Source organism: Meriones unguiculatus, chromosome 5 (genome assembly GCF_030254825.1).
Source record: "Meriones unguiculatus strain TT.TT164.6M chromosome 5, Bangor_MerUng_6.1, whole genome shotgun sequence".
NCBI lineage: Eukaryota > Metazoa > Chordata > Mammalia > Rodentia > Muridae > Meriones > Meriones unguiculatus.
The window spans coordinates 131,027,757-131,149,652 of NC_083353.1; the positions used below are offsets into that span (position 1 = coordinate 131,027,757).

General features: G+C 49.5%; 1 protein-coding gene and 1 long non-coding RNA gene across 5 annotated transcripts; one reads left to right on the forward strand and one right to left on the reverse strand.

The window, feature by feature from the left end:
- Positions 1-58,992: 58,992 nt before the first annotated feature.
- On the reverse strand, positions 58,993-62,491 carry LOC132654328 (uncharacterized). 2 transcript variants are annotated; one of them, XR_009592017.1, is made up of 3 exons: positions 61,659-62,491; positions 60,238-60,435; positions 58,993-59,789 (listed from the first exon to the last, which is right to left on the reverse strand). It is a non-coding gene; the product is annotated as an uncharacterized LOC132654328 (long non-coding RNA). The 2 variants fall into 2 exon arrangements; XR_009592016.1 differs by having other exon boundaries at positions 58,993-59,896.
- A 320-nt stretch (positions 62,492-62,811) lies between these two features.
- Rassf8 (Ras association domain family member 8) lies at positions 62,812-121,480 on the forward strand. 3 transcript variants are annotated; one of them, XM_060384481.1, is made up of 5 exons: positions 62,812-62,986; positions 111,544-111,725; positions 115,557-116,446; positions 117,115-117,259; positions 117,657-121,480. In XM_060384481.1, the coding sequence occupies exons 2-5, from the start codon at positions 111,623-111,625 to the stop codon at positions 117,776-117,778; spliced, it is 1,260 nt and encodes a 419-aa protein (XP_060240464.1). In that variant the 5' UTR covers positions 62,812-62,986; positions 111,544-111,622; the 3' UTR covers positions 117,779-121,480. The 3 variants fall into 3 exon arrangements, with proteins under 3 accessions (XP_060240464.1, XP_021509078.1, XP_060240465.1); XM_021653403.2 differs by lacking the exon at positions 62,812-62,986 and adding an exon at positions 93,918-94,143; XM_060384482.1 differs by lacking the exon at positions 62,812-62,986 and adding an exon at positions 101,028-101,167.
- Positions 121,481-121,896: the final 416 nt, after the last annotated feature.

Below are 121,896 nucleotides of genomic sequence, written 5' to 3' on the forward strand. Positions count from 1 at the left end.
GAGGCAGAGACAGAGAATCTCTAACAGGATGCCTAGCTAGACAATGGGAAGTGGTGAGCTGCGGGGTCATCGAGAGACTCTGCCTCAGGAAACAAAGTGGAGAGGAAGAGCCACCGAGAAACCTGCCATTGACTGCAGGCTTTCACACACACGTGTACCTGCATGCATGCAAACACGTGTGCACACATGCACACACATGAACACAGAGGGACAAAACACCAGGCTGTACAGTGGCTGTCCCTAAGGCCGGCTGGCTTTCTGCCTCTCCAGCCAGGTTCTTTCTGAAGCAATTATTTCCTAAAGAAAAAGAAAATACCAGATCAGCAAATTAAATTCTTGATGTGGAACTATCCGAGGTCATGAAAAGTTAGGGTTCCATTTTAAACATCTCATCTATGCTGTTCAGACTGGAGACAGAAGAGTCAAATTTGACTCCCTCCCCCCTCCCCCCCCCCCCGCCTCCAACTCTGGTGACAAAGGCAGCCTGCTGTCCCCTCTCCCCACAGTCACGTGGTTCCCTTGTGCTCAGCTGACTGTCCTCTGCGGTCACCTTGGGATCAGTTAAAATAGTCTGCATCTTGCTTGCGTCTGGCTCTCGTGGGCAGATAGTAAGTCAACTGGCAGCAGCACGCTGTCCCAGATGCCAGGCCAGTGCTCTTCCCAAGTCCAGCCACAAATCCTGTCAATTAGAAAGCATGTCGGTAAGCTTACAAAAGTAGCAAGTCTGGGCTGTTAATTTTTCAGCAATTTAAAAAGATCGAGAACAGAGCTGGAGAGACAGATCCGAAGCTGAGCTCACTTGAACCTTCCCTCAGTTCCCAGCAACTGTAACTCCAGCCTTAGGCCATTCAGCGCCCTCTTCTGGCCTCCTCAGGTACCTGCACATTGGTACTGCGCACACAGAAAGACACACACTCATCCCCATAAATAAAACTATTTTTAACCTGCATGACTAAATGAAAATGGCAGCCACAGCTGATATGACCAGGTTTGAATGCAGTCATGGCCAGCTCTTGGTGAGCACAGCCTGAAGACAGAAGGGAGGGAGAAGTCAAGGGAGGACGTCCTAGGAGGAACATCCAGTGAGCCCTGGGTGTCCACTGACGTGGCGTGGACAGTGCTGGACATTCTGGTTGCCCTGGCAGGTGTCAGCAGAGCCATTCAGGTTGATTTGGGGCAATGTAAGGGGTTTAATGGGTTTAATCGAGGCTGTGCTCAGTGTCATAGCTTCAGGGCCCTTATCTGTCACCTCTCCTGAACGTTGCTCTAGAATTCTTCACTTTCCTGTTTGCCTTTGGCTGTCTTTAAGTCAGTATCACTGCATAGTGCACTGTTCCTTTTGCTTGGTTTCTTTAACTTTTCACTTTATTTACTTATTTATTTTTTATGTGGCTGGGGGAGGAGGACATGCCTGTTGTGGCATGTAAGTGGAGATCTCAAGATTAGAACCCAGGTCGTCAAGCTTGCGAGCAAACGCCCTGGCCCGCCAGCCACCTCACCAGGCCTGTGTTTGGTTCTGCTTCACTCTGCTTGTTTCTGAGGTCGGGCTCTTACTGTGTAACTCTGCTGGCCTCGAGCTCATCAAGCTCCCAGCCCTCTGCCTCGGCCTCCCCAGCGCTGCTGGCCCTCTCACTTTTACATCATCTTCTTTCATCTGGTCGGGAGGTCAAGCCGGGTCAGCTGGCAGCTCCAGCAGGTGGCCAGTGGGAGCCTGCTCCTACAGCAGCTGGATCTGGTGGCTCCTGTTCCCATAGAGCACCTCCTGCTCCGCGCACCTTCAGCGCCATGTCTGTCCCCATCCTCTTGTAAGCTGGCTGGGGTACGCTTGCGGCTTCCCTTTGAGGTGTCCACCCATCGTGTAGACTATTAGAGCCCCCCTCTGCTCAGTTTGCGATTGTTATTTATTAGTTTGGTTCACAGCTTGGGGGCAAGCAGCTTTCTCCCCTCAGGCATCTCACTGCTCCCCGGAGATGGTTAAATAACAATGCAGCTGTTCAGGTAAAAGTCTAGGATGGGATGGAGCCCAATGGTCTCACCTTCACCTGCTGTTAGCAAGCTTTGCTGTCTAGGGGGAGATGTGCCCTTTCTCCTACAGTTCCACCAACATACCAATGTGCAATTCCACCGACATCCACTCCGGGAAACAATGGCTTATCAAGTGTACTTACAGAGAGCGGGTGAGGGGGTGGCAGGCGGGGTGACTTCAAGGCAGACACGCTGAAATGCTGGCACGCCACACATGCTGACTCCAGGGCTGTGGAGATGGAATCTGCTCTCCCAATCCTACCCACCCTGTGTCCTCCCCCCTTCCAGGGATCCGGAGGCCACATGCAATCAGGACAGAATTCACTCTGCTGCTGGGGGGGGCGCTGGCTAGGCGGGTGAACGTCCCACGATTCCCCCAGCACACTCCTTCCACGGGAGGATTCCACGGTCTCCAGCCAGCGGTGGTGGTTCATGGCCAGCATGCCCCGCCGCACCAGAGGATGGTGGCAGCGCACTCCTGCTGCCTCGACCCGGCCTAACAGCTCTGCTGCTGGGTCGGTGGAAAGTCTTCCCACCCTGACGGTCCAGCGTCCACGTGGAAAGGAACAGGGACGTTGCTTCTTCTTCAGATCTGTGAAGTCTGTGGCAAACAGATGAGCAGAGATGCCTGAACAGCTGCAATGAGCCAGGGCTGACCTTGGTGTGACACAATTCTATTTTCCATTTTATCACCAGCACCACCACCACCATCATCACCACAATCACCATCACCACCATCACCACAATCACCACCATTGCCATCACCACCATTACCACCATCACCACAATCACCACCATTGCCATCACCACCACCGCCATCACCACCACCACCATCACCACCACCACCACCATCACTACCATCACCATCACCACCACCACCATCACCACCACCACCATCACCATCACCACTATCACCACCACCACCATCACCATTACCACCACCATCACCACCTCCACCACCACAATCACCACCACCATCACCACCATCATCACCACCATCACCATCACCACCACCACAATCACCACCACCATTACCACCACCATCACCACCACCATCACCACCACCACCACCACCACCACCACCACCATCACCACCACCACCACCACCACCACCACCACCATCACTACCATCACCATCACCAGCACCACCATCACCATCACCACTATCACCACCACCACCATCACCATTACCATCACCATCACCACCATTACCACCACCATCACCACCTCCACCACCACAATCACCACCACCATCACCACCATCATCACCACCATCACCATCACCACCACCACAATCACCACCACCATTACCACCACCATCACCACCACCATCACCACCACCACCACCATCACCACCACCACCACCACCACCATCATTACTATCACCGCCACCATGACCTTCACCACCACCACCATCATCCCAGCAGCCATCAATCATCATCACCACTTTAGACTAGGTCCTCTGTATACACAGCCCAGGCTGGCCTCAAGCCCATCAAAACCTGCTGGCCTCAGCCACCTGCAGGCCGGGGTTCCGAGTGTGTGGCACCTTGCCTGATTTATTGTTTCTAATTCAGCAAACACACAGCCCTCAGGTAGCTTGTGGTGGGGCGCCTTCACTCTCTACTCTGTGAAAGAGCAGAGGGGTAGGAACGTCACAGCCAAATTTCTTAGCAGGTGTGCCAGCCGCGAGCCTGGCAGAGAAGGGGAGTCAGCCAAATGGCCCCTCACCCTGGCGATGTGCCAGAGGGCCCGAAGCAGACGCCGGAAGATGGTTCTTTGCAGCTCTTCCCTCCTCAGCCTCCAGCCTGCTCCCTTCCGGCTCAGCGCTCTGCGGGCCGCGTCCCTGGATTTGGCACCAGCAGGTAGTTTGGGTGTCAGGAAACTCCCAGACGTGTTGGGCTTTGAGTGTGTGTGTGTCTCTGTCTGTGCCTGTGTTTGTGTGAATATGGACTGAGTATCCGTGTATATGTGCATGAAGGCGTGTGTATGTGTAAGAGTGAGTGCAGGTATGTGTGAGGATTTGCGTGTTTGTGTGTGAATGTGAGTGTGGGTGTACGTGTATGGATGTGTGTGTGTACATGAGTGTGAGTGTGGGGGGAGAGGTGCGTGTGCTGTGCCTGTGTGTGCATGCACACATGTATCCCCAGGCTTCCTCCTGGCTTGTCCCTGGCCTCCCGCGGTCCTTCCGCTTGTTTTAAGATTAAACTGCTCCTTCGCGCCGCATCCCCTCCCAGTTCGTGCTTTTCCACAGCACTCGGCAAACCCTGTTCAAACCCTGTTCCTTGCCTGTCCTCTGCAGCTGGAAAGCGCCTCGCCAGGGCAGAGAGGTCGGTGTCACTCTGTGTGTGCCTAGAACAGTGTTACACACGGGGACAGCCCAGAGCGGCTGTTTGCAGAAGGAGAAGGGGCCGGCGCTGCTGTCTCCAGTGAGCACAGCACTCGGAGGCTGCCCGAGCGGCCAGCAGGACCAGCACGGACAGAACGCCGCGGCTCCTTCCTGTTCTTTCCACCCGGAAGCCGCTGGCAAAGTCAGATACGGTCGAACCGTTTCCATCGACACGGGAGTCTGCGCACGCTGCTGTAACTGGGTTCGGCACAGAGCGGTGACGGGGACGATAGCCAGTGTGCCCAGACTTGTGACCCTCGGGCCGTGTTTAATTCTGCAGCGTGATGTGGAATCCGTGCTGGCTGGGGCCTGTCACCTCCATCCGGCAGCAGCAACCACGTCTGTGCCTTCCTGGTAAGAAGACCGTTCTGACAGCCATTCCCCCACCTTGGCCTTGCACCAAATGTCCAGCTCTGCCCTCAAGGTGGCCGTGGCAACCACAGCAGCCACCACACTGAAAAAGACCAAATTACTCTCTAATTGTCTTCACTGGGGGAAGATTTTTATGGCTAGTTCATTCTGTAATGTAAGTGATGTTTTTCTTTATTTTACAAAAATGCAGGCACACAGTTAAAAGATTGTGCCCTCATCCAGGCCACGACCCCACTCTCCAGGAGTGGCAAACGTTACCATAGTTCAGCACATGACTTCTGCAGGAAGACTTTTCTATTACACGTAATGTCTGAGTGGTAGATATTTCCTGCTTTCCGTTCATTTGCCCAGCAGCACAGAAAGCAAGCGTCGCTCCGTAATGACACAAGTTCAATAATCTCAATAAAATTCACGTAACTCAAAGCACAGTGTCAAACTTTGTCTTTCAAGATTCTCTCTGCCTTGATATTCCGATTGTGTAGAGGTGCTGTGAGCATGAACGGGAATAACTGCCCTGAGGGTGCTCTTCTTCCGGCTGAGCGTTTTAGTTGTCACGGGGAGCGCAGGCTTCACTGTGACACTTCACACACACGGCATGCGTCTACTCTGATTCCTCACCAAAGCCTTCTCTTGTCTCCACTCCCACTGGTGCCCTTCCTCCCTTCCAATAGTCCGCCTTCTGCTTTTATGTCAGATAGACAGGTGATAGACAGATGATAGACATAGAGAGAGATAAATGATAGGTAGGTAGATAGATGATAGACAGACGACAGATAGATAAATGACAGATAGATGATAGATAGAAGATAGATAGATAGATAGATAGATAGATAGATAGACAGGCAGATAGATAGATGATAGATAGATGGTAGGTAGATACAGACAGATGACAGACTGATGATAAATAGATTATATATGTAGATGCATGTAGACATGTATGTTTGGTGGACATGTGGAGAACCTGGAAGTTGGGAGTCCTAAATGAATCCGCTTACGCTGGGGCAGCGTTTCCCTCCTCACACTCCCGCTGGAGCGTTTAGTCGTGACGGTGTTTCTGGGAAGGCTGGAGAGGCGGCAGCGGGTGAACGCATGCTCTGCCAAGCCCGGAGCCCGAGCTCAGTCCTTGGGAGAAAGCTGATTCCCACAGCTGTCCTCCGCTCTCCACACAGGTATGTGTGGCATGCACACATCCACACCGGCAAGTAGAGAAACAAACATGATTTTAAAAAATTAAATATGTTGAATGAAGACTCACATATGCTGTTGCCAAACCCCGTGGTCAGCTTACACACTTAACACCGTTCAGAAGCGGCCCAAAAGAGGTCCAGTGAGAACGCTCAGGATAGCTCCTAAAACAAGATCAAGACAAATTTGAAAGAAAGGGCAGTCAAGGAAGACAGGGCCCAAGAAAAGACTCAACAGCAAGTGTCTCCAGGTTTCTTTTATCAGAGAAGCAGCAATTTGTACATGCCAGTGAGCACACTCATGTGCATACGTGCACTCGTGCATACAGAGACACATATACACATGCATGCTCACACACATGCTTATACACATGTGTACACTTACACACACACACACACACACACACACGAACCAGTTCTTCCTAACAAAGGATCACTGAACATAGCTTAGCAAGGCAGAAATCTTCAGGTGTTAACCACTAACCTGGCTCAACAAACAACCCAGCTACCGTCCACCACTGCACATTTCTGTGTCCTTTGTACCCACGTTCACAAGCTGATGGGGAGTTTTGGGGATCCAGAACACGATCCCCTACCCCAGAGTTAGCAGAGATCCAAGACTGGTCTAGACTGTCACTCCACCCAAAATCACTGAGAGCGCCCTGTACCCCCACAGTGGCTCGTGTTAGGAGCAGTGATGCCAGAAGGAAACACAAGCCTCTTGTGGTAGGATGGAGCACGGTGGCCAGAGAGGAGCACAGCACTGGCTCCTTCTCAGCCGTGACAGTGTCATTCCCACCTGGTCCCCAAGGAAGCAGCCCAGCCACCATTCTGCTGAACAGCATGAGGTAAAGTCTCTGAACCCAAAAGATATCCAGCATCCTGGCTTCTTAGTCTCAGAGGCTAAAACAGGGCCCACAGCTTGAGGATTGAGGAACAGCTCGAGTGAGAGAGAAGACATCGAGACTCCAAAACGAGGACACCACAAACGCTGGGGCTGCCTGGGAAAGACTTTACAGCAGCCACCACAAGAATGTTCCCACAGCTTCAGGAGCAGGTGGCATTTGGCAAAATGATGGGGATTATAAGGTCTTGGTGGGGATGTTTGAAATGGCAGACACGATAAACAAACAAACAAAAAAATGGATAGTCTTGCTCAGAATAAGAAAGAATAGCATGCTTCCAAGGTGAAATGGAGACACTGTGTTCTAAATGAAAGAAGGAAAAACAGGCTGCTGTAGATAATGACAGGCAGGCAGGCAGACAGACAGACAGGCAGGCAGGCAAACAGACAGACAGACTGGCAAACAGGCAGGCGGGCAGGCAGGCAGGCAGAGTCTTCAGGTGCCTGGGGGAGAGAATATGACAGAGCCTCTAAATTCGTGTCATTAGAATCCCAGGATTCTGTTTCAAAGTACCTGAGGGTAAAAACATGCTCTCACGGGGCAGATGGTGCCCACTGCAGTGACACTCACAACAGCCCCAGAAGCCTGTGGTGAACCTGAGCTAGACCTGTGGTGAGTCTGAGCTAGCCTAAGCTACCTCACGAGTGCCAGGCCAGCCAGAGCACAAACCCAGTGAAGACACCAACAGTGAGGGTGTGTGGACGAGTAGCCAGCGCCCGCTGCAGCGGTGACAGCAACTCGCACACCAGCGCGGCTGTCTGCTCCAGGACTGTCAGTCAAGGCACTGTCCCTCAGGCACCAGTCCTGCCTGCTCCAGGACTGTCAGTCAAGGCACTGTCACTCAGGCACCAGTCCTGTCTGCTCCAGGACTGTCAGTCAAGGCACTGTCCCTCAGGCACCAGTCCTGCCTGCTCCAGGACTGTCAGTCAAGGGAGTTTGCTTTGATGGACACAGGTAGGCAGTTTTGCCGACCACCGTTATTTACATATGCAAATGTGGAGTGAAACACAGGGCCTAGGGCAGCTGCGGTTTCACACTGCCTGTTTCCACAACGAGTGTCCAAAGGGCTGAGGCTGCCAGCCTCCCAGCGGAGCACGTAGCACCCTGTCATAACAGAGGGCTCCTTCAATCATTCCAGACGCTTCCCTCACGGGCCAACAGTGAAACCCTGAAGAGTGTGCTTGGCTTTCGCTAGTTTGTAAAACAAGGCGTCAGCGCTGACCCGAAGGCAGGGACGTCAGAAGGAAATATATGGGCTTGTTTTTCCCTGCAAACATAGATCTAGGCGTGTAGCACAGAGAAACCATCCTGCCCCACGCTAACAGAATCGCAAGCTCCAGGCAGTGAAGCTCATCCTGCCCCATAAATCCCACGCCTTCCGCTCTGAAACTACAGCAAGAAAGAATAATGTTTGGGTTTCTCTTTGGTTTGTTTGTTTTGGTTCTGCTTTTTTGGCTTTTTGTTTTTCTCTTTGCTTTTTGGTTTATGCTAAGAATCAGTTCAAAATACATTATATTTTTAAAGCTTTTTAAAGTTTTAAATAATTGTCATTCTAGGGACTTCAAAGTAGCCGTTTGAACAGAAATCAAACCCAGCAGCTCTCGTCTTCACCGCTGGTTTGCATGATTTTGATGTGTCTTTTTATAAAGCAGATGCCTCTACTCTTGCCAAATGAGGATTGTTCTAAATATTTGTTTTTATTTTCAAGTGTGTGAGTGTGTGAGTGTGTGCGCTTGTATGCATGTGCGTATAGGCTTACATTTTTCACCAAACCTACTTTATTTAGGGCTTTTTTTTCTTTTTTCTTTTTTCATTTATATTTTTATTAATTACAGTTTATTCACTTTGTTTCCTACCTGTAGCTTCCTCCCTCCTCCCTTCCCAGTCCCACCCTCCCTCCCTCTTCTCCACCCATGCCTCTCCCCCAGTCCACTGATAGGGGAGGTCCTTCCATCTGATCCTAGTCTATTAGGGCTCATCAGGACTGGCTGCTTTGTCTTCCTCTGTGGCCTGGTAAGGCTGCTCCCCCTCAGGGGAAGGTGATCAAAGAGCAGGCCAATCAGTTAATGTCAGAGATAGCCCCTGATCCCATTACTATGGAACCCACTTGGATACTGAGCTGCCATGAGCTACTTCTGCGCAGGAGTTCTAGGTTATCTCCATGAACGGTCCTTGTTTGGAGTATTAGTCTCAGAAAAGACCTTGCTCCCAGATTTTTTGGTTCTGTTGCTCTCTTTGTGAAGCTTCTGTCCACTCCAGATATTTCTATCTCCCCCTTCTTTCATAAGATTCCCTGTACTCTGCCCCAAGTTTGGCTGTGAGTCTCAGCATCTGCTTTGATACCCTGCAGGGTAGAGTCTTTCAGAGGCCCTCTGTGGTAGGCTCCTGTCTTGTTCCTTATTTTCACCTTCTGATGTCTGTCCCGTTTGCCTTTCTGAATGAAGATTGAAAATCTTAACCAGGGTTCTCCTTCTTGCTTAGCCTCTTTAGGTGTATAGATTTTAGCATGTTTATCCTATATTATATGTCTAATATCCACTCATGAGTGAGTATATACCCTGTGTGTCTTTCTGATTCTGGGATATCTCACTCAGGATGATCTTTTCCAGGTGAGTAGTTAGGGCTCTTAAGCACCTTTACCTCCCTTCCAAGCCCCATCCTTAGAGAGATTAGTAGGGAAAGGGGCTGTAGACCTCTTTTATCAACTTCCTGCTGTTTAGTCTTTAGGGGATTACCAGACTCAGAGTCATCAAGATACCAGCAGTCCAGTCCAAAGGCCAACACCAACCAGCAACATGAACCAGTAACAAGTCAGTGAAAACCACCAGACTCAGATGGATTTCCTGGAGAAGGTCTCTGGAATGTTTCTCTCTGAGAAGTCAAGTGTTGAAGCAGCGATGGCAATCCAAAAAGCAATGTCTCATTGTGCGTGGACCTCTATATATCTCCTCTCCTCAGAGTCTACCCACGGATGCTCTCAGCTGACCAAAATCATACCCCTCATAGGAGAGAGCTCACAGCAAAATATCACATGACAAAACTGAGTCTTCAGAGAAACCAGGAATGTGCACTGCACATGCACACGCATGCACATGAGAGTATATGTTCTCTATGTGCCTGTAGAGACCAGAAGAAGGCCTCAGATCAGTTGTGCACCTCCTGACATGGGTGCTGGGAACCCGACTTGAGTCCTCTGCAAGGAAAGCATGTGCCTTCAACCAGCAAACCGTCTCTCAGACCACAAGATGAACATTTGAACCATTGGCCATGGAGATGCGTTACCACCTCAGACTGACAGCTCAGTGTCACCGACTGCTAACTTTACTCCAGTGTCTCCTCACAGAGATATGCAAGGATGCTGTGTCTTCACCATCCTCGAAAGCTTTCTCTAGAGGCCTCTAATCACAACACATTGCCACAGCAGCAGGACACCAACTTTGTGTCTAGTAGAGCATCTTTTCTGGTTGTCTGGTCATAGTTTGGGGGATGATTTCATCAGACTCTTCATGTTTGGTCATGTTTGAAAAGAACACAGAGCCCCATCCCTGGACACCTGTTATATCCCCAAATCCACTGTTAGAACTAAGCTAAGAAAAGGCCAGGTGTGGTATCACATGCCTGTAATCCTAGCACTTGGGAAGCTGAGGCAGGAGGATTACTGTGAGTTCGAGCCATCATGGGTGACAGAATGAGACCCTATATTAAAAACCAAAAAAAGGAAGGAAGAAGAGTGGGAAGGAAGGAAGAAAAGAGAAGGAAGGAGGGAAGAAAGAGAAGGAAGGAAGGAAGGAAGGAAGGAAGGAAGGAAGGAAGGAAGGAAGGAAGGAAGGAAGGAAGGAAGGAAGGGAGGGAGGGAGGAAGGAAGTTGGGTAGAAAGTTTGTCATCCTAGTTTCTTAAAAGTTCGAGTCCTACCTCACTCATGTAAGGAAACAGCTCAAGGAAAAGCAGCCTCTTCTTCAGAGGAAGCAGCGTTGCTGAGACTGAGCTGTGTCCTGATAAATGCACACAGCAGGTAGGGCTGTGCTTTCCCGACCTAACCCTGACCCTGAGGCTGTGGCATCTCCTACAACTCGGCTGCAGCAACGCCACGCCCAGGGTCCTGTCAGCTGTACCTATGTACGTCCTGGCGAAAAGTCCCATCCTGTAGTTTTCTGTTAATGTCTCCAGCTAGCAATCTCCATAAACTCCAAACAGGAAGTTTAATTTGATGATACAGCTTAATCCTGCAAGTGCTGGTGTCAAAAACATGAATGTTTTTGAACGCGAATGGTTGTGGCGCACCCTCAGCCTTACCTCACAAAGCAATCCTGTCCTACCGTTCACAGACAGCGCTGGGAACCAAACACAAATGTGCTTCAGGGCGACTTCATGGGAACGACTTTATCTTCTTCTTATGTTTTCCTTACTTCCAGGGAGAAGCGTGGCATGGAGTACGGAATCCGACAAAGTGGGAATAAATTAAACACTTTGTATTCTTGTGAGTGAGAATGGTTACAAACTTTGAAATGTCACTGGACAGTGACTGTACACATCTTTAATCCCAGCACTCAGGGGTCAAAGGCAGGTGGATCTCTGTGAGTTTGAGGCCAGCCTCGCCTACAGAGTGAGTTCCAGGACAACAAGAACTACACAGAGAAACCCTGTCTCAAAACACAAAACAAAAACAAACAAACAAAAAAACACCTTCCCCCCAAAAAACCCCTCAAATTTGAAATATCACATACATGATATTTCATATATATCATATATAACTATAAAAACAGAAAGGCTAGACATCCCTAATCCTTTTGTTGTTGTTGTTGTTGCTTTGTTTGTAAAAATATTACTATTAATTGTTTGAGAATTTCATGCAATGTCTTTCGGTCAAAGCCTTACTACACACATGCCCCAACTCTTCTTGGACCTACCCCCATCTTCGTGCCCACCCAACTCTGCGTCTTTTTGTTGTTGTTTTGTTATTCCGATTTGTGTTCCCCAAATATTCTTGGGTATGAGGTGGTTCTCTGGGGGTGACTGCAGTGCCCGGGGTCACATCCCTAAGGCAAAAGTCCTCTCCCAGCCGATTCTCTGAACGGGACTTGGAGCCCTGCCTCCCCTCCAGGCTGGGATTTTTGTCTAAAGTCTGTTTTATTTTGTATTAAAAAAAAATCACATCTAATTTATTTTCTAAGATAGTAGGGGAAACTCTCAAAAAAGAAAAGAAAAAAGAAGAAAGAAAGAAAGAAAAGGAAGCAATCGTGTATTTTAAGCACATGCTTTCTAAGATTAGCACTTCGAGAGAGTTCAAGATCGTAAAAACCAATCGGTACGCCGAGCGTCAGCATCCTAAGCAAGCCCTCCGCGTGGGAATTAGTGCAAGAAGGCTGGAGAGCAGCTTTCCAACAAGGATGTTGCAGGCTTGCGAGCTGTCTGCGAGAGGGACCTGCAACCAGAGGGCTCTTGTATTCCTTTCGCCGGCTCGGATTTCTCCCCAAATACCAGGGGGATTAAATTAATCTGCACGAGATTCAGCTGTTAATCCTGTAACGCTTATGAGCCCCTCTCCAGGACTGTTTTGGAATCTCTTACTTTTTGCTGTCAGCCTCGCGGGTGCCAGAAGTTTCCGCAGAAGACATGTCACGCTCGGGCAGGGGACAGCTGCAGCCTGCTTTGCAGGGCTTGCCCCAGGCGGCCGCCAGCTGTGCTGACGGTGGCCGCGCAGGGTTCCAGGCAGGGTAAGGTCTCCTGGCGTGCTGGTGTGGCCCTGGGCCTGGCCAACTGTCACAGCTCCTGTGTCCCCACAGCCACCGTGTGGACGGCTGGCCAGCCCGGAGCAGGCAAGCTTGTTAAAATAGCAGGAATTAAAATTCAGGTAGCATCCTTTTTCAAAGGCTGTTAGCAACCGACAGTTGTGCAGACTCCTGCGCTCTGGTTTGGGGACCCCACTGCACGGCCTCCACCCCAGCTCACTGGCTCCTACACTCCCGCGCATGAAGGCTGCCCGTGGCCAGGAGTCTTTAACGCCTCAGTTAGGCCGGTCCTGGAGGGTGCTCTTGTGCTGGCTTCCCCTCTGATTCACACCAGCCTTCGCTGTTCAGATCTCCACGTGTCTCCAGCCTCCTCTCCACTCTGTGAAGGCTGGTCCCCTTCAGACAAAAGCTCCGCGCTGAGAGGCTGTCGTCCTGGGACAGGCCGAGTCCAGGCTGTCTGAGGCCCTGCTGCCTCTGTGTCCCTTCCAGTGCTAGTTTTCTGACTTGCAGTTGTGCTTTTCCTCTTGGCAACAGTCCTACCATAGGCCCTACCTCGCGTTCAGGTTGTGACTATTTTTCCAAGTTTTGTCTTACAGATCTGAATTTCACCTTCGCACTCAAGCTGCATGTAGCCATCACTTTTCTCGTTGTTGAGAGAAAGCATTTCACAAAAAAAGCCACGTAAGGAAGGGATGGCGTATTCAGACTCAGGGTGGGAGAACCAGTTCACTGTGCCGGCAAAAGCATGGTGGCAGGCCTGTAGGGCAGATAGACGTTCCCCAGCGGTCAACAGTCCAGAGCAGAGGGGTGGCGACTGGCGCTCCGCCCTCCTGCCCTGGTCCAGACCCGTGAGACGGCGCGCATAGGCTCAGGTCTACCCGCCCAGGTTAGACCTTCTGAAAACTCCCAGGCACACCCCGCTGTGTCCACGCTGAAGATTCACCGTCACCCAACCTGTGCGTCCTGGAGCTGCTTGCCACCACTACAGTGTGTTCTCCGGCACAGACAAAAAACACAATATTCCCTGCGCCCACGCTCGTCCCCGAACTGGATCCTGCTTCTTAGGATTTAAGTCAAACAAGCAGACTTGTAAGAACCTGTTCGTAGTCGATGCTATGGATGTAACTGACTTTTTTTTTTTTTTAATCTGTATTTAGTGACAAGGGAAGCAAGGGTAGCCCTTTCCTTCTTAGAAGAAAATAATTAAAATAAACATGGCTGTTCATATTTAAAGACTACAGGTTTTAAAGTCAATTGAAAATAAGCCTAAACTTCTACTTCTTTTTTCTTGATGTAGGTTTCTCTGCAGTCCTGACTGTCCTGGAACTCACTGTGTAGAGGAGACTGGCCTTGAACTCACAGAGAGTCACCTTCCTCTGTCCTCCAAGTGTTGGGATTAAAGGTGTGCACCACTATACCCAGCCCTAAACCTCTAAATTTTAAATTTCAAAATGACCCGTGCTTCTCATAATCATAGATGCCAGAGACTTGTCCAGTCCGAGGACAGTGAGAGGGGACTCTGTGTGTCTCTGTCACCATCCTCTCTCTGTACTCATGTCCACAGCTTTGTTACACATATACATACCCAGTACAGATCACATGGTTACTCTTCCTGAGCAGAAGCATCTCGGGTAGGAGAAGGGTAAGAGTTCCCCCTCTCAGTTTATAGAACTTTGCATTGCTTCTTTTCATGTTCATTGTTGTATGGGTTTTTAATATTTACTATTGGTTTATCTTCTAGTAAAGCTTGCTGTTAATCTTAAACAGCTGTATAACCAAATCACCACACAGAAACTGGGTTTTTAGTTAACCTAGAACACAATGCTGGGCAATACTTACTCCCTCCTAAACCTCCAAGCCCTCAGTTTCCTAACATTTATATTTCCCACATTATACTTGCCTTTTGTGAAATCTTAGGTCTGGTTCATGCTCCACGACCTTCAAGATCTCTCCTCCAGCTCTGCTCTCCTCTGGCCCCTTCTCCTCCCACGCATCTCCTGCCTTCTGGCTCCTCCCCTCTTTCCTGTCCCCTGGCTCCTCCTTGTTCAACATTGTGTCTAGTTGCTTTATTTTGTCCTGTTTACACAAGAGTTGAGACAGGATGCTTAGAATGAGTATCACAATGCAATATCCAGATTGAAACCAGAGAGTTGGGGTGGGGTGGGGGAGAACTCAGTATTGGAATGAACAAGGGTAAGGTGTATACATTAAAAAACAAAACAAAACAAAACAAAAAAACATTATACCAACAGTTCATGTATTGCACAATGATTTTAAATGTAACTGATCCTTTTGACCTTCATAAACAAAAACTACACTACACCATGTGGCTTGAACAAACAAACAAACAAAACCCAAAACCGCAAACAAATATGAGCTAGCAAGATGGCTCAGTTGCAAAAGACACTCGCTGCCAAACCTGATGACCTGAGTTCAGTTCCTGGGACCCACACAGTGGAAGGAGGGATCAGCTCCCAAAAGCTGTCTTCTGGCATTTACACAGGCACTATGGCATACATACAAACACACAAGAGTAAGTAAGTGTAATTCTTCTAAAACTGTACAAGGCATCTGTGCTGAGAACTAAGTTATGACCTGCTGTATTTTTATTGCAAATGTAATTACCAAGTTTCCTTGTATAACGTCGGGTTACAGAAAGGGTCTTTCTCCAGAACAAACCATCATAAAGTGAAATTCCAGTGTGCTAAAGACATTCATCCACTGACCAGCCCAGCACTGGCTCAGTCGCCCCATGCACAGGACTGCAGGCCCAGTCCAGGGTTTGCTGGACCACAAAGAAGCCAGTGTAGAGACTGAGCGTGTCCATCAGTCTCTGTGTTTGAATATAAAGGACATGAGTGGAATGTATAGGAGTGGGTGGGAACCCTGGAAGGCCCCAGCTGACAATGCTCAAGGTCCAGTTTCAACTGGGTTTTTCAATTGCTGTGAAGGGCTGCTCGTTGGTGCTGGGCATCTCCTAGGAATCTCATCACATTGTTTCAAGACCACCCCCACCAAACTCTCCTCTTGCCAAATGCTGTGGACTGATTTCACAAGGAAAGAGAACCCATTCTAAGATGGCTGCACACATGCTCGCCACAGAGAACAAGTGGGGGCCAGGGTTTGGGGCCCTCTGTGGCGAGGCCCTGGGGCTTGGCTGTGAGTCATCAGGCTGCAGGGGACTTCCTTTTCCACAGAGCCATCTGACTGGCCCTCTTCCTTTTCTGTTGTAGGTAGGTGCTTTTCCTCCTGCTCCCATAGTTCCCTGAAAAGAATAATTCATGAGATTCAGTTATTATTGTACAAATACCTGGGCCATATAGCTAGGCTCTTCTCTAGCTCAAAACTTAAAATAATCCATTATATTAATTTACATTCTGCCATGTGGCTGGTTACCTGAGCTCAGGTACCATGGGCCTGTCCTCTTCACATCTCCCGTACCTGGCTCTATCCCAGAATCCCTTCTGCCTGCTGGGTGCCCCACCTATTTCCTTCCTCACCCAGAGGTCAGAGGCTTTTATTGACGTGTTACATCTATACAGTACACAAAGATTTCCTTTTGCCTTTTTAAAAAAATCTTCCCCTTCCAGAGGCATAGCATGTGATTTCCTTTTAAGCTAGAAAGGTAGCTTCAGCAATGTTGTGACTCTCATCTTTGTGTGTCCTGGCATCTAATGAACATTTTTCTAGCAAGTGCTTGTGGGAGAGTTCCTTCTCTTTTAGAATTGTAATTTCTTTTAAGCTAGATACATCTGCCCTCCTGTGCTCTTTTTTAAAATTATTTTCTATAGCTTTGTGCATCAAATTAAACCCCTCCCTGTATTTTATATATATTCTTGTTACTTTGTTTCTCTTTTCTCCCTCCCTTCCTCACTCTCTCCCTCTTCTTTATCTCTGTTTGTCTGTCTCTCTCTCTTTCCCTCACACACATTTATTGGCCTGTGTTCTTCTATTACTATTATTATTAATATTTGGTTAGTGTACAGAGAGATGACCTTCACAGTGATGGTTTCTTACGCACGCATCATTGTCTTTATTTTCTCCCCACTGCTTTCCCCATCTCCCCTCTTTCCCTTCCTTCCAGAAAAATAGCTCACCCCACCCCCAGTTCTCTAGTTCACAAATTCATTTGACTTGATTCAATCCAACAGCCGCGTTAAGGCTGCAGAGAGTAAGACGTGCTTAGCTCCAATGAGAGGTGAGTGGCTGAATCGCAGAACGGAGAACAGCCCCCATGCTAGAGAATGCTGCGAGGAGAAATGTGCCGTTTGAGTGTGTCTCATTTGATCTAACAGCACCATCAATTAAGCTCTATTTTTATCCTCATTTTGCAGTGGAGAGAACTCAAGCTTGTAGGGACTTATATAAGAAACCAGGGACAGAAGATGGCTCAGGGAAGGGAAGAACTGGCCAGAAAGCCCACTAACCTGAGCTGGGGCCCTGGCCCCCCAGAATCCATAATAGAAAGGCAGAATTGAGTCCTGAAAGTGGTTCTCTGACCACATGCATGCCATGACATGTGTGCACCTGCATCACACATATCACACACATAATAGACAAAATTAAAAATTTTTAAGGAATTCTGGAGGAGCCTTTGGTGAGGTGAGGGGGGCTGGGGCAGGAGACAAAGGGAGACCTGGTGAGCTTGAGTCTTTCACTCGTGTTGAAGGGAGCCTTGGGGCGTGTGAACACATACACACGCCGATAGTAGAACAAGACTGAAGTCTGGAGTTCAGAGCAGGCGAGGGCAGGAGACGGGCAGGAGACAATTGTAAGTGGTGACTGGCACAGCCATGGCCATGAGCCACACTATCTAGCTTGATAAGCAATAGCATTGGGCTCTCAGTGTGGACCAAATGAAGCTTTGTGTCCCTATAGTCCAGCTCCAGGAGGGCAGACGTCAGGGGTCACCATGCGCTAGCCCTGCACAACAAAAAGGGCAGTTTTCAGTGTTGACACTCGGAAGCAAATCAAACCCACACAATTAAGTCCTGAAAAGCGTTTGTGGAGCAGCAAGATGTGAGTCATGGCTGGCCTTGCTCAGCCTCACTGCTTAGCTTGAGAATCTGATGACCCTGAGCTGAAAAGGTCAGTAGTGAGTCCAAGGGAGGAGCTCAGAATTCAGTGGGAAGGTCTGAAGGAAAAGAGCAAAATGTGTGCGGAAGGGAACAGGCATCAACAGTGGGAAGTGCAGGGAACCCGTGTCAACAGTGGGAGATGTGGGGAACCCACGCCAGTAGTGGGAGATGCGGGTTCCACGGCCGGAGGTGCAGGGTCCACAGTGGGAGGTGCGGGGTCCATGGCCGGAGGTGCGGGGTCCACAGCGGGAGGTGTGGGGGACCCACATCACCGTCTTACTGTTGGCCTGTCTTTTCCTAGACAGAGGATACATACCAAACAAAGATGATCCGAGTTCAGCCCTGGCTTCCCAGGCAGCCACAGCCCACTTCAGAGGCAGGAGCAGGGTCACAGTAAATGCTGAGAACAGAAAGAGCAGACCACAGAGGACCATGGGAAGGGAGAGGGCTCCTGAGGAGCTCAGGGGTCAGGGAAGCTGGTGAGCTTGACCGGCAGATAAAGGGAGATGGGACAGCTTCAGACTGCAGGCCGCCCACGAAAGACTCTGAGTGTGTTCCATGAGTCTGAGGGCAGAGACCCGGGCCAACAGTGAAGGCCCTGGAAAGGCAGGGCTGAGTTCAAGACACACAGCAACCCTTGCCACCTGGCAGCATCCGAGCACCCAGGGAAGTTTTCAGTGAGCCATCTGTCAGGAATCATGTCACCAGTGTGGTGTTTGCTTTCGGTGCTAAGATTGAGCCAGGGGCACGCAACTATTCTACCATTCAGCTGCACTCCATGCCCCTATTCAGCGTTTTACTTTGAGAGATAAGGTCTCCCCAAGTTGCCCAGGCTAGCCTTGAACTTGTGCTCCATCTACCTCAGCTTCATGAGTAGCTGAGACTGCAAGGGTGTACCCCAGGGCCCAGCATAACAGTTGTGCCTTCTCAGTTGTTGAGAGAAAGGAAACCAGCTTGAAGTGACCAACTCCAGAGCCAGGGAGACTGGCACCACATGTGACTTACACTAGAGAAAATGGGACTGCCAGAAGATACACAGAGGAGGGGAAATTACAGAGACGCCTAGAGGCAGCGGCGGGCACAGTGAACAGGACCAGAGCAGACTGTCACTGGGCAAGCGACAGGAGGAATCTGGAGGTGTGTATTCTGTTGAGACTGTAGTTCAAAGGAAAGGGGCACAATCTTATACAGGGGCCGTTGGGGTTAACTGAAACGTTGATTCTATAGGAAGAGCTCTGCAACTCTTCCTTTTACAGTTCAGTGTGTGTGTGTGTGTGTGTGTCTGTATGTGCTTCTCTGTGAGTGTGTCTGTGTGTTTCTCTGTGTGTGTCTGTGTGTCTGTGTGCAGCACACTGCATGTGTGGAAGGCAGAAGACAAGTTGCAGGAGTCAGGGTTCTCCTTCTATCATGCCAGTCCTGGGAATTGGACCCAGATTGTCAGGTCTGGTGGCAATCAGCCTTACCTGCTAACTCACTTGTTGCGGATAGAAACATGGTTTGGTTTTGGTCCCAGGTGTGGGATGTGGGACTGATTCAGATGGTCCACAGCAGCAGATGATTTTCCTCGTGCGGGCTCTGAGAGGAGTTCTTTGTAGACAGTTTAATCTGAGGACTCTGGAGAGAGAAGAGCCCAGAGAGTGTTGGGAGCTCCAAGAAAGAACAAGGCTGCTACTGCTTCCTGCTCCTAGTTGCTGCTGTGAGACAAGAAGTTGGAGATCTCCTGAAAGGAGAACTGGGCTGGCTCCAAAGAACCCAATGACCCTACCCAGCAGGAAGCAGCTAAGAGAACTGCGTCCCCTCTCCCACTAACCCTTTCTCTCTCCTACCTGGTGTTGGGGTGTTGGAAGGGATTGGGGTGGAGTAGGGAGAAAAAGATAAATGTAAATACAAGTTCTTTAAAAGTACGCCAACACTCACTTCCCTATTCCCTAAAGTCACTTTTTTAACTGAAAATTTTAGATGGGAGCACATACGTGCCACAGCGTGACTGTGGTCAGAGGACAGCTCAGGACTCAACTCTGTCTGTCCTTCCATGCTGCAGGTTCCAAGAAGCAATCTCAGACCATCCGGCTTGGGAGGAAGAGCCTGCACTGAGCTGTGACATCTTGATCTGGTTAAACTCTCATGAGCTTGTCTCGGGCTGAAAGCCAAGAAGCACAGGTCCAAGTGCCTGGCACATGAAGCATCTGTGGGGCCAGGGGACGAGCAGAGTTTGGTGTGATGGACTCCAGTGAGACTATGGATTCCATTGTGTCAAGATTCCATAGTTCAGGCCGAGTGAATGCAGGGAGACTGCACTCAACACAGCCTTGGTGAATGCACATCGCGAGGGTTATAGAATCAAAGTGTTTGAAATGACTGGCATGGGAGATGACAGGGAGAACAGACCACGGAAGAGTTCAGGATTGTCAGACTGCATGGGGCTGGCCTGGGTGGAAGGTGTTTGGGAAGGATCCTGTCAGTGAGGAACAGCCACATGAAAGTGCCTGGCACCGCTAGGCAGACCGGGTGGGAGTTTATGGCTCACATAACTCCGGAGGAGGCCAGATCAGGAAATTTAGGGGGTGTGAGGGGAGGGGCAGGAGGACGGCTTATCGGGTAAGAGCAATTGGTGTGTGGGACAGACAGCTGAGTTAGGCCCTGGAACCCCCGTGAAAGGAGAGACCCAACTCCCAAAAGTAGTCCTCTGACCTCCCTAAGAGAGCATGTCTGTTCTCCTGCACGTATCACACACACACACACACACACACACACACACACTAACAATAATAATAATAAATTTAAAAATAATTAAGGAAAGAACTTGAGATACTGGTGAAAAAAAGGTTAAATTTAGATTGCATGAAGAGAGGTGTCGACGTGGGAAACGCAGAAATGTTCTAGAAACAGCATGAGAACGTGAAGTGGCAGAACTGAAATGGCTTGAAGTCGAACACTACGTATTAGAGTGAAGGCAGGAAGGGCAAGTGGGAAAGAGAAGCAGCTGCGTGCTCTGAGGACGAAAGGGTGTGAGAGTCCAGAGGCTCAGCTGTCCCAGGCAGGGCAAGGTTGAGCACTTGGCTGTCAGAGTGGAGCAGCATGGAGGCCATGAGAGTGAAGAGATGGCTCAGCTTCCTCAGCCTCGAGCCTTGGCCATCCTACGCGCTCTGTGCAGTGCCAAGTGCAGATGGGCTTTCATTGTGTTGAAAAACAGTGTAGCTGCATTCTGAGAAACAGAGGGAGAGTGACCCAGTCCCCACTCCCACACAGCAGATTCTCAGTCAGTGCTGCTTTCTATGTGATGCACAAAGTTGCAGCCACAGATTGTTTATTTTTTGCATGCGCACATGCGCGCGCGCGCACACACACACACACACACACACACACAGGAGAGAGGGAGGGAGGAAAGGGGAAAGATTGAACTTGTGAGAGGGTCTTTTCATATAACCCTACAATGCAGGAACTCATGGATCTTACCTCAGTTTCCCCCTCAGGCGCTGGGATTCTAGATGGGTATGTAGATGCTACCACATTTACCTTAGAGGGCTTTTTTTTTTAAGTTTATTTTATTTTAAATTGTGTGTGTGTGTGTGTGTGTGTGTGTGTGTGTGTGTGTGTGATGTTGTGGGGATGTGCTGTTAGTACAGATGCCCTTAGAGGCTGAAAGAGGGCATTGGATCATCTGAGCTGGGGTTACAGGTGGCTGTGAGCTGCCACACGTGGGTCCTGAGAACCAAACTCAGGACCACCATATGGGAACAAGGGCTCAAATTGAAGCTGCGTTATGTTTGGTGGCAAGCTGCTAAGTGCTAACCATCTCACCAGCCCAATTTTTTTTTCTCTATGTAGCCCTGGCTACCCTGGAACTCACTCTGTAGACCAGGCTGGCCTCAGACTCAGAGATCTGCCTGCCTCTGCCTCCTGAGTGCTGAAAGCATTCACCAACACCACCTAGCTGATATTTTTAAATGTGCCTTTGGATTTATTCTTTCCAGAAAAACCTGCAAACGTGTGACTATAGTCAAATGAATGATTACTCCAATAAATTAACCTTTTAGTAAACTTAACCATTTCTGACCTAAGGAAAGACCAGCAATGCCTGCCAGAGAAATGGGCACTTCTGTGGTGACGTCTTTCCTTTCTAGCTTGTATGCACAGCAGTGTGGCAGGGTGGACAAAGCAGCTTTCCTATTCTGTGTTCCGACCTTGTGTGTGCAGGCCAGCGCTCCACCAGTCTCCTTGTCCTCACCCTTGGCTGTTAGGAGTGGACTGTGGAGCGTGCCTGCTGCCTGTTTGGGGGCTACGGGGTGTGATCTGTGCTCAGACCAAAGCTGTAACAGCCCCAGCTTCAAGTGTTTGAGGAAAGACCTGAGTGAGGAGCTGGTCATTGTGGGACACAACTGTGATCCCAAAGCAGAGGCAGGAGGCTGAGAGGCTGGGCCCAGCCTGCCTAGGTAGCCTGTCCGAGAGAAAAAAGACAAAGGGAGAGATGGATAGAGAGGAGAGAGGGAGGGAGGGAGGGAGGGAGGGAGGGAGGGAGGGAGGGAGGGAGGGAGGGAGGGAGGGACAGAGGGAGGAAGGGAGGAAAGGAGGAAGGGAGGGAGGGAGGGAAGGAGGGAGGGAAAGAGTTGTATCATCAATCAAAGCTCATGGACTCTAACAGTGAATAACACCATGACACAGCTCTTGTGGACTTAATGGAGTTTCACACTCTCTTCAGTTTCACAAAGCTGAGGAGCTTGATCTCAGTACAAAACTCTTCAAAATTACTATTTGAAACACTTACTAAATGATTGCGCTAGTTACTTATAAAACATGCATTATAACACAAAACGCTTATATTTTACTGTTGAAGGAGGGATAATCCAATAGGGGACCCCACTGCAGCTTCATGCACGGCAGCGAACCCAGAGCAAGCACTGTGTGGGAGTGGGGACTGGGTCACTCTCCCTCTGTTTCTCAGAATGCAGCTACACTGTTTTTCAACACGATGAAAGCCCATCTGCACTTGGCTCTGGTGGGAACTACGCAGAGCGTGTAGGATGGCCGAGGCTCGAGGCTGAGGAAGCTGAGCCATCTCTTCACTCTCATGACCTCCATGCTGCTCCTCTCTGAAAGCCAAGTGCTCAACCTTGCCCTGCCTGGGACAGCTGGGCCTCTGGACTCTCACACCCTTTCGTCCTCAGAGCACGCAGCTGCTTCCTTCCTGCCCTTCCCTGCTCTTACCACTCCTTCGCTGCACATCCAGCCGCTCCAGCTTCATTTTCATTTTAGGGTGCTCTTCTCTTCCTTCCTTGACACCTCCAGATCGCCAGTCTTGTCAACAAAGACTGACCTATCTTTTCATAGTTCCTTCTCTGAAGTCCTAATCATGGTATTTTTGTTTGTTTGTTTCCTCTGAGGGTTCATTACACCAGACTGCAATCTTGATGGTAACTGGAAGGCGGCTTTGGACAGGGCTTACAGCAGAGATTGGCAGTTTCCGCTCTCTTCTCTAGCCTCTTCCTCCGAATGCAACCGTCTCTCAGATCTGAGCACGTCAGTGAAGACTACACTTACCAGATTCCCTTTCAAAAAGAGATCACCAGAGAGATAGGCTAAGTGTGGGGTTTGAATGTGGGCTGTCACCCGCATATGTTAGCACACTTGGACCCCGGCTGGCGGGACAGTTTTCGAAAGCTATGGAAGCTTTAGGAGGGGTAGCCCTACTGGAGAAGGTGGTTGCTGGGGCGGGGCTAGCCTCTGCTACTGGAGGAAGTGGGTCGCCGGGGGCGGGGCTGGCCCCTGCTGTTTACTTCCTGACTGCTGAGGCAACGTGACCAGCAGCCACCAGCTCCTGCTGCCTCCTCTGCTGTGGTGGGCTGTATCCCTTCAAACCATGAGTCCAAGCAAACCCTTCCTCCCGCGGGATACTTCTTGTTAGGTGTTTGGGGACGGCCGTAAGGAACGTAACGCACAGTGGTCAAGGGGGTGGGTTTCCCGGGCTTCGTCCCGGACCTTCCCCGTGTCTTCCCCTCAGCAGTGCAGGTCGGCAGGAACGTGTGCAAAGATCCGTGGGCAGAAACCGAAAGGAGCCCTGGATGCTGACGGCCGGCACGGTCACTACACAGCCGTAGCTTCCTGTGGAAGAGGTCAGTCTCTTTCTCGGACTTACTGTGGTCCAGCCACACGGAGCTTCCTGACCGGCACGTGACTCATCCCCTCAGTGTCAGGTGTTCACTGGCTTCCCTGCCTGAAGCCAACCTTAGGTCAGGAGGTTAACTTTGCAAAGCCAGCTGAGTGCAGGAAAGTTTACACCCAAGTCCCATCTCTAATAAAACTCCACAGGGGCCTGCTGGAAGTCCGTGGGTTTCCTTTCCAGGTGCGCTTACCCTGCAGGCCGTTCTCACGGTGACCGTCAGACAGCGCTGGGGACAGTAAGCCGTGAAGAGAAGACAAGGTTTGGGTAGGACCTGTCAGGAACATTCCCAGCAAGAGCAGGTCGTGGGACTCCTGTTGGGAGGAAAAGCCATACAAACACACACACACAAACATACACACACACAAAAACTGGGTCAAAGAAGAAAATAAGTAACGTGCTGGCTTCATTTGGCTGGAGGACAGTCAGCCCCCAGTGCTAAAGAATGTCCTTTCAAACACAGCACCGTGTTCAGGCCAGGGTTCAAGATCGGTCTCAGACTGACACTCAGTTAACAGGACTGGGTTTTCCGTTTGCTGTGCACTATCTAGCCCTTTTCTGCAAGGATGCCAGGGAGGGAGGGAGGGAGGGAGGGAGGCATGCTCACAGCCCTTTGTCCCCTCTCCTCCCCGGGCTGCAGCGTTACAGCCTGTGAAGTCACTCTTCCTGGGCTTCCCTGGGCCTGGTGGGAAGACAGCCTTGTCTGCCTTGGCTTGGGGACTGCCTGGCCGTGCTTTGTCCTGTTTGGCCGTCAACTTGTCACAAAAGGTTTTATTGTAATGTTTAATTAAACAGCGTCACAAATGGGACACTCTTGTCTTCCCATGGCCCCAGCTCCAAAAGCCACACTGGTTGTCACCCGCAGGCAGGATTGAGTCATCTGTGTACAGCTGACGTAAGGGGAAAAGTGACTGCAATAAAAATGAAGGCGCTCTGCCTTCTCCGTGTCCCCAGCACAGATCCTAACATGCCTCCAAGCCCTCAGTTAACTGACCCTTCTCAAGGCCTCTGTTCCCACGATTCAGTTCCTGTCAGAGTCCTTAATAACATTAGATTGTTTACTCAGGTTTCTTTTGCAGCCACTTAGAATTTCAGCATAAAGCTAATCTTTTGGTAACACGATTCCTTGAGCAAAGGCCTCAGCCTGCACAAACACCCTTAGTGTGTTTTGATTTTGATAGCTTAACCTAGCTTTTCAAAAGCCTTGAGCTGTTTATGAAGGCAAAGGGTGGAATGCTGGACGTGTTCGAATCCAGCCTGATTCGGGCTGTGGAGGCTCTCAGGAGGCAAGGACGGGCAGCCTGAGAATGGAAGCTGCTCTAGGGCCCGGGATGCACACAGCTGGGTGTGTACCCATACACAGGAAGGATTATCGCCCATCGTGCTCCAAAACGAGGACCTGCTACATCCTGCATCTATTTCGTCTTGTCTGAGTCTGGCACCGAGGAGAAAGACTGGGGTCCTTGTCTGCCTTGGAGGCACCTGGAGCCAAGCATTTCAGCTGTGAAGGACTGTGATTAAGCTGTGGAACCCCAACAGAGCAAGAGACAGACTGCCCCGTGAGCCTGAGGCCAGCCTGTCTTAAAGCAAAACAGAAGCAAAAACAACATACTTGCATCAGAAACCAGAGCTCCCGAGCAGCATGGACAGATAGGCTTAGAATGAGAAAACTATCTGTACACTATATACCTGAAAAGAGGCTCCTAGCTGGATCTCCCGACCCCCAACAGCAAACAGAAAACACAATTCAAATGTGGACAACAGCCTTAGGGATTTCTCAAAAGAAGACAAAGAGATGGCCAAAAGGCACATCAGAGAAGATAATGTTTGATATCAACAACTATAGCAGAAATGAAGATCAAAAGCAGGATGAGATATAGCACTGTGATTTAAAGACAAAACAGAACAGCATTATCAGAAAGATTAACAATAACAGGTGCTGGCCAGAATGCAGAGAAAGGAAATCTCTGCACATATCAATGGGAGTGTAAGCTTATACAGCCATCTAGAAACCGTGGAGAGGGTCCTTGACAATTAAAAGACAGAATTACTATATAATCCAGTGTCTCCACACCTGTGTGTGCATCCAAAGGAGATAAAAAACTGTGTTAAAGAAACATCTCCCCTCATACGACCATTTTGACATTCACAGCAGCCAAGAACTGGGTGCAACCGGACTCCATCAGCTGATGAAGAAAATGTGGTGTGTTTTCTGGAATACTGTTCAGACATGCGAGGAATTCGATCCTGCCTTTTGCACAGCACCGGTGGATCTGGAGCGCGTGCTCAATGAGATAGTCCAGGGACAGAGAAAGGAATGATCTCATTTTGTGGAATGAAATCCTAAGAATGCTGGCCTCCAAGAAGGTTGGTCGGCGGGTGTTGCTACACTTGGGAGCACACGTTTCTGGGGTACAGCTGCATGATTCAGTGACTGTGGGGGACAACAGTGGGCCCAGGGGTGTAGCCCAGTTCAGAGCACTTATGGAGCTGCAGGAAGCCGTGGGATTTGATCTCTCGTGTGGAATAAGCCAGGCCTGGCGGTGCACACCTGTGAGCTCAGCATTCAGGAAAGGGGTGCAGGAGTATCAAGTTCAAGGTCATGTCAGCCACCAGGTGAGTCCGAGGCCAGGGCTACAGGAGATCCTATCTTAAAACCAAGGCAAGCACTAATACACCGTATATTCCAAAACGCCAGAAGAAAAAAATTTTACTGTTTTCACTCTAAAAATGATTAATATTTGAAAGACAGATGTTTAACCTCATGAATATATACATGTATCAAAACACTTCAAACTGCCTTCATTACTTTGTACCATTAGGTTTTCAATATCAATATAAAAAAATTGGAAGGGCCTTGAGTCTTTGGCCTTCCATTTCAGGTGGGACTGAAAGGAGCCATGCGGAGGTTTAGCGGCAAGGCCCCTTGAATTTGGATGATGAGGTTTTGTACACAGCTGTATGCTGCATAGTCCAGACCTTACAGCAAATGAGAAGTTACCCATTCCACTGTAATTGAAGTTCCCACCAGCTGTGAAGGGAAAATTAACCACTTTCCACTGCAAAGATTAGAGGGTGCTCCTCGGAAGACAAAACCCAGTCATTAAAGTTTTCGAGTTAAACAAAGACCCCATGTGTTACTGTAGACGTGTAAGCAATCAGTGCCACCACACACCGGGCCCGCAGAAGGACTGCAGGAGGAGTGTGGGCAGGCACCTAAGCAAAGCCCTACTTATCCAGGCCCCACGGCGGTCCACGTGACCCTGGGCAGCTCCCGAGAGCTTTAAGGGAAGCTGTGGTTCGGGATGTGCGTGGCAACCTGGTTCTAGTTCTGCAGCTCGTCCACTGGCTGTCTCAGAGCGTCATGGCTGTGCTCTGAGCAGCAGCCGTCCTATGTGAGTCAGGGAGGGCAGGGCCAACTGCAAGCAAGATGGCCTCCAAGGAGCTGGCAGCCAGGAGGCTGCTGATAGGTCACCAGTCTTGCAATAAGTGTAGCAAGGCACTGTGATTGTACACACACACACACATAGGCATTCATACATGTGCATACACATTTATACACGTGTGTACATACATACACGTGTACACATAAACACACACACATGGCAGGGAGAGGGTTGAGGGAAAGAGTGGGCACAGGAAGGGAGAAGGATGGAGAACTGCATAGTTGGTGTTAGAGGAAGCCCAAAGAACTGTGTTTTCAATATGTCATCGTCTTTTTCTTAGAGGAAATGAGATAGTTCTATAATGCTGAATTCACCCAGTGCAGCTGCCACTCAGAAGGACTCACGACTTTAAATTCTCAGACAATGGGCAAGAAATTTTGGGGGGGATGCATATCAGGCAGGTGCTGCTCCCTGGTTCCTGCCCACACACCATGCTCTCTGACATTAGCAGCTTTTCTGGCCCTTTCTCAAAACAGGCTTTGAAGCTTTCGTGTCACTGTAACTTGGAATCTGCCATGGCTGTATGGCGTGGGCTGGTGGCGCACTGCCTGGATTCCTCCCTCTTTTGCTGAAAGAGCTGTCTGCTCTCACAGCTGGCGCATTCCTCAGACCCTGCCCTCAGTCAAAGGGAGCTGCACTTCCTAGGACATCCCGTCTTCAGTGGCTACTGGAGATGGGGACAAGGGCCCGGTACCCCTCCCTCTATTCAGAAAGAACCATTCTGGCTCTTGATGTCTCCTGGAATCTGCTGGGGCCCCTGCTACAGCCCCCAGCATTTTCCAGGTCCTGGTTCCCTCATGGGCTCCTGAGATATGGCCAAATAGCATCTGCTTGTGGATCTAGCTACAGCAATGACCTTGCACGGTCACAGCCAACTCTGGAGGACCAAGATGCTGAGGAAGCTTGCACAGTACACTAACTGTGCACAAAACCTTGCTCAGAAGAACTTAGCAGGACCCTCGGGGCGGGGGGTGGGGGTGGGAGGGCGGCCTGCTCACAGGAGGTGAGCTGAAAGCCTGAGTCTGTTACAGAATGTCCTGGAGGAGGAGCAAAGCTCCTGGACTCCATCTGATGGCCTCCAAGGAACCTTTCCTCTCAGCCTCTTGACCCAGGGCAAGTCTCTCGATGTCTGTGTGACTTATCTTTCTCCATAAATTGAAGACAATCTATCAGTCACATAAATGTCTTCAGATAATAACCTGACCCAACCCTGATTACTTTTACCTCATAACATACACTTAGGGAATGGTAGCTTGGGTGATCTGGTCTATGTGTTCATACTAGTCAGGTTAGTTTGAAACTATAACAAACTCCCCAAGGGAGACACTTACAATGGAAAAGAGTTTATTTAGCTCACAGTACTGAAGCATTTCAGGTTGCTTGGTCTCTTCATTGGTTTGGCCTATAGGGAGAACAAAGCACGGAGCTGTATCATAGTGGAGAACAGGCAGGAGAATGGTCACCTTTCAAACATGGCCAGCCTGCCATCCCCAGAGACCGCCCCAAAGGCCACAGTGCCTCCTGCTGCCACGTTCCTGGACCAACCCTGTAACACAGGGACCTCAGAGGACACCCTGGTTAGCCCTGAAGTTAACCTGTCAGGGCCTAGAAGCCCTGCTGAGAACGTCTCGATGCATGATTGTCCTCATCAGATTGGCCTGTGGAGGACTGTTTCTACTGAATTGATACAGAGGACACAGCCCACTGTGGGCATTACTATTCCTTAGGCAAGTAGTCCTGGGATGTATAAGAAAGCTGGAAATACATGGCCTGGGAGTGAGTCAGAAAGCAACTTTTTTTCATTTTTTCTTCGTCAAGTTCCTGTTTGGGTTTCTACCCTGACCTCCCTATGACCTCATAAACCTCTCCTACCTTAAGCTGATTTGTATCAGAGTGTTTTAACCCAGCAACAGAATGAAGCTGAAACAGTGAATATAGTGAAACCACAGCCGGACAGCTGCAGAAGAACACAGTATCAAAGTATAAAGTATCGTCACTTATGCATCTTACCTCCAAGTTTGAGGTAGCTCATTCCCTGAACAGAAGATGCTACATTTAATGGTTACATCTGAAAGTATATTTGTGCCAGGACACCTCAGAGAAAGAGTCAGATAGTGACCCTGACAGAGAGCTAGAAGGGAAAAGCTGAGTCCTCATGAGCTCATCAGCGGCCCTCATGACCCTCTGGCCCTTACCCTTCACTTCCACACAGCTTTTTTCTAGAGAAAATGAAAAACACCCTTTTGTATTCATAGGGCAGTGTGTCTGACATGTTCAATTCATGGGAGACTTAAAACATGATAATTCCTGCAGAGTGTAAGAGTGTAGACATTTAATCTTCCTTTAATACTAAATTTGAATAAAGTACTTGAAGTTAACTATTTGACAGATGAACCTGAGATCATAAACATTGTCTACAAAATGTCTATTTTAAAAATCTCTATTATATGTTGCATTTTGAGGTTTTTTTTTTTTTTCACCACCTGGCACCTGCTATAGTGGCACACACATTACCGTAAAGGGCATGCGTTTATATGCTGCTGAAAAGAACAGAAGCCTCGCCCCTGGACAGACAGAGTTCTTGAGTGTTTCATGGAATTCTGATGCTCAGAGCAAACACCAGATAAACAAACACTCAGTGCTTGACTCCTCCTGGGTATCTCGAGCCATGTCCAGGGGGATCTGAGCTCGCATGGCTCTGCAGTCTGCAGGGGGAAACTGCTCGCAGCTCTCGCAACAATGGCTGGACAGGCACCAAGCACTTTGCATTGTGCGTTTCTAGAGGACGTGTGCATGGAAAGCAGAGGAGAGAAAAAGCCAGCCTTTGTCCTCTTCAACCAGTGCTGAATCCCACCCATCCGTAGGGTGGGAGAGCAGAATCTTCCTGAGAATAAAGAAGGATAAGCATTGCCCCCCCCCCAGTCCAGAGACCCCAAGTAGCAAGGACGGCAGGGGGGCAAACCAGGATGAGTTCTTTCCAGCCTCTACCCTTCCCACTTCACGATGGAAACCCTCCAGCTAAGGAGGCTTCCCGCTGCCGCTGCTCCCGTCTCCAGAGCTCTCACTGCCTGAGCCAGGAGATGTGTGTGTGTGTGTGTGTGTGTGTGTGCAGGGATGGAAGCCAGGCTTGACACACAGTCTCCATTTTGTTTTGTTTCTCTTTATTTGTTCTGAGACAGGGTGTGTCCCTGAGCCTGGAGCAAACTGGCTTCCTGTGAGCCCGGGACCAGGCCGTCTCCACCCGACCTCCCCAGCTCTGTGATTTGGATCTCCTGACTTTTGCAGGGTGCTGGGGATCTGAACTCGGGTCCTTGTGCACTTTATGCACTGAGCCATCTCCCCACCGATGAAGTTCTCACTCTAAGCTCTGGGCTGGTTCTCTGCTCAAAACCATTTAGGGCCATGCAGTCTGCTGAGCTACCCCACCTGATCAAGCATGGACAGAAGTGAAGAAGCAGAATCAGAACCGTGAGTTGCCTCTGCCATGCAGATGGATCGCCGCTTTACCCGGAACGAGGCCACTCATCCAGCCTCGGAAGCTTTTACAAGTTTTGTTTACACGTTCGTTTTGTTTATGGTGGGGAAGGGGGCCTGTGTGTGCCACCACATACATGTGGAGGTCAAAAGACAACTGTGGTTCTCTCCTTCCTCTGAGTGGGCTGGGGGAGCTGAGCTCAGATCCCAGGCTTGGGGGCAAGCACCCTTCCTTACCCACCGACTCTCCGGAGACACTGTGGTCTCGAAGCATCTAGTCCTCAGCGCGTCTCCAAGGAGACTAAGCTTGCAGAGTTAACTTGGCTCTTGTTTCCTCTGAGACCAGGAGCACCAGGTTCTCTCCTGGAGAACTGTCCCAAGGCAGGAGGCCCACAGACCTCACGAAGATGAAGAAATCTGTAGCCAGGGCAGTGAAGGGGTCCCCTAGAACCACGTGGACGAAGCGCCTCCCCCAGGACGGCTGACTGTCCCTGCTGATGGTGTAAGGTCCTGTCTGAGCCGGGGGCTGTGGTGCTGTAATCACAGGTTTTCACCATCACACAGGGTACAGACTGCTGAAAACGGAAGCTCAACCTGGAAAGGATCATTGCACCTATTACCTGAGCGCTCGTTTGCACAGAGCCAGAAGCCAGGGCAGATTTGCCTACCTTACTGTATCCCCTGAGGGAAGTGTTCCTTAAAATTCTCCCTCTACCAGAACCTTTGCTTTCTTTTTGCTGTTATTGTTACCTGGGTTTTGCTTTGTTAGTTTTGTTTTATCTGAGTTTTGAGGTAGTGTCTCCCAGTGTAGCCCTGGCTGACTCGGAATTTACTGTGTAGCTAGGACCCTCAAATGAATGGGGATCTTACTGCCTGTCTCCTGACTGCTGGGGCTAGTGGGGTGAGCCACCATCACTGCATTGTTTATTTCTGAGACAGGGTTTCCCTGTGCAGACCAGACCTGGATCTATGTAGCCCGAACTGTGCTGGCCTCACACTCACAGCAGTTCTCCTGCCTCCACTGTCCAGAATGCTGGGATTATAGCCATGCTCACTACCATTTTCACTTTTTATCTCTGTGATGATTAGAACCCACTAGGAAAACCAAAGCTGAGTGTGTAGGGCACTTGCGGAGCTCAGACTTTCCCTTTGTTACTGCTCTGTGGACCTCACATTTGTGCCCTCATGGCTTGGGGGGATGTGTCTGTAAGTGGTTCCGCTCATTAGCTGTTCCAGTCTCTGGGGTGTCCATTCACGGGGTGCCCGTGGTGAATGTAACGTTAGAAGCAATCTTTCATCGCAGAAAGTAGACAGTCTGCATGGGGTTTCTAAGGAGAACTTTGAGTGCAGCACAGTCTAGAACACACAGTTACTCCACGAGGAAGTCAAGAAGTCAGCGCGCGGTTGTCCTTACAGAGGCAAATTACAACCCATGCCTCGTCGCTGCCACCAACCCAAAGACGCCCTCCTCTGGCTTAAAACCATGACTCCTTCCTCGTGTAAGTTAATGGGATTGTGGGTAAAATGTAGCACTGTGTTTTTATCGTGATGACTGGTGACGTCCTGAAACTGTATCATAGGCGCATTTTCAAGGATGTGCGGAGAGCACAACATGCACGAAGTTTGCCTTCTCTCCCTTTTCATTTATTTCATTTCCCTTTTAAAAAGGAGAGTGAGATCATCTACGCTAACTCCTGCATTTTAAACAGCATATTAATTCCATGCGGAAGTTATGCATGTGTGAGATGTATTTTGATCATATTGTCCTTCCACCATGTCCCCTAGCTCCTCCAGGACCCACCCCCAAATAGTTCACCTTCCCTTCAAATAGTTTTTTTATTTTTTAATAACCCACTCCATCCAGTTTGTGCTGCTCTTATTCTCCCATAGGGAGGGGGGCTACACCCTTAAAGAGAACTGAGTGAGCCCGGCCCAGCAGCCACTGTCTGGTGCACTTTAATGTAACACCAATTGTCCCTGTTACATCTGTCCCAGTGACTGGAGGCCCTTCCAAAACTGTGTCAAGAGAACCCCAGCACAGGGCAGTGATTAGAAATATTACTCCCCTCTCTCTCTCATGTACTGCAGTGGTTTGAATGAGGAACGTCTTCATGGGTTCAAGTATGTCACATTCTCTCTCTCTCTCTCTCTCTCTCTCTCTCTCTCTCTCTCTCTGAGAAAGGGTCTTACTATGTAGACCAGGCTGGCCTGCAACTCAGAGATCTGTCACCTCTGCCTCCTGAGTGCTGGGATTAAAGGCGTGTGCCGCCAGCTGGGCCCCTGTTTCTTCCTGAGGGAACATTAGTAGTTTGGCTTCTGTAGGAATTTGTTGGTTTTGTGTACACCATATTACCCTTTAAACCCTGGCACTAATGGAAACCAACATTAAGAACAGACAGACTCGTTGGATGACTAAGAAACAATTTCATTTGTTAAATCTGGAATGATGTTTCCTTTAAGAAATGACTTCCTCCTTTATGTATGTGTGTATCTATGTATGTATGTATCTATGTATGTATGTATGTGTGTGTGCAGGTCATGACACACATGTGGAGGTCAGAGAGTGTCCTTGTGGAACCAGTTCTCCCCTTCCATCTTCACATGGGTTCCAGGGATTGAACTCAGACCATCCGGGCTTCTTGTTTCCTTCCCACCAGGTGTGTCCTATTTCATGGAGACACTAGTCCCCCCCCCAACCAAACTGTATCCATTTTATAGCCTTCCCAAAGGCCCAGCTTCGCTGATTTTTAGCTGCTTTCTTTTTTTCTCTTCTGTTGGTTTGTGGGTGTTCTGTGTCGTTCAGCTCAGTTTATCGACTTCTCATGATGTGTGTGGGTATACATGTTTCTAGCATGTTTTTGTGGGTGCACGTGTATATTATGGCCAGAGATTTGAATCGGGAGTTCTTCTTCAGACCCTGACCACCAGCAGCTCCAGGCTGGCAGCCCAGTGAGCTGCAGACGCTCCGCCCAGTGCCAGGAGCCGTGTGGACTCATCTTTTGGGCAGTGCATTTTTCCTGGTTCTGGGCACCGAACTCAGGTCCTCTTGCTTGCATGCAAGCGCTTCACCAACCAAGCCTTGTCTGAAGCCTCACTGTCTCTCGGGATTTCTTTAAAGATGTGATTTTTATTTGTGGGATGCCTGTGTGCATCTGTGAGTTCAGTCCTGTAATTTCTCTTTCAGGCTGAGCTGACTTTCCCACACAGAGTACTTCCGGGTTTTCCCACACTTGGACACATATGTCGTCCGGATTGGGTTGAATACCATGTGTGCAGGATTTTCCTGCTGTGACTGACTCGCTCAGGCCCTGGTCCCAGGCTGGCTGGAAGCCGTGACTGCTGGCTGTGGTGACAAGTATCTGAGCCCTCTTTCCTCAGCACCCCTCCTCTTGCCTCTCCGAGCTCTTTATAGCCCCACCCGGATGTCCCCCCCACCCCGAGCCGACAGAGGAAGCGCAGACCGTGGGCACCTTGACAGGAAGTCGAGTGGACTTTTGATCTTAAGATTAAAAGACTGCCAACACTCAGGGAGGGATGTAGCGGAGTCCAGTCAAAGCATGCACGGAGCTGGTTTCTGTAACCCAGAAACAGGGCCCTGAAAATACATCACAGGGGTTGAGTCCAACCTGAGAATTAACAGGGCAGGCAGAAACATGGCATGAAGGGCTCCTGGTTGTTTGTCAATCTCTCTTTTCACACAACCCCAAACCACTAAAATTACCCTTCCTGGCCTTTGCATCTGCCTCCCAGGACGGGCAGCAAATGGGCTGCGTGAGTCAATACTCCATCTGACGGCGGAGCCACGGCGCGTTGCGCAGAGGCGTGACCGTCCTCACCAGTGATCGCGGTCAGCCGTCATTGGCGAGCCCCAGAATCCAAACAATACTGTTTAATGCTGAAGACAGCCCAGCCTCTTTTCTGTAGATTCGAAGCTTAAAGACATGCTGTTAGTGACCTGAAATATGAGAGTTAAAAATAAGGTTTTAAGTTTTGTAGACCTGTGCTGAAATACCTGTGGATGAAATGATATTTTTTATAAAAATAAAAATGTAGTTACTTCTTTATTGAAAGTATGCATCCTTGACAGCTTGGCCCTGGAAGTCAGTCTGCGGTGACCTAGTGATGAAGAAATGGCAGACACCATACAGAAAAGCTGGGATCCCGTGGTGCTCCTGAGCGAGGCTCCTCCCACCACCCGAGAACTCAGCTGGTCTGTGGTGAACAGCACAGGAGGGGTTAGCTGTGCTCTGTGGAGGAGTGCCTGGGTGCAGTGAATGGGAGGGGGCAGCCGCAGTTGCTAGCTTTTGCACAAACTGTTCGGTCATTCATGGACACCCACACCATGTCCACTGAGCCCCCCCCACAGAAGGCACTGCCACTCCCGTATGTGAGAGGCACTGGGGTCTCAGAAGGGCCTGCCCCTGTCAACAACACACACTCAGATTTCATCTGTTCCCCACAAGTGTACTGAAAACAAAACAGACAAAACAACAATAACAACAACAAACCCTTTAGATTAATCTCAAATGAGCAGCACATGGTTAATACTGAAGAGCGGAGATACTGAGACATGAGGTCTCAGAGCTGCGTCTCCTTACCCTGTTTGTGGTCTTGTTTGAGAGAGGGCCTCAGCCTCCGAGGGCCTCAGACTTGTTGCATAGGTGATAGTGATTTTGAACTCATGACTTGGGGTTTCGGCTTTTTCCATCCACCCCATTTCTGCAGTGCTGGGGTAGAGTCACGGCTCTGTGCATGCCCGGTGAGCACCAGCCCTAGATGGAGGCTTTAGAGACGTCACTTCCTGATGCACAAACAGATCAGCTCGTAGAATTTCTTCATGTATGATCTCCATGGAAGTCCAATGAAGAATATTCTCTCCATCAATGTCTGGAGCTGGCCACCAGCAGCACACGAGGTTGCTTACATGGCTCGCTGAACAGTCAAGGCGGAGTTGAGTTACTTTGCAGGAAAACACTTGCCTAATGCTCAAGATACTTGATCCCAGCATTCCACTGCCCCCTGCCACCACCTCCTCCTCCACCACCACCATCACCACCTCCACCACCACCACCAACAGCACCGTCACCTCCGCTACCACCATCACCTCCACCACCATCATCACAACCACCACCATCACCACCACCTCCTCCTACACAACCACCATCACCACCACCACCTCCACCGCCACCATCACCGTCACCCAGAGAAGGAAATGCAGCTCAGCAGCTAGGCAAAGCAATGAAGGACTGAATCTGAATGTGCAAACTGAAAGCAAACCTCTAGGTAGGAAGGAGCTGAGCCCTTCCTCATTTGTAAGATTAATGTCAACTTCTCTGAATCCATGACCTTATGACTATGAACAAAGCCTCAACCATGTGCACATGGCTGGCTTGCTGCCTAGTGCAGTTCACGCTGGCACAGTTGGTACAGAGGCACAAGGTGTTTCTGCTGAGGCACTTGTCCTCACAGGCTTTCCAGATCGGTAAAGGAGCTCGTGGTCCCTGAACGTGACTCATCAGCTTTATCTCGGCTTAAATTACTTGTCTTTATTAGAACTTAAAATAACTTCCTTTTTAATAATTAAAGTGCGATTTGCATTTGTGGATTAACGCTGTCATGAATCAAAAGAACATTGATTCATAATGAGTTTATGAGCATTCAGGTTTTGTGTTTTGTTTTTGTGTGTTTTTTTTTTAAATTCTCTTTTCATCACAAGCTATATCATTCTTGAGATAAAAACTGCTGATTCACAATCAGATTAACTTAGAAAAAGATTAAGAGAAAGAAAGAAAGAAAAGGAGAAATGTAGACTTTTATGGGGAATAAAATGTCCTAGAATCAAAACTTGAGGTTGTTTATAAACAAAAAAGCAGCAGGGATGAATGTGGAAAACAAAACAACAAAACAAAAACCAACCCCTTGCCTTGCTGGCATCCACCCTCTGCAGTGTGGTGCTCTGCGAGGGAGAAATCTCTCCCAGGTTTGTCGTGGGAATGTGGTGTTTACAACTAATGAGGCTTCAGGAATGCGCTGTGTGTGGGGATGGACTGGGGCATCCAGGGAGATACCGGGAAAGCATGCTGAGCCTCTGCGTGGCGTCTTGGCTGTGGTAACTGTGTTGCATTCTGTCTCCTGTGACCTAGCAATTACAGTTCCACTTCGCTCATAGCAGGAGCAGGCAGAGACTGAGCTGGTAGCGTCTCAGCCTTGAAACGGAGCCGAGCTGCCCCTCAGGACAGTGGCTGGCCTGCAGAACATGAAGCTGTCTTGCCGGACAGTGCAGCCGCGTGCTCGGATTCCTGTGCAGGTCTGAGGTGCTGCAGGGCATCTGGCAGCCTTTCCCCTTGAGTCTAACCCAGACATGGAACAGATCAACCTGTTTCCATGGAGACTTTACACATGGCCACATGACTAGAATTCATGTCTAAATCATTGCTGTGTCCGACCCAGTACTCTGGCCTTCTCCTTGGGAAGAGACACCCAGGGAAGGGACAGCATCTGCCCCCCTTGTCCCCTTGTCTACTGGTCCACTCTTAACATGTCTGCCTGGGCCCCGAGTTAAGGTTCTGAAGCCATGGATTCCGCTGTCCACACACTCTAGATCCCAGGGTCCCTGCTGACTCCCACTACGAGTCTCAGCCGTAATTCCTCTGACTTCTAAGGCCTTATTAGTTTCTCTCTTTATCCAGACCAAACGTGAAAAATCTCTTTGACTTTGTTCTCAGCTTAAACAAAGTGCTTGCTCCAGAAATCAGTCCAAGACTGAATTTTGATATCAGACTTAATTGGACTCCTTAGTTTATTTTAACTCTGTGGACCTGGCACACATTGTCAACCAAATTTGCTCATGTCTGTCCCCCCTGACAAGCAGGCACGTAAAGGAAAATGAGAAGTGATTTTGGTGCTCTTTGGGGACCAGTGCCCGGGTCACAGTGGAGGGTGGTGTCACAGCAGAAGGAAAGGACCGAGGTGAGCGCAGGGAGGGCCAGGCAGCCAGCACGGCTTCCAGGGAGAATCAAGGCAGAGGCAATGGCTGGTGTCACAGGGCACCAGAGGACGGGGGGGGGGGGGGGGGGGGGAGAGACGAGAGGGAGGAAAGGATGACATGGTTACAGACTTGTAAAGAGGATCTCATCCTTGCAAGGTACGTGGCCCACAGGAAGAACTCTCATAATTGTTGGCCAGGGCCACAGCATTTTGAAGAATTCTCTGCTTTAATTAAATGGTGACAATTTCCCCCAAACCATAGTAATTAGCATTCCAGAAGCTGTGTTTCTCCATTCCTCCCCACTGTGGCTCCCCAGGAAGCTTGTCAATCTTCCGACATTCCCCACACTTCTCACCATTCCTGGTCTCTCTTAGCAATGGTCAGTCTTGGGTCAGAAGAAAGCTCTTGACCCCTATCTCCTGCCCTTCTGTTCTCCCCCAGCCACCCAATCATAGTAACCTGTGGTCTGTCAGCAACACTGAGCACCCAGGCTTTCCGGCCTAGAAACTCTCCTTCACCAGATTTGCTCAGATCAAACCTAGTCTGTGTGTCCTTCCTTCTGCCAACTTTCCGACAATGATATAAATAACATTTAGAGGTTCTGCTGGTTACGCTGCAGGTAAAACATTGCTGCAAATAACATTTAAAGAGCAATAAAGTTTAGTCAACTATAGTAAAATAGTTGCACCCAGCCTATGAAGAAATTGTGTTCCCAGGGATTTCCTCCAGATAAATGCAAATGTGCAGAGACCCACACAGAATCCACAGTGAAGCTGCTCTGTGTCCGCAACTTTTCTTGTCTCTGTGAACACATTCCTGACTAGAAGTGACTCAGGGTTTGTTTTGGGTCACAGTTCGAGCGGAGCTGTTCCACTGTGCGGGGGAAGGTGGGCATGGGCAGCTGTGTGCAGCTGGGAGCCTATGGCAGCTGCCCTCTCACATCCTGGCAGACCGGGAAGTGAAAGGCGCAAGCCAGAAGCAAGCCCGTGCTATTGCCATCAAGGTCCTGTGACCTATTGCTCCCTGGTCTTGATCCTTCCTAAACAACACCCCAGATGGGGACCAATTGTGCAAACCCGTGAGCCAGTGAGAGCATCTCACAACCCAATCATAACTGCTCTGAGGAAGATGGGCACGGTCGTCCAACCATAAAGAACTCCGTGTTATTAACAGGGATGTGTAGAAGCAAACTGTGTGGTTAAACAATGTATTTCCTACTGATGGAAAAGGAATACGTCATCAACACATGCAGTGTGGACAAATCCCACAAACTTCCACTGAGGGAAAGAAGCTAGGGACCGGAGAGGAGCCTTGGTGGCTTAAAGCACTCGCAGCTCCTGCCGAGGCTTTGAGTCTGGTTCCCAGGACCCACCCACATCACGTGGCTTGAACCCCCACCCCGTGACCCCAGCCCCAGAGGAACCACCGCACTCATAAGCACACACATGGATACAAAGTCATCAAAACCGTTTTTAAAAGCAGCTTGATGTGCACACGGGGGCACCTGTGGGCGCTTTCCCGTGAGGCTTGAGGAAAGACCCTGCGCACTGAGGACAAGGAGATGGTGAGCCCATGATTCAGAGGCAGCCCAGACGGGCCAGGAAGGAGGGCAGTGTGGACGCTTAGGGTGGGGAAGTCAGAGAGCTGTGGGCCGTAGGTGTGTCAAAACTCACTCAACTGTGTGCTCGAGGCTTCCGGCACTGGGTGTGTTTCTGATCTAAAGCCGTGACCCTCAATAGTGGACGTTAAACCACTTCAGTTGTAGACCAGGCTGGCCCTGAGCTCACAGAGATCCACCTGCTTCTGACTTCCCAAGTGCTGGGATTACAAGCATGCACCACCATGCCCGGTGGCTTTTCTCTCTTTAAATGTGAAAATAAATCTATATGTGGGGTTCGTATTTATTCATTGGGCAGGCCTAGACTATCGTCTGTCTTTGGTAACGGTCTAGAAGTGGAGACCTCAGATGCCATTGATCTCTCTAGCCATCTGTCATCAGTCTGTCTGTCTATCCAGACACATATCCATCTGTCTGTTGTGAAAGGATCTAGAAAGACTCAGACAAAAGCAACACTAAGCATGCTCACTGGCCCTCGTTGGCAACGTTCTACACTAAAAGGACGTAGGACCCGGGAGCTAGCCCGGTGGCTTAAAGTACTGGCACACAGAGTGAGGAGAGCTCACATACCCAGGACTCCTGTAAATGCCGGGCAGGCATGGCAACCTGGCTGTGATTCCAGCCGAGAGGCAGAGAATCTGCAGAGCAAGGCAGCCACGGCAGACTCTGGGTTTGACAGAGAGACCTTGCCAGTTTAATAAGATGGATGGTGGTCCCTGCGATCAACAAAGGCCTCCGCCTGCCTGGGCACACCAGGGCAAGCCATCCACATGGGTGTGTGCCCACCCATAGGCACACATGCGTCTGCAACACACATACACAAAAACGAGGGGAAAAACCAAAAACAGATAATGACAACAGGAAATGTAGGTGCTCGAGGAAATGGGTTAGGAAACTATAAGGTATGAGGCGTCTTATTGCCAACAAAGAGCTGCCCGAGCAGAAGGGTGAGGATGACCATGGCACAGATGGACCACTTTCAGGGGACTTCCAAGGGGCAGGGCCGGAGAGTCTGAACTTGTATCAACAGACTACAGTCTACCGTGCAATGAAATAGGATCCCCGTGCCTGTAATCATACCAGTGCATACATAGAGCATCCGGCTCAGGGCTTGTAACCACATTTAACCCCGTTTGCAAGGACCCAGTACACTCTGTCTCCACAGATGCCTGTGTGCATCTGGTGCACGTAAATTTTATTCTTATCATTTCTATATGTGAGTTACTTTGCCTACATGTATATCTGTAGACCGCTTGCCTGCCTGATGCCACAGCACCCAGAAGAGGGCATACGTTTCCCTGGAGCTGGAGTTAACAGATGGTTGGGCGCCTCCGTGCAGGTGCTGGAAATTAAACTTAGTCCTCGGCAAGAACAGCAAGTGCTCTTAACCGTGAGACATCTCTCCAGCCCCAGTAAGTTAACATTTTAGAAAATAGGAAAAGAGAAAGTTATGCAGGGATAAAAAACTTACGGGTAAAAGTTCAATGAAAAACAAGAGTATTTACCTAGTCTCAAAACATTTCACCTTATTCTAGTTATAAAAGGAGTTTTTTTTCTTTCTTTCTTTCTTTTTTTTACTTTAGAAATATAATTTTAAAAGTGGGCAGTTAGAATAAAATCAAAATAAACTCAAAACTAGTTATATTATTTTCCTGGCTTTGTGTCTTCAGTCACCAAGAAGATGCTAAGGTTTGGTTTAAAAACAACCATTAGAATCATGTGGATAATTTTTATAGCATCTCTGGAAGATATTTAAGAACCAGAAAATTTCGATACCCCAAGGAAATTGGCAGCAATACTAAAAATACTAGTTCTAAAACTAGCCCCAAGCTTGATCAGGCAGTCAGCCAGAGTGATGCAGGTCATGACCGTCTCATGTTTCAGCCATGCTTGACACGGCTATGTGTGCAAATACCACGTGTGTAAGTAGCATCAGTCTCTTGAAAGCCTTGCATTGACCGTTGTAAAGATAGTCCATGGAATTAAAAAAGAAAAAACAGCCTATAACACGGGGCTAAGAAGGGCTTAGTGCGTAAGATGGCTTATTCTGCAAGCCCCAAGACTTGAGTTCTAATCCTCAGCAGTGCATCGAGAATCTGGGCACAGCTGAGCACGCCTGTAAAGCCAGCCCTGGGAGAGCAGATGGGCAGAGCAGGAGCTCACTGCTCAGCTCCCTCGTGTGACGTGGCGAGCTTCCGGTTCGCTGGTCAGGAAAGGACCTTGTCCCAGGTGATACGGTGGAGAGCACCCTTCCTGCTCTGGGCTTCTCATGCTCACACACAGCTGCACGTGCTCACACACGTATATATTACACACACACACTATTTATTGTTCTCCTACCATAACCCTATATGAAAAAGAAAGACAGACATTACCTGCATTTAAGGCAGAGCAATTAAAATCAAATTACACACAGGCAGAAACTGGATATTTAGCTCACAGCACTGCAAGTCAGTCCTAGACCAAGCGCTCTAGAATTAAAAGCAACAGAGCCAGTTAATGTGTTAATGTATTATTGTTTGTATAATAATAAAACCTCTATTTCAAAGGGTGTGAGTTGCTTAAAACAGGGCACGAAGCCAAGGTTATCAGAATGCAACACACAGACTCCCACTGCATGCATGGCAGGTTGGGATGTGAGGATGAAGCTTTTCTAGAGTTTTAAAATATAATCAGAAAGAACCTGGGGAATGAAGACATGGCTCAGCAGTGAAGAGCACTGGGTCAGCTTCTGGAGAACTCCAAACTGCCACTAACTCCAGTTCCAGGGGATCCGGGGGATCCTGTAACTCCAAACCCAGAGGATCAAATGCCTTCTTCTGGCCTTGAGGGTACATACACACATGTAGCAGACACATGTACATACAGACGCACACACACATACATACATACATACATACATATTACCTATTTTTTTTCAAGTATCCTTGAAGCTAAAAAGATTGCTCAGTGGTTAAGAGTACTTGTTGCTCTTCCAAAGGACATGGGTTCAGTTTCCCGCACCCACTCAGAAACTAACAATTGTGCCTAATTCCAATTTCAGGGATCTGATGACCTCTTGTAACCTCTACATGGAGTGAATTGATACACACAAGCAAAGCGCTCACACACAGAAAGTGAATAGCAGGTTTTTTTAAACACTGTAAGGATGGTAAAGTAACATCTCGCCCTTACAACGTCAAGGGTACATACAGCATGTGGTCCTAATGATGTCTGGCAAACACAGGAACTGTCCGCACAAGTCCCTGTGCGTGAGGTTTGGTCCTCGGTTTTAGGCTATGAGAAAGTCACGGAGCCTTTAAAAGGCAGAGGCTCTGGGGCAGATTTAGGTCGCTGGGAGCATGCTAGACCGATGCTGAGTTTTCGGAGGCAGCAGATGCTTGGTCCTCAAGCTTCCCCGTCCCCACCCCCGCTCCCACCCCACCCTCACCCCGACTCCCACCCCATCCCCACCCCCGTGCAAAAACACAGGAAGCTCCGTCCTCGGCATCTTCCTTGCAGAGGGGCTTGGCTTACTGTCTCTTCGTCTCCTTTGGTCTTGGAAGGATTCTCCAGTTGTGTCCGCACTACTAATAAGCTCAAGTCACTGTACCCTAAGCCCCATTGTCCCTCCAGCCGCAATCAGCCGCAAGCACGTGATTCCATCTCCAGCTGTCTTATGCCTTGTCTGTCTCATAAGCAGCTTACGACTTGGGGACTCTCTTTTGACCTATTGACCTTGGAATGTTACTTAACTACAGACCTCATTTCCACTCCCATCTGCTTCAGCATCTTCAGGTTTCTCTTTTTATCAACACGGTGAAGACCAAAGTGCAGAGGCTGGCTTTCCCATTCTACGCACGGTGAAGACCAAAGTGCAGAGGCTGGCTTTCCCATTCTACGTTTTAATGTAGTGATTCCTCTACTACCACCATCCAGTCCTTTCTTTAATTCCTTCCAGGAAGCTATTGGGCTGGTTAGTTTTAGTTGTTAGGGACTCAGTCTAGGATCATCTGGGAAGAGAATCAGTGAGGGGTTTTCCAAATCAGATTTGCCTGCGGGCCTACCTACAGGAGAGTCTTGAGTACGTCAGTGGAGGTGAGAAGGCTCGGCCTGAAGTGCAGGCAGACTCCCCGGGTCTGGCCCTGGCCGCGCGAAGGAGAACACGAGTGGAGTGCAGGTGTGTGACATTCACTCTCTCTCTGCTCTTGACTGTGGTTGGGGTGTGACCAGCTGTTTCAGGCTCCTGCCACCTTGCCTTCCCCACAGGGACAGACTGTAACCTGTGAGCTAGAATAACCTTCCTCCCCTAAGTGGCTCCTTGCCAGGGCTTCATCAAGGCAACAGGAATGACACCGGGCAGTTGCTGTCTTCTTCCTCCCTCCACCTTTCCCACACTTTCTTACTCACGCTTCCACCTCCAGGAATCACCCCGATCACACTGCAAGGGCTCACGGAACCAATAGCATTGGTGACATCTAGGCAAACGAGAGAAACACAGGAACTCTCGGCCCCCACCCTAGAGCCACTGAGTCAGGACCTCTGAAGGCGGAAGCCAGCAATCTGAGGTCCAAGCCCTCTGGGGCCCTCTGACACACGGTTAGCTTTGATACCTGAAGCCCTGACGCCTGCGGCTCCAGGGCCTGTGTCTGGAAGGATGTTTAGCCTGTTCTGTGCTGACCAAGCCGTCCACGAGGCACACCCTCAGGTGCTTCACGCATCCAGGGCCTGCTGCCTCCCTCTCCACCCAAAAGAGTAACTGCTGGGCCCTCACAGGATCTAAAATGAGATGCCAGGAGTCTCTTTTGTACAGGTTTTTAGCGCTATCTAATTATGATGTGACTTAGTGACTGTTTGGCAACTTTGTAAGTTTGTTTTAATTTAGTTCACCGAGTATTCTTCGTGACAGTCCAGGCGGTCCAGGCACGACACAAGCCACACTGGGTCTGCAAGTCACATTAATAAAATACAGTTTTCACAGCACTTATCTTCTACCAACTTGCAAAGTATCTATTGATTCAATTACCCTAAAATTGTCATCCAATTTGTTTCCCGGTGGGAGAGTAAGTATTCTTGTCATTAAGATCAGGGAATTAGTTACTTTCTGGAATATGTACCTTTTCCTTCCGATTTTTTCCCCAATATCTAAAACAAATATTTAGGGTCAGTAATAGTGAAAGGACTGGGGTGAGAGGCAGGAGGCAAGATGGAATAGAATGTGAAAAAAAATGATTTATTTTTAATCATGAGAAATAAGTCCAATATACAAATATTTGTATTTAATTTATTCAATATATTTTTCTTATCTGTTGCAACTTCAGTAAGTATTATCTATGGCTTAGATATTTTCAATAATTAAGTAGTTCAGGTATTTATTAGTTAATTTCCATTGTTCTCTAAACACTAAAAATTAATTTTCAAATCAGCAAAATGTGTAGACATTCATGATTCAACTATGACGTAATATCCAACAGGTCACTTTTGGGGCGATGTCAGTCTCTACCACTCAGGGTGAGGCACTGCAGAAGGGCAGAACAAGTCACTCACTCAAGTTGTAATAAAAATTGTGTAGTTTTTATGAGTTCGGCGGCGGCGAATTCTCGAGGGAGTGTTTCAGAGCTATTATGCATTCAGCCTGCTTCCCTGAGAGGGGGAGAGAAGGGATCCAGGGAACTAAAGCCAGTGAGATGAGTCATTGTTCAAGCTTCCTTCCAAAGGTTGCTCCATTTCAACTCAGCCCCTCGGGTTCTGCGTGCCAGTCCCTGGCGAAGGCTCTCTTCCGTGATCTGTCCCCAGTGACCACTCTCGGATGTAACTTGTCTGTTCCCTGAGATCTCTCAGTCTGTATCCCCAGCCTCCATGGGACCCACTGTGAAGCCTGGTCCCTTGTTTTATTAATACCCTAAAATGTTACTCTTGATGGTGGGTGATGACAGAGGTCTTGCTTTCTGATTGTATGATGCTTAATTCTGATTGTCGAGTGATTGGGCTAATAAATACCTAGAACAATAGTGAGACATGTATCTGGGATTGCCTAAGAGATTGTTTCCGGAGAGGATTGACTGAAAGGGACAGGATTCTGGACTGAGTTAGAGAAGCAAAGGGGAAACCAGCCAAGCCCACAGGCATCTCTCTGGCCTTCCTGGTCTGTAGAGGGCTAAGGAGCCCTGTCCACCACGGGTCTTTGGCTGCCACATCCTTCCCACCGTAATGGGCTGTGTTCCAGAAAACTGTGAGACAAGTAACCCCTCACCCCCACCCTTAACCCTTTAGTTTCTTCTTTTCCGGTATTTGGTCAGCACAAGAAAACTAATGAAGAGGTGGCATTTGCACTGCTTTCTGACTTTGGAATTTTCTCACAGAAATGACACTCTGGCCTCCATTGAAGCTTTTGCTCATTCCCCAACTCTAACCAAGTCCAGGCTCCAGGAAAAGTTGAAAGCACCTTCTCAAACCCCCCAGGCTTCCTTTAACTTCTCGTGCGTCTTCTGTGATAATTTCAGCTCTTAGTCATCTCAGTTTTCTTTCCCCTCCACAGGTACTGTTTCCCTGTGAAAGGCTGAAAATTCTTCAGAAGCCTTGACTCCAGGGAAGGGGTTCTCTCCCTGTGGGTTGCGACCTCTTTTGAGTCAAACTACCCTTTCACAGGGGTCACCTAAGATGGTCGGGAAACACGAATATTTACATTGTGAATCGTAAGAGTAGCAAAGTTATGAAGGAGCAACAAAAATAATCTTATGGTTGGAGGCAGCACAGATGAGGAACTGCATTAGAGGGTCGCAGCGAGCCGAAGGCTGAGGACCACTCATCTAGACAGTGCAGTGTGCCCGCACAGGCGTTGGTCTTGGGCTCACACTCCTGGCACGTCTCTTCCATGCACACGATGACTGTGCCATGACCGCCCAACCCTTTTCTGTGCCCTCCACCCTCATGCTCTCTGTGTGGTGTTACCCTTTTCTTTCTTCTGCTGCTCCAGGGGGACTGGATTTCTTTTGTAATCTATTTACTCTGCCCCTCCGCGTCCCTGCCCACCCCTGCCGGCCACACTCTCTGCCCCACCTCCTCTTGTGTCCTTTGAAGGTCTTCACTACAAATACCCTGGATACTCTGCTGTGACACAGGAGAGGAAGCAAAGGGGCCAACTGCCTGGGCTCCTCCCCACAGAGGAGGCTTCGCAGCACTTGTCTGTCTACTGTTGTAAGATGTATCTTATTTCCTAAGTGTTCTACCTGCATGTGCGTCTCCCAAATGTCGGTCTCCGAGGAGGGCAGAGACAGCATTAGATCCCCCGGAGCCAGAGTCTCGGAGGGTTCTGAGCCACCGTGTGCGTGCTGGGAACTCAAGCTGGGTCCTCGCAAGAACAGTGCTCTCAACCAGCGAGCATCGCTCTAGCCCCTTTGTTTTAAGACAGGATTTCAACTGACTCAGGTCACCCTTTATCCTTTCGGTATGACTGAGGCTGGCCTTGAACTCCCGATCTTCCTGTTCTTGCTGCCCAGGGGCTGGGGTCATGAGTAAACACCAGCACACGGAACCATGCTTTCAGGCTGGCACTGTTTGGTCAGGGCATTCCGGTGAACAGCAGCGCTCCACTGTCTCCCAGAAACAAACTCAGCAGTCACAGCATACGGGAATCTACCGCTCTTACTCAGTTTACCTAGTCTCTGATGTCCTCCTTTGCTCAGAACTTGTCTTGAGCTGCCTCCTCGCTTGGCTTTTGGGAGACCCACATATCCTCATTGCATCTTCCCTGGCTCCCTAAAGGATCCCCACCCCACCCCGGCTTGTCATAAAGAACCCACCGGAGCTCTCTACCACCTTTCTTGCTTCCTTCCGTGTGCTTGCCCAGGCCCACATGTGAAGTTATTGCTTCTTGTGGGAAGCTGCAAACTCTAAAGTCTAACTGCCTGCTGCACAATTTCTACCATGAGGTGTTCTCGAGAAAGGACTGGCAAATTTTCCCCAGGAAAAACAGTGTTTTAAGGCCTGTGGTTAAGTCACTGTTCCTACTGCGGAGTTCTGTGAACGTGTGAAACAGATGACGCAAGGGGCTTGTCTGCCCCGAGAGACACTGTTGATAAACAGCAGTCACTTCTATTTCATACAGTCATCACGGACAACAAACTAGTATTCTCTGGATTTAAAAGAAATCTTAAAGTATAGAATTTCTTTCTTAGATAAACAAGTCTGTGTGTGTGTGTGTGTGTGTGTGTGTGTGTGTGTGTGTGTGTGTGTGTCAGGCCAGTTTGGCATGTTCTAGAACTTCTGAGGGCTGGTCTTCAAGCTGGTCTTTGTATAGCTGAGGGCCTGGGGGGCAAGAACAGCCATGTTTCCTGAGTCACAGTGTTCCACAAATGCCAGCATGAGGTCGAAACAGGAATCTTTATACATACCATGTCCAGATAATTACCACAATAAACTCGGTACAGGAAGATGGAGCTAAAACAAGCTGTGCAGCAAGGGAGGGGGCTCAGTGGACAGAAGTGCTTGTCACACAAGCACGAGGACCTGAGTTCAAATCCCCAGATCTGATGTAAAACCCAATACTGTAGCTCAGATCCACAATGTCAATGTTCTTATAGCCAGACGGGAAGTGGAGACAGAAGAATGCCTGAGAGCCCTCTCTCTCTCTCTCACACACACACACACACAGACACACACAATATATGTATCATATATGTGATCTATAGACACATATACATATATGATGTCTATCATGTAATTTGTTCATACACAAATAATCTGTATTTATTCATTTTAAGACAAGGGCTTATCGCACATGCCCCACATATGCATATAAAATAAACAAGCACAAAAAATTAAGAGGCAAGATGCGTTGCCATTACAACAGATGAAGAATTAATTTTTATGGACTTGATGCTTATTTTAGCCACACAAATTCTTTTCCTTAGCACTCATTCAGAAGTCAGGGAATCGTTAAGAATGTTCTAGCGTTCACTTGGTTTTTATGAGCTTATTAAAGGCAGGCTCCGCTGTGGCCTTCCTCCCTCTCAGAGCTCAGGGCTGTGAGCGTGGGTTCAGCCCTCATTCATCCAGAGCCTTCGTGCTTAGCCTTTGATCCTGGGCCAGCTTGCTGCTGTGTATTTTAATTCTCATTTGTTATGTTGTTTTGTTCTTGTCTATTTTAATTTTTAAAAACTTCACAGGAAATCATCAATTATGTTATTTTGATGTGTGAAAAAAACAAAGCAAATGAATAATTAGACAAGCAAAATATTCAGCTATTCCTAAGACATACTATTAACGAGGACCAAGTGTGAGTGTAAACAAAGTCACAAATTTACCTTCATTCCAATTTATACTTAATTTTAAAAATGATCCCTGTGAGATTTCTTTTTTAATGTGGAAGTTGAATTTATTTATTCTGTCTCTGTGTGTTCTTATGTTCATGTACATGTGTGTGGGTGTGCCCATCCATGGCATGGGTGTGGGGGTCAGGACAGCTTTGGGGAGCCATTCCTCCCCTTCCGCTGTGGGTTCTGGGTACCAAATGCAGGTGGTCAGGCCTGTGTGTGAAATCCTTTGCCAGCCAAGCAAGCAGTCTTGCTAGTCCTACACTTTAACTTCTTAAACTCAGTGGAATTAACCCTGCTTTCTGTGTCTTTTGTTCTTCCATTAATACGTGACTGGTAATGAGTGTTGTCTCTTGAGGGTGCTTTTTACCCTAAGCAGAATCTGACCCGAGTTAAAGCAGGATTCTTATGGGGTGTTGTAGCTGAGAAATGGGTCTTGAGGTATGTTTGGAGGCCTTTCAGAGACACAGTGAACAGCAGAAGAGGGTGCAAATTCCAACTCTGAAAACTACCCCTGGCCCTGGTAAATATGCTTTCGTGTTGGATACAACCTTAAATTATCCTAAAGTGTTAAAGGAAACTCAGAACCAAAGCAAAGCAGCTGGCTGCATCTAGGGCTCTGTTTTCTTTTTCTTTCTTTTTCGTTTTTTTTTTTGTAAGATCTTTTAAAAACTTGTACTTAGACTGACTTTCATTCATGTGTATCCATATGTATCTGTGGACTAAATGCCGCGTGCGTGCCTGAGCCTGAGGTAGCCAGAGCTGGTGTTAGATCAGCTGCAGCTGAGTTACAGGCAGCTGTGAGCCACTCGACACGGGTGCTAGGGACTGAAGTCAAGTCCTCGGGAGAACAGAATTTCAGTCTCCAGGAATTAGAGGCAGGGGTCTCTCTCTCACTGTCCCCCAGAGAAAATTGAGTTTTAGAAATCAGTCTGGCCATTCTTATTGAGATAAAATAGAGCAGGATAATTCACAAACTAGTTTTATATGAGGAGTGTGCGTTAGGCTAAGGTCCAGTAAGTGCACCCCAAGTGCTAGTGGCTCAAAAACAGAGTCAAAAAAGTATCATAAGATGTCGCCCACACGTGGGCATTAAAACAGCGATGTCATCAGAGTAGAGAGTAAAATGGGTCTCAGCACAGAGAGGGAAAGATAGTGGGCAGGGGCCACGGGATACTGGTTCATCAGTAGAGAAGGAGATAAGTCTCGGGGGTTTTACTGGGTTAGTCGTAATTCATTATGCATGTGGTAACAGCTAGAGTGACGGAATGTATCACCACAAAAAATGGTGCGCGTTCCAGGAACCACATATGCTGCGTGCCATTTTGATCATTGTGCATTGTATACAGGTCGTAAGCTGCCGTCCAGTACTCCGGGAGTGGGGGTAATTATCATGAACTGATTAAAGATAGAACATTTTCTAAACAGTGAAGTTTATTTGTCTCCTTGGTAACAGCCCCAGTCTGTGGCAGCTCCAGTCAGGTGGAGACCCAGGCTGGCAGAGCCTCTGCCTCATGGGAGCTGACTTCTAGGCTGGCTCTCACATCACCGTGAGAGCTGACTGGCACAGAGGAGCTCCTGGCCAGGGCTTTCCTCACACAAAATCAGGCACAAGACCCCCAGGATCCCCAAATCACTCACACTCTAGTGACAAATATCTGGTCACACAACCACTCCAGGCCTCAAGAGAGACTCGGAAGGCCGCTTTCTGTGTTTGCGTGAGAGAGGACCGACAGCACGGAAAGTTGCCGTGCTCGCAGGCTGCTTGGCCATGAGAAACTATCAATAACCAGCCTTGCATGTTGCCAAGTTTCCGGGAAGCTGTGCCAGCGCAGTGAGGTACAAGAAACAAGCTGGTCCATTTCTTTCCGTAATGAAAATATTCAGCAAGGTAGAGCCTGAGGCAGCTTTCTCCAACCTAATGCCACTACATAAAAAAATTTTAGTAACCAAAAGCTCAGAAGACATAGCCAACTTAAAATGAACCATGTTTGAAAAGCTGGGAATTCATTTTCTCCTAGAAAACTGGCTGGGTTCCACAGCTGTTTCAAACAGGCTCGTTTGCCTCATGTTGCTCATCTTCAATGCAAAATAAAAGACAGTGTGTCCGTTAGTGCCCTGAACGGAGAAGCACTTAGCAGGAATCACTTGCACTATATTTTAATAGGTGACAATTAAAGAAGGTACAGAGGACTGTGGGGAGGAAGTGAGCAGTGCAGAGTGAGCTCTCAGAGCGCTTCCGTTCCAAGCCACCAGGTGCGGCTCCCACCTCGCAGGTTTATCACCAGTCAAATGCGGTTGCTTCCTTGTCAAACTGCCTCCTGAATATTCATCCTTGCATCCTGCCGTGGAGCCGGGGGCCTCCACCCCTCACCCAACGAGGTTCTTCACGGCAGGCGCCGATAGCGGTTAGCGCAGACTCACAGCTGGTCCAAGTGCATGGTCCAAGTGCATGCTCTGTCACCCCAGCCCCTCCCACAAGGCTCAGGGAAGGTCGCAGAAGTTCACAGAGTGCAAGAGTCAGAGGTGGGCAAAGACTGTGTGGAAACGAGGAACTTCACTGCCGGCCTCTGCTCCGTGAGTCGAGCGCACGGTCCTTGCGCATGTGGGCCTGTGCCGGCCCCTCACATGGCTGCCGTTCTTCACAATCGTGGTCTCCTGAAACCGTTTCCCATCTGCCAAAGGGACTCATGGCTGTCTGTGGCACCAATCAACACACCACGCTGGCCCCCAGCTTCCCTCAGGCCCTACACCCAAGTGCCCGTTACACGTTGTCCATTTCATTGCTAGCCTGTGCCCCCTCCCCCAGCTCCTCACCCTCCTTATAACCCAGCTGCTCTTGTTATTCTCTCTCTGTCTCTTGTTATCTCATGATCTCCACTACTATCCCCCACGGTGCTCTCTTGCAGACAGCCCTGGCCATGTCTACCTTACTTCTCTTTCTCTCTGCTCTGGACTCTTCTCTTGATATTTTTTCTCTCTTATTAACAATAAAAACCTTTCCCTGATGATGGATCAGCCATGTGGGCAGTTTCTTTTCTGTGCCCCCTTCCACACACATACACCAGCTCTAAGTATATATTCTTTTACATCTTCAGTATGTCTTTTAAAGTTTTTCCTCATCATCTGACACGCTAAGGCAGCCTGGCAGAGGGAGACACAGGCCTTCCCCTTCCCACTATCCTTGTCCAGCATCTGTCCCATCACACAGAACTCTCAGAACAGCGCTGACTCGCCTGAGCTTAGACTCCGCATAAAGTGTGATGAGAACTCACTGCAGAACTGTCTCGGGGGTCTTCCACGTCTCATCAAAATTAATGAAAAAGAAAAACAACCCAAACATGCACACATGGATGAAATGGTCCATTCCAACTGATATAGCATGGATGGGAAGGTGGGGACGGAGGCCGAGGACTGACGGACAACCGCTGTGGCTGTGCCCTTGTGACTTGTCACCAGGGCACGAGTCCACTTTCCCTGGTCCTAAGATGCTTGGTTTCCGGTCTTACCCCAGCCCCCCAAACCAGCACTAAGTAAGGGACAGAGCTCGCTAAAAGCCCAGCTTCCAGCCTGGTCACTGCAGTAGATGGACAGAGGAGAACAGCTAACAAGTGGGTGTCCATCCTCTTGGCCAGCTTGACTGGCTTGGAGCCACCTGGGAGACACACCTCTGTGCTTCTCTGTGAGGTTGTTTCCAGGAGGATTAGCTGAGGATGAAAAGCAACACTGGATGTGTGCTGCGCCCACCCCCAGTCTGCGGGCCACGCCTGAATTAAAGCGGGGAAGTGAGCTGAGTGTGAGCAGGCAGTGTCTCTGCTTCCTGACTCTATTTACTCACACTGGGAGCCAAATTAGACCATCCCTCCCGAAACTGCTTACTGTCAGGTACTTGTTGACAGGAGTGGGAAGTGACTCTTCTGCATTCCTAGAGAGCATACACCATGTGACACAGTTAATCCTTCCACCGCCCTCCGCTCATTTCCATCGTGCTGTTATGTTTGCAGAAGCCGAGGCCCAAACAGATCAGGTTGCTCAAAGTTGGCACCAGGACCATCAGGATAAGCATGCACTTTCCAGCCTGCCATTTTGTCTTCCTCCTTCAAAGACGGACTTCGGGTAGCTGGGAGGGAGGAAGGGATAAAGAGTGACAAACAGCATCCTCAGATGCCACAAGTTTTCATCCTCAGTTATTCTGTCTTCCTGATGTCCATCTTGCTCAGGCTTCGAGAGAGCGCTGAAATATTCATGAGTTTGCTTTTTATTTAGCCAAAACTCTAACTCCAGCACCTCCCCTGCACAGCATCCCCTGGATGCTGGAAAGTATGTTGGAATAAGAGAAAAGAGGATGTCTGTGCCCCACGGGAAATGACAGTCCAGTACCCACAGCCTTCCAAGCTCTTCTGAGCCTGTGTGCCCTCCTCACACACGCTGCAGAACTGCTGAGCTAGCAAGTTAGGGGATCAAATGCAATCTGTTTTCCCTCACATCTAGAGGTTTATGTTTTATTCATCCATATTAATCATACACTATGTCGAAAACACACCCAAAATGCATTCATGAGTCCATGTAATAGAATGCTTATGTGCAAAAAGAAAAAAAAAAAAAACTTTCCTTTTCCCAATTTCAGTGTTCTAGGAATACCTCAGTTAAAACCCTCTGCCTTGGCCAGCACAACCACTAGTCTCCTGGGTTTTCACCTGTGCAGCACCAGGCTTTAGTGTTAACTGCCAATATTCAAGCCTGAAATTTCAGCTCCTGTGCTGTAGTTTATCTCACTTTTTTTAACTTATGAAACTTTCCTGAAAGCTACTTCTTATCCCATTATTTGCATGTGCGTAGTGTGGCCGTTGGCCAGGTCTGATCTCAGTTGCAGAGATTTCCATAGCCTGGTTATTAGCGTTCTCTCGTTACAAAGACAAAGAGGGACACCACCTGTCTTACTCTTTCTTTGATTTCTGACTCTTGCATCCTAATAAATGGTGGGTTTCTTTGAAGCGAGACATCCCCAGAGAATATCAAGTGACAACAATTTTAAAGGCAAAAATGAAAAATATTTTTCTTTGCCTTGAAAAGAAAAGTGTCTCCTTTGCTTGGCTTCCTTCCTGAAATCCTGCTGGGCAGAAGTGACTTGCTTCCATCAGGAGCCAAGCAGTAAGTGGTGTTTCTTCCTTCCTCTACTTCATATGACCTCATGACCTGTAAGTGAGTGTCCCAGTTTTTTAAAAAGATTATTTTCACTCTATGTGTATGAGAATTTGCCTGAATATTCGTGTATGTGCCACATGTGTGCGTCGCCTGAGGTGGTCAAGAAGAGGGTGTCAGTTCCCCTGGAACTGGGGTTACAGGCTGATTTGAGCTGTGTTGCTGGGGACCAAAGCCAGGAGCAACAGGTTCTCTCCACCTCTGAGGCACTTCCCCATCGACACGAGGCTACGATGTCTTAGGCTTTCAACTCTGTTCACTCTTTTTTTTTTTTTTTTTTTTTTCTGTAAAGCTCTAGTGACTGACAGAACCCATGAGATACTGTTGAAAACGGTGCTTGGAGACTAACACAGACTGAGCATCCCCAGCACGAGAATCTCCAGTCCGAGAAGACCCTGGGTCCAGAGCTTCCGAGGTCATGCTCTTGCAGTGATGTTTCTGGTTTTTCAGCTGCACAGACTGTCTCCCGGTTAGCGCTGTGGTGGTCTCCAGGTTCTGTGCAGACGCTGTGTGTGCAGCAGTGAGCTTCGTGTTAACATGTGAAGACAGGTTGGTACGTGGATGCAAACGTTACAGGCTTCTCCAAACCTGAAATGGGAAACACAGGAAACTCATCCACTCTGTCCAGGAAGTAAATGGCAGGAGAGAAGTACAGAACAGAAGCAGAACTGTGCGCGTCATGGCAGGTCTGTCCTAACGCCTGGATTCCCACATACTCTCAGCTGACTCTCTCCCTGTGGTGTGAGACACTCTGGGCAGACACAGCATGCCGTTCTTCTTCCCCCAGAAAGGGAACCCAGGGCGGACCAAAGCAACAACTGCACCCGAGTCCAGCCCGGCGCACCACGACTTTCTCCTGGGGCTGCTTCCAGGCCCAGGGACGGCTCAAAATCAGCGGCATCACTGGAGAGCCTCCGCCCTCACCCACAGGTCACAGCGCTGCTGCCAGGGTGTGCGAGCGTTTGGGAAAATGCCAAGCACAGAGCGTACCAAAACAGAAACCTCAGTCACTTTCTCTGATGAAAACACCCCGTCTTGGGCGCATCCAGATGGGAGGGATGCCTTCCACACTCCACTGCGGCCTGTCTTCCTGTCCGCTGTCTGCGCCCCTGTCGCTCCCTTTATTAAGGGTTTTAAAGTCTGTATCCATGTGTGCGTGCATATGAAATGTGCACTTAAGGTATGTTTGAGAACACGCCCCTGTTGTTCCTCATGACGACACAAGGTGTTACAGTTATTAAAGGGATCAGCTACCTTCCACTTATTAGTAACAGACACACCTGTGGCAATTCTTTAACAATATGGGGGGATGATAACATTACACCCTGACAATCATTCTTGTCTCGATATCCCCCCCCCCCCTCGTGCTGTCCTGGCTTCTTAGGCTTTCCCTCCACGGCCTGGAAACTTGGCTGTGGGTGACAGCTGGGCTTCCGGTGAGAAGGCTCTGGTCAGTGCGGCACTGCTCTAAGGCAGATGGATTTCCTCAGTTGCAACTAATGAAACTGTGATTAAGTACACGAAGGCAAAGCGGAGCACAATTCAGTCTTCCTGCTGTGACTCAGAAGTCACACCAGGGTCATCCTTATGAAACCCAGTTACGGGACTGCGGAGGTGCAGCGAGACAGGAGTGTGGCGCCTGGCCCGGGAGGGTGCTGCAGCGCCCAGATCTGACTGTGTGTGTTTATGAGGGTGCCGCTTCACGAACATCTGCGCCCTCCTCTACTGTCTCCCCACAATGCTGTGATCCTAAAATAGGCTCTTGTAGAATCCCCCATCTTAATCCCAAATACCCAAATCCGTTCTCTAACTCATAATGAAAGAACCAAGACATTTTTGAATTTCCATGGGATTATCTTCTTAACTAACTTCCATCTAAGGAAGGGCCCAAAATTTAAATCTCATTTTTTAATATATTTGAACAGGTTCCTTTTGGTTTAATCTGTTACAGTTTCCATTTGTAGCTTATGTTTCATTTCTTTTTCAATGCTGTACTTTATTGATTGACAAAAATCCTTTGACTATTATTTTCCCATCCTATTATTATTAGTGAGGGATGGTTGTTAATTTAGTAATTAAAAAACAATATTTTAAGGCAGAGTATCAATGTGTAGCCCTGGCTGGCCTAGAACTCACTATGTAGACCAGGCTGGCCTTGAACTCTTAGAGATCTGCCTCCCTCAGCCCTGTGAGTGCCAGGATCGGAAGGCATTTGCCATCATGCCCAGCTCTGAACTTTAATTTTTAAGAACAAACTATTTATCAGTGTTAATGTGCTAGGTACAAGCGCTACTGGAGTTTCTGCACGGAGTTCACGTTAGTCAAGGAGACTACGCTATTCAGAGGGTGCCGCAGCCTGCAGCTCTTGAGGACCGGCAGGAGGGCACAGTTCTCTAACACACGCTGACGAGGCTAGGGGATGCCACTTCCTTTCCTTCTAAGTTACAGCTTCTGTGCAAGTGGACGGCGTGACAGTTCTGAGGAGCGAGGATCTCGAAATGTCTCTATTCACACACTCTGAACAAAATGACTAAATTTGAACTAACAAAATCAACAGAGGAAACACTATTACTCTCTTTTCAAAGTGCTGACCTCCTATGGAGGAAACCCTGGGTTGGAGCCTGAGTGTCGCATAAAGCATGGCATGTGCCAAACGCCTGTATTCCCAGCACCTGGCAGGTAGGGGCTGACGGCTCATCCTTGGCAACGCAGCTGAGGCCACATGAAACCCTGAAGGGGGTTATTAATACTTCTTAAAATCTCAAAGGTTTCCATAATTTCCTATGCTTAATACCAAACTGTCCATCTAAGCCAAAGACGGGACCTTCTTCGGCCGCGCTGGCCCTGCCAGCTTCCCCAGCCTCACCTCAAGCATTCACAGGGCGTCAGACCTAAAGACCCCTCCGCCCCTCAGATGTTCGCTTCTATTCTCTGGGAGGCTCTTTCCACCGTCCCTTCTGCGGGTGGCTTCATCCATCCTTCCTAAACCGTCCATACTGCCTCACCTCCAGCACCATCATAGTCCAATTAGCTGTTGCATCAGTTTGATAGTTTGGCTAATAGTAAGAGACCTGCTACTTCTCTCTCACATAAAAGAAATCCGAAGATAAGTAGTTTGGGGTTCCTCAATTGGCTCTTCTTCTGATCCTTCTGTTGTTTTCTTTAGCAGGACTTTGAGCCTCTATGGTGCCACAAGACTGTTGGATAGCTACAGCTGTCACAGCCATGATTTAGGTGGTAATAAAGCTTGAGGCAGCAGTAGATCACTACCAGCATCAAGGGAGTTGTTTTCCTAGGCAACTTTCATCTATGCACCATAGGCCTAACTAAGAACACATCTCTGTAAAGAAGGGTATAAAAATGAAACATTTCAGCCGAGCACAAAACCAGGTTTCTGCTATAGAGAAAGAAAGTGAAAAGGAGAGAGGGATGGGCAGCCACCATCACCCGCCTCAGTTTTCCTTGAAACATGTATATATTTTAAGATTTTGTTCTTAATTATGTGTATGTATGTGTGGATCTGTGCTCTGGATGCCGTGCCCGTGGAGACCAGGAGACGATAGAAGATCTGATTTGTACTTGCAGTAGTTTGGGAGTCACATGTGTTGGTGCTGGGAACAGAATTTGGGCCCTCTGCAAGAGCAATATACTCTCTTAACTGCTGAGCCTTCTCTTCAACTCACAAACTCTTCTTCTAAAAAGCATGTTTCCTTAGGTAGGCTATGAGTTCATGAAAGCTTGACACTGTATGGTGCTCATTATTTTTAATCCCACTACCACAGTTTATTTAATTATTAACTAAAGGAATGTGTCTCTCACACATAGAAGGAAGAACAAGGAAAGGCACAAACGGAAGAGATAGTACTAGCTACTTGATTTACATCATCATCCTCTCATTTGTTGCTAGCTGAGATCCTAGTCTGAGTCGGGCAGCTGGTGCAGAGGAGGAACACAGCAGGACCCTGGCTTTAGGACACTGGGGCTCTTCAGGCGAACAGTTTCAGGGACATGAATGAACCATCATCTGAGGCTGGAAAGTTGGACATTTGCTATGGGTGAAATACAGAGTGGAGTAAAAGAAGGGAAAAGAAGCAACTCTGTAAGTTACAACCAGTTCCACAACTGATTATTGGCTGCATATAATTTTCATTTCTCGATTGCTCCCCAGGCTTCCTTGCAAAGCAGTTTCCTAGGACCTTGCCCCTAGTGGCTTCTGACACACTGACTACCCCTGTTTCAGGGTATGAGTACACCTGCCAGTTCAGAATGGGCTCACCAGTGTGTCACCTCCCTGAGCGTCTTGGTTAGCTTTGTCAATCTTACATAACCTAGAGTTATCTGGTGTGTGTGTGTGGGGGGGGGGCTAGATTGAGGAATTACCTAGATCAGCTGGGCCTGCACGCATGTCTGTGAGTTAACTGAGATAGGAGGGCCTGGTCCACAGTGGGCAGCACCATTCCCTGGGCAAGGGGTCCTGGGCTGCTTAAGAAAGCCAGCTAAACTTCAGCCTGTCAGTGTGCAAGCACACAATATTCCTCTGCGGTTCCTGCCTTCAAGTTCCTGCTTCAGTTCCTGCCTTGTCTTCCCTCAGTGATTGTCCATGGCCTGGAATTGTAAGTCAAATAAACCTATTTCTCCTCTACGTTTCTTTTGGTCAGAGTATTTTATCCTAGCAACAGAGGAGTTACCAGGACACAAAGCATGGACAAGTGACTTCCCAGAACCCTGCCTTACAGGTTGGTGTCCTCTGGTGGGCTAGTTTGGGAAATGCTGGCTTAGGCACATGCCATGTAGACTTGGCAAAATGACTCTACTGGACATACACAAGAATTGGTGGGGATGTCTAGAGAGATACGTTCTTTCAGAACTATGTATAAGTCTCCCTCTCCAATCTCTAGAAGGAGCCTGGGAACCATACCACGGCTTTAGATCTCTAAGCTTCAGGACTGTAAGATAACACATCAGGTCTGTGACTATTTCCGGTAGCAGCAATAGAAAGCTGTCTACAGTGGTGGAGGCAGGGCTACCATTCTAGGCTACCACCCAGCAACAGCTGGAGGGAGTGGGGGCTTCACTCAGGTGACACCGTAACCTTGACTTTGACACAAGAAAGAACTCCAGGACAAGGTAATAGAAGGCAGAGATGGAGTTTTTATTAAAACACATTGTCACATAGACTTTAGACATGAAAGGGGACAGTGAACAGAGAGCCGTCAGGAAGAGAGTCAGGCACACCTGACAGCGTGGGTGTGGGCGTATGAAGGAGAGCTCTAATCCACCGTCTGTACATTAGGACACAGAGCCCTGTGGGCTCTGAAGTTTTTGTCACCAAAGGCCTGCTGAGGAACTTAAATGAGAGCACAATGTGTTTCCTGAGGTGACCCCAGCAGACTCACACTTAGCCACATGTAAGTGGCTAAGTCCACATGTCAGGGACATAGAAAGTCGAGGTAGCTTACCTTCGCTGTGAACAAAAGTTAGCAGTTTTGCTATGAGAGCCCAGAAAAATCTCCAGGAGAAAAGTGAGGTAGGTCCTGTCCATGATCAAATGGATCCAAGCCTGAAGCCTGATTTACTGGTATTTTAGCATTTTTATTTGTAAGTATTTTTTTCTAAGATACATATGGGCCCCATGTCAGCAACATTCACAGAAAGTACTCTCCGTGCTGCAGTTCTTGATCTCAGCTGTTGAGAGGCCTCACACACTCCAGAGCGCAGGGCTCTTTTGTCACCGTGTAGCATAGCCTTTCCTCCTGCCTCGCTTCAGAATGAGGGCGTGCTTGGTGATGCTTCTCCAGGGCAGCGCCTCTTTTCACGCCGCTCTCCGCAGTGGCTGCTCTTTGGAGTTGCTTCTCTTCTGAAGCCTTCCTCTCAAGTTGTTGTCTACAATCTGATTACGTCACAGAGTGTTCTCAGTCTTGTTGGGTGCTTTTCCAGGAATAGAATCAGAAGCAGGAAGTATGAACGGTTTATCAATCCTACCCAAGACATTTGGCATCATCTCAGGAAAGCCTGACAGGTACACGATCCTGGGGCTAAGAAAGTGTAAAACAATTTGTATTCTACCCGGGAGGAACAAAAAACATGAACTAAATGGGGCCGAGGGAGGGATCTCTCTGTTTATGCAGAACTGGGGAAAGTCCACTGGCTTTGCAGCTGTGGAGGAGGCTGTGCTCCCGGCAGGGATGAGAAGCCTCCCTGGAGGCCTGGGTCTTAGGAAAGGCTTCTACCCATAGTGGACCTGGAGGCCAAGACTGGTAAACGCTTCAAAGGGCACCAACTGACATTGACATTTTCTATTGGCTTTGGCAACCAGGCTGGCGGCTGGTACTGTCCAGTGGAGTGGGTGGTTGACAAGATGTTCGGGTCTGTTTACCTTAAGGCTAGAAGACTCCTTTGAAAAGAGTCCAGCAGGGTTAAGGGAGGACCCCAGTCCCACGGGGTCACTGAAGACCATCCTCCAATGCTGTTTCTGACTACCAGAAGAAAAGCTTCTCAGCAAATTCTTCAGATGCTGCCTTCCTCTGCTTAGGTCTCTCCTTCCTCGGTTCTCCGTGCGTGGCAGAGGGACTAACTGGGGGCCAAAGCCCAAGAGAAAACAAAAGTCTGAGAAAGACAGCCGTCCCTCCAACAGCGAGAAACTGCTGAGGAAGAGCGAGTGCCGGGGCAATAAGCGGACATTTTACAGCTCTGACACGTGCTGCAGCTCAGCCCGGCATGCAGCCCGCCATGCACCCCGCCATGCACCCCGGCATACACCCCGCCATGCACCCCGCCATGCACCCCGCCATGCAGCCCGGCATGCACCCCACCATGCAGCCCGCCATGCACCCCCGCCATGCAGCCCGCCATGCACCCCGCCATGCAGCCCGGCATGCACCCCACCATGCAGCCCGCCATGCACCCCGCCATGCAGCCCGCCATGCACCCCGCCATGCACCCCGGCATGCACCCCGCCATGCAGCCCGCCATGCACCCCGCCATGCACCCCGCCATGCACCCCGCCATGCACCCCGCCATGCAGCCCGCCATGCACCCCGCCATGCACCCCGCCATGCACCCCGGCATGCAGCCCGCCATGCACCCCGCCATGCACCCCGCCATGCACCCCGCCATGCAGCCCGCCATGCACCCCGCCATGCACCCCGGCATGCACCCCGGCATGCACCCCGGCATGCACCCCGGCATGCACCCCGCCATGCAGCCCGGCATGCACCCCGGCATGCAGCCCGCCATGCACCCCGGCATGCAGCCCGCCATGCACCCCGCCATGCACCCCGGCATGCACCCCGGCATGCACCCCGGCATGCACCCCGCCATGCACCCCGGCATGCACCCCGGCATGCACCCCCGGCATGCACCCCCGGCATGCAGCCCCGGCATGCACCCCGGCATGCACCCCGGCATGCACCCCGGCATGCAGCCCGCCATGCACCCCGGCATGCACCCCGCCATGCACCCCAGCATGCACCCCGGCATGCACCCCAGCATGCAGCCCCGCCATGCACCCCGGCATGCACCCCGGCATGCAGCCCTGTCCCTTCTCGAATCAGTAAGTATTGCTGAGCTCTGGCATGTGTGAGCACTGGCCCAGAGACTGAATTCTGTAGACTCCACTCACTGCATGACACACACACACACACACACACACACACACACAAAACAGTGAAAACAACATGAACCTGCATTTTCAGGTCAGTGTTGCGATGGCCTCCGCTGATTAAAGGCTATTTTTAAAGGTGTGTGGGTGCGCTCTTTGAATCCGAGCCCAGTTCTTTCTAAAATTCGGTTACTCACCTCTGATTCATTTGCTGGTTTGTTTTTTTTTTCTTTTCTTTCCTTTTTTTTCTTGTCTGTTACCTCTATCATTGCTTGCTACTAAGGGGGGTTGGGGATGCTGAATCACAGCTACTCAGAGGAAAAGCAATTCAAACTAGTCCTTGGAGAATGCAAGATTTCTTTCTCTTTTTTGACAATCTCATTCTGTAACCTGTATTGTCCTGGAACCAAAGTATGCAGCCCAGGCTGGCCTTGAACTTACGGCAATATATCCGCCCTACTCGCTCCAACGCCTGCCCTACTCTCTCAGCTCTTTAACTTCTAGAATCTGATTCCCTCTTTGCGGTCTGACAATGCCTGTTGCTAAGGGTGGCCACGCAGCCCGACACTCCTTCCAACTTGTGGCAATCCTCCCGCCTCAGCCTTTCCAGTGAGACCTGTGTTACGTCTGATTCCTTCTCTTCATTTTTACTTCTCACTTGCGGCAGTCATAACTGGTTGCCATAGTGGACAGCAAATCACAGTCACTCCAAAGGAAAAGCCGTTCAGAGCAGCCCTGGGAGAAGGCCGGGCCGCTCCTTCTGCCAGCAGAGCAGCGGGGGCAGCTGCAGGGTCTCTAACCGGGCGGACCCGAAGCCAGTGAGCGGCTGGAGGCAAGGAAGATTACAGGCTCGGCCCACCGGCCCCGGCGCCTCCCACAATGCCGCGCAGCTCCGTGTCGCCGCCAGCCACAACCCCAGCTGCTGAGCCGGACAGCACCCTCCCATCCCTCAGTCGGCTCTCACATACGGGGCGGGGCTACTGACCACGGCCCCGCCTTCTCGGCCCTGGGCCCGCCCTCCTCGGCCCTCCGCCCCACCTCCTCGGCCCTCCACCCCGCCCTCCTCGGCCGTCGCCCCGCCCCCTCCGCGCTCCGCCCCGCCCCCTCGGCCCTGTTGCCCGCCCCTTCGGCCTCGGCCCGCCCACAGACCATCCCCGCCCCGCCTCCCCGGCTCGGCCCTCCCCGCCGCCGCGCGGCCTCCGCGGCTCGCGCCCGCGGCTGTCCTTCCGCCCCTCCGCCAGGCTCGGCGCGGCCCTCCTGGTCCCGCCCTCCCTCCGCCCTCCCCCCGGCCTTCCCCCGCCGCGCCGCCGAGCGCCGCCCTCCCCGCCCGGGCCAGGCCGGCGCGCGCCCTCCCCGCGCGTCCCCTCCGCCCGCTCGCCCTCCGCGCGCCGCCCTGCGGCCCGGCCTCCTCAGCCCCGGCCCTGCCGGCCGCTCTCCGCCGCGGGGTCGCCGCCGCCGCTCCGCCGGGGCCGGGCCTCCGCCGCGGGCCGCGCGCAGGGACGGCCAGGACGGGCCGCGACGCGCGGTGAGTACAACTTTCCCGGCCCGCGCCCCCCGCCGCCCCGCTGTCACCCCGCGGCCCGAAAGTTGGCGCTGCGCGGGGGGCCTCCCCCCGGTGTCCTTGGCGGGCCGCCGGAGGCCACCTTCGCGGGGAGGGGATCGCGGCCCGGCCCTCTGCAGAGGGAGGTCGAGGCTCGCCCGGAGCGGCCGGCGGGCTCGCGCGCCCTGGGCACCGCGGCCGCCCTGCCTCCGCGCGCAGCCTCGGGTGGCCGCCCCGGAGCCGAGCCGCCCGCCGGGAGGGGCTCGCAAAGTTGGCGGCGCCCTGCACCCTGGAAACTTGCGCCGGGCTGGGCGTGGGGAGTGCGACTTGGAGGGTCGCGGGCCGGGCGTGCGAGGCCGCTGCGGCCCGGCTCGGCGCCCAGAGCCCCGCCGCGCGCCCGGGGGTGCCGAGCCGCCGCCTCGCCTGCCTCGCACGGCGCCGGCAGCCCTTCGATCGCGGCGCTCCCGAGGGTCGGAGGGGACTGTGCGAGGGTCGGAGGGGACTGTGCGGGCGCTTTCCCAGCTGACTCCAGCTTGTCAGGTCAGCCCTGCCAGCACATCAAAGCCTTAAAAAGAGAAGAAATCCCTCCACCCCGCAGACAGCGGGGACGACGCGTAAGGGACTCTCCGGAGATCGGGGCTCAGATTTTTCATGAGATCTGATTTGTCCCGGGGAAGTATCATGAATATGGAGCGATCTCTTGCTTTCCTGCCTCCTCTTTGGGGGCATGTTTGGCGTGTGTGTGTGTGTGTGTGTGTGTGTGTGTGTGTGTGTTGGGAGAGGGTTTAGGTAGTTTTTTCTTGCTTTTTTAGAAGTCTTTGATCTGTGCTTACCGATGGTTGTGGTGGTCTGTGGAGGCACAGAAAGCCGGCAGCCTTCCTGTTGGTTTTTTAAAACAAATAAACAAACAAACACCCTGTGCTTTGCTTGAGGCAGCCCCGACTGTCAGTCCACTGCAGGCGAGGTAAACAGGGGATCGGGGCTCCGGACAAGTGCTCTGTCAGTTGGGAAGTGGTTTGTGCCTTATCTTTTAGTGGTCCTTGTGATCTTATGTGTTTCCACGGGGAACTTCCTCCCAAACTCAGAATTCCAACTGACCAGTACTCCATGTAAGGCTGGACACGGTTTGATGCTTCTCCTGCTGAAGGATCAGATTCAGCACAGCATAGTTAGCAGTGTGAGTATTTAAATCTCCTCAAAAACCTCTCAGTCTTCCATCCCTCCCTTTAAGAGCCTCAAGATGGTACTTTCCCTATCGACTTGATTGGCCTTTGTAGGTGCTCAAGCCCTGGGGGTACAGTAGAGAGGACACGAGGAAGGCGGGTGTGGGACTGTGCAGATGGGTCAGTGACCGGAGAGAAAAGCAATCACAGAGGTGTCCAAGTCCTTTCAGGGGTCACGGTTCCTGAAGTCTTTTTTTTTTTTTTTCTTTTTTTCTCTCTCTCTTTTTTTCTTTTAGTGCTATTTGGAAATTGCAGGTTTAGAACCCTACGGAGTTGTTGTGTCATTTTCCTTTGCATCTTTGTTTTTACATTTTTTAAGCTTGTGACTTAAAATCGGAATCGCCAGTGCCTTCTGGATCACGTGCCCTGTGTTACTGCTTGACCTGAATGCTGTGTCTCCTGAGAAATGGCTAATTCTACAAGGTTTCTATCTCTTATTGGGTCTTTTGTTGTGTAGAATAACTTGTGAGGAAAACTGTTGTTTGCTGCAGGATACCATTGCACTTTTTGTTGTAGTTAGATTTGGCAAAATGGCTTTGTCAATTTATAAAATGTTGAGGCACCGGGTAATTTGCAAGTGTTCTAAACTTGTCAAAGTTCCTTTCAGGTGGAGGTGGAGTTGGGTTGAGGTGTTCTAGGGAACATTAGAAATTGTAAACTCTAGGATCTGAATTAAGAAGTAATGTCCTGACTACTCACTCTCCTTGGGTGTTACTTTGTTCCAATCCTAAGTAGGTTTCAGAATTCAGAGTGTAGAAGAGGGCCCTGGTGTTCTAGGCTTGGGAGGGAGCGATGCCTTACCGCAGCCCGCTTGTCAGCGCCAGGGAATTAACGTTAAGAACCGAGCCTTGTTCCTGCGGCTCTGTGATCCAGGTTCACTGCCTTTGAAACGGGGCTGCTGCGCTTAACAGGGAAGCTGTGGTGAAGGAGCTCCTCAGAAGCGCCTGGCGCATCTCCGCCATCCACGGTAGCGTCCACCACTCCTCCAGAGCGTGGCCTGTGGCCATCCAGACTTGCGAACGCTTCCTCGCCTGTTCGGACACCCCTGTCGAGGAGTCTTGCTTGCTGTGCTCTGGGCTGTCCATCAGCTGACCACAGAGTCCTGTCGGGTTTTCCTGCAGTATCTTCCAAGCCTGTCGATCTTCAGTCTCTGCCGTGTGCTCATTTGCTTCTAGCCACTCTTGGCTTTCCTGTCTCCTTGGCCCCTTCCTGCTGGTTCTCTTCCCAGCAGCCTGGGGGTATGTGTAAAGATTCCCCAGACTCCCTGAAGCAAGACAGGATCCTCATCAGGCCCTCCACCCTGTTTCTTAGGGTCCCAGTCACCCACACCTCCCAGCGTGCTGGCCGCCACCCAGCAGACTGGCCTCAGGGCTGATGATATCTCTTTGGTAGCACCTCCCTGAGGAACCCCTCACCTTTGCGTGAGAGTGAGCGTCTCTGAGAATGCCACCGTTATCGCGTCTCATAGACCGCCTTACTTTCTCCCACAAGGACAATCATCCTTCTTAATTCCCCACAATTCATAATTGTGCAGCGTTTTGCTGTTTGATCTCCCTCCCTTGAGGGTGTAGTGGCTGTGTTACTCCTCAGTTCCTGGTGCATAGAGGGCTCAGTAAACATCTGTCGGTGCAGCGTCTGCTTTTCACGTGTGTCTGTTTGACACAATCTCACTGCGTAGTCCCGGCTGTCCCGCAGCGCTCTGTGCAGACCAGGCTGGCCTTGAACTCACAGAGACCTGCCTGCCTGGGTGCTGGGATTACAGCTCAGGGACCACCTTCCCCAGCACGTTTATGTCTTTATGGTCCTCGTTTCTGTGATACTTGTGTTTTTTGACAGAAAAGCCAAACCAGCCCTACTGTGTTTCAATTTTGTGAATGATCTGAAACAGCCTTTAACGATCAGGTAAAAACAATACGCTTGCCGTTTTCGGAAAAGACGTAGTAATATATTGAGACGCCTTTTAATTAGTGCTGCCCTCGTGACACTCTGTGTACGCATTCCACTTTTCTGGCCATGGCGTTAAACAACTGCTTTATTAGCACAGGGCTACAGAACAAAGTAAGAATTCTGCTGGGCCTGTTTCACACAGTGTCACGTGGTAGCGCAACTGCTCAGTGCCAGGTGTCTAAGCGGAGTGGGGGAGAGCTGTAGGGAAAGGAGGGCAAGGTCTGAGGATGCCCAGCAGTGTGCCAGCGTGCTCAGGTGCCCGCTACCAGACAGTGGAGAAAGAGAGCAGCGGGAGCCACCTGAGGAGGCCCTTCCTTCCTCACTAAAGCCTTTTTGAGCCAGAGTCACACAGCCTTTGATGGCCAAGGAAGCCTAAAGCGTTGCTGGGCGTTTCTGTCCTAAGGCTGCTCCATGGGAAACCCTGACTGTCCCGTGGCTTCCTGCTGCAGCACTCTTCCTACAGAAGCCTCTGTCTCGTCTCTCTACCTTCTCTTAGGCCAGTGCTTTTCCCCCAGCGCTGCTCCTTGCCCCTTAGAGCAGCGGTGACCAGCTTCCTTCTTGATGGAGGAGTGGAGGACTTTAGAGCTGCTGCCGACTTCGCCGCACACAGCTCTGGGACCGTCTGGGCGCTCTTGGGATGGAGAGCAAGACCAGTTATGATTACAGACACCTTGAGTCCCTGCGGCTTGCCCGGTCCCATGCTGGCTCAGGAGGAAGGAGTGGTTGCCCTGGACCCAGTCATGAAAAGGATGCTTAGGTTCTCATCCCTTCACGTTACTCGGAGAAACTGGCGTCTGTATTCTCCCTTCCTCCCACTGGACACATCTGTGCCTCCTGTGGGGCCCTGTGCGCTGCCTTAGTGCTCAAGACGGACTTACCCGCATGAAAAGCACGTGTTTTTGGAGGGGGTCTGGCAGTGACTTGCTTTGGGCCCGACCTCTGTGCCCCAGGACGTTTGCATCACCGTTATCGTGGCCGTGGGCCCTTGTTGGTTTGGGGTCTCTTGGGTGTACATACCGCCTGGCTACCTAGATGACCTTGAACAACTGCCTGGAGTGTCTTGGCGCAGGTACCACTTATTACGCTTTGTTTCCCAGCCCTAATGTCCGATGGAGGTAGATTTTAGTTGCTTTATACATTCAGGTAGTATCACCAAGCTCAACATAATTAACTTCAGAGCCGCCTAAGTTTTATGCATTGCCGCTCACTTTTACTCAGTAGCTTTAGTTTTTACTCTCTGTTTTGGGAAAAAAATAAAAACAGGTTGTAATAAGAGGGAACTTGTCATCATTTTCTTCCATATGTTACCCGTGTGAATGTATACATTGTCTTCTTGTTAGTTATCATTGGCTTCAGAGTGCTAAATCAAATTTATTCTTAATTAATTTCATTTTTAGAAAAACAGTTAAAATTAAATCATCCTTTCAAATATAAATATATATTCTGAAAAATTATACTCCTTTTATTGGATAGACATTAGTCAGAAAAACAAGAATTTATTTTTATTTTTGTTTGACATAGTAAAATAGATTTATATTATATTCAGCTCTGCAAAAGAAATGGCATTGGGGAATATGTTAGGTTTGGTGCCTAATTCTTAGTTAAAACAGACATTTCTGCAAGACGTTCTATTATCGGATGTATTAGAATCTGTCAGGAAACAAAGGAGCTTATTTGTATTTTAGTTTCCTTATTTTTAAGTGTACAGGAACTTCTGTTACATTTATTTACTTCTTTTAAATCCATTAACACTTTATTTATTCATTTATTTGCTTTGTGTAAATGGGGGGTCTGACATGTGGAGGTCGGAGGACAGCTTGTGGGAGTCCTTTTTCTCCTAATGAGCCCTCGGCATTGAACCCAGGTCCTCAGGCTTGCTGGCAAACACCTGACTCACTGAGCCATCTTGCTAGCCTTATTTTCTTTTTTAAACAAAACTTTACTGGGATGAAATTGTCATAAACTCACCTGCGCGTGTCCCCGGCAGTTTTACACTCTTTGATAGAGGTGTGTGCCTCCACCGCCAGCGTCAGCGGCTTGTCCAGCTTCCTCCCCAGGGTCTCTGTCTCAAAGCAGCCCTTCCCAGCCTCCACCCTTTGCTCCGTCGCTGTGGAAGCTGCCTGTCTAGAGTGTGGGATGGACGGAATCTTAGTGTTCTGCCTCACTCCGAGGGATTGTCGGTTGATTCACTGCTGATGAGTGTAGCTGTGGGGCTGGGGTGTAGCTCAGTTGGTAGAGTGCTTGCCCAGCGCGCACAACCCTGGCTCGGTCTCCAGCACTGTATAAGCTGGAAGATTAGGCATTCAAGGTCATCCTCCATTACTTCCGAGTTCCAGGCCCCCAAACAAACAAACAAACATGCATTCCAGCTGCATACCAACTGTTCAACTGCATGCAATTTGCATATCTGTTCATCTGTTGATAGGCTTCGGTGCCTTTGCTTACATGAGTTTGGTTTTTTAAGAAACTGCCAAAATATTTTCCAAGCAAATTCTACCATTTTACGTTTGTCGTGCATCTGCTCTGCAGTGTTTGGCTGGCCTTGAACTGCCCCCCCCCCAGCTGGGGGAGGGAGGGTTTCGGTAAGCAGGTGCGCACCACTGCTCTACCTTCTTAGCCACGTGTGAGCACACTCACGCCTTTCCTGCTGCGCTCAGTGAGTGTTTGGGTGTTCACTGGTGGTTTTCACTGGTACCTGTCCAGTGTGTGGTGTTGACCATCTCCACATTTATGTTTATTTTATTTTACATCTGTGGGTGTTTTCCTTGCGTGTAAGTGCAGTGCGTGCAGCCTGGTGCTGCCTGAGGTCAGGGGCGGGGGTTGGCCCCCTGAGACTGGAGCTGTGCTTGGTTTTAAGACCCTGTGGGTGCTGGGAACGTCACCAGGTCCCGGTGAGAGTGGGAAGTAATCGTAACTGCTGAGCCGCCTTCCTGCCCTGACCACATTCGTACTAGGTTTACGAATTTAGAGAGGTTTTGTGAACTTGGTAGCTATTCAACAGTCTACGGCCTGCCGTTTCCTCTCTGCACGGGGGCTTTTGAAAAGGGAGAGTTTTACATTTCAGTGAAATCTAACCTATGGATTTTTTCTTTTATTGGTCGTGTTTCTATAATGTATTTACTCAAGACGTCTTTGTTAACCAAAAGTCATAATTGTATTTTTATGTGTTTTCTTCCAAAAGTTTTACAGCACTAGGTTTTTAGATTTAGAACTGTAATCTGTTTGGAGCAGTTTTTATACAGTGTGCATTGTGGGTCTAAGCTCGTTTTCTACATACAGAAATTCAGCTGTTCTAACAGTGTTTAGTAAGGATGTTTCTGGTCTGACAAATCGGTTGTCTGTTAGTGGCTACTCATAGCTGAATGAAGTCAGGTGACTCCAGTTCTTGATAATGTGTTTGGTCTCTTTACTGCGACCCTCCCTCCTCAGAGCTTCCTGTATTTATTTTATTTTTAAATTTTTGTTACATGAGAAGCCCTGTTGTCATGGGAGGCCACAGCAGCTCACACACTTGCTCCTTCTTGTCAGTGGGAGTTGTGCACTGTTTCTTGGTTTTTCTGTCCTAAATCATTGCCTTCATTTGGCTTTTTACTTTCATCTTTCCTTTCTTCTGGTGTAGTTGACTGAGTAATAGCCCAAGCAGGAGCTAGAGAAATTGTCCAGTTGGGCTGGAAGCCCAGGACAGGGCTAGAGAGATGGCTCAGCTTCCAAGGGGCTTTATGGGCTCCCGGAGGACCTGAGTGAGGCCTTTTCTCTGATCCAGCCCTGCCTGCCCATCATGGGCCGCTTTTCAGGCTCAGCCCATCCCGTTCCTGCTTCCACAGCTCTGCCACCTCCCTCCCTATCATCCCGTCTGCCTAATGCACAGCAGAGGAAGGTTCTTCCCCGTCACCCGCTACCCCATTGTCATCTCTCCCCGGCTGTGCTGCTCACCCACTCTGCTTATCTGACTGGCGGTGTCTCCAGGGCTGCTTCAGACTCTGGGGTGGACATCCTCGTCCTCCTCATTGTCCTCCTCCTTCTTTGAGGCGGGCATAGTTACTGTTACCAACGGTAACACACATGTACATGCAGATGTGTACCATAGAGAGGACAGTCCCATGTGACTGCTGCCAAGTGGCGTGCAGCCCTGACCCCCTGTTAGACAGCGTCCATCACCTGAGGACAGATGTGCATGGAGCCTGACGGCTGAGGAAAGCAAGGGCACTGAGAAGTGGCAGCTCGTCACCAGCTGGCCCTCGTCAGAACTTTCGGGATCTTTTCTATAGCTCATCACAGAGGACCTCTCACAGCTGGCCGGGGGCTTCCCTGCGTAGCCAGGTGGCTGTCCCGCCGTCCGCCCTCCCACCCCTCATCCGGCCTGTGTGCTGAATAGCTGCAGCAGGACCTGGTTGAGGTGTTGTTTGCAGGGATTGCTGTTTGCTCATGCGAATAGAAGTTCTGCCTTCTGCGCACTGCCAGCCTGGCTGAGCGGCTCCGTGCAGGAGTGCCCAGTCCCCCGGGAGCTAGTCGTCCTTCTGTGCCACATGCAAGCCTGCTTCTCAGATGCCTTTGTGTAGTGATTTTGGGAGTGCTGCATGTCACACAGGTACACTTCTGAGGGGCTCTTCTTGGCTCATTTGTTCGGGAGTTCAAAGCGGCTGAGCAGGCTGGAAGGCCGCAGTCCCCTGCTGCAGTTCAAGGAGTGTCAGTAGGCCCTTTGAAGCTTCACTGGCAGTGATGCCCTTCCTGTGGGTGTTCTGCGGGCTACCCTTTTCCAAATCGGAGCAGCTTTGTCTGCATGGAAGTCTCTTGAGGACAGAGGCTTCTTCATCATTGTTTTGTGGCTTTGCGGAGCCCCTCAGCAGTCCCTGATGTCCAGGGTCACTCCTGGCCTGCTGCGTGTCAGGGCTTTGGCATGTTCATCTGTGGCCAGCCTTCCTCTTCCTGGGTAGTTTCCTGGCCCCTGAACTTACTTCATCACCCCACACATTCCAAATGAAAGCGTTTCTGAGTGTGTCCTTTTGTGCCCTGGTTCACCATTGCTGGCCCTGGAAGGGTCACTTACACCTTCTTAACTTCGAGAGGAGAAAAAGAACAAAATATGTTTCACCACTCAGCTGCTTCTATTTTTTTGTCTCTAATCATGCGCCTGTGTTAGCACTGAGCCATATTGTGACTTTTCATGTCAGAGACGGTGGGGCGGCAGCGTTTGTAAACGTGTCAGAACAATGCTTTAAATGCAGCAGCTCATCCCTAGGCTAGTGCGCACGGAGGCCCCGGAGCTGCCCATTCTCTGTGGCGTCTGCTCTGCCTGCAGCTGAGAGGCAGTTCAGGAGTGAGGCTCCAGGTCTGCTCCAGGCTGTCCTCCCTGCTGGGAGGTCGTGGGCCCTCGAGAAAGTAGCACCCAGATGCACATGTGCCCGGAATGCATGCCAGTGGCCAGCAGCTGTTGGCCCTCACCGGGTTCTTGCTGTATGAATTCACTGTCCTGACTCAGGCAGAACATGCAGCAAGCGTCAGGTCAAGAAGCAGCATAACCCCGGGTGCGGCTTCCAGCAGGCTCCGTTGTCTCCACCATTTCTCTTATAGAGGGATCTTGCTGTACCCCCGAGTGCCTGGCCATCAGGGTCACGTGACTCACTGGCCTGTGTAGTTATAGATTGCACATTTATGTTATTGCTGTTAATCCCGTTCTTGATTGTCTGTTCCAGTTTTTTTCTGTAGTGAATGTATCTTCTATAATTGAAGAAAGATACTGTTTGTGGGATTGCTTTATTGGTTGGTTGATTGTGTTTATTTTTGTGTACTTGGGATCAAACCTAGGGCCTCATGAATGATAACCGTGCTCCACCACCCAGCTGAATGCCCAGCCCAGCACTGTCTCTCCATAGAGATCAAGGCAAGTTTATACATGCTTGGAGTAGGTCGCCAATTAGACTAGACTGTGGGGCATAGGAAAGGGAACTACAGAAACAGTCCGGGCTACACAGAGGCAGTGTGCCTGTGGGCCATGTCTGCTGGGGTCAGAAGGACGGCATTCGCTGTGTTGGTTTACTCTGTCATGGGACTGTCCCTTTGATCTCCAGATTCGCTTATTCCTGGGTGGCTTAATTGTGGTGTTATCTTCCAAGTAAACTGATTAACTTCAGGTAATGAGTGTGAGGGATAATCTGCCCTCAGTGAGGCCTGAACTTCATTTGAAAGTCAGTGTTGCTGTTGGAGGGCCGGGGTGGCCTGTCAGGACTTGAGTGATTCATGGGCCTCCTCAGGATCTGTGCTGACGTCCTACACACATGCACACGCACACTCACACACGCACACATATGCTTCCTCAGTCTGTGCTGATATCACACACAGGCACACACATACCACCCAAGGAGGGTGTGAGGAGGTGACATTAGGAGGTGATCAGGTTATGAAGGTGGATCCCTTATGTCTTGCAAGAGAGTTCACTACTCCTCAGGAGTGTGAGGTCAGCACAGGAGGACCCGTGAGCCAGGGAGCCATGTCTGCCTGACCGGCGGCCGTACCTCCAGAACCATGAGAATGTAACTGTCTATGATTTAGAAGCCAGCAGCCTAGTGTCTTCCCTCCCGTAGGAGCACGTGGGGACCAAACAGAACTCACTTCTATTTGCTCAGCTTCTGAATGAGGGTGAGGAAAGGCAGCATCTGGAAGTGAGACCATGTGTGACAAGGTCTTCATTTGAATAAAACCAAAAATGTGTAAGTAGCCCCTGAGCCGTCAGCAAGCTTGGGGGTCAGGGTTGGTGCTCCTGCTGAGCATCGCTGCCAACATGCCCCATGCCCCCCAGATTCTCTGTTTATGTGGTCCACTTTTAAACTATTTTGCCCTGATGGTACAAGGGGGAAGGTGAGCAACAGAAATGGGTGAGGAGGGAGCCCAGCTGAGAGGTACCTGAAGAGCAGTGCCTGTTGGAGGAAGCCTGACTGGAGACGTGGGGTACTGTGGCGATTGTCTTCTCTGAAGCGCTTTCCCTAGAAGGAGGCCTGAAGTTTAGGTGTTCCCCGAAGAGTCTGTAAGACACCTTTCTACAGTCGCACTTCCTAAGGACAGCACTGTGCTAGAAGACAGTCCTGGAAGGACTTCTGAAGCCATCCTTGCTTCCCTAGTGTGAAGCCCACGGATGCAGAACTCATGACTTCTGTCACAGCACAGCTACTTGAGAGCTTTCTTACTGAGGGCTGGCTGGGCCGAGTCCACGCCCCGGGCTGGCTGCCTCTGCCAGACAGTGCAGGTGAGCTGAGGGACAAGCCCTTAAAGGTGTGCCCTCCTTGGTGGCGGTTGGGCAGTGCCGCAGCTCATCCCAGGGCCCTCGCAGTATCTCTGACTGCTGTGAAAAGCCATCTCATCTCCCAGGTGCTCTGCTGGGGGAGAGGCCAGGCATCTTCTGAGCTAGGACTCAATGCTTTAGAAAGATAAGAGAGCCTGGGGAACTTTGAGAGTTCCCTCCTAAGTTTAAAAGGAAAGGCCTCACTCAAGCTGGGCCTGATGGGAGAAAAGCCATTTCTGGGTGGAATCAGCAAGTCCAGTGGGCCCGGAGGCACAGGCCTACAGACCATGGTCCCTGGAAAGCTTCAAGCGGCTGTGGCCTTCTGGTTCCATGTGCCCAAGGGCCTGGGAAAGTGGAGGGCACAGGGCCGGGCGTGATAGGCCAGCCTGTGGTAAAGGAGAGCGTCTCAGCCTTGTTTATCTTTTGTTTGCCAGCAGGTTATTGGTGAGAATCACAGGGTGTCCTGGTCCTTCCTGGCATTGTTTTAAACTAGATTTCTGCTTATTCAGGTTGTGCCCTGAGAAGTGTGGAGACTGGATTAGAGTTTGCCTGGTATCAGAGCTCAGTGTTTCAACACAGTATCTAAGCTTGGCTTGTTTGCCTTTACTCAAGGCACATTTATGGCGCACATTATGGTGAGGAAGCTGTGTTGTAGTCATCGGCTTGACAAAGAGAAGGGCCTCTGCGTCTTAGAAAGCTTTCCAGTTAGCAAAAACTGAACCTTAAACAAAACGTCCTTGGCTGAACTGGTGTTATGCACACATCAGTAATCTCGTTACTCAGGAGGCTGAGCCCCGGGGTGGGGGTGGGGGTTAGTGCTGCTCTATGCTTGCCAGCCTGGACTGGGCAGTGTGTTCATGTCCATCCTGGGCTATCAGGTAAGACCCTACCCCAAGAAGAAGGCTTGGGCTGGGGATGGCGCTCAATGGTAGAATGCTGGCTTAGGTGGCGGTGCAAGGCTCTGGTTCAGTTCCACAGAGTAAAAAAACTATTTCAGTAACGTTACTTATAAGCTTAAGAAGTCAGCACACACCAAAAACCAAAGCTGCAAGCAGAGCAGGAACGGAAAGTAGGTGGCGGTATGTAAAGGTAGGTGTGCTGGGGAGCTGGGAAGCCCACCGCAGCCTGAGGACGTGGCAGAGGCCGGCCCAGGATGCAGCCTGCCTCCTCCTCCCCGAGGACGTGGAACGGGCTGGGCCTGTCTCTAATCTCATCTCCACTGCTTATCTCTGAAGTGTCCTGTCACTTCCGCTTTCTGAACTTACTTCCCTGGTGATCAACCTGGACTGTTAAAAATCAACTCAGATCCCAGCAGTGAAGGCGCATGCCTGTAACCCCAGCAGAGGCAGAGGCAGGCGGATCTCTGTGAGCTCAAGGCCAGCCTGGTCTACAAAGTGAGTCCAGGACAGCCAGGACACAGAGAAACCCTATCTCGAAAAAAGATCACCTTAAATGTGGACACAGACTGCACATGTGGAGAAACTTAGGAGATAGCATAGCAGGGGCTCAGAGTGTGGGTGACGGTGTGACCAGACCTGTTGTCCTGAGGTGTGTGGGCTGTGTTCCAAGGCAGGGGGCTTCTAGGAACAAATCTCTGGTTTCCTCCTCGGCCCAAGCTGTCTCTGCTCCCTCGCCCCTGTGGTGGGTAGCCATGCTGTCAGCACTGTTCCTTCTGGTGGTGCACTCCAGGAAGGTCCCTGGCCCTGCAGTGGTGAGCAGGAGAGCTGTGAACTCCAGAGGCGGCCTGTTTCCCTGTTCCTCATGCCCCGAGCTGGCTTTCCTCACTTAGGCTCTCCAGCGCCCTAGCTCTTCACCCACACTTGTGCCTGCACCTCATTTGGCTCTTCCACTGCCAGTAATCAATCAGATCTGCCAGTTTATAGTTAGGGAAATAGCTCAGTGCTGAAGTGACCAGCCCACAGCCACCTTCAGCGTTGGAGACAGGATGGAGAGGCCTTTTCTTCCTGGCTGTGCTTGGTCAGGGTCCTTCTGCTGTGAGAGGTCCTTCCTCAGGGCGAGTCTCGGTTCCTCCCAGGGAACAGCAGGGCAGCTCTGATCCTGGGCCTCAGTGAGCTGTTGGCATGGGTTCACTCCTGCTGGACCTCGCTTAATTGTCTTGAAAGGGCTGCAGTTATGGCCACACCTGGATGGCAGCTCCCCAGAGAAGCCTCCTCTTGCTGTTTACCTTCCCTCCGCTAGGAGAGCCTAAGTCCTTAGTAATTCTCTGTTGTTCAGCTGGTCATCTGACATTATTTTCTGGATAATAAGGCAGGACAGCTGCGGCTCATGTTGGTGTCCCGTTTATCTTGCAGAATGCTGTTCCACTGAACGATAGCTATTGAGTTAGGTGTGTTGTCTTAGTGAATTTAATTGACAGTGTGACTTGCCAACTTAAGTCCACAAGTGAAAATATTTCTATGACAAAAAAAGGAAACTCTTGCTTTACAGACATTTCCTGCTCACATCAGAAGTTACACAGTTGGCCGTCAGGGATTGTCTGGAGAGCAGCTGGCATGCAGGCTGACTTGACAGGAGCGCTGGCCTCCAGGAGCCCCAGGGGTCAGGCAGGTGTCAATATCTAAAGTCCAGAAGTACTTTAAATAAAGCAAGGGCCCAGCTCTGTGGAGGTGTGGCACTCTGGTGGCATTGCTGACATGGTCCCAGCTCCCCTTCAGTCTGGAGACCTGGGGGTCACAGGTGCAGTAAATGGTGTAGCTGTTTCTGGAGCTGTAAGGAAGGGTGTTTGTTTCTTTGTTGAGCCAAGTTGCTCTGTGGAGTCCTGGCTGTCCTGGAATTCACTCTGTAGACCAGGCTGGCCTTGAACTCACAGATATCTGCCTGCCTCTGCCTACTGAGTGCTGGGATTAAAGGTGTGCTCTACCACTGCCCAGTGCAAGGAAGGGTTTTATGGCTAATAGGACACCAGTGCTGGGGAGAGAAAGAATTCCATTAGAGCGTCATGCAGTTTAACCAAAGCACATTTGAGAGACCAGGAGAGAGAAAGGTGTCTGAAGTTCTAGACGGGGATTCCCTAGAAAATGGGTAGGAACACAGATGACAAGGTTGGCCGGCGGTGACGACATGGCCCAGCCGTTCTTCCGAGCGTATGCTCAGCTTTGTCTGTGGCAGCTGAGGAGCAACAGGCGTGCCCTGGAGCACGTGAGTGAGAAGAGAATCTGACGGGAGCTCTCCCAGCCGCAGCTAGGAGGAAAACCACAAAGAGAACCAATGCCTCCCTAGAAACGGAGAAGCGCTTAAGGGCACCAACACAGCCAGAGGAGCCAGAGGAAACCACCTCTGTGGCCTGAGAAGTATGGAGCTGTGATGACCGTCCCAGGACAACTGGAGAGTAGAAGTAATGGAGACTTTATTTTAAAGTCATTTGTATTTTGTTTATTTATGGGTGTGTATGTGTACGTGTGCACGATTGTATATGCACGTGTGTGTATGTGTGTGCGTGCTTGTGTGTGTATGTGTGTGCGTGCTTGTGTGTGTATGTGTGTGCGTGCTTATGTGTGTATGTGTGTGCGTGCTTGTGTGTGTATGTGTGTGCATGCTTATGTGTGTATGTGTGTGTGCGTGCTTATGTGTGTATGTGTGTGCGTGCTTATGTGTGTATGTGTGTGTGCGTGCTTATGTGTGTATGTGTGTGCGTGCTTGTATATGTATGTGTATGTGCGCACGTGTGTACAGGTGCCCACAGAAGAGGCCATCTTATCCCTTGGAGCTGGAGTTAGAGGTATTTGGTTGTGAGTCAACATCAGTGCTGAGCTCTATCTCAGTACTCCCGATTGAGCTGTGGGTGTTCGTAAACAGAGTCCTCTCTCAGGCCCCTGATTTTTTTCTTCACTTAATGGTCATTTTATTATAATGCCATGTGAATGCTTAGTGTGCCAGGTGCTGAGCACATTAGAGATGAAGCCACAACTATGTCTGTAAAATCAGACGCACAGTCATTTGCCCGAGCCTATGGTGGTAGGAGGAGGTGGGGCGGAGCGGGTTCTAACTCCTGGGGAGTTCACCACTGTTGGTTTTACACGCTGCTCCACGCTGCAGCTTCTCTGCTACAAAGCCTGGGTGCCTAGTGTTCTGGGTACCCTCCCTGGAGACAGTTGATGTGCGAGTCCGTAGCAAGCAGGCAGGACTGGAGACTGTTTTAGTGGGAGACAGAAAGAGGAATTAGGAAAATTCTCTTGGAAAGAGTGAGCTTCTGCTGCAGTTCTCAGTGAAAAAGCAAGCTGAGGCGTTAAGAAGTTCAGGTGTGAAATCTGGAACTTCAAACTTCGGTACTTTGTATTTTTATCATTCTTTTTTGAAGAAAATAGTGTCCTAACAGACCCCAGCGGGCTCATGTTAAAGAGATTCCTGAGATGGCCGTGGCCTGCCGCTCGCTGCCAGACCGTGTGTTAGAACCTGTACTCACAGGCTGTACTGAGGAAAAGGTGTGACGCAGGGTGGCTGTTGTCTTCAGCCCGCAGGACAGTTATTTAAAAGTTAATGCTGTGACTGGCTGGAGTGGGGCAGCCAAGTCCGCCCCATCATCCCCTGAGCCTTCCAGATGGAGGCTGCAGGGAGCTGGGCCCTCAGCGTCCCTCAGGCGGCTGCTCTCCCAGAGGCCCTGAGTCCTGTGGGGAAGGTCTGTCACAGGGTCTCTAAAGGCAAGCTAGTCAGAACAGCATTGAGCAGTCTGGATTCCACAAAACAAAGTTTGCCTGTGTTTTGTTGTGGCATTGATCCTTAGGTTTGTTGGCTTAAGCGGCAGAACCTCAAGCTGATGGCTGTGAGCTGTGCCAGGTTGTGCGGGAACCTTTTTCTTACACCCTCACAGCTCTGCAAGCCTACCTGGCCAGGAACGCTTTTTACACTACCGACTGTCGACGGAGCACCTGGTGGGAAGATCTGGTGTGGGGATCAGTCTGGCCTTCTGAGGAGCAGCAGGCTGTGCGCAGGGCACCCCTGTTGTCTGTGTGGTTGGTCCCCCATCCTGATGGTGATGGCGTGGCTTCGCTCTGGAATGTTTGCGGGCCTGAGTTGCAGGTCGCTTTCTCTTTGAGGTGTCGTGAGGCAGATGGGCTGGAGGACCCTCCTTGTGAATCCCTCTCTGAGCCAGAGGCAACCCTCAGGACAGCCTGGCCTTCCCTGCATGATCTTTGCTGTTGCTGCCGGCACCGTTTGGGCCATGACTACTTTGGAGGCATGATTTTCACAGCCATCCTGCTAACTTTAGCGTATGGTTATGTCCCTGGATTTCATCTCTGATACAGCAAGCCTAGTCTCAAGGATGTACACTAAATCTTTGTTAACATCACTTTTTGAGACAGGATCTCTTCATGCAGCCTTGGTTGTTTTAGAACTCAACTCTGTAGACCAGGCTGGCTTTGAACTCAGAGCGTCGCCTGCCTCTGCCTCAGTGCTGGGGTTAAAGGTGTGTGCTGCGACATCTGGCTGAACACTGGTTTTGGAAAACGTGTGCTGGCAAATACTTTTATTGTGTGAAACTGAAAGTAGCTTGCACCGCTTTGTAGAGGCATTCGCTGTGTTGGAGGGGAAGAACCGTCTTCTAAATGACAAGCTCAACCTTGGAGTAAAATAGAGAAAGCAGGAGAAGCAGTTTGGGGTGAAAATGTTTGGGGAGCACTCCTGTGGCTGCAATAAATCCACAACCAAAGCAGCTGAAGGAAGACGGGCTTATTTGGGCTTGTAGGTCCAGAAGGCTGGGGTCCGGAACAGTGGGGAGGGCCGGAGCCACTGAGCACAGTCTATACAGGGGAGCAGAGACAGCGGGAAGCAGGCCCCGCCAGGAGGGCTGTGCCCCTAAAAGTGCCATAACCTCAGAGAGCACTACCAACTGGGGACCATGTTTTCAAATACTGGTCCTCACCAGAAAGTGAGGGACATCTCCCGCCGAGGGATCGTTTCTTCAGTAGGTGAATCAGACACAGAGCACTTTTGTCGCTTGCCACAGAGGAGCTATGGCAGCTTTCTCCTGAACCTGTAGACAGCCCAGCATTGCAGATACCATCGTATGCTTTTGGAGAGCTGAAACAGCACAGCAAAACTGACCCCCAAATATTGTAATTCCAGAGAGGACCTAATGAATGAAACTTCCTTCATTCAGGTGCTGTGACTATGATAAGGTTTCAGAAACAGCTCCGCTAGCTACAAATTCTTGGCTTAGACACCACTAAACCTAAGGATACTCGGCTCTTCTAGCTGGTGGCTGTGTTGAGCATGCTTTATTACCACCCTGCAGCCAGGTTAGGGAACTAGTTGTTTGGAGCATGGGCGAGCATGCTCACAGCCTACAGGAATTTTGTGTTCATCACTGGGGTATCTTTTATGTCCTTCCTTCATTTTTATCTCGTTTCATGTACACTAGTCTCCACATGAGCCGTGATGGTAAGGGGGAGTGTGTCTCACACTTGCAAGGCATGTGCCTTCTGCTCACCTCCACTCCCCGCTCCCCTTCCCTTCGAGACTGCTTAGAAGATGAGCCCTTGTGTTTGCAGCTTCCTCCTGCGCTTTTAAGTTCACGTTCTTAGTTCTTAGGCCGTTAGGGGGAAACTACCTGGAAGAGCGTGAAGCACCCTTTTGGCTCCCTCGGGGGCCGTCTGGGATTTCTTCTAAGGAAGGCACTCTGAGCAGATGGTTGGTCCACACAGGGAGGGAGAAGAGGTTCGTCACGGTGTCTCTGGCATTGAGGGAACATTTCTTCTTCTTTTCTTTATTTGAAAGTATTCCCACCTACACCAGCAGCCTCTGCTTATGAGGGGAGAGAGAGGTTTCTGTCCTGGCAGCTACCATGCCTTATACACACACACACACACACACACACACACACACACACACACACTTCAGGAAATAATATGTCAGGCCTCCTCTCTCAGCCCTTAGTAGTTGGAGCTGTCCAGACTCTGTGAGGTGCCAGGCTGATGGAGAATCGGGCTTCTTGGTGCGGAAGAGGGGTGGGCATAAGGCACAGTGCAGGGCGCAGCCCTTGGGGTGCTCGGAGGAGCTCATGCCCTCACCGTGACCCGTCTCATTAAGAACACTTTCGCTCCCCATCTCAGGGCACTGCCCCTCAGCTCAGTTTGTGCCCAGTGCCTCTGTCAGGGCTGTGCTGTGACAGGACAGCTGGGGTCCCCTCAGTGCCCGCCTGGCTCCTCATTTGTCCTGCTGCTCTGTCTGCTCATAGCCCATCAGGTTAGTGTTTGCTCGCAAACTCTGGGCCAGCCATGTGCTATTTGTTTTCCTTTTTGTTTGTTTTGTTTTGACGACTTCTGGATCGTACCATAGATGGCTGTGCTATTCTATTCTTTAAAAAAACAAACAGAACAACAACAACAAGAAATCATTTAACTCTTTATGTCCCATTATCACACTAGATGTGTGTTCTGTACTTAAAAAAAAAATTTTTTTTTCTACTCGTGTAGTTATGTTTATTTTTCAATCTCTATTACTTGTTAGCATATGTTTCCTTCCCTCAGACTGGGGTCGTAACTCTTTCAGAAAATCTGGGTAAAGACTGATCTAGCCGGAAGCTGGTCTTGTGAAAACACCATGGTGCAGGATATTGAAACAGAGCCCAGGGAAGAGACCCTGACTAAATACTGACCTTCAGCTTAACTTTGTGAAACTCCATTTGGATGGGTTTGAGCGAAGTCGGTGCTAAGCTGTTTTAAAATAGCTGACTACATTCTGTTGTTGGCTTTGGACATGCTGCTCTTCTGGTTTCCATGCAGCTGGCAGATCATGGAACTGTTGGGGTGAATTTCAGTTCTTTATGAAGTGTGAGTCAGTGTCTCAGGACCAAGGGGCAAGGAATGGAAGAGTACAGGCACTTCCTGCGAGCAGCCTGGCCTGAGGAGGAGCCTGGCCTGAGGAGCAGCATGGCCTGAGGAGCAGCCTGGCCTGAGGAGGAGCCTGGCCTGAGGAGCAGCATGGCCTGAGGAGCAGCCTGGCCTGAGGAGGAGCCTGGCCTGAGGAGCAGCATGGCCTGAGGAGCAGCATGGCCTGAGGAGCAGCATGGCCTGAGGAGCAGCATGGCCTGAGGAGCAGCCTGGCCTGAGGAGCAGCATGGCCTGAGGAGCAGCATGGCCTGAGGAGCAGCATGGCCTGAGGAGCAGCATGGCCTGAGGAGCAGCATGGCCTGAGGAGCAGCCTGGCCTGAGGAGGAGCATGGCCTGAGGAGCATGGCCTGAGGAGCAGCCTGGCCTGAGGAGGAGCCTGGCCTGAGGAGCAGCATGGCCTGAGGAGCATGGCCTGAGGAGCAGCCTGGCCTGAGGAGCAGCCTGGCCTGAGGAGCAGCCTGGCCTGAGGAGCAGCCTGGCCTGAGGAGGAGCCTGGCCTGAGGAGCAGCATGGCCTGAGGAGCATGGCCTGAGGAGCAGCCTGGCCTGAGGAGCAGCCTGGCCTGAGGAGCAGCCTGGCCTGAGGAGCAGCCTGGCCTGAGGAGGAGCATGGCCTGAGGAGCATGGCCTGAGGAGCAGCCTGGCCTGAGGAGGAGCCTGGCCTGAGGAGCAGCCTGGCCTGAGGAGGAGCATGGCCTGAGGAGCATGGCCTGAGGAGCAGCCTGGCCTGAGGAGCAGCCTGGCCTGAGCAGACATGGGGTGGAGGCACACTGAGCGTCATCACAGTGTGCTCTGTGTCCAGAGCAGTGCTGTAGTACCACACTGTGTGTGCCTGGAAGCTCTGTCTGCCTGCTCCACGTGGCAGGCCTGTCTTGCTGCCTGTGTAACATTTGGAAGAAGCTAGAATTTATGCCTTGTACAAGGAGGGCCTTGATTCATACGCATTTCCTTGATCTATCCACACGGAGTAGGTGATTTCTCTTGTTAACTTTGTTGTGGCTTTTGTTGTCTGCCTGGGACCTAGCAAACATTTACTTTGTATTATCTCTCTAGAGCAGTGGTTCTCAGCTTTCCTAATGTTGCCACCTTTAATACAGTTCCTCATGTTGTGATGACATAAAATTCTCACTGCTACTTCATAATTGCAATTTTGTTACTGTTGTGAATCATAATATAAATGTGTTTCCAGTAGTCTTAGGTGACTCCTATAGAAGGGTGGTCCTTTGAACCCTGTCTGTTGAGCCCTGTTCTGACCCACAGGTTGAGAACCACTGCTCCCGATCCTGGTTATGTCTCAAAAGTTTTGCACAGTGAGCAGAAAGAAATCCCTTGCATAGTTTTTAAAGTGCCTTCCCTGCTTTAAATAAGGAAAGAGGTTAGCAATTGGTTCTTGTTGTTTTAAAAAATGAAACTCCCAGTCTTCGAATTTTACCAGTGAAGACTCAGGAACTAGATGCTGGGGTGAAAGCCTGCTCTTCACAGAGGTGGAGAAAACACCCAGAGGACCTTCCTCCTCAACTAAGGTCCCAGAAGGAAAAGGCCAAAAGCCCAAAACTAAAAGCTTGTTACCTCAGCTGACGGCCCAGGAGGAAAAAGCCAAAGAGTTAGAGAGAAAGCACTAAAGAGCCAAAGCTCAAAAAACTTCTCCACGCTGTCTTAAGTGCCCTTCTCTCAAAGTCCCTCCTTCCTGTTAATTCCTGTCAGCTCTTTGCTTGCTCTGTCATTTGACCTAGGGTTAACTTCATTAAATCCCGTATACAAAAAGCTCTTGGGTTAAAGGTGTGTGCTAGGGCTGAGCCACACCATAATCACCTGTTTACAACAAACAGAAAGTTCTTGGATTAAAGGTGTGTGCTAGGGCTGAGCCACACCAAACAAGAAACAGGTTTTTACAGTTCACAGTCTCAGAATCCACAGTGGGATCAAATATCCTGCAACAGGTTATTATACAGTTAGTTTGGTTATTATCATCGCCTGCTGACCAGTGCTCTTTAACGGTAACACACAGTGAGTGTATGCACAAGTCTGTAGTCATTGTGTGGCTTTAACATTGCATATGGGGAAGAAAGCAGCAGTTCTTTATATTGCTGTAGCAGGACTGAATTGCATATGAAGTGTGTGTCTGTGTGTTTGATGCCAAAGGGGAAAAACACTTCGGAGTGTTCCTCTCCTTTCCTTTATTTTTATGAGAAACCGACAAACTTAGGAATATTTCTGGTTTGTATGATTATTCTTATCTTGTGGGTACAGGAGTATATCACTTATGAAAAAGTCAAGCTGAACATTTTTGTTTTTGAAAAATTTTAATCATTTCTACCCCATTCCCTCCCCCCTCAATATCATCTCATGTTTCCCAACCCCTCTCAAATTCAAGGCCTCTCGTCTTTAATTATCATTGTTAGACACGCACACACGCACGCACACAGACTATACAAACCCGGGGGAGGGGGGTGAGAGCGATCAGTAGATGTCTTGTCCCTGTAGCTGTTAAAATCTTTCCACACCCTCTCATGCCTCCTGAGCCTAGAAGAAGGTTGTCTGTAGCCCTGTCACTGCAGCCTGGACACTACGGTCACTCACTCTACGTTTTAACCAGTTGTGGTTCTCTGTCTTCATTATTACAGAAAGAAGCCCCGTTGATGAGGGTGAGGCTATACTGATTTGTGGGTGTGAGGCCAGTTATTTCTAGGGTTGGCACGGAGACTTTTGAGTTGTGTGCTGGCGGGTGAGGTGGCGTTGGGCACTCCGGGACTTGTGGGGCTGGACACGGACTGCTAAAGTGGAGTGGACTAGAGGCAAGAAGGCTGCCTGTGGAGGCCGGCGCATGCCCTGGCGCGTGCCCTGTGGTGGCCGAGGGAGGGAGGCGGGAAGGAGCTGAGCATACGTTTCTTATTTCTTACTGCCTTCCTGTCTCACAGTGCCAGGTCGTCTGTCTGTCCCGGAGAAGTCTCGTCAGTGCAGTTGCAAAGACGTTACAAAGAGACTGCAGCGCCTTGCAATGCTAGGGCTGGCTCTTCCTGTTGGTGGCTGTGAAGTGGACTGGCTGAGGGAGGCGGTGGGCCGGGAAGGCAGGACAGTCGTGACATGGTGGACAAAGGGTGTGCCCAAGACCCTCTGCCTGTCCCAGGCCGTGTGGCAGCATTCCCACATCACCTGCTCCACCACAAGCCTGGGGTGGTCACAATTTCAGTTACTCGAGTTTTAAAATGAGCAGTGCTAAACTCAGCATGTGTGTGAGTTGGTGTGTTTCGGATGCCGTGCGAGGACATAGATCGCTTTGGATTTTGATCGCCTGGCTCTGGAAAAGAACATGAGATGCAACTTTCAGAAATTCCTCAGCTGCTCACTTGGTCAAGTTTTCTTGAAAACGAAGCTAAAGGAGGTGGAGCTTTAAAAAAGAGAAGGCAAGTGGGAAGAGCTTGCTCTAGGTGAGGGAGGGAGCTGTGTCTGGAGGGCTCCCAGGCCTGTGCTGAGCTGGGCTCGGCTCGGCTGGGTGCTTAGTCTCTTGCCACCTGGTTCTAACCGGCTGCTGCGTTTTCTCCCCAGCGGGTGACCTTCTGTTGCATTTTGAACCCATCCAGTCACTTCATTCCCACACGAGATGTCTCCTGGAGGACAGTGTAAGGAGGGCTGGTGGAGCCAAAGGCATGATGTCTGTGTCAGACATGAAGCAGGAATCCGTGGTACTTCAAAGCCTGCTGTTTTCTTTAAAAACCAGAAATGGGCAATAGTATACCTTTGTACTGCAATAATAACAGCATTTAAGAAATCATCGAGGCCAGTGAGATGGTTCAGTGGGTGAAGGTGCCTGCTACCAAGCCTGACGACCCTGAGTTCACAGTTTAGGTGGAGAGAACCAGCTCCTGTTAGCTGTCCTGGGACTTCCACTTACCCTCACACAGAACACACACACAGAAAGAGACAGAGAGAGAGTAAATAAGAAGTAATTGTAGCTGATGCCTTTTTAAAAACCAGGGAGTCAGTGGCACTTGTGGAACAACTACAAAGTTTTCGTCGGGGCCCGTCTTGAGGAGACAGCAGCACGAGGCTGGAGCTGGCCCCGGAAAGGCACCTGTGGACTCACGTTTCCTTCGTATTGTTGGAACGAACGTACATATGGTTTCCAATTTTGATTCACTTGGGCTCCACAACTTCTTTCTTATGGTACTACTTATTTGCTATTTCATGTAATTTTGTGACTGAGGTTTTTTTGGGGGGTGGGCTGTCTTTTATTCATAAGTAGCTCGTGTCTGAGTATATGGTGAAATGGCAAAGATGGTTGACAGTAGCTGGCCTTTCTCTAAACTTTCCATAAATAGCTGCAGAGCCATCTGTGAAGGGCATGGTGTGAGTGTGGCAGACATGAGCTGTGTCAGCCCCCCATGAACTGTGTCAGCTCCCTACTGTAGCCAAGATTTCTTAGACTCCCTCAAGCTCCACATTCTCGAAGCATTAGGCAGCGGAGTGGTCAGAGGGAATGCCGCCAACCACCTCCCTTCTCAGGGGGCCAGTGCGATCCTCTGTTCTCGCCAAGGGAAAGTGCAGCGTGCTTCTGCTTTCACTCTCTAGCCCTAACCCTTCGGTCTCTCCTTCAGCATTGTAGTCCTTGCTTTAGGCAGTTTTCCAAATGCCTAACTGGTAACTGTGCAGGCAATTTCTGTGCTGTTGCAGGGAGCTTTGGGCAATGGAAAAAGAGAGTGAGAAACCTTTTGTGGAGAGCTCTGGGCCTTCAGAGGTCTTTAAGGAAACTGAATTCCATTTCCACACGTGTGAGGTGAAAGTCTGCAGAACCCCACCCACCCAGGTGACTGCGGGTGGTGAGAGGGGGGAGATGGAACTGGCCAAACACTGCCCCTGGGAAAACAGCCTGTGTCTCGCTTTTTTAGGGCTGTCAGTTAAAATGGGGGAATTCATAATTTTTAAGATAGAAATTGGCCATCACTCTAAGAGCATTGTGTGTTCAGGGCCGGTGTTGACCCTCCAGGAGAGCAGTGTGGCTCTGCCTGCCTTGCACACTACCTCACACTGGCTGGCCCTGCTCCAGAGCCCTGCCCAAAGCGGAGTCAGAAAGCTGGGGCCTTGCTGTGCATCCGAGGACAGTTACTTTGAGAGACCTCTCAGGGTTTTGGAAGACAAGTGTAGTTCTGTTCACTGGGAACTCAGGGACCTCCCTCTGCGACATGCTGACTTAGAGCTACGGTGTGAAGTGGCACTGTGCCCTGTGTTAGGGTGCCTGGGCCAAGCTTGTGTTGACAAACCTAAACAGTTTAGGTTTGGTGAGTGACGCTGCCATTCTTGGGCCTCCTGAGCACAGCTCTGCCTGGCTGTCAGTTGTCACCTCGGAAAGCAAAGGAGTTGCCACAACACGGCTGGGAAGGCTCAGCGGCTTTCTTGACAGGCCCCTGTGGCATCCTTGGTGACTGCGCCGTCCATGCGCTTTGTGAAGTAGGCAGAGCACAACACTCCTCCTTACTGTGTGCGACTGCGCTGTGAATAGGCTGCTCTTGGGCACACCTGCCCTGTCATCCTGCCTCCATCTCCCAAATGTGTGACTGGCTTTCTGACCTCAGGAGGAAAAGCAGCCCTTGTTTGTGGCAGACAAACCACTGAAGAGCACGCTGTTCGCATTTTACAGGTGAAGGAACTCTCTGAGGGCGCCAACCGGAGTGCGCGGCACAGACTCCCAGCCCTTGGTTGGCAGAAGTGTGTGGCTGCATGACCCTCAGAGGCCACACATAGATTAACCTTCCCCTACAGTCACATCATCTCAGAACATTCTAGCAGGACTCCTAGTCACCTCAGAACATTTTAGCAGGACTCCTAGTCTGTAGTTGCGTTTCCTTCTTACTAGTTCACCTCTTAGGCAGAACCTGCCACAGCCTTAGAGGAAACCCTGGGAACACGCCCCTATGCTGAGAGTGCCGCAGTGAGAGTCCTGTGCGAGAGTCCTGCTGTGCGTGAGTCCTGCTGTGCGTCCTGAGGCTGGGAGGAGAGGGCGGTGCTCTGCAGCCCAGCTGACGCCTGTGTAACTAGCAAAACGCAGAGGCCTCTTCCACAGCGGCTTTGTGCGTCCCAGCACTCTTGGGGGGCTCCGTGCAGCTGGCTGGACCTGGGGGGCTTTACAGGTGAGGGTTAGATGGCTGACCTGGGATCAGCTGCTAAAGAGCTTTGCTGGTTTCTTCTTCACCGAGAGTGTAGACTCCTTTGTCCTTCTATAAGACGCAGCTTTGCCTCTTAGTACATGAAGGCTCCAGAGCCGGCTGTAGCTGTGCCCCAGCAGCCATCGCTGTGCAGAGGCCAAGCAGCCGCTTTTACTGTTAACGTCGGTGGACAACAGAACAACTTTGCAGCCTCACACTCCTGCAACAGTTTACACTTTCATAGGGCTGTGCTTATTTTTAATGTTAATGTCTTGCAGGCAGAGTAACTATTAAATCAGATTTTCTCCATAAAAGACATCATTTCTCAGGTCACTTTTCTTTTAGAGGGTGATGGTAGAGAGTAATTCTCACTTTATCATAAGTCAGCTTGCTAGGTTTATACAGTTAAAATAGTGAAAACAAAGTTTGAGTCCTGTTTCTTTTGTAAAGAGATCTATTACTTTTCATTTTACATGTGTTTGTGTGTCTGAGTATATCTATGTGTACCGCATGTGTACTGTGCCTGTAGGGGTCAGAAGAGGACTCTGGACCCCCTGAACGTAGAATTACGGCGGTTGGAAGCTGCTTGACCCAGGTACAGGTGCATCGCTAGCCACCGAGCCTTCTTCACCTTCCTTCGTTTTCTGAGTCGGGCTGCAGGCCTCCCCAGGCCCTTCCCTGATCCCTTCCTATAAAAAGCTGCTGAGGGTATAGGCATCACCTCTCATGTTCCAGAGCTGCCAGCGGAAAATCTCAGGACGACAGGGTTGGTAACGACGTCCTGTGTCTCTAGTAGGAAGAGATGGCTTTGTGGTGTTCTTCCTGGACACGTCTGTGTGTATCTGTGTACATGCACATCCACACACATATATGTTCACTTTTACTTTCTGTTCCATGTTGCTCTAATGGAAATATTTTGTATTTGATTTGAAGGGTTAGATGAAGGTGTTTCTGAATAAAGTTTGTGTAGGAGTGTTTGTTATGACAGTTTTACCAATAGATTTTAAAGGCTGGGGCGATATTCCATAGGAAGCAGCATGGTAGGTCAGGGTGTTGCTGTCTTTCAGGTTGCCACGGTAACTTGCATCAAGACACACTTGACCGGGCGTCCAGGCTGAGAGAATTTCAGTGACAGTAAACATCCCAATTGCATTCATCATCTTTATTTTCCCCAAGAAAGAAGCTTTTGTGACCTAATTCTTTTGTTTCTGGTTTTAGAAAACTGGGAACAGTTTGTCTGTTTTAGCATTTTGAAATTTCATTCATTAAGTAAAGCTGAGAAGCTGGGATAAGTCACGGAGTTCAGACTGGGAGATGTCAGTGTGACTGTCACTTCAGGAAGCAAGGGGAAAGAAACAAGGTTGGTGGGAAAGGAAGGAATTGTCCTAGCCATTTGTTGGTGCATTTCTGTATTAACATTGGGATCTGGTTTAGGAATACAGTGACTCAGCTTGGGGGTGTGTTCATTCCTGGCTCACTGTGCTGTCGTCTCACTTAGGAACATGCGTTTGAGAGCAAGGAGAACAGAGGTTTTTCTTGCATAGTAAGATTAACTCAACCCTGAATTCAGACCGTATTTTCAGGTGTCTGTGTAAAGCAGGATGTGGATCCTCAGAAGAGGAAACTTTTTTCTGATTTTCTTCTGTACTACAATCTACAAGATGGTAATCACTACCAAGATTATTTTTTAAGTTTTTATGTTTGACAGATGTTTTAGTAGAAACACAGAGTTCATGAGTGTGGAGGTGTGTGAATCCCACATGTATGTGCTCACTTATTTTAGAATGTGTAGAAGAGTCTGTGGCCTGACTGTTCACAAATAGCAGAAGTAGCCATCAGTAGGTGGAAGGATAAAGAAAATGTGACACACACACACACATGTACAGAGCACACACCAGAGTGGACTTTTATTCTTCCATAAAGAAGAATAAAATTACATCATTTTCAGGAAAATCTATAGAACTGAAGACCATTGTGGTAAGTAAAGTAAAGCAAACTCACAAAGACAGTAACATTTTTCTCTCCTGTGGACTTTAGGGGAAGAAAGACATAAAAGAAAGACCAGAGAAGGACTCTCCTAGGGCTGGAGAAGAAGACAGGATAGAGAGGACAAGAAGAGCATTACAGGCATAGATTGACATGTCACAGGAAAACCCAGTAACTGGTACATTAGTGCATAATTTAAAAAGTAGGAGCCCACGGCCAGGAGAAGTCATTTGAGTTGTATACAGAAATCCGTTGCCGGGAAAATAAAGTTCACTGACCACCTGGCCGCTTACTACTTAATGTTAGCATTCTGTGGGAACTACCACACTGTACTTCAAACCTACGCTCGGCTGTTTTTAAAAAGAACAAAAAACATAAGGTTGATCAGATTATATGAATTTTTGAAGAACTGTTTTTTTTTTCATGAAGATAAATTTATTGAGATGAAGCTGCTTGCCAAAACTGAATGATGCAACACCATGAGAGTTTGTATGGGACCCAAGAGACTGAGCTCCTCATGCAGACTAACGTGGACTTGAAGTGTCATCTCAGTGTTGTGATGCATGCCTGTGTGTGTTGCAGGCCTGCCTCAGGGGAGAGTGGCGGGGACCCGGTGCCGCGCCAGTGTCCCTGGTCCAGTCTGTCCTGTGTTCCTGGAACACAGCACTTAGAGTGGGCGTTCTATGGTGACAGAAATGTATCGGCTCACAGTTCTAGTTCAAGGTGATGGGAGACTGGGCATGAGCAAAGTGCTCTGTCAGCCTGATCACCTCTAAAGGCCCCACCCTTAAAACGCTGTTTAAGTGGCTATTGAATTTCAGTACATTGTATGGACCTGAAGGCATTTTGGACACACATTCAGATCCCGGCAATCCCTGTTTTAGGCTGCCCGTTCCCTAGACCTGTAATATCCCGGGTCGCTGGTATTTAATGTTCACAGACTGCCAAACAGTCTAGAAGGGTCACGTGTCAGCTGGGACAGCCCTTTCAGTTTCGCAGCCATGTTAACTTGCTGTTCGTGTGTGTCCACACACACACTCCATCGTTTGGGTTAGCATGTTCACCTGTGTGTCCTGCCCCCGTCCATCTGGCCTGCCACGCGGGAGATTTTCAGGAAATGTCCGTTGCTTTGTCTGTGGCTTTCTCTCTGAGCGTGGCTCTTCCGCTGCTCTGTGCTTTCTAAGTGTATAAATGGATTAGGATCCACCCTCCCTGTGTGGCTGGGTTTGCCGAGGGCTCTTTGGCCTGAAGAACCTGGAGAGCTCAGCTATGACCTGACCTTGGACAGCCTTGGGCTGAGTTTCTAGGAGGAAGAGCCCCCCAGCTGCTCCTGCAAGAGGTGAGGTTAGTTACGAGTAAGCCACTTCTAAGTAAAACTTGATTTTATAGCACTTGAAACAGTTTTTAGCTTTTGCTTGATTACATTCTCTAAAGGCTCAGACCGGTCACTGCAGAGAGAAGCTGTCCCAGCACTTCGGCTGCCTTTTATTCTCCTAAACTCTGGAAAGGAGCCCCCTCCCCACAGCAAACATTAGTCATAAAGGTTTTAAATTTTTAAACAATTGCTCCTTTAAAAAAGTATGTAGTTCAAAGAATATAGGAAGTGTAAAGAGTGAACTGATGTATAGTTCCAAGTGTCTAGAAAGTCTAAAGTGTAAATACAGTAGCTCCACACCTGTGGAAATGTTACCGTATGAACTAATACAGTATGTCAGAGCTAATAGAAAGTGTGCGGTGTAAAAAGGGTTGCTTTATTCTTTATTGTTCTCCGTTGTCCACAGACAACTGTTCTTAGTGGCTCTCGGCACACAGGAGGAAGGCAGCGCCGGCTGTCTGTGTAATGCGCAAACACACTACCTCTTTCTGTTCCTGGCTTTCGGAGCCCAGGGCGCTGGCTTGCTCCTTGGAGAGGCTGTGGACACTTACTTTAAACCTCTGAGTTCACCGCTTGGACCAATTCTCCATGACCTTGCTAAGTCGAGGATTCTCCATCTTTACTGATAACCTCTTTTTGTTTGATGTCACTAGCGTGGTCAGTTTTCCCAGTATATGTGTGTTTTGTGCACACACATGCATGCACACGCACACACACACACGCACAAGTGCACACACACACACACACACACACACACACACACACACAGCGACTCAAGCCACTCAAAGATGTGAGAATTTGAAGAGAAGTCACATCCTGTGGAAGGGTGGACTTTTGACACATACTCTCTCTCCTTCTTTTAATCCTTTCCCTTTAAAATGTCTCAAGAAGTGTCTATTCTGTCCTTTCAAAAACTGTCATGTCATATGGAATTATCAGTCTGGTGAAGTCACGACATGTTAAAGAATGGCGTGCCCTTTGCTTGGCAGACATTAAGTCTTCTCACTCAGCAGAGTGGGTATAAAAACATCCGTTTCATGAAAGGGTGAATTATATATGTGTGTATGCAAATATGGCTTGGTTTATAAACAGCCCAATGAAATGAAAACTATTACTGTTTTAATTAAAACATTATGGCCTTTCTACCCAAAGCTCTTTCGTGTTCAAGACAGTCTGTGCACAGACTTACATTCTCTTATCCTGGAGGCGGTTGTTCAGACCACACACGAGGTAGGTAGGTAGGTACAAAGCATAAACTGTTGCTGCTCTAGGTAAGCCAGGATTCACAGTTCCTGTCAGCACAATCCTAGTGCCTGCCTCACAAGCATGCGCAGACAACCAGGACTGCGGGGCGCTGTGAGCAGTAGACAGATGGAAAGAATCAGGCTGCACCTTCTTTCTTAGCGTCAATTCTTCCTCAACGCTTGACGTTCGCATCCGAATCTCAGGGTGAGCTCTGTGTGCAGACAGTTCTGTGTGCACCGCTCCGTGGGCTTTCTCTGTGTTGCCCTGCTTGGGGGCTGTGTGGACAGACATGCTGGCGTGCTCCGTGGCCGGCCGCACCAGGGACCCCTCCTTCACTTCAGTGCTCTCAACCCCACAAGGCAGGAATCGAGGTCTTCCTCTGTTTTCCTGTAAACACTCTTCCGAACGTGCTTTCTCTTGTGCTTGCCTGAACTGTGGGTAAATTGCTGTCTCGGTGGGTGAAGCGTTACTGTGTAAGATTTAAGCGTGAGATTTACATGCATTTAATCACGAGACTTTGTGTGACCCAGAGACACTTGTTTTGCACACAAGCTGCCTAAACTTTGAAAAGTAATGACAGGTGACACACCTGCACTTTTTTGTGCTTCCTGATAGTGTGTGTGTGTGTGTGTGCATGTGTGAGAGATATTTAGGGCTGACTTTTTTAATCTTGAACATGTAACAGTTGTCATTCTCAAAAGGATCTTGCAAATTTAAATTATTCTTCATTGAAATAGCAGATAGATAGTTTACACTAAAAGCTACCCTGTCCAACTGTACAGTTTTAATATGCAAACCATTTGAAAACTTATCTTGTTACAAAGGAAATTTAGTAGGAAATAAAATTATTGTAGATCATTAAAAATTATCACCTTCAGGACAAATGAGGCAATAATTAATTATTGCTGTTTTTATTCTGTTTTGCTCCAAAGAGCATTTGGACTGTCTTCAGAGATTTTGTGGCCAGCGGAGTTGAATTTTGTAGAGCGCTGCCTCAGGCCGCCTTAGGGGCCTCTGCCGTGTGGCCTCTGTCTGTGTCGTCTCATGGAGGCGCTGAGACTAAAGCTGCACTTCCTTTGCTTGGTATTTTTGAGACTGAGATTTGAAGAAGATGCTGAAGAAATCATTGCCTGTTCTGGGACTGGAGAATTCCTTCTAGACTTTTCTTCTGGATGAAAAGTGGCTGTCCTCGTGTGTAAGGAGTAAAGGTCTGTAGAGTGAGAACCGTCTCTTTCTTCACAGACCCTTCGGCTTCCATTCCGTCTAGTGTTTTCCTGTGTAGCTGTCTTTCCTCATCTCCTTCTGCTGCAAATGGATCCACAAGGCAGCACCCCAAGGCCTCAGACTGTGTAAAGATGCCACCAACCATCATAACTCTACCCTGCCCTTCAAGAAGTCACCTTGATTGAGTATCAGGAGCAAAAGTTGGCAGAAATGAGTCTGAGTGGAAGTGGAAGGTGCTTAGAACTTGATGGATTTTGCTGCGAAGAGGGACAGGAAATAGAAGCCCATGTAGGGAGAGAGACTGCAAGGAGTCTGTTCTGTTGTGATGTCCGAGCAGCTGCTTAGGTGCCTGTTGTCCCCGTAGGGAAGAGAGAAGAGTGTTGGACAGTGTGGTCCTGCAGTGGGCATGGTGTCCTGGGTCTCAGGCCTGTGGTTTAGCTCTGCACCGTCCGTACGCCAGTGACTCTCGGCGGCCTCAGACTGGAAGGTTTTTCACTCTCAAGGGCTTGTTCTTTCTTGGAGGAGATTGGGCCAGTCACCAGCCAAGGGCATGAGCTTTAGCCAAAAATAACATTAAAATTTGTGAAACGTTAGGAGGGTAGCACTGGCCACCTCTTCTCTCTGAGCAGGTTCTGAGGACAGCTGGGGATCCCTCACCAGGAGCAGCTCTGTCGGCATGGAGTAAGGCAGGATGAGAGGAGTTGTTCAGGCCACGCTGGAGCTGCATGGGCCCCCGGGGAGAGCCGCCTCACACTGCATGCCCAGTGGATCCCTCGATTGCTGGAAGTCCAGTTCCCCGAGTCCTGGGACGGGGCTGTACCGTGTTCCTGTGAAGCGCCATTTCCTAATGATCTCTTATCATACTATCAATGGAAGAGTAAGTTAATTTGCTTTGGCTTAATCTAATTCCCCCATTCCCTTGACATCTAATTCAGGGAGTTTTAATCTTTCCACCAGTGATGCCTTTACATCTGAGAAAGTTTACACAACTATGGCAATAGAAGTAGATAAAAGGTGTATAAATTAACCTTAATGGTAATAACCTATAGTTATTTCTTAATTAATTCTTCAATCCGCATCTTTTTAGCATTTATTAAAGACTGATGAAAGTTTCTATGTAAATGAGATGGGTGTGCAGTTTGACAGCACACAAACTGAGTGTGTTAGGAGTGAGGGTAGGAAAGAGGGAAAGGCCTCGTTCTCTATGATTAAACCCTCATTTTCTGTGTGGAGAAGTGTGTCTGTGGTAAGAGCACTGCCCGCCGTAACACACCAGTCTCGCATCTGAGCTGTGTTCCGTGGTCAGGCGCTGCGTGACGGCTTGTGCGCTGCTGTGTGCTGTTGTCTGTCCAGAACTTCAGCAGTGAACTCGTGTGGCCCTACAGGACCGGACACTTCCACAAACAACTCGTTTGACTCGGAGCTGACTGGTGGCCGCAGTGCACTCACATTTAACCACACTGACGGAGAAATACTGGGTCCTGTCCACTGCGTACATGCTTTGGGTTAGCTCAGTTCAGCTACTTCTGTGCGTCCATAGGAAGAGATCCTCAGACGGGTTTAGGAATTTTCCAGAAAGCTTAGTCAGCTGCTTCCCAGAAGACGGCCTCTCCCTGATAAGCAGCATTATTTTTGATAGCGGTGGATTGTTCGGCCAGACCTCCCTTCTTATCTGCCTCTGTCCCCAATCTTGAGGGGCCAGTCATGGCGTGGCTTCATCTGCACAGGTAATCTAATCAGGTGATCGAGACTGACCGGCATGGCCTGTCTGTCTCCCCGTCCACCGCCTCGGCTCAGGAGGCAGGGTCTCGGGAATGATTAGTTTCTGAGAGGTCAGGGGACAGTTAGTGCCCCTGTGAAGCCAACCACGGAGAGCTGCCCTGTCCCTTTTGACATGTGACCACATAGCAGGACAGCCAGCCTTCGGAGCTCCCCGAGGGTGTGCTGTTAGTGACTGCCCGTCGGTGGTTTGTTTCGGAGCTCACTGCACTTTCCTGCAGTGTCCTGTGTCCATCAGAGGCTCAGTGCACACGGGCCGTCTTTTAGGTGCTTAGTGTTTAGTGTGTGGAGAGCCAAAGGCTGCCTTGTGGAGCTGGTTCTTTTCTTCTAACATGACGTGGGCTCTGGGGAGTGTGCACAGGGTGCCAGGCCTGTGCAGCGAGCACTGAGCGTCTCTTTGAAGTACTCTGGTGCCATGTTCATTCTTTTCCTCAGTGGTGGGGCCCGTGAGCTAAGTGGCTGGCTCCGGAATGTCTGGATCCGAGTCTGGGCTCTCTTGCAGTGAAGTGTGACCCTGGCCATCTGCTCCGAGAAGTCTCCTCTGGAAGGTGGCAGTGATAGCTGTCTGGAGGAGCCCTGGACGTGAGTAACTGGGCCCTTGGGAGCACTTAGGACAGAGCCTGGCCCGGGGCCTCTCACAAAAACTTCCAGGCGCCTAGTCCAGGCCCCGCTGCCACTCTCCCCAGCCGAAGCTGGCCTTGAGGGCTTGAGCTCTGAGTCTGTGAACGCAAGAATGGCCTCCGCCCTGCTGCCTGGCCTCACATCACAGGCACAGCGGTGCTCATGAAGCTCTTACATGCAGCGTCAGTGAGCTGAGTCTTAACCCACCAGCTGTGGCGAACGTCCTGTTTTGTTTTCTTTTGGATACCATGAGCTTGGGACGTTGCCTTCCACGTGAGTTTGAGAGCTCTGCCGTCTGTCCCATCTCTGCTCCTGGGCCCACGAGTGCAGACTGGAAAGCCAAGGCTTCCCTGTGGTTGAGGCACATTTTCCACAGGCCTGCAGTCATCTTGGGCTCTCCCAGGTCAGAAAGGGACAGAATTCTCGTGGGCTGGTTTGCCTGGAGACTGCGCCTAGCCTCTCTCACATGCTCTGTTCCTAGTTCCGTCTGTACTGGTCACCACCCGGTGGAACAGCGTGTTAATAAGCTCCTGAGACTTTGAAGTAGTGCCTGTGCCCTGTAGCTGAAGCAGTGAGCCACCGCGCAAGTGTGCAAGGTCATTCTGCGCCACAGTTAGAGAGCACTGTGAGCCAAGTCTGCTGACCGTTAATCCCTGCCTTCCAATCCACTGCTTCCCACCACGCCACTGAGCTCAGGAGAAGCAAAGCAAAGGATATCCAGCAGAGATCTGCTCTGTAAATTAGAGTCATAATCACGCAGGGACATTTTCCAGCAGTGTGGGAAGGCTTGGTACTTGCTAGCTGTGGAAACACATTTGTTATTATTAATAACAAAAGCATGTGTCTCTTTTTAGCTATGTTCATTCATGCTGGTTATGACATGTGATAACATTTCCTAACATCTCAGTTTTTAAAGTGTTTTCTGATGCACAGTTACTACAGTAAGTTTCATGTGTTAGAAGTCTCTAATGTAGCTAGTGTTGAATAGGCCCGCAGTAAGACACTCTGAAATTCTTAGCAAAATATAATTGCCAGTTTTTATCCAGTACTTGGTAGGTAGGTGAGTAGTCCTAGGAAGAACAAATGGTTCTATTTCTGTAACCATCATTTCCCAGAGTGAATGGCATGGTTCTGAACTGCTTGAACAGGCTCAAGAGTGCTGGTTGAGTGCTGTGTGTGGGCCCTGAGGCTTTGTGCAAGTGTGTCCCTGTGCACTACAGCAGGGCACTGCGCTGTTACTGTGTAGCTGCCTGTGGCTTCCTGTGAGGACTTAGCAGAAACCTCTGTCTCAAGACAGCTCAGTGGTCAATCAGTAACCAGCTCTGAGAAATGAAAATTACAGTGGGGATACTAAGAAGGGCTGTCACTTAAGTGCTTATACCATGATAAGCCCTGCCTTAAACATTCAGACTCATTGTTATTTGGTCTTGACAAGTTTGAGGATTATTATTTCCATTCTAGAGGAAAGGAGACTAATTTGTGTAAAGCCACCTAGCCCGTGAGTAGCAGGGTCAGGTACAGCAGAGATGGTAAAATATGTCATGGGCGTGCACTTTCTGTCCTTGCCAACATCCCTAACTGATGGTCTTGTATGTTTGTGCTGAGCCTGACAGGCCTTTTCCACATCCATTTTGACATCTGTAGCTCAACAGTCAGGCTTAGTAGGTCATTTAAAATGTGTGGCATGCTGGGCTGTCTATATTTAACTTTCTCTAGAATTCTCCTGGGGTGTTAAATTGAGCCAGTGTGATTGGGAAATAACAGATGAGACAAATCATTGCTCTGTTATAGAGGGAGAATGAACGCACATCATGTTCTATGTGAATCTTGACTTACAGGTGTGGACAGTTGGGAGTCATAAGTTACTTTCATTTTAATAGCACTTAAAAGTCACTTCCACGTGGAAAATATTTTAGTTGGTTAAAAATATACATAATAAAATTATTTCAAATCATATTTATCTATATATTTGAAAAACGTTTTATATAACCAGTAGTAACTGGCTGTAAGGCTGCAAGATAAAATAAAAATAATAATAGTGAGGTATAAACTCTTGTTAGCCAGAGAACATCATTATTGTGAAATCCCAGGATGACTGGCTTGCTTGTGAGTGGAAAATGAAACTCTTTTCTTGCTCAACAACAACAACAACAAATCTCGTTAGGATTAGCATTACAACTCTGGCTGCTCTATGCTCGTTACAGGCAGCCTTTTCAACTTTTAAATTAAAAAATAAAATTCTGTGCTTAGTCAGCAGAAAGACGCCACCGCCAATCCCCTGACCCCTTGACCTAAGGTTCTCCAGCTCTGTAGGGGCATGAGAGAGCAGCACCCCAGTGCAGGACTCAAGGCCAGAGCTGGGGACAGAGACAGGAATATCCACAGTAAAATTTCTTGGTCTTGTCCGTTGCTCAGTGTTTAAACTTTTAGAAGAAAAAACTTCAATTTTCCTCTGAAGTCAGGGATAGAAAAACAGAAATAGAACTTGATATCAAGATGGGTTTCTATTGCGAGGCCACTTGGCCACAAAGACCCTGAAATGAAGTGCAGTCCAAGTCAATGTGCAAAAGGCCGTGGGTGCTGGCTCTCCCGAAATGTGTGCGGTCATGGACGCCAGCTCTCCCGAAATGTGTGCGGTCATGGACGCCGGCTCTCCCGTGAGCCTTTGGATGTGTCCTCCCATGGGCTTTGTTACTCATTGCAGTTTGCAAAGACATGGACAGTTTTTTATTTTTGTGAAGATGTTGCTGTGTGTTTGTGTGTGTGTGTGTGTGATGTAAACTATAATTGTGAAATGCTGACCTGTAAAATAACTGAAGTTATTTTGTTTGAATCTTCCTTGTAAAGATAAATGAAATGAAGAGAAATAGCTTGTTAGAGGTACTCTTCAGTTCTCCTCTTCCTGTTCCCAGCCGTATTTCATCTCTCCCTCTGTGGTGAGGACTCGGCTGTAAATGCATCAGAACCAAGGCCGGTATCTCTGAGCGCACGGTCCTGCATCTCAGCCTAATGGCTGTTTGCCGCCTTGGTGTCCAGCTGGCCTTTATAACTTCTTGCTCGGTATTAATTATCTTTCTTTCCATCGAGTGCTCGGCCTGTCAGGCAGGAGCCCCCTTTCTCCCAAGCTGGACTGCGTGCTTTAGTCTAAGAGCATACTGGTTTGCTCTCTCTGAGAACATGGGGACCCGCTCGTTGTCTGTGTCAAGCTTTTGAAAACTGAAGACAGCACAGGCTGCTTTGGTGGTTTCCTTGTTTGGCTGGTGGTTTGTTTTGTTTCTTCATTTGGCTTTGTTTTGGATTAACTAACCTCTCTGATTCTCAATTATAGTTAGTGCTTGTGTTGCTCTTTAGTTGCTGGGATAAGGGGCCCTAGATTAAGGATTCGCTTCTGTTGGGTCTGAGGCTTAAGATCTCCCAATGATCCTGTACTGTAATCCTCATGACTGCATTGTTTTGTTGCAAAGTCATCTTAATTAATCTGAATGTTGTTGCTTTCTGTTCTTAAAAGTCCTGGTTTGGGACATAGGGCATGGCAAGAGAATCTTTTTAGTTACCTACGTGTGAGGATCTTCAGGAAAGCCACAGCCATATAAATTGCAAAATTCCGTGCAGGCTTTATATTGAGTGAGCACATAGTTCTAAGGGAATTAAAAGCTTAACATCTCCAAAAGTCACCAAAGCTTCCGTCTGGAGTTTAAGTTGCTTATAAAGAAAGTTATGGATGGCAGTTGGCTTTGCCAGTCCGCATAATCACGAAATACGGTGCGAAGATATTTCCTTCTTCCTCTTCTTAGTTTTTCACTGTTGGTGTCCATCCTGCTGATGCTCGTTTATAGCATTTTCCTGACATAATGAAATTATTGTCTGAAATTCATTCATTAGCTGAGTCCTTTGTCTTTCTAGTTTCATTTCTAATGGTTTATAAAATTGACCTAATTCCTTTTTTTTCCTTTCTGGACATACACTTGTCTATATGAGTGCATTTGCTTCATTTTTGTTGTTTCAGTAGGAACATTTTCCCCTATACTTAAATAATATTAAACATTCTACAGGTTTTTCCTCTGGTTTTCATAAGAGAGCAAAAATGTGGATAGCAAGAGATAAAGTTTTAAAGAAAACAACACAAAGCGACTTTATTTTTATAATATATCATTATTGTTAGTTGTAAATAGTTATATTCACAGTTTTAAACATAAAGAAGAATAGGGAGCTAGAGCTCCTCTTTATGTCTCCCTGAAGCTCCACAGAGACTGTGGTACAGTCACACAGGGGATTCCTGAAACTGGCTCATCTCAGCAGCTGTAGTTGCTAAGGCTAAGGCCATGTTCCTGAGGAAGAGGCCTCATGGGACACCCTCCATCATGGAGGAAAATCCCAGCAGTGGCTCTCTGAATGGAATTTACCAGAATCTGCCAGAGACAGCTTGAAAACACCGCCTCAGGTGTTTTCCATGGACTCCATGTGCGGCTCACACGCCCAGGACACCACCTTTCTTCATGAGCTGCTGAGCGTGGCAGAAAGCGGAGCCCGCCCTACATTCACCAGTGTTCTTTTGCCAAAATGTCACATAGTGTGACTGTCCACAAAAAACAGGAGCCTAGAGTGTTTCCGTAGAAGAGGCAAGAGGGCTAAGCTGGAATGCAGAAAGCGTGTCCAGTCCTGGGCACAGCCTGGAAGACCTTGCATGACACAGGCGCTTGCCTGCATTTCATGTCTGTCGTTGGACACGGCAGTTTGCTCTGGTTCTAGAAAACTTTCTATGCCTTGTACTTGGAGTCTGCCTGTGGCCTTAGGAGAGTGCTGGAGAATCACCACAGTAGAAAGAAGCAGATCTTGGTGGCACACAAGGAACATGTGTGCAAAGAGAGCAGCTCAGCCAGGCGCTCTCCTAGCGAGAGGAGTGCACCAGCCCTGGGCTGTGCTAGCCGGCTCGCAGCACAGGACACTCCTTGGTGTATTCCAACACAGGCAGTAATGTGTGTTCCCGCTGGCTGGGGTCCCACCTCAGTGTTCTGCAGTTAGGTACTTCTTAATGAATCAAGCAAAAAAAAGTGAAGGAAAGAAAGAAGGGGTCCCTGTAAGCCACTTGTGTAAGAAAAAGTTTTACCAGCTCAGGAAGATTAAAATATTTGCATAAAGGTTTTACAAGATGGTGATGGGAGAAAAGATTTGCTTAAAAGTCTTTCAAGGTGGGGGAGATAAAAAGATTGGAATTCTTATCATAAACAAATGTTTAGTGTTTGACAGAAAAGACTAATATTTAATGTTTCTTTGTATTTTATTTCTTAAAATAAGCCTTTTTATCTTTTTAAAGCTTTGTTTTAAAGGTGTTACCTTATTTCATCCTGTTCTTTGCTGTAGTCATTAGACTGTGGAAGCACCTGGGCCTCAGGAGTGGATGTGGCCACCATGGGACTTCATTCTTGCCGAAATGGAATCAGCTCTAGAGCTTGGTCACCTGGGGAAAACTCTCTCTTATAATTTAAGAATAATTGAAATATGTGAGTATGTAGATTTTTTAATCCTACTATTGTATTTCTTATTAAAAGAAATAAAATTCAGGCTGCAGAGATGGCTCAGCTGCTGGGGTGCTTCTCCATCTTCCAGGACCCACACTGACTCCAGCTCCAGAGGATCCCATGCCTGTGGCTTCCTAAGACACCCACACTCACATGCACATGTGTGCACATGACATACCACATATGTACATAATAAAAATAATAAACCAAAATAAAAACTGAAGACAACCTAAAAGTCATGTGCTAAAATATACTAAAACTAAAACCACTTGATAAGATCACATGTGTACATATATTACATGTTATATATGTGTATATATACATATATGGACCCCTTCTTTCTCTCCTTTTTTTTTTTTAATTTTTATTTTTTTTGCGCTTGATTCATTAAAAAGTACCTAACTGCAGAAGACTGAGGTGGGACCCCAGCCAGCAGGGAACTCGTTACTTATTAAACGAAAATGTGCCTTTAATTTCTTAGTGAAACTCGGAATCAGGGAAAGACTGCGCCTCTCAGCAGGAAGTGACTGTGGCTGACTCAGCTCCCACACCCCTGGGAAGGGAAGCCCTTGGGTTGACACTGGGGCAGACCCAGGTGTCGGCCTGCCTACCAAAAGGCTCTTCAGTGTGCTGGCCGGCCTAAGCTAGCCCAGCTGAGACGTCTGCTGTTGGCCTCTATGCCGTCGGTTTAGGTTTTTAGAACACGGCTTCACGCATGGCTTACACTGCTCTGTCCCAGTTCTCCTGAAGCCTTTCTTTTCTCCGGGCCACCTGCACCCTGGCAGACTGAGGCCTTGTACTCGTGAGGCAAAGGCAGAGAGGAGGAGGAAGGAGGCGCTGCCTCTGTGGAGAGCAGTCTAGAAAATCCGGAGTGAGCCTCTGCACAACGGTTGTTTCAGATCAGGTGTGTCGTCATTTGTGTGTCTGTGCATTAGTGAGGAGCCGTGACAAAGTCGACTTTACAATTTCTGCATGTAGCACTATGAAAGGAACAAAATGCTAAGGTGATATTTACACAAAAATTATAGAAGCTGGACACCAAATGCTACTAAACATTGTTGGGAAAACTACCGACCTAATAAGGACAGTCTGTGCTGGGATCTGTGTGCAAAACGAAGAACGTAGCCTGAATTCTCACCTCACAAACTGAGCGGGAGTAATGACAGATTTAGAGGAAAGAGGAAAAAATAGGAAACTCTTAAGCTAAGCTATGAATCCTCAGGAGCCAGACAGCAGTTCCTTGTGTATGACGCTGAATGCCAGGGTAGCGGAAGGAAGAGTAACTAGACATCAGAGGGAAAACTTGGGTTCAAATAGTGCCATCAAAAACTCAGCAAGAAACTCTTCTGTAATGGAAATATTTGCAATATTTGATAAAGGACTTATTTCTAGACAGTGTAAAAACTATCACAACCTAGTTGTTTTCTTTTTCTTTCTTTCTTTCTGTTTGTTTGTTGTTGTTGTTGTTTTCCGGATAGGGTTTCTATCTGGAAATCTTGGCTCAGCCTTGGCTAAGCTGGACTCTGTTTGTAGACCAGACTGGCTAGACCAGAACTCACAGAGATCTGCCTGCCTCTGCCTCCCTGAGGGCTGGGATTACAGATGTACACCTCCACGCCTGGCTTGTTTTGTTTGTTTGTTTTTGTTTTTTAAGACAATTAGCTCAAGACTGATTAGCTAACAAGCTGCTAAAAAGATGCTTAAAATTACTTCTCCAGGAAGTGTAAAAACAAAAAAAGAATAAGCTCCCTGTACACAATCACTGTGGTACAACTATGAACAAGTGAAACCAATGCACACCACTACACTCCCGTTAGTGGTGTGCAGAATGGACTGACCTCTTTGAAAAGCAGCCGGACGGTTTCTCGGTGTGGGATGATGTGGCCCGCAGGTCTCCTGAGTGTGCCCAGGTGCACCTAGCACACGTCCCGTGAAACCGTGCAGAGATGCCCCCCCCCCGGCTCCCCCCGAAGCTCCCAGCGCACAAATGGAGTGGCTGTGATGCTGGAAACACGGTGCTCTCACTGGCCGTGGCGTAGGTGGATAGTGGAAAGGCTATGCTAAGTGAAAGGAACTGGTCCCAGACATCAGTCCTGAAGGATTTCTTTCTGTCACGTCCTGAAGGGGCAGAAGGCCCTGTGGCCCTCTGAGCTGCTGTTGCTACAGTGGAGATAAATTACAGCATTGGGAAGTTGAAGCCATGCGTTTTGAAGTGTTTCAATCCCTACTTCATCCCCACCACCCCAAATTCAGGGGGTTATAGGGAAGGCCAGGGCTAGGGCAGTGAGTAGTACTGTTGGTTTGAGGCTTGCGGAGGGGTACGAACAGTCCCAGCTTGATTGTGCTAATGGCTTTTTAGCTACTGACTTACACAGCATGCTAGTGGACCTCAGGAAATGTGTTAATCAAACAAACTGGATAGTACAGGCAATTTTCCATCCTGCACTTTAAGCAAGAAAGACAGAAGGGCCAGTAGACCCCTAAAGAGGAGGCATGGACTCCAACAGTCCTGAGAAATGAACAAGCGTTGGTTTGTGTAAGTGTATAAAAGTTATGATTTTTAGGATTTGCAGCTCACGGCCCCTCTAATGGCTAAGCTGGCACTTAGAATGAGGCTGCTGCTGCGTGGCTCTGACTGGCCTTGGAGCAGAGAGCTTCCTAGAAATTAGATTTTCAAGTCATTAATCATTAAATCATAATAAAAAATAACATTTATCAGGACTTGTAGATAGGGTACGTCCGCCTCTCCCCCATCGGGGAGCTGTTGTATATAAGGTCCGTTGGCCTCATCCCCACTGGGGACCTGCTGTATAAAGGTCTGTCGGCCTCACCCCGTCGGGGAGCCGTTTGTACATCGACCACATCCCTAGGAGTGGGTACCACCAGAGAGAAGACGTGGGGTGATCATGGGCACTCAGTAATCCCGCTCCAGCCGTGAGCATCCTCACGTGCTCGTGGGAGCAGGCTTAGGAGGGATGAGCAGTCAGGCCAGAAGAGCGCCAGAAGCAGAGCATGGACACGGCGGGAATGCCCTCCGAGGAAGGGATCGCCTGGTTCTTGTGATGTCAGAGCCATGCTGTCTGAGGATAAATCACAAAGCTGAAACTGCGCGTGTGAATTGTACGTGCTTTCGAATGTTTCATGCTGTACTTTGTCCATGTCCGCGCACTCAGCAGAGGGATCAGTGGTTTTGTTGCCTGTGCTCAGTGAGCAGCCTGCACTTCCCGCAGTAGAGGAGGCTGCTTTAGAGGATCTGAGGTGACGCTACACGCGTAACTGTCAGCGTGAGGGGTGAGTACTCCAGACGAGGACTTCATGAGGAAACTGATCATTTTCTACCAAAGTCCTTCTTCGTGGTTTTTTTGTAGTGACATAAGGAACTGTGTTGTGTAGGGTTTAACCCTTTGCTAGACGGAGGGTCTTTGCTGAGTTGTTCTCTGGCCGTTCCATACATTAAATCAAAAAGCAGCGCTTCCTGCTGGAGGCCAGATTTAGACCTGCCCTTAACCATGGAACCGTCTCTCCCCTGTGCCCGTGAGGTGGGTGGCAGATTTTCTTCAAGGCCCAGTGACAGACTGCGGTTCTCTTGGCTGGCTTTGCTTTGCTCTGGTTTGGTTTTGAGACAGGGTTTTGCTATGTAGCCCAGGCTGCTTTCAGAGCTATGAACTATCTCAGTTCACACCCCGCCCTCGTACTCTGAATTGCCTGCGCATGCCACCAGTTCAGGCCCTACTCCCTTCTGTTTGGTTTCATCTATATGCTGAACTGTGAGGCAGGCCTGGCTGATTACATTTGCATGAAGCGATAGAAGATACGGTGGGGTCCTGAGCTGAAGGGTACCTGGGAGGGGGCGGGAGGTTTTATCTCACCTTATATCGTACTATGTTGGCAGCTATTCCACTGGTCTCTGCTGCCCTCAGCGGTCAGACTTAACCCTGCTCTGTATAGTTTAGCCCTCCTGTTCTCTGGTGCCTGCAGTCATGGCCTGGAGACCCACCTCTTCTATTTCATTGCTTCAGGGGAGGAGCTTTGGCGCGCTGTCTTTCGTCTTTCTAGGGAAGAGTGACCTCTGGTGGCTAAAACCACAAGCCCCAAACTAGTGAGCACTCCAGTGGCCTCTGCTTTATTGCAGAGTCTATCCTTGTCCTCACTTCAGATTGCGCCCACGCCCATATCCGAGGAGGTGGGTGTCTTCTGGCGCATGTTTACGGCTTGTATCGCTTGTTATTGCCCGCATGCCCTGTGTCCACAGTTAGCCTCAGTTATCTTCCCACTTATTTCTCTGCCACTCTTGTTTGATAATAAAACCTTAAACTTGAATTTCAACTCAGGGTTTTGCCCCTCTAAGTAGCGACTCCGTTTTGCCTGTTGGTTAAAGATTCATAGCCTGCCGCTCGCATCTCACCGGTCTGGAACGTTGCCTGGCCTCGTCCTGGAAGGGGGTGGTCTCAGCTTGTTCGTCTGCTCATAAGTGCAGCCTGATAGTTCTGTTCTCACAGCGGTCTTTCCAGGGTCAGCTTCCTGTGGCTGACTCTTTTCAAAGCATGGTGGGTAACTTACGGGGAGGCCTATGCTGCTGAAAAGGAAGGTGAAAATAACCTTGAATAGAAGTGAAGCAGAGGAATAGCGTTTCCTGTGGGTTATAGGTTACACTATGAAATGTGTAAATGTCTCGTTCTTTTGTGGGGATGTGGGCAAATAGTATGGATGACATAACTGTAGCAGTTTATACTTAATATAAAATTATTCTTAGCTTTTTTCCTGTGGTCAAAAGAATGTGTACTCAGAAGATGTCTTCGATTAAGAGCCGTGGGGCCCAAGGCGTTTCCATGGCAATACAGCTCCACACTGTGTTCAGGTCACAGTCCTGAGTGGGGATTGCAGGAACCAGAATGGACCCACATGTATGTCTGTTTTTAGGAAGTTCTAGCTTCTTAAAGCCATTTGTTCAGCTGTGACGCAGCGTTGAGTGTGTTTTCACACACAGACTGTCTGTGTAGCCCGTGGCATTCATGGTACGATACTGACTCCATTGCAAGACCCCAGGCTGTTCTTAGGAAACAGAACTCCATGGTACCTTCATGCGATGGAGAAGCACAGCATTGAGTGAGAAATAGTTCTTTTAAAAGTTACTGGTCATTCTGAATTTGATTTTTCTACAAAGCTCAGTTCTAATCAGCAAGTAGTTCTGTAATTGTACCTGGAACAAAAACTCTAGAACGCCTTTCCTCCTCATACGGCCTCATAATGTCACCAAAGCACTTAACTATTACGTTATTAGACCGTTAGCCGCTCCTGATAACCTGAGATATACTGACTTCCTAAGTGTGCATTCAGTATTTTAGTGTTAGTTGCAGGAAGACGGTGCTGTAACACAGTAGAGGGAGACAGCGTTGCTGGTAGAGGCCAGGAGAGAGAGAGAGAGAGAGAGAGAGAGAGAGAGAGAGAGAGAGAGCGCCAGTTCCTGCGCTGCAGTTACATGCACTGGTGAGACAGAGCATGGGTGCTGGGAACGCAGCTTGGGTTCTCCTAAGAGCAGCCAGCGCCCTGAGCGCCCGGAGCTGCTGTGCCATGTCTCCAGTTCCTACAGGTGTTTGTGCAAAGGTTCAGTGCTGTGGAATCACTCCGTGAAGTACTAGGGTGAGCGTGCCGGTGCTGGAGGCTGCGCAGGCAGCAGCTGTGAGGTTTCAGCACGCGGGGTGGGAGCCTTTGTTGTTGGCAAGAAGGATGGCAGGCCGGTGGTGGTCGTAAACTGAAGGACTCGGTCTGCAGAACTCAGGCAGAGGGGATGAGAGGTCAGAATGGGAAAGCTTACACTCAAAGGGTCTCTGCATTCCGGGGAAGTCCTCCGGGCCTTCGCCTGACGTACGTGCCCTGAGTGTTTCTGATGCACCTTAGTGAACTGCAGCACACGCAAGTTGGGTTTTGCGAGACGTGTTTCTATGTTCCACGAGCAGTGTGAGCAGCCAGGGAAGCTTCCGGTGGAGACTTGCCATGTCCCGGCAAAAGGAGGGACTGACAGACACTTGAACACTCCTGTCGGAAAACTTCCTCAGCGAAGCTTCCACTCCCTGGCTCGCTTCATTGCGTGCTCCTCCTCTGACACGGGCCCTGGCTCTTGATCAGCCCAGGCATCTTTCTTGTGATAACCGCTCGCTTTCGTGTTCACGTCTAAGTGCCTTCTAAGAAGCTTGATATCGTGTATGTAGATGCTTAATTTTTCATAGAGGGAGGTGGGTTGGTAATGTGCATGAAAACGCCCAAGTCTTGGCACTTACGCTACAGAAGGTTGCTGGAGACCACGCAGGCAGAGAGGCTTCAAGTGTTCGTGTGAAACACTGTCTGCACAAGTGCTGCCGCAAAGCCGGGGACTCCTGGGAGCCTTCTGTGACTGTCAAAATGCTCTCAGACACATCTTTTTAAGAAAGAAAAACAATTTTTAAAATATGTAAAATTTTGCATTTGTGTGCAGCAAAGAAAAGCATTTTCTTTCCTAGCGGTTTTATTTTATTTTTTAATTTTATTATTATTGTTATTATTATTATTTTATTATTATTATTTGAGACAAGGTTTCTCTGTGTAGTCCTGGATGTCCTGGAACTCACTCTGTAGACCAAGCTAACCTTGAATTCAGACTTTCTCCTTTTTTTGACCCCCAAGTGCTAGCCACACACCTGGCTTCCTAGCAGTTTTTACTGTGCTTCTTTCTGCTATTCATAGTCTAAGAAACTTCTAATCCATTAAACTTAGAGTGAGATGAATTCATCAGCATCCAGACTCCCGACCTCTCTCTGCTTACCCAAGCAGGTGCCACGTGGGCATATCAGCTGAGACATTCTGTTAATGCGTGACATGCCTGGCGTGCCTTTGCAGTTACACAGCACAGGGACACTTGTTGGCTGCACTCCAAAGCAGTGATTACGTGTCCATCATTAATCACACGCGTCTGCAGAAGCTGTTCGAGCAAACATCTGGACTCCTGTACTACCAAAGCTGAAATACTGCCTAGTGAGTCAGAAGGATAAGCTGCAGGACGACCACAGGAGCGTGATTTGTGTACAATCCTGCTTTACAGCAGCTAAGTACAGACCTCCGTCAGCTGTCCTTCAGTTGTGACTGTCCTAGGGCAGGAATTAAAGACTGACTGCTGCTGAAGAGTTTAGACAGTGCATTCCTCGGCCTTTTGTCCTGTGACGAAATACCCAGCATGGACAATTCACAACCTCTTAAGAAGAAATCTCTCCTTAGAGGTTTCATTCCTGATGTGCTGGCCCATTGCTGTGGCCTTTGGAGGCCGAACATCCTGGTGGCGGGAGCTTGAGGCAGCCAGGAAGCAGAGAGCAGGCCTGTGCTGCCAGAGCCTCCCCCGCCCCCACAGCTGTCCTGCGCTTGCTGCCCCCACTGCCTGGTGCCGTCCACGCTCAAGGCAGGTCCCACCCTTCTCCTGTCCAGTCAGCCCTGGACCCGTCCTCACAAATACACTCAAAGTGTGCTCTCCTCACCTAGACTTTCTAGATAGCCGGAACTCACTCTACAGCTCATACCCTGTAACACTGAGAGCTGTTTACCGGGGACAGAGTTCATGTCCAAATGCTCTGGCCTAGCTCTCAGGCCGTTACAGAAGCGGGGAACTGTGTGGGTTGCCCTTTGAAGGCTTTGTTTGAAGAGAGTGTGGGTGGGTGTTACAAAAATTGTCTAAGCACTTAGCAACACATTTGAAGTTTTTGAGCCGAAGATTTGGAAGGATTATGATTCTTCTGTGTTAGACAACCTATTGCCCATGCTCAGTCTCCAGGGTGTTGGGTCAGCAGCCCTGGTGGCCGGCGCTCAAGTCCAGGATGCCAGCAGCCCTGGTGGCTGGTGGTTTCCAAGTAATCTACGGGTTCTTACGTTTTTGTTTGTTATTTGTTTGTTTGAGGCAGGGTCTCACTGTGTAGTTGTAAGACCCTGTTCTAGGACCCTGGCTGTCCTAGAACTCACAGTATAAACCAAGCTGGCCTTGAACTTGCAGAGATCCATCTGCTCCTGCCTCCCGTGTGCTGGCATTAAATGAGTGCACTGCCATGGCGTGACATTTTCAGCAGCCACGACGTGTGGATGAGTGTGGATTTTGTGTCTTACTCATATTTATTTCATGAGTGGGTTTATTAAAATAAACTTATAACCAGTGGCTCAGTTTACAGAAATGAGGTGATTTACCAGTTTTTATGGTTTTTAGGAGAGTGTGTTTGTCATTTGTGTCTTCCTGACATAACCACATCACAGAATGTCTGACCCTGTGTGATGATTAGCACAGAGTTCATGGGTCACACCATTTCTTAAAAGTCAGATCCTGCCGGGTGGTGGCAGGCCTGAATTCCAGCACTCGGGAGGCAGAGACAGGTAGATCTGCCAGCCTGGACTACTGAGCGAGTTCTAGGACAGCTAGGGAGCTCAGCTACACAGAGAAACCCTGTCTCGAAAACCCAAGAAGGAAGGGAGGGAGGGAGGGAGGGAGGGAGGGAAGGAAGGAAGGAAGGAAGGAAGGAAGGAAGGAAGGAAGGAAGGAGAGATAAAGAGCTTCCTGATCCCATTAGTAGGACTGCTACAGGAGATAGGACCCAGTGGTGCATTGGGTTTATATTTTTAAGAGGGTTTGTCCAATGAAACCAACAGTGGGAAGTCGGCAGCGGCCGTCCCTGACTCCTGCTTGACATCTCTGTGGTCCCTCAGGCTGTAGCTCTTCTGTTGTGGGGTGGAAACATTATCCTCCCCAGGCCAGATTGCTGGTTTACGTCTGATGCAAGTTATCCCGGCTTCTCTGATGTGGGCTGTCAGAGCCAGTGTCTTTTATGATGCCCGATTTGGCCACTAGGTCTTCGTGTACATCTTCTCGTGACGCAGGAGTCACAGAGATGCTGTCTGTAAACACACAGCTTGTTCACACGCCTGCGCTCTGTACAGCCCGTGTGAACACCCACCAGTGAGCGCCGGCTTTCTCAGCTCAGACTCCGTGAGCCTCTGTCACAACAGTTGGTAAACCAACACGCAGCCTATTTTAGAAATGTCCGTTAAAACGTGCAGCCCATGCTCAGCACTGATGCTTAGCTTGCGTCTGAATGGCCTGTGTGCTATTCAGTCACGTCAGACTCTAGACAGCATGTCACTGCTGTGCCTGGGCCTGTTCAGCTGGGAGCCGACACAGGGCACAACAGCATGGCCAGAAGCCACCCAAAGAGTCATACTCACTGCCCTGTGGGGCTTGAAAGCAGACGAGGCGTGGCTCCGGTTCCACCTCTGCTGGGATGGTCTGCCTCCGCTCAGAAGTCTTTGGTACACCACCACATCTTTTTCTATCTGTGTAAGAACTGTCTCACTCTGAGCTTTTAATCATTACGTGAATGTACACAAACATGCACAGCGATTAGCAGAGACACTGTTTACAGTGCGGACCTGCCGTGTGTCCACTCTGTGGGCAGAGATCTCCTACCAGGGCTGGAGGGACCAGCCTTGGCCTTTTGACTCTGAGCAAGCTGCTGGCACCCAGCTCCCGTGGAGAACCACAGCATTTGGCGTGATTGACTAAGGAAAGACTTGTGGTTGGCACTAACGTGGACTGATTAAGGGAGTGGCTAAGCAGTGGACACTGCCAGCGGCGTGTCGTGTGTGTCGGGGGTGATTCTTGACAGCCAGTTCAACAAACCGGCAATGAGAAAAGGACAGACGGACACAGTTTCCTTCAGCTGGTTCTAGTAGCCCTGGTGTAAGCAGCTCAGAGAGACCTGGGAGGCCAGGGGGTGTGGCACAAGGATGGACACTGGTCAGTAAGATCGCACAGCCAATATGTTTAAAAATGGCTCAGTTGTTTATGGTTTTTGAAATGATGGGAACTTAAAAAAGTTCTCTGGCACTATCATAATGAAAAAAAAAACAGGAGAGACAGAACATGAGTGTGTGTGTGTGTGTGTGTGTGTGTGAGAGAGTGAGTGTGTGTTGAATAAGTAAGAATCTTTAAACCTGGGACATACCTAAAAGTTATTATGATAGATTCTAATCCCTTGGAAGGCAGAGGTAGGCAGATCTCTGTGAGTTCGAGACCAGCCTGGTCTACAAAGTGAGTCCAGGACAGCCAAGGATACACTGTCTTGTAAAACCAAAAAAAAAAGTGCTCATAAAAAAGTGCTCATGAGAGTAAAGAAATGCGGATCATGGGATCATGGGGTGAAGCAGGCCCAGTTGCCTGCTGAGCTCTGTGAGTCGTGCTGAGCTCCGTGAGTCGGCATTGACTAACCATGGTGAGTATTTGGTGTCACATTGTAGTTCACAGAAGAGAGGGGGAAGTTTACTTTATTCAAAAGACAACTCTTTACTTTTTTCAGCCGTGTTTCTGAAGCCAGAGCCATGACCTGAAGCCCTGATGACCACTGTCAGGGCCTCTGGGCGGCTGGCCAGTGCACCATGGAACTTAAGGTATGGGTGGACGGAGTCCAGAGGATCGTCTGCGGCGTCACGGAAGTCACGACTTGCCAGGAGGTTGTAATAGCCTTAGCCCAAGCTATAGGTAAGTAAGAATTGGCACTCCATGCTTCTCTGGGGTGTGGTGCTGTGTGCTCATGAGTAAGCTCTCTCAGAGTCTAGACAGGACCTGAAAGATAACTTGGGGACCATATTTTTGCTCATAGTTTCAGAGGATTCAGCCTATGGTTTCTTGGCCTAAAGATGTCTGAGCAGAAAACATCAAGGTAGCAGGGGTGGAGAGGAATAGGGAGAAGGGGGCAAGAGCGGGGAGGAGGGCAGAGGGATGGACATTTCCATCACACCATAATTCAGCTTCTGCTTGCCTGTAAAACCAGCACCACACGGATGGCGGTAGATTCTGGGGCCTCTGAGTGCAAACTTACCCCGAAAAAAGTACTTCCTGTTTCCACAAGGCACCAAGGTACTCTCCCTCCAAGAGAAAACCCTGTCAAGTGACACTGCTGTTTCACACTCTTCGGTCCATGAGGGTTGTGGTTTGAGGGGTTTCTGAGTCTGTCAGGGCGCCTCCTGTTGACACAGTGCCATGACCCTGCAGACCGTCCACACTGCAGCGGCCACGCCCTTGTCTACGCCTTCTAGCCACTTGCTCTGCCGGCTCCTTCCTTTGCTTACTTAAGCCTGGCTCAGGCAGCTGCCAACACCGATGCTCTCCGCCAGGTGCGTCATTCCATACTCTTCAAGCTCAGCCCCATGGCATCTCAAATTATGGACGAAATGTAGACAGAGTGTTTGCTACAACATAACACAAGTGACTTCTAATCCACTTCCCAATTGAGTCTTTTTCCTACCTGAAACTTCCTGAGGCACTCCTTCCCTGTCCACACTCCCACTGGAATTCTGCTCTACTGCAATCCTACCAAAATCACCCACTAATTCTTATTTACAGAATTTTAAGATTTTTTTTTATGGCCTGTTTCTCCAAACTTCCAAGTGTATCCAACAAACTGCTTCCAAAGGCCTTAAGAGCCACATGGTGAAACGTAATAATAGCATTGACCCTCCCCCCAACCCCCCCCCCCCATTGGTACCAGCTTTCTGTGTTACTTTTAACTAGTTGTTACCAAATACCTGATGCAACAACTTCATGTGAGGGTTACAGATTGTTGCATATTTTCAGGGGGATCAGTCCATCACAGTGCGGAAGGGACGGCACTCACTCTTGGTGGCTGTCTTGGTCCCTGTTCTATTGTGGTGTTGAGACACCTTGAGCAAGGCGACTTTTACGAGAGACCATAGTAAACATTATTTGGGGGCTGGCTCACAGTGTCAGCTTAGTCCATTGGCTTTGTGGCAGGGAGCATGTCGGCTCACAGCAGGCACGTGCTGGAGAGGTCGCTGAGAGTTCTGCAGAGAGAAACTGGGCCAGCCGTAGGTTTGGGAGACCTCAGAGCCCACCCCCACTGGCACACTTCCTCCAATAAGGCCACACCTTCTCCAGTGAGGACACACCTCCTAATCCTTCTCAAATAGTGCCCCTCCCTGGTCACTAAGCATTCAAATATAGGACACTATGGGGCCCTTGGTTCTTATTCAAACCACCACAGTGATCAACTGAAAGCGGATACAGGAAGAGACAAGGGCAAGAGTTTGTCTCAAAGGACATCACCCCAGAGACCTATTTCCGCCAATTAGGCACCACCTTCCTGCATGTTACCACTTCCCAGTCCGAGTCACATTATAAATCCATCAAAGGTTGGATCTGGTCAGGGCCCTAATTACCACCTTTAGAAATGCCATCACAGACACCGCAGATCTGTGCTCTGCTAATCTCCTTTAACCATGTGGGCTCACACTCACATTCCTTTCTAGTGAGCCTGGCACCATGGCTCTCTGGTGCATTTCTTTGTCTCGTTGCTGTGGGACGCGGAGCTGTGCCGATGCTTGATCTCAGCACCTGCCCTGTGCCATTGATCTTGAGTCTAGAGTCCATGCTGTCTGTTCCTGATGATCTTGAATGGTGATTTTTTTTTTTTAATTCTAGATGTTTACTTAAGCCAGAACAGACTCCTAGTTCCCAGAATCCCTAATAAGTTAAGCTCTTACTGTCAATTTCTGAATACATTTAAAATTGAAGAACAAATTAAATACTGTGGTTCTTTATTAAACAGAAATGAATACTTTAAAAATTGTTTTAATACAGTGAAGATGAAGTTGCCAAGTCCGTGTTTCCAGCCACATTTCCCGGGTCTGTCTCTCTTCCTGTTTTGTTTCAACTTTCTTTCTAATTTATTTTAAGCCTTTTTTATATAAAAAAGTACATATATACTTTATATAGTGCTGAGCTCCTGTGTATTAAACATACAGACACGTTTGTGTCTCCAGACCTCCACGTGGAAAGCCTCTGTGTAGTCGGGACTGGGGAACACTAACCAGCTCTCTGCCGCCAACTGCCCTCCGTCCCCGGCCTGCTTGTCATTCCTGTTTTGCGGCAGGCACGCCTCATGTTCTGTCCCCGAGTTCTGGGGTGCGTGTACCACACATCCAGGTGTCTGTGCCGTGACCCAGTGATGGAGAAAGTACGACTGTTTGCTCAGAATCCCGTGGTGCTGCTTCAGCCTCCACGCTGGTTGCTGGATGGCAGGGCTGGGCATTTTCTCTATAGAACAGTGACTAGCAGCGTGTGCCCTCTTTGAATCGTGATCCAAGCACCGATGCATACGTGTGAAGCTCAGAGGACAGCCTCAGATGTCATTTCTCACGTGCTTTCCGCCTTTTTACTTGAGGCAGTCTCTCACTGCCCCAAATCCCACGGGGATCACGGGGATCACGGGGAGTCCTGTCTGATGCCCTTGACTTGTGCGTGTGTGTGCGTGCATGCATGTACGCTCCAAGCTCAGGTGTTCATGCTTTTGAGACAGGTCTTGAGACATCTCTGCTCCGCCCCTGACATGCGTGTTTCGCAAACTCAGAATAGCACCTACCTTAAATGAAGATGTCTGTGAAATGACTTAATACCTACAATAGTATATTGTCTTTTTTTCTTTTTGCATTACATTTAGGTATTTTACTTATTTATTTATGGGGGGGGGGCTGCAACAAATATACCAAAGCTAGAAACGATTTTGCAGAACTCCGTTTTTTTGCTTCTGCCATGTGGGTCCCAGGGATCAGCAGGCTCGCTGGCAAGCATCTTCTCCCCTGAGCCGTCCTACTGGTCCTATATTGTCTTTGGAAAGTTTATTTCCATTCTGCAGTCAGTAGGTGCAGCCTATTTTTATTTAAGTTATTTGTTGTCTTTTTTTATTTAAGTTATTTGTTGTCTTTTGTCTTTATTGCCCTCTTTTTAAGAAGAACTTTTGAAATGTTACTGCCAGCATGGTTCAGACCCTTTTTCTAGAAAGTTGTTTCAAAGAGCCATCTCCACGGCAAAGCTCCCAGCAGTGTGAACTGTAGGCCGGCCGAGCCCTCAGAGCTCTGAGGCCTGGGCCCCCGCAGGCTGGGGCAGGCTCTCAGCTGGCTGGCTCTCACCTGAAGAAGCTTAGGCAGTGAAAATCTGTGCAGAGTTCAGAATCTCTGCGTAGCTCCTGCCCACCCCTCTTTGCTGTGGGGGAAACCATTGGCAATTTTTCCTTTGTTCAGTCTTTCTCCAGAAGTTCTGAACACTTACACTGTGACCACAGTGTCCGGTCTCTCAGTCCAGGGAAATCGGAAGTGGAATCTCTAAGCAGCCCGGAAGGATGCTTACAGTTCAGACCCAAGCCGTGTGCTGTCACAGCTTTGGGAATTTGGTATCTTCTGGAGCTGCCTGAGGCAGGCTGGACATTGTGATGCTGACAGTTGTCCGACGTGTCTTCTGTTGCATTACTGTCGTCCCCCGCTGCCCTGTGACTGTGCTCCGGTCTCTCCCGTCTAGGTCGGACTGGAAGGTACACCCTGATAGAGAAGTGGCGCGACACTGAGAGGCACTTGGCGCCACACGAGAACCCCATCGTCTCCTTGAACAAGTGGGGCCAGTATGCTAGCGACGTGCAGCTCCTCTTGCGCCGGACTGGGCCGTCCCTCAGTGAGAGGCCCACCTCAGACAGTGCGGCCTGGGTCCCCGCGAGGACGCTGGGCCGGCAGAGCCTGCCCCCCTCAGCCAAGCTGAGGCCTCAGGCGGACAAGTCCATCAAGAGGAGGGAGCCGAGGAGGAAGTCCCTCACCTTCACGGGAGGCGCCAAGGGGCTGATGGACATCTTTGGGAAAGGGAAAGAGGCGGAGTTTAGGCAGAAGGTGCTGAGTAGCTGCAGGACAAGCTCGGAGGAGCTGAGGCGGCTGATCCGGCTGCAGACGGGGAAGCTGCAGGCCATTGAGAAGCAGCTGGAGTCCAGCGAGGCGGAAATCCGATTCTGGGAGCACAAGTTCAGTTCCAGCCTGGAGGAGGAGATCGTGCGCCTAGAGCAAAGGATCAAAAGAAACGACGTGGAGATCGAGGAGGAGGAGTTCTGGGAAAACGAGCTGCAGATCGAGCAGGAGAACGAGAAGCAGCTGCAGGACCAGCTGGAGGAGATCCGACAGAAGGTCACGGACTGTGAGCGCAAGCTGCGGGACTACCTGGCGCAGATCCACGCCATGGAAAGCGGCCTCGAGGCGGAAAAACTGCAGCGCGAGGTTCAGGAGGCCCAAGTCAACGAGGAGGAGGTGAAAGGCAAGATTGAAAAGGTCAAGGGGGAAGTGGACCTCCAAGGGCAGCAGAGCCTGCGGCTGGAGAACGGCATCAGAGCCGTAGAGCGCTCCCTGGGGCAGGCTGCCAAGCGGCTGCAGGTAAGAGCGCCGTCTGGGGAAGGGCGAGCTCGTTAAAGGGGCCGGTGACACAGTGACGTTAAAGGCAGCCTGTGACGCAGGCCTGTCTGTCCCAGGGCTCAGAACCTAGCCCGCCAAGTCCAAGAGCCTTGCTTTCCTCAGGTTATACAGGAAATGTTAGTAGCTAAAACTCTACCATCTTGTCAAAACTAAGAACTCGAACTCCTGTGAACCAAATTGCTGTTCATTTTTAGTCAATTCTAAAATGTCTATGAGGGGAAATTGCGGCCCAATAAGCAAGATTGGTGAAGCACCAGGGCATAGAGAAACAAGGATTTTTATGACAGAACATATATTTAGGTGGCGCACTCCTGTCATCCCAGCACTCAGGAGGCAGGGAAGGTGGATTTCTGTGAGTTCAAGGCCAGCCTGGTCTACAGAGCCAGTCCAGGACAGCCAGGGCTACACAGAGAAAGCCTGACTCAAAACAAACAAACAAACAACAACAACAAAACCACCGTACATTTATTTTAACAAGTGTGCAGCGGTGTCCAGAAGGAGCCTGCTACCTGGGAGAATGGGGTGGCCCCCTCTCTGGCAGCTGTATCCATGGAAACCAGGAGTGTCACAGGCTCTTCTGGAGGCAGGCCCCGTTACATGCAGTCACTGCTGTTGCTGTTTCCAACCAGGACAAGGAACAGGAGTTGGAGCAGCTGACCAAAGAGCTGCGGCAAGTCAACCTCCAGCAGTTCATCCAGCAGACAGGGACAAAGGTCACGGTGCTGCCGGCCGAGCCCACGGAGATTGAGGCCTCACAGGCGGACATCGAGACAGGTAAGGCCTACCACATTGTCCCGGGTGCATCACCCAGCATGGCATCCCTGAGGAGAGCGGGAGCATCGGGCAGTGCGCACTCGGAAGGTCTTAAAGGCCGTCCTGACTCCACCTGTTTACCAGGTTCACATAAAGATGAGGGCCCTGTTTGTTTACATCCCAGCTTCCCCGGCCTCCCCTCCTGAGTCTTAGTTCGCCTGTGCTCCTGGTTGAAGCCTCCCACTGTGCGCTGCAGCCTCAGCCTCAGCGGGAGGAGCAGCCGGCACACTGGCAGCAGACTCACTGCCTGCTCGCACACCTGCCTCCTCCTCCCGACCCCGGCCGCTCTTGGCAGTGCGGTCTGTTCCCCAGCTCTCTGGGGCCGGAAGATGACCACATGGCTCTGTTTCCTGTCTAGAGGTGCCATTTCAGTCTGGGTCCCTGAAGCGGCCTGGCTCCTCCCGGCAGCTGCCCAGCAACCTCCGCATTCTGCAGAGCCCCGTGGCCTCCGGCTTCAACCCTGAGGGCATCTACGTTTAACTAACGCTGTCTTGGGGCAGGACCAGCAAGGTACCATGGACAGTGAACTCCTTGAGTTTGTGCCAATCCAACAGCGTGTCTGTTCAAAGCCGCATCCTCCCTGCCAGTCACGAGCCACTCGGAGCCACGCCCTGTGCACTGATGCCGACACGACACAGAGCCTGTTCGCACTCGCAGTATTGACACGGCGTCCAGCAGCTGGAATGCAAAGCCTTTGTTCTTATCTGTAGCATTTGAGAGCGTTAAGAAAGTATTAATCTCTGTTTATACACGAATAAACCCTGAGTTAAGAGTAAAGGAGTTATGTGACTGCTTAGTTTAATTTATTCCTTGTACCCGATTAACGTATGAATGTTGCTTTTTTTACTGTTTTATTAACACAGCCTGTGATTTGATTATGTTAAATTTCGTGGGATTCTGATGTGTGCATGTGGGCACACTCCGTCCGGGCTTTGTCACATGCAGGCCTCCTGGGGCGCTCCACCATGCCGACTGACTCCAGCGGAGCCTGCGCACACGGAAGCCTGTTCCCGCCTTGCTTACGTGAGATATTTCAGCTTTCTGGTCCGAGAGGTAACCGTTCCTTCACAGTATTTCCACATGGCATCACAGAAACACCTTTCAGGAGGTAAACCGTTCTCGGACAGTGTTTGCTTGTGACTGTCAGCGGTGTCACTGGCTGCCGTGGGCTTCCTGGGCACTCGGAGAGGTCCTCCCGCCTTACCGCCTCCTCCCTGGGGTCCTCGTGACTGACGGGGTGTGAGAAGGACCTGGGGCCGAGGTGGCGTGCTTTGGGAATCACAGGCCAGGTGATGCGTTTCCCTGAGCAGCACGGCCGTGCCAGCAGGGTGAGTGCTGCCCGTGGATCTGAAGCATGGACTGTGCATTTTCTCTAGTCATAGAGACAAGCAGAGAGCAGTCAGGTATTTTTTACCAAGGAAATAAAGTTAAATTGAGAGTATTTTTTTAAGTTTGACTCTATAGGACATTAGTCTCCGTTTATATTTATATCATTTGTGTGTAAAGCCAAAACTGGGTCAGAGCTTCTCTCACGAGCAGCGACTTAACTATGCTCACCTGCAGTGTGTAGACGGGAGCTGCCGATGCCGGTGCAGACTGCACGTTCTGAGCAAGCCTGGCACGGTGTAACTGAGACTCAGTTCGCAGCTTCAGGCAGTCCATGATCCTGAAGAGAGCGCGCCCTCCGAAGGCGGCGGTGTCCCAGCGCGCCCAGCCCACTTTTATTTTAATGACTGTTTGAAGAAGCAGAGACTGCGCCTCTACAGGCCTCCAGTGAAGTTAAGAATGGTTGTGAAACACGTTCGTGAGAACCGGCCGGCAGCGTTGCCTTCTTACCTCAGCTGAAATGCTCTGTGGGTCCTCGCTAACCCAGCTCATCTTGCCACCACTGCTCTGCAGAGGACTTGAGAAGTAAACTATTCTTTCTGAAATAACCGACCCCTGTAGACATTTGCTACAGATTTGTAATGATTGTTTCATATCTGTATATCTGAAAGTAATAATTCAAAGTCAAAGTAATTTGTAGCCTTTGTGACAATGATTCCATACGCCCGACACATGCCTTACTCTTAAAGACTCCCGTACTGAGTCGTTCTATTGTTCAGCTAAATTGAAACCTTGATTACAAAGAAAAGCACTGTACAAATGGATTGTCTTCCATTTAAACCAAAATGCTACCTTCGGGTGAGGTAAGCGCTGTGAGAAGTGAAAGGTGAAGCTGGGCACAGTGGCTCACGCCATAGTTCCAGCACTCAGGAGGCTGAGGTGGGACAGTAGCCACAAGACCCAGGCCCTCCTCAGCCACATAGAAAGTCTAGATCTAGTGTGAGGCCCTGTCTCAAAAATAGAAAGGGGGGAGGTGCACAGATTGCTCGGCACACCCGGCAAAGCACAGCGTGCGAGCGAGCGAGCTCGGGTGTGACTGCAGACTTACCTGGGGACTGAAAAGGAGGCCCGTGCCACCAGCTCCCGGCGGCTGCGGCTCCCCAGCAGTGGCACAGTTAAGATACACCAACCTCAGAACCCCGAGGCTGCCAGCTACTCTCCAGGCCTCTTCCCACACAGAATCTGTCTCCCTGACAGGTGGGCAGGCGGGAGGGGTGTGGCCATGTGAGCTCACAAACTATGCTGTGTCACTAGTCACAGGACCCCGGCAAGCACACTGCTGTCCAGCGTTTTCTAAATCCTTTTTAGCTAGGGAAGACAACTAATTTCTATGGGAGCATCTGAAAATATTTTAATCTGCTGTCACTATTTTTACCTATTGTGACTACAAATGAATTGGCTTAAGAACTCTATGTTTGCCCACATTTCAGGGGTGTAGGCAATGGTATTCAAAAAATGCCAAATGTAAAATTTTGCATATGGGAAAATATTCAGTTTCTAAATAATAAATAAGATTATAAACTTCTGTGTCTTCTAAATTAGTACTTGCAGGTTATGTTATGTGGTTTTTCTACAGGTAAAATATATTGCAAGTTTCTTTTCTTACCAATGGATAATTTGAATATCATTGGTCTGTTTGGCCTCTAGAGCATCGTCGTTCTCAGAGAATCACCCACAGTGGGTTACCTCAGTTTTCCGTGTGTGTTTTATTTTCTCGTTTCCTTTATCTTTTGGTTGTTAACACTCCTTTTTGGTCTCAGTGAACATGGGAGTTTTTATATGCGGGGCTCCGGTTGGTGTTGAGAGAAGTTGCCGTCTGAATGCACAGCTCTGAGTGGGCCCCAGCATGCTGGAGTTGAAATCAGCCGTGAACCAGGGCTCCCTGCAGGAGGCCTGCACGGTGAAGACACAGGCAGGCGGCATGCAGTGGCCATGACACAGCAGCACTGCTCCCGCAGCTGCTCGTAAGAGACACCCAGTCAGGACTTTAATAGGATGAGGAAATGATGTGGAAAGGACAGACACCTGATGTCAGGCATGCGCAGGCAGACGCAGGCAGTGCTGGGCATCACCGTTGACCGGCCAGGCCTTAATTTATGGTAAATGATGCTGTGAGTCCTTCTCCAGCGCAAGCCTGTCCTGGTCAGCGGCCGCTGTGGTGAAGCCAGCTCCTAAGTATTCCTGTTGTGCCGTCAGTGTTTTTAAGTTGCATGTCTGTGCTGTCTGCTGTGGCTTTAAGTTCCCGGAGAGGCTGCCGCGTCAGGTCACAGCCATCAGTATTTATTCAGTATTGCTGCTCCGAATTTCCCCTGCGCTTCGACGCCAGGACAGTGTCCGGGGCGGAGCTGCGGGAAGGAGCACCTTCCTGTGCATTTTATATATTTTTAGAAACCAAATGGCTGCAGGTGGCTGTTTAGTATGCTATTAAACCAGCAGGACTCTAAAGGCAATAACCTTATGCACATATATGGGGGGAGGGGAAGAATGAACACAGGTTTACAGCCAGACATGGTAATAGCCCTTCAATGTATTTCTCAGTGTCTCTTCAGTGACCTAGAGGGATTTGAGTTGCTGCAGCTTTACACAGAAAATGTCCACACTTGCTGATCGTGGGCCATAACTATGCTTTCAGTACTACTTTGCTGATGTATAAATAAGAAATCTGTAACGTGTACTATATGTAATTATTTTCTTTTGACTTTATTTCAAAATGTATATTTTCTGATTATTATCATGAGCTATAAAGCGAAAGATCAATATCTGATATTCTCCCAAATAATAAATTTTCAAGATTCATTGGGGTAGTATAATTGTTGCTTTTTTTTCTCATATACTTAATACTTTAAGATATGATTTTGCTTCCTCTGAAAGATGTCAAAGAAAGTAGGTCTACGTATGAGTGGTTTTTTTAATGACATTTTGCTAAGTGCAGTGTTAACCTGAAGGATTATCTAATGCTCAGAAGGTAGCAGGTAGGCCTGGGAGATGCTCACTAGGAAAAATGCCTACTGTACACGCCTGAGACCTGAGGTCAGGTGCTTGGCCTCCCTGTGAAACACGGCACACACCAGTAGCATTGGTGCCAGGCACCAAAGACAGGCAGGCCCCGGAGCTCATGTGCCGGCCAGCCAAGCCAAATGGCAGGCTCCAAGTTCAGTGGGAGACCCTGCCTCACTCCGAAGATGGAAGGTGATAGGAGAATGGGACCCGCA

What these genes read in the sequence shown, in the direction of transcription:
- Rassf8 (XM_060384481.1), top strand. Translation starts at nt 111,623, where the DNA reads ATGGAACTTAAGGTATGGGTGGACGGAGTCCAGAGGATCGTCTGCGGC. An exon ending in AGGCTGCCAAGCGGCTGCAG is followed by an intron (nt 116,447 to 117,114) that starts GTAAGAGCGCCG and finishes GTTTCCAACCAG; the next exon opens with GACAAGGAACAGGAGTTGGA. An exon ending in ACAGGCGGACATCGAGACAG is followed by an intron (nt 117,260 to 117,656) that starts GTAAGGCCTACC and finishes TTTCCTGTCTAG; the next exon opens with AGGTGCCATTTCAGTCTGGG.